Source organism: Corvus hawaiiensis, chromosome 1, assembly GCF_020740725.1.
Source record: "Corvus hawaiiensis isolate bCorHaw1 chromosome 1, bCorHaw1.pri.cur, whole genome shotgun sequence".
Classification (NCBI taxonomy): domain Eukaryota; kingdom Metazoa; phylum Chordata; class Aves; order Passeriformes; family Corvidae; genus Corvus; species Corvus hawaiiensis.
The window spans coordinates 15045505-15157475 of NC_063213.1; the positions used below are offsets into that span (position 1 = coordinate 15045505).

The window sequence follows — 111971 nt, forward strand, 5'->3', positions numbered from 1 at the left end:
TCTGGTGGTGTGGCTTGTTTTTTCTTTTCCTGCCTGCCAGTGCCCTGGTAGTAACAGAGGAATCCACCGAGAATCTTTGTCTGCATCTGGAAGAGGAGTCTGAAAGAAAATGACATACTTACTGGTTTTGCAGCAATAAGCAGGTAGGGGAGGACAGCAAGATAAACTTGTGCCGTTTGGGGGGATTAGCTGGACACAGATTGTGCCGTATTTTAGGTGGCAGCAGCTGGCTGATGACCCAGCAAGCTCAAAGCATTGCTAGCCATCGTACTGGTGTCCCTTGCAAGACTGGGAACATCAGGATGGTCCTGAATGCAATAGAAGTGGACAAATGTATAGGGAATAAAGGTGCAGGAATTTTAAGACTACTGGAACAACTTATTTCCTTGCCTTATGCTACCCTTTAAGAACATACTGTTTGTGGTTTTAAAGCTAAAGTCAGGTTTTGCCTTTCTATAATTTTTCTATTTGAGGATGACAAGGCACTATATGAGCATTAGATCATTTTCCCACACACACCTTCTGAAATTATGCACTCACTGTGTTCATAAGGAAAACATGTAAACTGGATTTACTAATTAAAGCAGTTACAGATTTTTCTTTGTGGACCTTATTCACTAACACATTTTTAATATACATATGTACAAATAATATATATGAAAAATAAAATAACAGTGAATGTATCAACTATGTAAAATACCCAGATAATAAACTATAAAAATTATTAGGCTTCTTCACCACTGGCTTAAAACCATAATAGTTGGTTTCATATTTATGTGTGATACAAATCCTGAAAAAAGAATAATAAATTTTTAATGCTTTAAAATATACTGATTTTCTAGGGGTTTCAGAGGACAGACTTTTGTTTAATCATATTTCTGGGCTGTTTCCAGGCTGTCACTATTCCCTAGAGATGAATCTCTGGACATCAGAGATTGTCCCCTGAAGCTGCATCTACAGACATTAAAGATCCAGAGTTGTTACATACCTTAAGCTAGGAGAGACAGGGGACTTGGTCCTAATTACAGCTTATGCCCATTTAAGGTTCTTTAAGCTTAATGCAGAAGCCTTGATGCAAATGAAAATCAGGTCCTCAGTCACTTCAAAAGTACTCACAAAAAAGGTTAAAATTCTGTTTAACTTCCTCTTCTTATCAAAGTCTTGGAAAAAGAGAGCCTTTTCATAAGGACTGAGCACTGCATGTTCTATCTGAAGTCTGCCGTTTAAAGAGAGTGATTGATTTTTCCACATTAAGGGCAAAATAGCAGGAAATCTGTGCCTCACTAACTCTTACACACAAACCTGCTAGCAAATGAGAAGCTCTCTATTCAAATCAAAATGGGATTTCTGGGTTTAAACTGTAGGACTTGAAGGGCTCAATTTCTTTGGCTTTGTCTTAAATTAAGAGCCAGAAATTATTTCCCCGTGAGACTTCAAGTTAGACCTTTGCCAAGGCCATGGGTCACTTGACTGCATCCAGAAGTTTACTCTATACTTAGCTGGTGATGTGTCGATATGATGAGGTTTCAGCACATGATACTTCATAGTGACTGAAGCTGGTTCCCATGATTTTTCAATTCAGTTGGGGAATAGGAGTACATAAAATCTGACTGTAATTTTCAGGGTTTTTTTTTTTTCCATGTTACAGTTTTCCAGAAGCGTAAGCATTTACAGGGACCTTTGATTTCTCACTTTTATCTGTACACCATAGAGTTATTAATGGAAATGAGAAATAAAACTGCCCTGTAGATGCACTGCTGTGAAAAAAAAAATTACTAATTAAATGTGGAGTAAGCGACTATGATAAAACCTCTTGGTAACAGGCCCGGCCACTGTGGGACAAGAGGTCATGCTTCACGTGCCAAGAATGACAGTGAGATGCTACAGGGGTTTGAGAACCAGTTGGAGAGTCAGTTCTCTAGTTCAGTGACCTCACTTCAGTGGGAACTGTATAAACACAGAAGTCGACCAAATAAATTTAGATGTATTTATAACTCTCTTGTGTAGTGAAGTACACTGAAGACAAGTGATGCAGAAATTATAGACTGCCAGTAATGGTAAAAGAAAACAACAACAAACACAACTTTAAATATATATTATAAAGAGTAGACAAGGCAAAAAAACTTTCCAGGGAAGACTGCCAGTAGCTCAGTGACACTCAGCTTTTTCACACCAGGATCCCTTTCCTATATGGTTTACCTCTAACAGGAGCTTCTATCTTATTTGTCAATCTGGGCAGAACAGACTGGCTGGGATTCTCTGAGAAACCCTGCAAAAACATTAGGGCTTCCTTGCTTCGGTGGCTAACTGGGAAAGGAGAATATAGTTTTCTTGCTCACTGAGTGGCATACAGATAAAGAATTCAAATTAATTCTTTGAAATGAAAGAAAGAAAATAGCAAGAACTGCCTCAAGAGGTACTAAAGGACTATTTTAATATTGAGATTAAAATGACAAAAATTCTTTGTAGTCTAATCTCCCACACATCCCAGACATTCTGTAGATATCAATGGGATGGTTTAAAACAAATCCAGATTGCAATTTTCATTAAAACCAATGGTCTGTTTTGTGATTCAAGAGCAATTTGCTCACCCTCATTGCTGCAGCTCTGCTAGACATGGCTGCATGTGTGCCACCTTTGCACTCCCAGAAGGTCCTGTGCAAACCACACCTTGGGACAACCATTGGCAAGAAGCAAAGTCCCAATGTGCAAATCTTCTGCATTACAAAACTGAAACAGAGGGGCATTTCCTTGTATTAGAGGAGAGACATATTGTAAAACACACACACAAATAAAGATTTTTATGAGAACATGTGAATAACCATCTAGAAAGCCAATAGTGTATCCGTGGCACAGATCATCAGGTGTTAAAAGCACGGCTGTCTGTGCAGGGTTCCTGCTCTACTCACTGCCTTGAAAGGCCTCTCTGTGAAATGCAGTTTTCATTCAAAAGTTTATTTTTACAAAGCATCTCTTCATTGTCAGCATAACACCTTCATGAGCTAACTCAAAATTCTAAGCAAAAGCAATTTAATCCTTGTCTCTGAAACACCGCATCCTCTTGCTATACAGCATTTCTAGAATAAGATAGATAATGGTCAAGTATGGTTTGCAGTTACAAAGGGCATTCTATGCTTTCATTGAAAAAAAAGGCCATATTTGATTTTTTTTTCAGTCTTCCAGTATTTGTCCCTCTTTTCAAGCTTCATTGACAGCGCTACAGGAAGTTTCACAGCAAGTACCTTTTATCCCCTAGGATGCATAGCAGCTGGGCTGGCTGATGAACTTACAACTCCGCACATTTTTCTAATGTTTCCTTGATTGCTTTTTAGGAACAGCTATATTTATAAATCTTTTGTTGCTTCTAAGTTGTCCAATCTTTATGGAAATTCCTTTCTAAATGAATATGAAACTATCTTCACTACTTCTGAATCATTAATTTCTGTCATTCCTATTTAATGTTGTGCTTATTTTCAGTTTCCCTTCACCTTGTAGAGGCTTTTTAGTCCACAGTAATAGTAAAAAACATTTCGTGATACTGAAAGAAGGGAGTTTGCTTTTTCCTGCTTGCAAGCCTGCAGGTTTCCTCCCAGTCATGTGTGTTTCCTTGGCTTCTCATTAAGAAAAACAAAAAAGAGAGACAAGAACTATGTGTTCTTGGCTTGTCACTGTATTTTAATACCTTGAAGGACAGAGATGAACTTGTTGGGCACAAAATGAAAACTTTAGAACAAGCAGCTTATGGGTTTTTAAAAATAATTTTTATTTGGCATCACCAGTCAAGCCTTTCATGTTGCTGAAATCTATTGCTGTCTTTGAAAAATCAGTCAACCTAAGCTGGTACCAAATCAGTTTAAAGATAGTTTTTTCTTACTTTAAGATTTCTTAGAAGCTTTTGAAAGTGTCACCTCAAAAGAAGGATAACAAATACTTAAAATATGTTCCTACTCTCTTCTATACAGCAGTAATAAAGGACATAAATTCCGGCCTTCACAACACAAAAGCTACATTGAAAGAATTTTAAGAGGTTGACAAATCACATACTGAGAATTTAGGAAACACCAACCAGCCTGATTTTAGCTTTCATGCTCTTGATGATGATACAGTTCTTAGTTATGTGTGTCCAACCGTTTTTTAAAAAACAGAACAAGAAGTTCACTAAACGAGCAATTACTGTGTATTTACTTTGCTTTTCTGGCCAGGTGGGCGATCAACCATACAGTGTGCTGTTGTTTTGACTACTGTGCTGACCACCAGCAGAGATGGATTCTTCTCTTCTGTGCAAATGAAGATAAATGCTTTTGACCTTTAATCTGCAGATATATATTATTGTAAGGGGAAATATTAAAATTAAGTATCTCTGATCCATTCCAGGAGTTGGAATAGGGTGTGTTCTTGTGTGCAAGACTATTCTGCTTGCTGTCCATTTATTTGTCCTTCCCCTTCTACCTACTCCTGCAAGTCTATCCTGTGCCACTTCAGCAGACTGAAGTCTTTTTACTTCACTTATGGGACTCAGCCCAGCCTCAGTCTTCTTGTCCAGTCTGTTTCAAGGTAAGATCAAAATCATTTTCTGAAAATCGCCATTTGGCCATCCCCTAACACAGGAGGTACTTGAGCTCGTATCTTTGAGGCAGTGCCGTAGCCCCCTGTTAGAGTCAGAAGAGAAGAAACAGGAACTTCTAGGGCACCATTGATCTGTTGGAAACTGGGGGAGTTAAACTGCTGCCCAGACTTCTCTGACACGTTGGCTTAATACGCAGTCACTTTGAGTCTTATGCAAAGGTATTTCTTACTAGCATATGAACCGCCCTTCCAATTTCCAACAGAATTTGTTTCAGATTTTTTTCTTCTCATTTTTTCTGAGCTGTATCTTTTCAGATCTGCTCTGTCCCTTGGATTTTTTCCCCTGTATTTATTTCAGTTGCTTGTTCTGCTTATTTGATCTGGATCTTGACTTCTTTATTATCTTAACTGGCATTTCTCTTTTTTTTTTTTTTTTTTTTTCCAAAAGCAGTGTTTCAGCACTTAAACATCTGACAGGTTAATCATGACAAAAAGGAATGTACTTAAATCTCAGTATATTTTTCAACTTCAAAGAGTTTTGCTCATATTTATTAATGTATCATCACAATATTTAAGTCAGAATTACCACTGCTGTTTCAAAGGTAGGTGAACCGAGGTGCAGACATTAACGCCTAAATCTCTTACACATTTGAGAAGTACAAATAGTCAGCAGGAGGCCTAATCTGTAGGAAGCGGGAGAAGTCTGGTACTAAGAGGTTTTTCAAAGCTTGTGTTTGGTATTGTCCAAATTCCCCAACTTCCTTGAGTCTGTGCTCTAGTGCAGCGGATTTAAGTAGCTTCATCCTCTTCAAGTAACAGTGTTCTGAACTGCTCCAAACTTAACTACTGAAACCAACACTCACCTAAATGATTCTCTGCCTGGTCTAAAGCAAACTAGTACTATGCAGTAATACCTTACTGCATGTTAGTAGATTTTCTTTAAATATGATGTAAAATTCCTCTATGTAGACTAAAGTGCAAGAGAGAACAGCAGGGTAAGGATTAATTTTCTAAAACTTCACTGATTACAGGAGGGTGGGAAGTATTACAGTTGTCTGTTGCTGCTGCTCTCCCCATAAAGGCTCCAGTTCACAGCACCACAGAACACAGTGGTTCACCCCCTTATTGACCACATTTTGACATTTCCACTTGCACTGATGTATGGCAAAAGCACTGCTGTGCAAACACCTCTATTAATTTAATTCTGGCAATATACCACACTGCTAAATACAAAAAAAAAATAATATGGGCGTTGCAACTATGGATTTTTTACTACCCTAAACTACTAAGTAGTGCACATTAATACTGTACATCATAAAATTCTTAATCATGTAGGTATACTCTTCACTTTCTTTTATCTGATAATACACTACCACTCTTCTAAATTACTACCAATGTAATCTTTAAAACAGTAGCTCTTTGTCCTCTCTAGGTTGCAAAAAGAGAAAGTATTACCTTCATCAGATATCACAGCTTTCATTTTTTCCTATGGTATTCTTTATTGGTGACTAAGGTCTGTTTACTCTCAATTCTAAGCAGAAACTCATTCTATTACTTTGCTTTTAAGAAAAAACTCCTTCACAAAAGCCTGTATAATAAATGGAGATCACTGACACACTTTTCTGAAAAATATTCAGGAAACGGTACTACTGAATATCATAAGCTCAGATGCTGAGGTGCTACACCACAGAAAATATTTTCTTCAACTAGTCACAATGAATCATTTTTCCCAGTGTTGTTTTAGAACTTGATATTCCAGATTTACATTAATTATCACTGCTACAAAGTTTCTACAGTATATCATGAAGTAAGGCTTGAGGAAAATTAATACACTCTCCGTTAGAAATGACTGATCTTTTCTGTGAATACTGAAAACAGTCTATACATGTTAAAAATGAAAACTAATAGTTGGCAAAGGCACAAATACATGTGCACATTAGAAAGATTATTTTGTGTCTCTCCAAGTGGCATGTAATATATCAAGAACCACTGTATGCTCATTATGCCACATCTGTGGTTCAGAATGGCAGTACATACAGTGGATATAGTAACATTTTGTGTAAGCAACAGTTAGGACTTGTATAAATTCAAAAGGAATTATAATTATTTAACATCATTTGGACGACTCACCTTTGAATTCACTCTATTTTATAAGTTCTGTAACTGCAAACCACTTCAGCTTTAGTAGGTACATAAAGGTGAAGAATAAGTATGTTTATTTTTAAACTGCCGTTCCTGTTGAAATTGTCAATGACTTTTAAATGAAGTATTCTGAAGCACTGGAATACTTATTTCAGATACAGAACTTCCAAGTGGAAGACATGACTGAAGAGAAGTATCATATCATAAATGTTCTGAAATGACTTTGAGCCAGTCTACCTGTTTTATCACCACAAATTTCATTTGCCAAGATCCAGTTGCTGTATTCACGAAACTGTGCTTATGTTCAGAATCACTAATTCTAATTCACATTTATTTTCAGGAAATTTGAGTGCAAAAAGAGCTTAAACTTCTAACTTCTTTTTATTGTTCGGCTACACTGGAAAAAAGTGTCAGATACTCAGGATATCTGCTTCCTTGGCTGTCACTTTGCAGTGAACCGCAGAAACAGGTTTTCAGAAAAGTGCACATACATTTTAAATACATTTCTAATTGTCAGCACACAGTCTATACCTACACAATTCACATTTCAGCCTTAGGTACATGTAAAGAAATGTGAGTATTTGGAAGACATTCCATATTCCTTCTATCTTCTCCCACACTGATTTCTTTTGCCACTTTAGGTGCTTTTGGTCTTTTTAGCATAGCTGCATCATGATGCTAAGTACATGATAGCAAAAACCATCAGAATTAAATGCTTAGCATAACACCATTTCCTCCTTTCCTTTACTCCCACTTGCCAGCTGTGTTATGCTTTTCCACAGATTCTTTGTTCCAACTGTGGCTAGGGGATCCCTGTTACCCTTCTTCCAGCAAAGGGCCATGGCAGAAAGCTGAGATGAGTGCAGGCTCATGGGAGATGGGGTGTCCTGGCAGAGCACATGTGAGAGGAGCTCATGAAGATGGACCCAGTCCTGCATCACAGGATGAAACTGGAAAAGGACATGGCCTCAATGTCCAATAACCTTTGAAGTCGTGCAGACAGAAGTCCTCTTTTCCCCCACAAGTAACATCTCTGTGGTAGAAGAGATGGTTAGAAGAAGGGAAAGAAAATAGTTTGGTTTTTTTTTTAAATTCTGAATGTTGTTTCCCTTCGCTTTTCTTTTCACACCTATATATTCTACACTTCCCTTTTTTCTTCTGCACCTTCTATCTCTCTCCTGCCCAAATCACTTCTCCCTTCAGCCTTCTCTTAAATCCTGTATTATCCTATTTCTGACACACTTTCATTTATCCCTTCATAGAACCATGGAATCATTTAGATTGGAAAAGACTGTAAGATCATCAAGTCCAACTGTTAACACAGCTAGTGCCAAGTCCAGCACTAAACCATGTCCCTAAGCCCAATGTCTTCTAAGCACTTTTTTACACATCTTTTAAATACCTCCAGGGATGGTGCCTCCATCACTACCCCTGGCAGCCTGTTCCAGTGCTTAACAACCCTGCTGGAGAAGAAATTCTTATCAATATCCAATCTAAACCTCTCCTGGTGCAATTCAGGGCCATTTTCTCTCATCCTAGTTCTTGTTACTTGGCAAAAGAGATTGATGCCCACCTGGGCACTCACTGGCTCACGTTCAGCTGCTGTCCACCAACACTCCCAGGTCTTTTTCCACCAGGCAGTTTTCCAGCTGCTCTTCCTCCAGCCTTTAGTGCTGCAGGGGTTGTTGTGACCCAAAGGCCCACAACGCAACCCTCAACAGGGAAGCAAGTCACCCTTTGAGCCCCCATTGTCCCAGCAGGTCCTCAAGCCACTCAGGTGGTTTTTCCTTCTTTAAGTCCGTGATTAAGTCCCTCATCTTGTGGATGCTGGTGTGGATGCTTTCACCAGACGTCTTCTTTGGGCTGCACTACCATCCATGCATCCATGGCTGATGTTGTCAGGAGCATCCAGAAGATAGTGGTGAGGCAAGTGCTGGGCATCATGATGGTGAATGCGGGCATGGGCTCTGGCAGTTGCCTCTGTTGAGGTTTTAAATAAAGTTAATAAAAATTGCAGTTTTGGGGGGGGGAGGGGGGGGGGGGAGAACCCCTCCTTTCTCTCCCTCTGTGCATTCCCCCTTCTTTATTACCTAAGAAGCTGGGGAAAAAAGAAATGGTAACAGGGTATGGGAACATGTGGCTGGGGAATGGATAACATGGAGGAAAGAAAGGGGGTAAGATTTGGGAAGACGCTAAAAGTGTATGACTTACCTGGTGGAGGCTCTGGTTGTGGGACGGCAGGTCAGTGTTGGTGGTGGAGATCTGCACTGTCTCCATCTCCATGCTGCACTTTTCTGGTTTTGAGGTTGCACCCTATTCGTCTCTTTCGAAGTTGTGTCCATGGGAGCAGTGTTTGCCGGGCCAGTGTAGGGCTTGATGTTCTTGCCTGGAAGCCACTTCAGGCCTGACGGTGTTGATACACAGGCATATCCCTTCCCCCAGGTTATTAAAGGGAAAGGGCCCAATATTTGTTGGCTCTCAAGATCCTTGATCAGTACTGGAGGCTTCTGATTGAGCTTAGCTTGGGCTGAAATGGAGAAGTGCCAGAATACTGGGGGGGTTGGCTCCATGAATGAGCAGTTCAGGAAATTCATTGTGAAAAGGGCCTACAGAGCCTTTCAATGAGAGGACTGATCTCTGTCCCTCCCCACTGTTATCAAGGACTTGCTTTATGGTACAGTGGGCCCCCTCAACAATTTACTATCCTGTAGGAGAATGGGGTATGCCAGTGCCGTGCTTAACCCCCCACTGATTAAAGAAATCTCTAAATTTGTGGGAGGTGTAAGCAGGGCCGTTGTCTGTTTTGATTTGTTCCGGGACGCCTAAGGTTGCAAACGCGAGGAGGAAGTGCCTGATGGTATCTTTGGTCTTCTCTCCTGTGTCGGCGAAGGCAAACACCGCTCCTGAAAATGTGTCAGTGGACACGTGTATGTACTTTTGCCTGCTGAAAACCGGGTAGTGGGTGACATCAGTCTGCCACAACTGGCTGCTGTTGAGTCCTCAGGGGTTAACCCCGGAACCCAACAACGGCAGTTGGTAGTGCTGGCAGTTGGGACAGGTTGCAACGATAGCCCTCGCTTGGTCACACGGCAGATGGAACATCTGCATGAGGGCTGGTCCACTTTGATGATAGAACTCATAGCTCAGCTTGGCTTGTGAAAAGACGTCTGGTATGCTGGCATTCTGGAGAGGCATGGCCAGGGCATCCGCTCTTCTATTGCCCTCTGCGATGGGCCCTGGGAGGTTGGTGTGTGACCTCACACGCATTATATGGAATGATTGCTTTCAGTGAGAGAGGAGGTAGATTAACCTCAGAAGCAACCTGTATAAATTTGGATTGCTCACCTCTTTTAGCAAAGAGTGTTCGGCCCTAGCAGTTACACCAGCTACATATGCCGAATCCATGACCAAATTAATCGGTTCTTTGAATCTCTCAAAAGCCCTGACAACAGCTGCTAGCTCTGCAATCTGCGGGGATCCCTCAACAATTTGGACATCAGACTCCCACTTCTGCATCTTTGGATCTTTCCAAGTCATAACTGACTTCTGGGAGCCGTGCGAGCCATCTGTAAAAACTGTCAGGGCCTTGAGATGGGTATGTCTTTGGAGGGGTTTTAGCGCCAAATGAAAGACTGAATTGAAGAGCTTATGACTGGGTCTGTGGATGGAAATTTGACCTGTGTAGCTGTCAAGGGTGAACTGGAGGTGCTTGTTGTTCTGGAGCAAATGGTCCAGAACCCCAGTGTAAGGGGAAGGTAAATGCATGTGAAATCACATCCTGCAAGGGTGCGGAGGTGTGCTCTGGCTTTAATGATTAGCTGAGCCATGAGCTCTTGTGGTGTTGTGATAGTTTTAATTGGCTGATTGTGAAGGAAGACCCACTCGATGATGAGGAGTGGGTCCTTCAGTGTCACATCCCATTGAAAACTTAGCACATTGAACCTGGGCGACTTACGTGGGACAATCAAGTTGAGTGGCAGTGTGGGGTCTACTCAATGCACCTGCCGCGAGGACAAGCCTTCCTGCACCTTCCTGATAGACTCCTGGGCCTCCGGGGTGATGGTTCACGGAGAGTCGAGGTCCTTGCTGCCTCGGACAAGGTTGAAGAGTGGCGCAAGCTCCTCTGTTGTAATCCCCAGCAGTGGACGCACCCAATTAATGGACCCGCAGAGCTGGTGGAGGTCGTGGAGGGTCCTTGGGTTGTCCCTGATGGTGAGCTGCTGGGGTATGACAGTCCGCTCGCCGATCCGGAGTCCCAGGTAGGTCCAGGGGCAGGTGCACTGAATCTTGTCCTTGCATATTTCAAAACTGGCTTCTTTGATGGTCTTGATGGTCCTCGATAGCACAATGTCCAAATAGGACTGGTCCCGGGAACAGATTAAAATACCGTCCATGTAGTGCAGGATGATGGTGTCTGGAAATGTCTTTCTTATAGGTGAGAGGATGTGGGCCACGTACCACTGGCAAATTGATGGTGAGTTTTTCCTCCCCTGAGGGATGACACGCCAGTGGTACCTTTTGAGAGGGGCCCGCTTCCAGGGACGAGTGGTAACAGTCCCTGTTTGGGTGCCACTTTGCTACACGGGGCTGCCTGCAGTGCTGGATGGTGAGATGCCGCAACCTCCTGAAAGCGTCTCCAAGGTGAAGCCGCTCGGCAGGACCACCACACACTCATACACACGTACACACGCACACACATGCGGATAGCTCCAGAAAATGTGTCAACAACAAAGAGACGGGAAGGGTCTTCATATGGGGTTCCACAGGAGGAGTTTAATGCAGCCACACACGTGAAAGGGTCCAGAGACACAGCCAAAGAACATGGGAGGGTTCAGGTTTCTATACGGGAGTGGAGGGAGCATCAGGGACCAATGATCTGAGGGGTCGGGGGCAGTACACAGGCGGGGTTAGGGTAAGAGAACTAATGGGGAAACTGAGGGAGTGGCGATGGGGCAGGGGCCAATGGGAGAACAGGGAGTGGAGAACCTTCTAGATCGGGGACATGTAACAAGGGGCAGGGAGGCCAATGGACCAACCAGGGAAGCAGAACTGGGGTGCATTACCATAACAAGACAAAGCATCCTGGGGGAAACCTCTTGTCGAACTAACCTGGGGAGGTTCTTTGGTACTAGGGTCTGTTCCACCAATGGACACCCTTTGTCCTTTGTACTACTGGCCCACCGACCTCCACAAACCACAATCACTGTCCTCATCCTGCTGGCCACACTATTGCTGATACAGGCCTGGATGCCACTGGTCTTCAAGCTGGCTCATGATCAGACATCGGCACTCCCTCCGACCCAGGGCTTTCAAGTCTCTTATGCTCATTTTCCAGCACAGTTCCTGTACTTTTCAGCGACTCCTTTTTCTGACCTGCCCCTCGAAATCTCGTATCCCGCTGCCTGACAACCATTAGTTTTGGGGGGTGGCTGGGAGCGCAGCTTCCCCCACGCCAGTGGCTGGTTGGGATGTGGGAAGACCTCACTCAGCACAGCGGTGCGCGGGCCGGCTCCGCGGAGCTCTGTGCCTCTGGAGCGGCACCGCCGGAGCCCGGGCGCAGAACAAACGTCGGCCCCGCCGACAGCCCCCGCCCGGCAGCGGCAGCCCCGCGCCTGCGCCTTCCCGCGGGGGTGACGCCGCCGCCCCGCGCCGTGGAGGCGGGACCCGGGCACAGCGGGCGTTCGTAAGTTCCTTCCCCCCGCGGCAGTGGGGCTGCAGCCGGACTGGGGGCGGGCGGCGCCGGGGCGCGGCTGCCCCGCTCTCTCTCCGCCTGCGGAGCCGGCTGGCGGCTCGGGGCCGGGAAGCAGGAGGTGGAGGGGTAGCGGCTTCCGGCGGGGCGGGCGCCTCCTCCGGCCCTCACTCGGCGAGCTCGGAGCTCCGCGCCTGCAGGGCCGTTCACTCGCCCCGTCACGGCAAAGCTGCTCCCGTAGCTTGGCCGAAGCGCCGGGAGGCGCGGAGGGCTCGGCAGCGTCCCCCTCGCCACCGAGGTGTGTGCGGGGCCCGCCCGGCTCCCGCCGCCGGAGCCCGGGAGCGGCGGTGCGGGGCTTGCGGCCCTCGGCCGGGGGCGCCGTGTGAGCGCAAAGCCAGCACGGCCACCCGAGCCCCGGCCCCGGGGGTGTCGCAGCCCGGCCCGGGGTATCACCCCTCGAGTGTGGAAACTGCGAGAGGGCGTGACTGTAGTTGCCGGTTCGGATGTTACAATAAAGACCTGCCGAAAGGCCGCGTAGTTCAGGTTCCTACAAGTCACGAAGGTTACTTCTACAGCTTCCGCTTTATTTAGTGGTGGCCACAGAGCGTGTCTTCTGTGAGGGGTGGCAGTGGGTGCCTCCAGGTTTCGTGGCGCTGGGCCGTGGCACCGTTTGGCCCCTGTGCGGTCCCTGCCAGCGTGAGTCAGAGCTGTGCGCCGAGCTCTTGACTCCGAGACCTGAGCGATGTTTCATAACCTTGCTGCTGCTTCCATAAAAGTACAAATACGATGCGCAGTCCTCTCGGGCTCCTTAGGGTTTGGAAGGAACTGACAGCCAAAGGGGTTTTGTCCTGTGGCTGCAGAAATGGATGCAGTAAACGGGTGTAGTGTTTGTGTGTAACTTACTGAGGCCTGTCGGCTTATGAATCCATTAGAACTTTTAATAATGACATAAGGAACATATCCCAGATTCCAAGTTATCAGATGTGTCTGGCATAGATAATATAAGGAGGGAAAGATTTTAAAGCAGCATAAGAGACTTTTCAAAAGACTGTGCAAATGTCTGCAGTGGGCCAGATTTGGAACAATGTGAAAGTTTAGCTTGTTTCAATTCATTTTGCCCAAAAGTAATGCTTTATTAGAAGTTTTACCTAGTTCTATACCTAAATTAAAATTGTAGTGGTATGTCTTGTGCTCAGTTCCTTTCTTCTCCAAGTTAACTCTTGTTGAAGCTTTTTAATAGATGTTAAAGTCTCAGTCAACATACTGAGAAATACTGTATAGTTAAGCTAAATATAGTCTTGAATTTTCTTGTACTGATTCATTTGAACCCGTAATATGCCATTTAAAGTGGTCTTTCATGTTATTATTCCTTAATAAAAAGGAAAGAAGAGGATAACATAGGGTAAACGCACAGCTCCCTTGGATCACAGTAGTTTGTATGCAGTTTTTTTTTCCCACAGAACTATTCAGCAGCCAAAATTCTGAGCTGTTGTTCTTTTGTTTGTTTCAATAACCTGATAGTAGCTAGTTATTTTTAGTAATAGTTTAAGTTAATCTTTTTCAAAGTTATTCTTATGTGAAGCAAAATACATATAATTCAGGGACGAATGCATATTTTTTTCTGCTTCAGTAGCTAGAAGAATTGGATTTTTCCCAACTTAGAGTTTGTCAAAAGTCAGAAAGAAAAAGGACGGGAAAAAGCTTATGACAAGTTACGTGTTTAAAATATTTTTTGTAATGATCTAGTGATCTTAGTTATAAAAATATTCTTGGGTAATTATAACTGGAGGATCAGAAGAAAACCAGCACTATGCTGTGGTTCAAATATTTTTAGCTTTTGGGCAGGCTGTTAAAGAGATAGATTGTGCAGTAGCTAAAGTTGTAATTGAAATGTTTTTCAAAGCATTTGATGAAGAAAATACTAGTTTCCTATGTTTCCTCATCCCATTTGTGAGTGAGAATACCAGCACTAGCAATGACAGGGAGAGCATATGATGAGATATTTCTGACTTTCTCACATGAAGCCTTAGAAATTTGTAGTGACTGTCATACATATGTTTTTGATGTACAAGTTCAAGGATTATGTTGTGCTAGGTGGAAGGAGTGTTCTTCATCAGTGACTTGGGCTGTTTCAAGCATTTTTATGGTCACAGGTAAAACATTTATGGAAGTGGTTTAATGTTTTAAATGTCCATATGAAACTGGTGATGGTTTTATGTATTTGTTTGCACCTAAGGAGGTAGGTGGTGTCAGGTCAAGGTGAAATAGCCAAATGTTGAATGTAGAACTTTGATTGGAAGCTGACTGAAAATATTACTGTGGTTGCAATTAAAGAAACTTTGGAGTTTTAAAAGTGCATGGTAAAATCCGAAACGTGTGAACTTCTATCAGTTATATTAGCAATATTTATTCAAATATTTATTATTGTAATCTCTAGTCTAAAGTCCTGTTAATGTATGGCATGCCTCAGAGGAGATGCTGTTGTATTGTGGGTAAACATGTTTTAGTAGAATTCTTGTTTATTTACCACTTCCTAAAATGTTTATCTCTCTATTAAATACGATTTTCTGTCCTTTGCTAAATATATTTCCTGAGATATTGGAACTTTCTGTTGTGTTTGTTTGTTTTTTATTTCCTTGAAATAGGAGTTAAGATGGATGAAATGTTTCATTGGCCATAGCAGCAGCAGGATGTATAAGGTGCGTATGTTGAAAGATTACAGTTAATATCCTTGCAGAGTATTCTAGATTTTGATTCTGTGTCTATCTGAACACAAAGACAGTTTTTGCCTCTGTATTTGAGTTGCTGTTTATTTGTTCATTTAAAATTCTTTAAGGTTGTTGAGGGTGTATTCCATTGGGCTTGTACTCCAGTGAAACTAATTGTTTTCATAATTTCCATAAAAGGTATTAGTGGTTCAGCAGCAGGAAAATATGTTTTGATGTTCATTCTTATTTGCAGTCAAGACAGGACATTGGGCTTATTTGCCGAGACTTAATGCTTCATGTTGGCATTTTAATTCACTTACAGAGATCTTACAGAGAACTTGCTTTTACTTAAAAAGATTTTTTAAAAATAAATTTTAAACATGAACATATATTTAAATTTAAAACACGAACATACATTTTTACAAGACTAACACTGGCAAATAAGAGAACGGTGATGCTTGAGTAATAATTGAGCCCTTTCTCATGGAGCATATTTTTATGTTGTTGCTATCAAAGTTGAGTGGATTACATACTTTTTCACAATGTAACCACCATTAAATTGTATGACGTAGGTTTTTATTTTTTATTTTTTTAATTTCAAAAATAAAAAGTTGTGGGTTTTTTAAAATTCATTCTTTCTTGTGCTGGTGTAACAAAGAGATTCTTACTGCCAGCTTAAAATCGCATTTGGAGAGCGCTGTTGTCTTCGTATTGTATTTGCTCTATCACTGTTGGTCTTGTCTCCTCATGAAACCACAGAACAACTGGGTAGAAACCATCCTATTCAAATATCACAAAGTGTGATATTTGCTAATTAAGTGTGTCTTTGACTTACTGTATTATAATACTGTACATGCTGGTATTGGTTTGTCCTTAATTGGCTGTTCAAACCGAATGTCAGTAGGTGTCAAGTATTACTTTTTTTAAAGGACTGATTTCATGGGTATTTATAGCATAATCGAATGTTGTAGGAAATGTTAGCGTAGTTTGTGTAGCAATATGTTGTAATCTGGTAATTGTTCCAATTAATATCAAGAATGTAATCAAAACACCGTAAACCTAACTGTGGTAGAATTGTACTGTGTATTGAACTATGATGTACAAGGGCGTAAGTTAAGGAGAGGCTATCTTTGGTTTGTCACGTCAGTCTTTACCATTTTAGGAAAGAATAATTTCCTCACCTAAACTGTGAACTGTTCTTTTTATCTTTGGTTCTTTCTTGCATCTTTTTGGAGGCCATACAGTACTGAAAGTCTTGCTTGAAGGGAGGCTGGCTAGTGTCCTCATTACCAGAAGAGGCTTAGTAGTGAGCTGTCAGTCCACCTTGAATTGTTGCACAAATGGAAAGAATGTAATCAGTACCTCAGGGCATGTTTCAGAATTGTAATGCATTGTGGTGAGTTCATTTGTAGTTAAGCTTTTATTTTTTGCAGAGTGATGAGATTTTTTTTTCATGGAATCATAAAAATAATAAAATTATGGAGTATTGAATAATAAACATGCAATTTTTTTTTTAAGTGTAACTTTTACTTTTAGAGGCTGCTATAGGATGTTAATTTCTGTGTATGCATTGTGTTGTTTCTTTCTGTGGCTTAGCCCATTATTGTTTTTCAGAAAGCCTAGACCCAAGATTGTTGGTTTAGGAAAAGTGTCATGGTTAATGCCAAGAAGAGGTCATGTGGTGAGCTTCAGAGCTGGACTGTCTCAGCCCTGCTGAAGAGCCTCTGTTGCAGCAAGTCACTGGGGAGGCAGGAGTGTTCTTGTGGCTCACTTGGGTATTTGCCAGGCGGACCAGGTGCTAAAGAGATGGAAAAGCAGCTTGGAAAATTTGTTTGATAGGAAAAGGAGTAGTGGGGGAAAGAAACTACTTCTGGCAGACTTACTAGGATCTATGACTGAAATTGGTTTGGGATATTAGGTTCGTTGTAAGTTACAGTTCCAGGGAGAATTTTTGCTGTTTGAGTTTGGGTGGCAGAGCAGTCAGAGCTATGTTTCCATACTCAGTCTTCCTCATTAAGCCCTATGTTACCAGTGGCTGAATGCTGAAATGTCTGTAGGAAGCATTTAATTTTTTACGTGACCCCAAAGCAGAAACCAAATGAAAAAAACCCTCAAAGGTGCATTGTCTTAATTTTTGGTGCTTTATTCAGCTGTTAAGGACAATTGCAAGGGACTGTATCTCTTCTTTAAAGGATTTTTCTCTTGGGCCAACACTATGAAAATGATGCATGGTGACAAATTCCAGTTCAGACTGATGTAATTTCTATTGTACCTGTGCTTCTTTGCCACTTCACTTTTCTTATATGTATGTTTGTGGTTATTTGGGATGAACTGTAGAAAATAGGGATTTTACGAAAATGTTACTAATTTTTATAGTTTTGAGCACACTTCTGTCTTGTGCTGAATGACATAGAACTTAATTTTGGTGGGTTTTTTGGCCTTGACTGGTTGGCCTCCCTATGTGAGACTACAGTCCGCTTATTGGGGGTGTGTGTAATCTCAGATCTGTATCAGGCTGCCCTTTCAAAGAGTGCTACATACACCAAGACATGAGGTTCTGACAGTTCCTGCTCTTCTTCAGCTCAATCAAAATCGAACTGCTGGTGAAGAAATAAGGTAGATCCATGTTTTTAGGAAGCAGGGCAGTAAAGTTGAACTACTTAGCATTGGTCACTGCTAATTATGTGCACTGTCCTAAAGATACAACTATATGACACCCCAAAATACTGTTAGGGAATTAAAAAGGATCAGTATATAGAAACCTGCATAGTCCTGTTGTGTATGTAATTGTACTACTCTGTGTGTGATGAATCAAGCACTTAGAACTTACCAGCCTGCCAGTAAAATAATGTGGATGTTCAGTGGGTTGTGTTGCTTTTGTCATCAACAGATTTCAAGGCTTTACTGAAGTGAGAACACAAATCAGTATTGGATTTAGAAAGAAGAAACTGTTCTATATTACAGGACTCAAACGGAGACCACCCAAATGCCTTCAGCTGGTTTTTGTTATTTTCACAAATAGTTTGTTCTTTTAGTAGAGTATTTAAGAACAGAGAGTCGGGTCAATCACTCTATTATGTTTTTCCCTAAACAGCATTATTAAGCAAACTTTACAGTATTGTTCATCATTGAGAAAAAAAAAGTCCTACAGATTCTCTTGGTTTTTTTAGCTTCCAGAGAAAAATAGAGATAGGCTGTTGTGATTTCAAATCTTCAAATTATAAATTTAATGCACTGTGTTTTTGGAAACTTTTCTAGTTTTGGCTGGATTGTACTTCTTAAGGGCCGATATAGTATCTATTATATTTTATGGTATTTAGTAAGTTAATTCAGAGGTGTTACTATTTCTTATAGTTCTGGTGGAATAAGTAGGATGCAGAATATTCTTGTCCTCCATATAGTGTGAGTTATCTTTTTTATAACAGTCTTAATTTTTCAAAGGGCAGGCCTGCTGTATTTTTTTACTGACCTGCTCTTGTGCCAAAGCACACTTGGTGCTCCACTGAAGACGTAAAAGCAAAAAGTCCTGGCAGTTACCTTTGCTGAGTGTGGGTTTGTGTTCTCCTGTAAACCAGTGATTTTCTTTCTGGGCAGATACTCTGACTGGCAAGAGACAAAGATTTGCAGACTGTAATGGGTGAGATACAAGGAAGAAATTGTGCTGAAGGATGAAAAAGCAAGGACTACCTGGCCCCAAATGATGTCTTGACATGTTAGTAATGCCACATACTCAAAGTAGGGGACTGCGTGTTAAGAATCTTGTTTCTGGGAGCTCTTTTAACTTCTGATACCTGTCTTTGTACTTGTAATCAAAGTAAACAGTGTGATGGAGTATAAAATGGTGTGGTAAAAATCAGTATCTTACTGTCATACAGCATGCCATCACAGTGGTTGTGGTGCTGGATGCCTCTAAAAAGGATGTAGAGAAGACAGAAATCAGGAAAGAGTCTGAAAGAGGAATATGGGGGGATGGAAATTTGCCTTTATAAAGAGAACTTGGAACAAAACAGATTGCTTAGCCTTTGAAAGGCAGTGAACACGGAGAAGTATAACACAGGTACACAAAATGATGAATTGTTTGAGAGAAGTAACTCAAAAGCTTTTGTTTTGTTGGTTCATGCTATAAGAGTAAGGGGACATTCTGTGAAACTAGGATGGCAAAGTGAGAAAGGAAACTTGAGAAAGGATATATTTCTTAAACTGATAAGACTGAGCTCTGCAGTCTAGGGATAATTTTGATTTAGAAAAATTCTAATAGAAATTGGATAAATTAGAGGGCAAGAATATTTCCACAGGCTCAAGTTACCTTTTCTCCTGAAAGAATATAATCTCTCATCTTTTTGTCACTTGCAAAACTATTTTTTCCATCATGATTGTTAATAAAGCTCATCTAAAAACTATGTGTTGATGGTGTGAGTAAATGAATTCAGTCTATCCCTAGTTTGTTAATGGGAGAAACAGTTGCAGCATCTCACTAATTTGTTTGCTCTCTTTCCCTGTATTGGATTATATCTAGGTGAGAACCCACTAGGTAATATGTCTAGTTCCCTTGGTAGGTTCTACTGATTTACTTGGTTTTTCTAGTAGATGGGCACATTGGGGTAGAGGTTTTGGGGATTAACATCAGGGTCCTCATAAAATTGGAAAGCATTTACATAGGCCAGTTGTTTTTGTGACTTGTCACTCGTGAGGCACTGTCCTGTTCAGCTTTGATTTTTCTATTGCCTGGGCTTGTGATTAAGTTGGTGTTCCCGCAGTAATTTAATTCAAGTCAGTACACAAGTTTGTTCTGTACCTAGAGTGATAGAATATTTTGGGAGGATGAAATGAGCTAACACTGGTCTTCTGTGTCACCCTGCCAACTCCCAGCAAGTATGTAAAAAGTCATAAAAATAGCAGTGGGGGTATCTTAATTAAATGAGCATGCTTGTCGCTCTGCCAGTCTTTTCTCTTGGCATGGTTCAAGTCTTAGAAACTGTTTGCTTTCAGTCTCTCTCAAACTCAAATATAAAACTCTATGATAAAAGTATCAGAAGCAGTGTTCAGCTGGAAAAGACTGCAGATTCAGCTTTTGCTCATTCCCGCTGAAATGCCCTTTTCTCTCCATTTAACAGAGGCTGCAGTTTTTACTTTTGGTGTCTTTAGCAGCAGATTGAGTTAAATTTGTTGTATTTGGCTCTAGAGCAGCAAAGAGCAGATGTCAGGGAGGTGCCGTGACAGGAATAAAAAAATTCAGAAGGCTTGTGGGAATTTGGGGGTGAGAGGGAAGTCTTCCTCCTATTTTTTCCATGCTAGAATCCGTATTATAATATTTAGAGCTGGCATTCAGTTCAAAACTTGCTGTGCTGCAAGGGTTGATGCATTGACGCAGACATTCTTTCCCACAGCTCAAATTGTGGAAACAGAGTTTATTTATAAAATAAAATATGCCTGTGAAATTATAATTGATACCTTAATTATGGAGAACTTGCTTGAAAGATGGTAACTTAGCGATCCGTGGGACATTTTCCTGGCTTAGAATAGCCATGATTTATACTGAAACATTTTCTCTGCATGAATCCTAGAAATGGAATTCCCCTGTCAAGGCAGAAAAACTTCAGTAACTGAGAGGTACTCTGCCAGGGATGATAAGTCTAAAATAATAAGTCAAGTTTTAAACATTATTTAGGGTTGGAACATGTGAAAAGTAAGCTTTGCTATTTGGGATTTTCACTATTTGAAAAATGTGCATTTAAAAGCCACCACTACGTGTTTCCAGTCTTTACATAATCAGGTGGGTTCCAGATGTATGTGGGATCCTGGAGAAGTTTGTTGCTTTGGATTATTTCTTTTCACTTTTGTAAATGAGCAGAATGCTCCAAAATTCAGTTGTGGCTTTTTTTTTCCCTTTAAATCTTATCTTATTGCGGGCCATTTCTGGAAACACCTGGTGCAGTTTGTTAGTCAGTAGACTGATTACTTGTTTGTTTGTCTTTCTTTCTCACATCTTTGTTTTTCATTCATCATCTACTTGCACTACAAGAGTATATATTGCCACAGTATAGTTTACAGAAACATAAATACAATGTAATTTACATCATATTTGCATAAGTTTGATTACAGGTTGCTGTATTTGAAAATTGTGTCAATTCTCTGTTGTTGTATGTGTAGAATGGTGTACTTGATAATTTCTGGAGGAATTTGTCTTTTTCTGTGATGAGAAAGTTTTATTTATACAGTGATCTGGAGGGGAGGACAGTAATAAATCTGCTTTTCCTTGAGATGGTTCTCATTAGTCTTGTGTCAGTGTTTCAGTAAACCATGTTGACTCCTGCTTTGGATCTTCTATTCTGGTGGTGAAGCTGGACTCTTGTCTAGCTCTGGTAGTAGCTCTTTTCATTTGGTGGGGAGATGGGATTTGACATAAAAGGAGTGTATGTTATTGTGCGTTTGGTAAGAATATAAAGTCTGACTTTGTTTTTCAAAAGCAATTAGTATAGTGGGGTGAGTTGACAAAAGCATTGGACATGCTCTGTTCTCTTCAAAGTCCTGAGTGGAGTGTGCTTTTCAGGTTTGAGAACAAATCTTCCCATGTTTTTTGCTGATAAAAAATGTCAGTGCACTGCTAAAAGAAAACAGGACAAACTAGCTTGCCTGTTGGCTGTAGCATGTTGAGTGTCTTGGTTAGACAGCTAATTTCAGTGACTTGAAAGTGACAGGCCTGGAGATAATTGTGGTCAGAGCTGCTCCAAGAGGAATGAGTGAAGACTTTCTGATTTCCTAAATGATAAGGAAACCAGGTTTGATCAACAGCTGCTGGGAGGGTTATTCAGGCACTGAGTTAGTCTAGTCCAGTGCAGGATTTTTCACCTCTGACCAGCTTAGGGCATGTTCTGCCTAAGGTGAGCTGGTGAAATTAACAGTTTGGGTGGGTATGATTAACATACTTTATGTTTGCCCTGAACTTAATTTCTTACAGGTATTTTTTCATTTGGCTGTCAAATTCTTTGTTGTGTCAGAAAGATTTCGTGACCACATCAAAAAAGTTAGAAAAATGGTTAAGTTGTAGATTCTGTATTTAAAGATTGTGTTCTAGATCATTTAAAGGTTTCTTTTAGATGATAAGATTTTGCTTCAAAAGAAGCATGAAACTGTAGATGTAGAGTCTGTTTAGGCTAGATCAAGGTTGTACCTGTTTTATTTCTTTTTTCATGCTTTTGTGCAAGTGTCAAACCTACATTTATGTACTAGCATGCATTGAAGATAGCTGTGTATTGTGAGGTGTTAAGGTATAATTGATCTAATTCACTGTAAAAGTTTTGAAACCTTTTTGAAGGTGTTTTTTGCATCTAAAAATCTTCAAATATTTGGTATAAAATACTGATGTTCATTGGAAAGTGAAATTTCTGTTCAATTTCGAGACAAGAAAACTTGTTCAAGATTAAAACAGACCAAACTCTTACTTTTCTTTTTCAGTTTTAAAATTATTCTACACTTACAGAAATGCAGATACCTTTGAAAGATTTAGCTGATCAGCTTTTGAGAAGCAGAAAAATTCCTCAGATTATAATGCTAACAAAATTGATGGAAACTCCTGAATATAGAATTGGTTTGTTCTACAGATGTTCTACAGATTCCTGTTCCAGGAAGCTGTTCATTTTGGAAAAGTAAGAAAATCAAGAACTATGAAATCTTGATTACAGAAGTTGTAGAATAATGGGTTTTAATTTGACCATCAAAAGTGCAAGTCAAGGAAAAAGGGTATTGTCTTGATGGTAATATCTAATAATTTGCAAAGCATCTTCCCACTAGACAAAAAAAAGTAAAAAAATAATTTGTAAAGTGGACTGTACATATATACTATTGCAACTGTCCTGTCTTATCAGGGAGATAAGACAGGCTGAGTATCCTGGGTCTTATTTAACCCTGAGGGGTTTCAGAGACAATAAACTTGGGCATGTTAGCCTTCTTTTGTCCAAGTGGAAGTATGTTTTAAAGTGTATGCTGTTCAATAATGAACACAATTTATTTGAATTGTCCCTTTATAACATTTCAGACATGGAACACTAGAAAGACCGTTTCTAAAATGTTGATTAGTAATTGCAAAATTAATAGATAAGGATTTTGTAGAGGTTAGTACTGGTTGAGAGAGAATAGCCATGCTTGCTTTTTTGGAGGATATTTACAGAGAACATTTTCAGGTTTTCTTTGGTGGCCTCTCTCTCCAGCACTTGTCTCTGAATGGTGTAGTTACCTGATAATTCAGTCTTTGGCAATTATCTTTAGAAAGCTGTTTTTATTGGGAAGGAGAAAATGTTTAATGTATATACTTGTAGTGAGGAAGGCACTGGGTGGGAATATTAACTCGTGTTAGGTTGACTAATTGTAGATGTCCCCAAAAGAGGAAGTTTTAAATTTCTACTGAAATCTAGCTTATAGATAAATACAAATTACTGTGTTTAGAAGCATAGTAATTTAAAAACTAATATCTTTGGAATTCACTTTTTCATTGTAAAGTGGTTTCACAGGCCCAGAATATGACATTTTTTACTTTTAAAGTTTTTAAAATTAATTACATTTCTTTCTAGAAGTAAGATGAATGCCAGTAAGCTCCCAATTAAAAAGCATTACTTGTAGTGGTACACTAGAATTGTGGAATATCTTGAGTTGGAGGGGGCCCACAAGCATCACTGAGTTCAACTCCTACTAGTTTTCAGATACAAATTCTAAAGAGGTTTCACAAAGAGCAGATGTGGTCAGGTGGAAAATGTCGATTTGCAAAGGGATCCTATGCAGTGCCCACTGTTGTGAGCTGCAGTGCTGCTTCAGGGTGCTGCAGATGAGTCAGCTGCAAGTTCCTGTATTGAAAGGAATGCTCAGTTTCTGATGTGTTGCCTACACTTGGGAGGTGCAGGAGCCCTTCCCGGGGTTGTTGCCACCAACTCATTTGCACGGTAATAGCCCATGTAGGTAGTTCCTGGCTTCTGACAGGCTTCAGCTAGTTCACCTGGCTGAAAATAGGCTGGGGTTTTAAGCACATTGAACTGAAAAAACCATACAGTATCACTGGGACTATTTTTGCTTTACACGTACAAGTACTTTGAAAACAGAGTATCTGGCAATAATATTGAAATATTTTTTTTTGACCAATCCACAAACACTGTTACATGCTGTGGATAGATTTGTGTTGCATTTATAGCTGCTGAAAAATCAGTGGCTCATCCACTATTGCAGTTTTTTTGGCTAGCATATTGTATGAATATTGTACTGTGGAATCTTTAATCTGCTGTGGAGACATACAAATTCAGGAGAAGTGACTTTAATCTTTGAAGAACGTGTGTTGACTGGGAAAGCTAGTTCAGTTTATTTTTGCAAATCACCAACCCTTAGAAGTGGGATTAAGTTTAGTGCAGGAGAAAATGAACTTTCCCTTTGTCTCCAGAGTGAGGTCACGGTGCTTGTCTCTCTTTTCAGCCTCCATCTCAGTAAAATAGAAAATATGATTGTTTCATGTTTCAGTTTTATCTCCTGAAGAATGGGAGTTACAGTTACTTGTGTAGGCTGTAATGTCAGCAATTACTTTTTGTCTTTGTTAGTTCTGTACTACACTGTCTCTGCCCTGTGTGCATGCCTGTGTTTGAAATTCTCATGTGCTGCTTTTGTATTTTCTCTTTCTTGCCCCTCGATTTTATTTGTTTAGAAATTCCACTGAGCAGGTAGCTGAATAGACTTCAGCCATCCAGGAATTGATGGTGCATGTGGCTTTAGTGATGCAAAATCCCACCCACCTTAGATGTGAAGGCAGGGAAAAGGAAACAAAACAGAATCCAACAGAAGAGATGAGAAAAGAAAGGCTTTGGTAGTAAAGGAAGGTAGAGGGGAACACCTGAGTGACAAGCTTGGAAGAAAAGAAGCTGAAGTGGTGGTATGGTACACTGGTTTTGGCAATGCAATATGTGATGATGCTGTTCTGATTTGTAATTTTAAGAACAGCTAAAGAAGCATGTTGCTTAAATAAGATAATTCACTGATTCTTTTTTTAATTTAAAAAATCTCTTTTTATCTCATTTTTCAGTAGAGCAGATAAACACTAGCACTCATTTTAGGGGAGCTTATTTTTGTTTAATGAGAATATATTCATGCTAATTTTAATAAACTAATAAAAACAGTAGTGCTTGGTTGCTTTATTGCTCATCTCTTGTCTGTCTGGGGTTATGTGCAGCATTATGTCTTGGTAGATTTAAAGGAATGCAATGTTCCTTAGTGAGGAGCTTAAAAAAATCTCTTATATAACTAAAATGGGTCCCAGTTCTGTGTGAAGAACAGGCATGTGATCACTTTTCACTTTCCAAAATGACACTTGAAGCCTTTCTAACTAGACTGAACTACAGTCAGATCACTCAAATTCCCCCTGTGTCCCTAGAGAACAGAAATTGTTTCACATGGAGTACTTGGAGCCCATTCTGCTGAGTTACGGGGTTTATTTCAGAGTTTGGGAGATTCATTTTTATGGAATAGGTAACAGAGAGTTAGCATTCTTCCTTGAATAATGCTCTACATATTTTGGACAGAAGTTTTCCATGACTGAATAAAAACAATATGTTTGACCATCTTCTAGAGGGAACACCATTTGGTCAGCATAAATTTCAAAGAAAAAGTCCAGAAGAGACAACCAACCATTCATGTGTGGTGTTTGCAACTTTTTCATGTTTCTTCTGGGCTTTAATTATACTGCATATACATGGCACGAAGAAAGACCAGGGGTTTTGTTCTTTTCATGAAGGTGTAGCTTTATCACATCATTGGGAATTTATAGCCTAGTAATATATACTGTTTTTTCCATTCCTGCATTATGCAATTGGTTTGTACAGCCTTATAGTCTGGCAGCTGAGAGCTCACTTTTTCATGATTTTTTTTGGCATGAAAGGGTTACTGTTCACATTTCCTGTGTAATTCCTTCTGATCTTGCTGGGCTGTAATTACTTTCTTGATGTTAAACATTCCCAGGCTCCTATAACCTTCTAGCCTGCTTGCACTGGCCAAGTTTGTCCCAGGTGATCATGTGGGCGAACCTCCTGTTTTTAAGGATAAAAATCTCTCCTTCCTGTGTGAGATAGGCTGCAATCCCAAGAGAAATCTTTTAAAAAATAATAATAAGGTAGCACATCACTCTTTTAGAGTCAGACTTAGCAGCCAAAATACATGACAAATCAAGTGTGTGGGTTTAGAATTTGCTGAATCTTGGTTGAATGACTAGAAGTTCACATTAAAGATTATTTTTTCTTAATACATTTGGAAAATAGGTTATGATATAAAAAAGACAGATTTTGACTATAGCTTCTTACTTTTGACCATATAATTGGCAAATCTTTTTAAGCTTGTTTGAATGTAGAACTACTTAGCTGAGCCTTCAGGATTCTTTTTTCTTTTAAATTCTTTGCAGTAGCTGCATAGCTAAAAAAAAAAAAAAAAAAAAAAAAAGGAAAAAAAGCCAGGATCTTACTCAATTCTGTCTTTCCTACATAGTTGAATTATACTGTATTTCTTCTGATTTTCAATTTTGATATATAAACAGTAAACCCAAAATATTATTTTGTTTTTAAATAGAAGTGACTATACTGCTGAAAGATGTTGACTTCAGAGGTGTGGGAACTGTTCTGTTGCAAAGGCACCAAAAGGTTCTCTGTGGTGCTCTTCCGCTTTAATATGGAGGAGACACCTGTAAGAATGTGAGTGAAGTTTGTTTTCCATGGCCTTTATGTTGTTTTCTCACAGTGCCAAGAAAGATGAAAAGTTGTGATGGCAGGGTTTTTTTACGGTGTGAGGAGTTGTAATGGGCTGATACGTTGACATGGGGGGTGTTGGGTTTTTTTTTTTTTTGTTACTGACAATGTCAGAGAAAGTAGTTGGAGGTTCTGTGCACTATTGGTTCAAGAAATAGCCAGAATTTTGATACTTTGGCTAAGAGCAATCTCATTATCTTATTATGCTACTATAGGTAACTTTTTTTGTCATAATCCTAGTCTTATTGAGTTGTGCATTTAATTGGCTGCTATGTGAAATTCTCAGGCTGCAAGTAATTCTATTTTGTTTAGCTGTGTTATTGTACTTGCAACACAGATACTCAGAAGTCATCCCGGTACCTGACTGACTGGAGTCTTGTGAATGTGTTGCTGTGAGCTCAATGGGATTATATGATTATACCTGTAAGAAAATGGTTTGTAGGTAATAAATCATAGCAGTTTGAGCCATTTTCTTAGTTTAAATCTCATGCATTCTGATGCCTGTGCTTTACTATATAAATAGAAATTAAAACGGTGTGTGTGTTGTTGACTGTGCTGCTATGCTAGTGAAGGATAGGAAGAATATATTTTAATAAAAATGTCTTCTTTTTTTCTTCTCAGGAAGTCTTGAATTTGATGGCTTAGTTATAATTGGAATGCAGTCAGTATGCTGCCCAGTTCTTAATTGCGTACTCTGTCACGTAACTGGGAACCTGGCTGTCAGATATGTCTATTTCTTTTGTTGAACCCAGATGTTCTTACGGGGTATTGTTCAAGACAGAGAAATCCAGTCCTGGCATAAAGTATTTATACAGTAGTTATGTGAAAAAAGCCATGAAGCACTAAGTGAGTATAACTGGACAGAAGAAGATACTGCTTATAATTTCCAATTAGACTGTCATTTTATTGTGGCTTGCGTGTCATCTTCAGATACCTGAGATTTGTTAGGAAACTTCGTATGAAGAGGGTTTACCTTTGCATAGCCACTTGGGTTAAACATGTTGCAAGCATGATAGGCTTCCTGTGCAGCAGGGTAATACTTTTGTTAAAGCTTTTTTTTCCCCCCAAAACAGCTTACTTTTGACTATATATTATGAAAACACTGATGACTTTAGAGTTAGTTGAGAGGCAGACTCTATTGAAGCCTGTTTTCCATCTCATAGGATGTATAGTTCATCTTGCCATTCTCTTGACCTCAGATGAAGACAGAGAATAATTACTCATTATTTTGTAATTAAAGGTAACCTGTTTTAAATTTACTTTGTAAAATGCTTAGAATGTAACTGAGCAGTCTCTCCATTATGAATTTCACCTTTGTGGTGGAAAGTACCCTGAGTGGTAATGAATTTTTTTCTATGAAAAATCTGTGGTTTCAGAGTCTATGCGAATTGCCTCTTGCTTTTTATATAGAAGTCATGTTACAGGATGTAAGCTGGTTCTGTGTGTGTGTGCATGTTGATCTTCTAGTGATTTAAGTTAAAACTCTTTTGCACTTACATGTCTGTAATGTACTAGAGGCAAGGTGATGAATGTAGCTGTGATGCAGGGAAGAGTTGGACCTAACCTTAAGTTTATTTAGTGCAGAGAAAGAAGCTGTTTGGTTTTAACAAGCTGCTATAGAAATAAAGATTGATTTGAATTAGGTGAGCTTTTAAGCTTTCAGACAATGTAGTCAACTGTATTTTTCTATTCGGAGTTGTACAAGTTCTCTCTTAGGGAGGACATGTAAATTACTATTGTGACAAAATGCATAAATGTGTCTAGGATTTGTTCGTAATTAATTCATTTTACTTATCTAAGGAAAGATTAAATGCCTCTGTTTGAAACTGGCTATAAAAAGTAACATGTAAGCAAATTTAACACACATCCGGTGTAATAGCACATTTGGTAGAACTTGAAGGCACTTTGTTTTCAAGTGCAGTGGTTTCTCACTTTCAGTGTTCACAAGCTGTTTTGTCACAGAGCCCTTCTTGACTAGATTTTTGAGGGCAGTTTTTATCTTCATGGCTTTCTTGACTTGAACTATATGTAACAGAGTCTTAAATACTGCTAAAATGTTGGTGAATTATGTTATTTACCATTGGTGCGCAGAAAGAATCCCAGAATATCCTGAATTGGAATGGACCCACAAGGATCATCAAAGTCCAGCTCCTAGGCCTTCACAGGGCAACCCCAAGAGTCACACCCTGTGCCTGAGAGCATTGTCCAAACACTTCTTGAACTCTGTCAGGCTGGTGCTGTGACCGTTTCCCTGGGGAGCCTGTTCCAGTGCTCAGCCACCCTCTCGGTGAAGAATCTTTTCTTAATATCCAACCTAAACCTCCCCTGACACAACTTCAGGCCATTTCGTAAGCTCCTGTCACTGGTCACCAGAGAGAAGAGATCAGTGTCTGCCCTTCGTCTTCCCCTCACAAGGAAGCTGTAGACTGCAATGAGGTCTCATCTCAGTCTCCTCCAGACCAAGTGACCTCAGCTGCTCCTCATTTGGCTTCCCCTCAAGGCCTTTCACCATCTTTGTGGCTCTCCTTTTTACACTTTTTAACAGCTTTATATCTTACATTGTGGGACCTGGGCCTCAGGGAGATGCTGCCCCAGTGCAGAGCAGAGTGGGACAATCCCCTCACCTGCCCAGCTGGCGATGCTGTGCCTGATGCACCCCAGGGAGGCCCAGAAGAGTGATCTTGACAAATTAGAGGTCTGGACAATCACCAACCACATGAAGTTCAACAAGGCACAGTGCTGGGTTCTGCACCTGGGATGGGTAATCCTGGGTGTAGAGACTGGGGAATGAGAGGCTGGAGAGCAGTGCCATGGAAAGGGACCTGGGGGTCCTGGTCCATGTCAAGGTGAACATGAGCCAGCAGTGCCCTGGCAGCCAGAAGGGCCAGCTGTGTCCTGGGGTGCATCAGGCACAGCATCACCAGCCGGGCAAGGGAGGGATTGTCCCGCTCTGCTCTGCACTGGGGCGGCCTCACTCGAGGGCTGGGGCAATCTTGGGTGCCACAATGTAAGAAAGATACAAAACTGTTAGAAAGTGTAAAAAGGAGAGCCACAAAGATGGTGAAGGGCCTTGAGGGGAAGCCATGTGAGGAGCAGCTGAGGTTTCTTGGTCTGTTCAGCCTGGGGAAGAGACTGAGGGGAGACCTCACTGCTGTCTGCAGCTTCTTCAAGGGGGAAGAGGAGGGGCAGGCACTGATCTCTGGTGACCAGTGACAGGACATGAAGTTATGTCAGGGGAGTTTTAGGCTGGATATCAGGAAAAGGTTCTTCACCCAGAGGGTGGCTGGGCACTGGAACAGGCTCCCCAGGGAAGTGGTCACAGCACCAATCCTGATGGAATTTAAGAAGCTTTTGGACAATGCTCTCATGCGTATGGTGTGACTCTTGGGGATGATGCTTTGCAGGGCCAGGAGTTGATCTCTATGATCCTTCTGGGTCTCTTCCAACTCAGTTTACTCTGTTATTTTGTATTTTTAAGGCTTTTTAATTTTATGGTTTTAGATGAAGAGTCATGAAAACAGAGACCATTACAAGGTATTTAGCAATTTTAAAGATGTTAGGAAACAGAATACACTGTATCCTTATTATACATGTGTTTCTCCTGCATAGAAAGAGTTCTGTTCTTGTTATCTGCTCTGATGCTTGAAGTAATTTTGTTTTGTCATCTGCTAAATATATATATATAGTCTAAATTTTTTGCTTATTGGAGGCTTCTTCTAAAATTCCTATCCAAAACATCGCATTTCAGAAACTTAAGATCAATTCTTCCATCTATATAAAATAAATTTGGCTTCCAGTCTGTGAATTTCATGATATTTAAATACTGTAAGTTCTACAGCTGTTGCATTCAATAGTTCTGAAAACACTTGCAGATGAAATATGTATATAGCCAGAAATACTGAAAAAAATATTTACTCATTTATCTTTGAAGATAACTGTCATCAGTGGAAATATTTATTTTTTTAGATTAATCAAAGGACTGTGGATTTCAAGGGAACTCTTTGTCACTGCAATTTTGTGTTTCCTTTTTAAGGTTAATTCAGTTCTAACTTGTAGCATGATCGCTGACATTTACATGGTATGGGCCATGGGCCCTGCATGCAGAAAGTGAATTCACACAGATCAGAAATAGCTTAGAAGAAAAGTGCAAAATGTCTTTACTGTTATCAACAGTATTTTTAATCTCCCCTCCCTTCCCTTCAGTGCTGTAAAAAGTAGTTGAGCTGGATGAATGAATGATAGAGAGGATGATGCAGATTGTTGGCGTTCACCCAGTGCACATCTCAAAACTACAAAGTTTACAACACAGATCTTGTATTATTTCACTACTAGTGAAAGGTGACTGACTTTGAAGAGTGGAAGGGAATGTGTTAGAAATAATACGCAGGGTTTTCTGCTTTGCTGCAAGGGAAGCATTGATTTTTGTTTTTATGGAAATATGTTTGGTAATGTTCTTTCCGTATTAAAACTCTTATCTAAATCTTACAGGATATCGTGTTCTTTGTCCTGGCTTGTATATTTTGCTATTTAGTGCAAGTTTTTGAGATAAAGCAAAATGATAAATTAAAAAACCAAATCACAGCTGTGTAAAGAAAATTATAGCAGACTGAAATAATTTGTATGTTAAAACATGTTCAATGAGTGTTCACTAGAGAACCTCTCTAAAAAGTGAAATGTCGCAGCAAAACCTTACAGGCTTTTCTGTGGTTTTGTATATGAAATGTTTTGTTGCCTGCTTGAAGAGTTCTCACCATTCAGATGAGTAGTACTGTGCCAATGATTTTTATCTGAAAAAAATATATTGGAGACTTTCTATCAATGTAATTCAGATCCTAGAAACATGAGCACTTTCTTAAAAGTCATTCTGTATTCAGTAAAGGAAAATTATGAGAATTCAGCCTGTTGCAGGTATTGGGAGCTTGTGCTGATAAATCAATTGGCTACTAATCAATTTCTGAAGCTTTGGAAATACTTCTTCATATGTATCTGACAGTTTTCAAACAAAAGCCACTCTGTTTCCTTCTGTACAGGTTTTTCTTTCTGATGCATGTAGAATAAATAGAGCAGGTGTGTTAGGAACTGTGATCTAATTTTGCAGGTTGGGAGCCAAGAACAAATTCTGCATGCACATATCTCCAGCTTTAATCTTTAAAAGAGCAGACTTAAAAAACAAGGAGTGCTTGAGAATAAAAATGTGACTTGCTTTACACGTACTTGTTCGTTTAGTTACTCCCAGAACAATTCTTCTCTTAGGAAACATGATTTGTTTGGTTGAAACAAGGTAAGGAGGGGAGTGAAGCAATACAGTTTTAAAGAATGGGGAGCTGATGATGGCAAGCACTGTATGGCTTGGAGACAGGAGATTAAGGAGGTAAAGTTATTAATAAAAATCTGTGGGCAGTAGAGTACAATGGAATTCTTTAAATATAGAGGATGTTCTTGAAGGGTACAAAAGCTTAGTAATGATAGAAGTCCAATACCGGGCAAGGATGATAAATTTCTGCTGTGCAGAAAAAGGCATAAATATTCAATAAATATTTTGTTCTGTATTCAGAAAGAGGCTGGATGATGCTTTTACATCTCACCACCTCCATCATTAGTGATGGGAAGAATGTATTATCACTGTACCAGCAACTATTAATGTTAAATGTTTTTAAATCTGCTGCACTGACACCTACAGATACTAAAAAAGAAAAAAAGCTTAGAAGCTGTATGAATTATTCATTTTGAGTTTTAACAAATCATGGAACAGTGGAGAAATTTTAGAAGGCTGGAGGTGAAGGGGAACTAATGTGCCCAAATTTAGAAAGTATAATAAGTGCACGTTGAAAAGGCCGATAGTAGTATGCTGTCAGTGAAGATTTAAAGGAGAATTGCATAATTAATGCTGATAAGAATGGGCAAGTCAGACCTACACTGTACTGCTGCATGGGGTTACTCCTTTCTTTAAACTGATACTAGGCTGACTGGCCTGTAGTTCCCCAGATCCTCTCTCTTGCCTTTCTTGAAGATGGCTATGTGCCATTTTCCAGTCTTTGGGAATCTCCCTCGATGCCATGACTTTTAAAAGATTGTAGAATGCATCCTTGCAGTGACACTGATCGGGTCTCTCAGCACTACTGAATGCATCCTTCTGATCCTGTGGATTTGCATCTTCATCTACTGTTGGTAATGTTGTATCAGTGCCTCAGCCTTTTCCATGGCTTCCTTCACCTTCTCTGCTAAGCATTAGGCCCACTTTTTCCTTAGCCTTTCTTTCGTGACCTTTGCCTTTCTTATCTCTCTGTGAACAGTGTCTTAAATAATTAGAACTCTACAGGCACTGAACACGACTAGCAAAGTCTGGATTTGGACATAAAGTAGGAATTAGTGCTGCTATTCAAAAAATAGATGTTTGGTTATTTAATTACCCTAAGTGAGCAGACCTTGAGTGTTAGAATTTGAAGGCTTGACATGACTTAAGCAGTGTAGGTGTCCGACAACATGGTTTTTATGGTAAATTAATGAAAAGGTACTTTGTGTGTCAAACCAAAAAAGCCTAGTTGCTTTAAAAGCTTGGTCATGCTTAACTGTTTTCCTCTTGAAGTACTAATTCAGTTTGGTCTTGCTTAGTTTGAGATTTAACTTGAATGCATTTGGAATACAAATATCCGTAAGAACAGAAGACAAAGCTGGAGGCCCATAGAGAAAGAAGAATGTTCCCAGGGTTAGCATAGACTGCACACCACAGCTGGTTGCTGGACAGCATCCAGGAATAATTTTGACATGTTTGTTTCACATTTTTTCTCTGTGAATATGTTTTAAGGACACTTCATTAAAAATGTCTGATAGTCTTTGAAGCTCTGTGCCTTTTAACGTTTTTTAAACAGCAAACAGGGTGGTGGATACAAAAACGAAAATTATTTTGGCAAGGACCATTTGCACAATGAGAACAACACAATCTAAGTCAGTGAAGGCAGTAAACTAGGACAGGTTAGATTTTGATTTATTATTTTTTGTATTTTTAACTGTGTGGAAGTTTTTTTAATAAGTATGGTTCATTAGTAATGTAGTGCTGGTAGACAGTAATAGACTGCAAAAAAAAAAAAGAATAATTTAAATAAATCATAGAATATGTTGTCCTCTATATTTTCTAGGAATGGTGTACAAGTTTGAACAACAGCTGATATTTTGTGTGCTTCTTGATGCTAGTCAATAAAGCATGTCACCAAAACTAGATAAGCCTGTGGAATATTTGTCTATTTAAATTTTACTGTTTGTATTAAAAAATGTGTTTATACCAGATCGACTAGAAAATGCCCTCTGTTATGTTCTGATTGTTGTTAAAATAAATGACACATTAGTCACTTCAGCCCAGAAGTTGCTTTCTAAGTTGGATCATAGCTCTGGGAGCTCCCAACCAGGGAAGTGGGGCATTCCATGCAGGAGAATCCATCAGAGTGGTGACAGTCCTTTCCCAGAAAATGAGAGGGATGTGACCAAGCAAAGAATGCGGGCGAGTAGCTGAACATCTCTGCTGGGGTCTGGATGAGTTAGTCTGGGCGCAGCAGCAACAAGGAGGGCAGATGCTGCCTCTGCTGCCTGTGCTCAGTGCTCAGCTGGGCTGTCAGCTGTCTGGCTGCAGCTCTCAGGAGGGTTCCAGGGCTGTAGTTCACATCTTCAGCTGTGGGTGTTGAACTACCCTTAATTATGCAAGATAATTTTGGGTGCGTTGGTTGTGTGTTGGGAATTCTTTTTATCTACAAGTATAAAATTTATGCAATATTCTTTAACACTTAAGGCACCTACTGTGACAGAACTTTTATTAAAATGTGACCTTTTAACTTTTGCACTAAATTTGGAACTCTGGCTTTTATGAGGGTACTTCAGTGAGATCATATTCTAATTTATAAACTTACTGTTTGATGATTCTTCTAGTGTAGAACAGTTTATTATATGCTTGGGAGGCAGTAAAGGTGGAAGTCATATAAGATTGAAGTTGCTTATGCTAGTCATTAGATTTTTACAGGTTTTTTAGGTGTGACCTGTTAAATACATATTCCTTTCTAGTGAGTAGGATCATGTTTGGGAAACATAAGATACAACTGATAGTTGGGCAATGTTTTTAATGTTGAGTATTGTTTAAAAAAAAATCCAACTATTGTATTTACATCTCCAGTTTTAAAAGTGTATGTGTTCTTGAAGTGGATGCTCAACTATCCAGAAAAAACCTCATCCTTAGCCCTGAAACAGCCCTGGGCTAGCAGTGTTAGAGGACAGAATCAGTGTAGCACCAAAACAGTCGAAGCAGTTCTTGGTACAGCATTTGATTTGTTACCTGGAATATTTCTTACTGCAGGGCTATCTGCAAGGACCAGCTGTGCCTCACAAAGGGTGTGCACATGCTCAAATGAACTCTATTTCTTCAGTAGAACTTAGAAGTTATTTTTGAGTTCAGCTGAAGAAAATAGGCTTTTTTCTTCAATATATGTCAGTGAATATTTGAGTGTGTAAATCAAATTAAGAGCTTTTTTTGTTTGAGAGGAATTAGGCCTTAGAATTTAGTTTGCTTCAATGGTCTTAGTCAGTGTTAGTTTTTTTGGCTCTAATATAATTTTCCTGTTCTTTGTTTCTTTAACTTCTGTCTTAGAAGTTTGTGTGTTACAGGTGAGCCCTTTTGAGGGGGACTTTCAACAGAAAATCATTAGTTGGTAGGTAGTTTGAATTTTAACATCTTAGAAATGTATCCCATCTTGGCCTAGGTCATTTATTGCTTGATTGGGCACAATCATAGTGATAGTAAACTGCTTTATTTTTATTTTTAATATTAATTTTGTTTTTTTAGTTCTTGAATGCTTGTTTTTCTTGGGTCTGTGACTATGATACATTGAAGTTACAAAGCATACACTGCATTTTATAAAGTATAGAGGATATTGCTGCACAAACTCTATAAACACCACAGTGCAGCTTTCTTGACCTTTTGAGAAACTTGTAATGGAAATTGTTACGGAAACAGCTGTAGATGATGCTCTTATTTGGTACCATGGCAAAATTGAGTACTGTGCTCAGGTTTGCAGCTGTAAAATCAGAAATAATTCTATTATTTTAGTCAGAATTGTAAAAGCAATTCGCCTTGCAAACCTTGGATTGTTTTTTTTGCTTTTTGTTGGCTGTTGTTTTTTTTTTCTAAGTAGAACATTGACAATATACCCAGACTATATGAAAATAATGGAGCCCTGTAAAAAATCCTTCCTGAATGACACAGGAAGTTTTATTAGAGGGATGCAGATTAGTGACAACCCAAAATATACTTAAGCCAAAATAGAAAAAGTGATTGATTATTTCTTGTTTAGTCTCTACAAAATTTAAGGGCTATCTGTGATTCTGTGAAGAATTCAGCATCATAATTCAAACTTAAATCAGTCAATTGAGCGGGTGAATGTAGCTCTTAATCCTTTAATTATTAATGGAATTTTTAGGGCTGTGTTATGTGACACATTCAAATAAATCTTTTGTATGCGTGATTATGTTTTGAGGTATTAAGTATCTCCAGAATATGTTAGGACTACCAGATGAAACAAAACTTGCTCTTCTTTCAGCATTGCAGACCTGGCTGGTTCTTTCTGTAGTCTAAAATTGATAACTAACAGACTCCTAAAGCTTTCAGTGGAAGTTATAACACTACTAGTAATAGCTTATTCTTCAAATGTTAAAGTTGAGGAAGATGAAAAAAACCCAAGTAAAATACAGCTAGTGGGTTTTTTGGTCTTTCCTTTAGTCCTCTAATTATTTTGGTTGGTAGCTTTGTATGTTAACCTTATTCTGCTCTTTGAAATAACCTGGTCTTCTGTAGTGTAAAAACTGGTTATTTACGAGGTAAATAAAAAGTATATATGTCAATTTATTACAGAATATCTTTATTCTCTGATGATCACTGAAGTTCTCTTTAATCCATCAGCATGGCTGATGGATTAGATATGAAATATGGGAGGCTTAGCTAATTCTGAAGTATGGTAAGAGCATTGCAACAGGAATTGATGGAACTGTCTGTCCTATGTATGTAGACCAAATTTTTCTGTAATTTTCAGGCTACCCTTTGCTGTCAGTTAGTAAATACAGTTTGATTTCTGAAAGGCAGTTGTTGAGGTTTTCAAAACCCATCTGGATGAAACTGTAAGGCTGATGTTGACCCTGTTTTAAGCAGGGAAGTTGGATGGGATGACCTTGTGCAGTTCCTGCCAACCTGAATGATTTTGTGAGTAGCTGTGTACACAATCATAGATGTTTGTCTGGCTCTGTGAAGTTTCAGTGTAACTTCACTGAAATTGCTGTTTAGTGTTTGTGATATTGTTTCTCTGAAAAGAACGCTAATGTACAGCAGCAGGTACACAGTGAGAGATAAAATACGTAGTCTGCTCTTACTAGATCAAAACAGCAATTAATTATGACCAAAAGTCAAGAAGTCTCACAATTCAATCAGGCATTGCAAACTGAAAACCATAATGCTGTGCTGCAATTCCACTATGAATATTACAACATATTACTAACAGAAGTGTAAGATACATAGATTGTGTCTTATGAAGCTGCATTGTTGAGAATCCCAGCAAAGCTTCTAAGCAGTTTGGACTCAAGCAATAAATTAATGCTTAATTAAGAACCAGGATAATGTGGTGGTGGGGAGGAACAGGAGCAGAAGGAACTGTGCAGTTTGAATTTTAAAGTGAATTCTAGATTAGTCATTACCCCCAAAGAATGGTACATGTTTCTGTTTCTTGTTTTGTTTTAAATACTAAGTTAATTTGATTTTAAATTGTAAGAACTATGGACAGCATAGATTTCATATAGTATGTTACAAAAATTAAATTTGTATTTTCCAGAACTATTGTTTCTAGCTGTCCTCAGAATCAAGAACAAAATGTATTAATTTGTATTGATTCATTATTTCACAGTTAGTTTCACACTACTAATAATCAAGACTGTATTTTAAATCAGAAGCTTTGGCCTTTTAATACAGAGTAATGGCAGAGATGTCTAACCCAGACATGGAACTTACACGGGTCTCCAGTTTGTGGCGTTCAGAGCACTCCTACTGAGAAGGGATTTATTAAGGAAAACATAATGGCAATCTGTCTTTTTAAACTAGAAATTTGGAAAAAAAGTGTTATTTTTTGACATTCAATGAATTGTCTAATATGAGGCATAATAGTGACCATGCTATTTTTAATTTTTTTTGGAATGGCTTTGTTTCCTTGAATGGAAAATAGTTGGGTTTATTTATAGTCATAAAAACTGTTCAAGTCCACTTTATTTAATACACACACATTTCATAAAATGAAGAATCAATATTGCACCTTCTTTAGCCTTCTCTTCTCCCAGTGTCTTTTTGAGAAATTCTACTTTCATACATCTTTTTGGAGGTCTTTGAATTTGCTTCTTAGTTACAGTTGTAAAATAATAATTAGTATGCTAGTTTGTCTACAATAGTAGAAAATGTGTGGAACAGCCTCATTTCTTGCAGTGTATGTGCTAGTCTTTATTCATAAAACTTAAAAACCTTCAAGCTGATTTCAAAAGACTTATCTCCTCAAGAAAAGCAATCATTTTTCATTTGCCTGCTATTTTAAGCCGAACGTTGATGTTGCCCTATGTTGTTTCATAAATAAGCTTTTATTCTCAGCAACATGTTACTGAAAGTGGCATAGAACCTGTCGTGTAGGCACAGTTCCACTCTGACAGATGGGCCGAGTGTAGGCTTGCCAGCCAACCATTCCCCACATCACCCAGCAGAGTATGAAGGGAAGCATTTTTGTCCAGGATTGCCACCGTGGCATTCAGTGCATGTAAGGCTTGAAGTTCAGGAAAGGCACTTGGACTGGTCCATCTCACAGGATGACCAAAAATTTAAAAATAGCCTGGGATTTAGGTTCTGCTGGGTTTGTACTGTTCTGTTTCTTTTTGTGGTTCTGCTGAAGTCATCTAATGGGCTCAGCCAAAAGAATTCTGCCATGGACACACATTTCTCCGTGATGAGTTATCTAAGTATGGAAACATAAGCAGTGAGCAATTTCACACACTGTTGTTTGTGACTACATGTATATCTCTTTGGATCTAGAATAGGAAGACAAGGATCTACTGATATAGGATTAACTCCTGATGTAAAAATATGTAAAATAGAAAACATTGAATAAATCAGACATTTGAGACTGAGGATGCGAATAGTGAAATGCAGAATATTTTTGCAGGTTTTCAGAAATGCAAATCAGCTATTGCTTGGTTATTGAGGTTTAGGATTTTGGAGGGGTTTTTATTTTTTAAACAAATTGGCTTAATGCCTTGTGCTTGATTTTATAAAGTAGCCAAGCACTGCAGGCTTTTGGCAAATATAATTGCTTGAACAAATGCTTTTGTGTGTTACACTAGTCAGTCATAGTGTCTGTCATTTTTATCTTCCTCTATTTTTGCATAGCTTCAATGTTTTAATCTTCTATTTCCAGTTTAACTAGGCCTATATATATAAAAATGGATTTTGCCAACTTTCTTGGAAGCTATGCTGATTCAATACATTCAGGCTTCTTGGGGAACTTGATTTCAGTTGAAAAGTTTCTAAATTATGGGAAATAATGTTTGCATGACACTCATTTACAAGATGGCACAGTATATGAAAGAACAGGTGTGAAAAATGAAGTGAATAAAATTGCTTTTGAAATACAAATGGGCATTTCATGGGTTTCTGTCAGGAGAATGTCTTTTCTAAACTGTACTAAGTATTTAATTTTTCTTTTTAGCTGGATGTTTTCCTTCCGAAATTAAATTACATAATATTTGACTAACACGTCTTTACATGCTTAGTTTTAAATTAAAATTCATAATTGAACTTAATACGAAATTATAAGATTTGATTTAATGCTTTCTTCCAGTACCTGAACTAATGTTCACTGCATTAGAAGGTGCAGTCATCATTGAGCAGCTTTGTTCTTTTAACAAAAGGTACCAAAAATAAATTTGGGTAGGGTCATAGTGGTCTAGTTTAATACTGTTATGATAATAAGTCCTATAATTACTTTCAGATAGTTCTTCTTTCCCAGAGGACGAGGTTTTTAGTTTTGATGTCTGCTTAAAGCATGAGGATGACAGTAAAATTAATGTCATAACCTTTACAGCCTATTTATCGCTTTCTCTGTAATATCCTAAAGGATTTTGTGTAACATCTAAGATGAATGTCTTAGTATGGACAAGCATCAAATTAGGTTAATTGGGTTCAACTGATATTCATATTCAGTGTGTCTATAAGGACACCTGTTTCATATAAAAGACCTGTGGGTATCTTTCTGTGAAAATTGCTCTTAAATTATTATATGTATATGCTCTGTGTCCTTTGGTTGTTAAAGACTAAGTTACAGTATAGGATTTTGTTCCAGTTTGCTTGCTATTTTTGCCTCTTAGGGATAGTGAAATTTATCCTTTCATTCTCTGGTTACATAAGGAATAGTACAGGCATGATAGAGCTTATTTTATGGCATTAAGAGAGATTTTACTTTCTAATTCTGTCCAACTCAACTCTGCTTCACTTGAAATTCTTGTAATAGATTTCTTTTCATCTCTGAGTAGTCAGCAGCAGATTTCTAGAGAACTAATTTGAGTTCTGGAGTACTGTGATTTGAATGATTTAATTTAGTGTCTTATGGTAGAGTTACAAACTGAGCAAAACAAATTTTAAGATTATATAGAATTTAAAAATGTTTATCACTTTGATAAGCTCTCAGGTGGAGAAGAATTTATGATACTGCCAGATAGAAATAATCCATATCATCTCCTGTATGTGGAAAGAGCCAGTTTTGGACTCAAATATGACCAGGGAAGAGTGAAAGAACATTTATGTCTTCAGTATTCAATAAAAACATCAAGACATACTGAATTGTTAGTTGGTGAGCAGCCTAAAATTTTTTCTGGATTATAAGAGTGTAAAAGAGGTACAAAATTTAATTAGTAATTTTAGTTCTAAGTTTAGAGTTTTTTTGAACATCAGCATGTTTTTTTAATGGGAAGTAGTCATGCCAAGCCAGATTTATAGTGAAATGGAAAAAAAACCCCAGAAAACAAAAACCTGCTCAGGGCAGGCATAAGTAGTTTTGTGGATGTTATAAACTTCAAATTCTAAAAGTTTGAATCAATGCACAGTACAGAACGTTTTGATAAGGCTGTATTTTATGTTTAGGACATGCATAAAATGTGTGTAGATAATAAATACCTGTCAAACATGTTACAGACTAGCAGAAAAGTGTCAGAAACTGTCAGAGAAAGGATCAAAAAGACAGGATCACCGCTGATGTATTTGAAAACAGTGTAAAACACAGACAGAACAAGTACACAATGTTTATGGTTTGTTTTGTAAACTGTGTATGTAGTCAAAGAAAACATACATATAAGGATGGATAGAAAAATTTGAAGGAATGATACGAATTTGTCCTGATTTCAGAATCTTGAGCTCTTCAGTTTTTCCAAAAAGGGAGGTTACTTGATTAAATATCTCCAAATATAAAGTGTGGTGAAAGGTTCTTTCATGTAACAACAATAAAAAAACTATTCATGAATTGCTGAAAGAAATTATCAATGTTAGTTGGAGAAATTATACTCTTTAAAAATTATTATAATTATTATTAAGAGCAGGTGATCAATGTACTTGTCTGTCAAATAAGCACTGGATTTTCTAGGTTAATACCATTACCTTACTGCAGTTAGAGTTGAATTCAAATCAGAGATGCCTCTACAAATTGTTTGGATTTATATGATCCAATTTTGTGTTGTAGGGTTAGGGTTTGTGAATATGTCTGGGAAGAACATTGGAAAAATGTCTGGAGCTTCTATTTCCACATGGTATTCTAAGAGTTGTTGATCTGTATCCTGAAGTCTGGTTTGTTGTAATTCTAAAAGTAGTTAGTAACTATAGATGGGGCACCCTCTTAATGTGATTTGATGCTCCCATACACAGGGAAAGACCATGCAAACCTAAAAAAATGTGACTTTGAGGTAATAATTTTGAGGATCTTTATTTGAACATCATTTCTCAAATGGTTTTTACAAGAATATGTGTTGCTTTAAATGCTTCAGTACGTTTTGAAGTGCTGTAAATACTAAGGGGGAAGAAAAACTTCTGACTTCGATTCTCTGAAAAGCTGTTATTGATCAATATGGCCTTAAAGAAGGATGTCTTACAACGTGGGTAACAGAGAAGTTGGAAACCCGCACTGGTTTCTAGAAGTGTCTCACCATTCTGAAATGACACTGATGTGGTCTGTTCCATTCTTGGATGTGTAGAGGGAATTTTCTGTATGTTTGCACAACCCCAAACTGCATTTGGATGAGCCAGTGTGTGTTTGTGTGCTGGGTCTGACAGCTCAGGGTTTGGCTGCTTAAGTACCACGGACAGAGGCTCCTTGAGGCAGTCTGCAATCTGCTGATAGGCATCAGCAAACCTCTGCCAGGAGGTGCTGGTTATGTACCAGAGCTGCTTGGTTTGTATGGCTCAGCGCAGAAGATACAGGTGCCAAAGAACTTCACCTGTTTGCTGTGTGAGAAGTCTCCTCACAGCAGCCACACTCAATGTTCTTTTATGCTTTGATGTTGAACTTCCTGAAATGGAATTTTTTGTCTGTTTTTTACTTTACTGCTACCTACAGAACCATTTTCCTAGAACCTCACCCTTGCTTTCTTGGAGTCTATTGCATGATCGTAAAGAAATATATTCAAGGCTTATTTTGTTTGGTAATTGCATTAGTATTTGTCCTATGTATTTCTGTATTTAACCAAAACTAATCTTTGGTACTTCCTGTGCTCAGAAGATGGGTCTTGAGTGCATGTCTGGCATGTTGTTTATGTAAGATTCTCCTGGCTGTTAAATTGGTTGGGAAAGTAAGCAATCTGCACATCTGTGCAGCTGGCTTTGTTCATGGGGATGTTGTAGCTGTACATGAAAGGTATGAAAGCCTAGATCTGAGTAACCCCCCAAGAAGTTGTAGTTCCATCTGTGTCAGTCAATGCCCTTATCTGTTACCTTCCCAAAGCCTCCTGCTGTGTGAGGAGAACAAGAGCTTTATACCCTTTGTGATGTCTAACATGTCAGTGGTGGTCAGTTGAACCAAACAGTTATGCAGCCATTCCAAAAGCTAGGCCATTTTATGAAAAATAAGTCTAAAGTGGATAACAACAATTTTATATTGTCATTATATTCTGCTATGTTTCCTCTTAACTGACTGTTGAATCCCACTTCACCAGAGCTTGAACAGCACACTCAGCAGCACTGGAAAGAAGTAGCCAAGTCTTAGTTTACTGGGTGGCCATTTGATATAAAGCTGTTTTGTCAAATGTAGTGCATCAAATCTTGTTTTAAATACCAACACCACATTAAGGAGAGATGGTGGTGTAATGTTAGGTTCACAAGAGCAAGCTGGTATCTTCATTGTAGCATCCATGGAAGATTCTGTTGGTCAGACAGTTACATGGGATCTGTGCAATCTCATAGAACCACAGAATGGTTTGGGTTGGAAGGGACATTAAAGGCCACCTAATTCCAACTACCCTGCCATGGCAGGGAACGTTCCACTAGAGCAGGTTTCTCGAAGCTGTATCCAGCATGGCCTTTAACACTTCCAGGCATGAGACATTCACAGCTTCTCTGGGAAAACCGTTCCAGTGCATCACCACCCTTACAGTAAAGAATTTCTTCCTAATATCTAATCTAAACCTCTCCTCTTTCAGTTTAATGCCACTACCCTTTGTCCTATCTGTACATGCCCTTGTAAAAAGTCCACTCCAGCTTTCCTGTAGGCTGCTTTTAGGTACTGGAGGGTGCTATAAGGTCTCCCTGGAGCCTTCTATTCTTCAGGCTGATCAGCCTCATCTCTCTTGGCCTGTCTTCATAAAGAGGTGCTTCAGCACTGTGGTCAGCATAGGGGCTCTCCTCTGGATCCTCCCCAACAGGTCCACATGTTTGAACGGAAATGATTGCTTAACCCTGTAACCTGTCTGTGATTCTTCAGAATGCATTGTCAGGGTGGGATTCATGACTGTCCTCCTTCCTGGCTTTAAGAGAGGTGTTTAATTACAAGAAGGCTAAGTTAGTAGTACACGGTGTTGAAATATGGAGAGCACATATAAGAAACACTTGGTTTAAAACTCAGGTGGTGTTTTTGTGAGAGCTATGGACATACTGGGATCCATTCTGGAATACAAGTCTGGAAACTATTGCCATTGTCCTGTTCATTTTTTGTTAGTTTCTAAAAATTATCAGAGCTTCTAAGTATCTGTATTTCTTTCTAGGAACATTGTCGTAACTATTAAAGGGCATAATGCAGAATCCATTAACAACTTCTGCAGGTATAGTATGCTTTCTATACTTTTTTTAGAAATTAGATGCTTGTGATTCAAAATGTGGAAGAAATCTCATCATTATTAATCACTGTATTTCTTGTGTCTAGTATTCTGCTGAGGTATGATTTGAAAAAGCAGACATTACTGCAGCATTTATCACTTTAAACAATTAGAATACTAAAATTGTTTTCTTCTTTAGGGCATTGCTAATTACTGTTAACACCCATAGCTGAAACTTGAAGTGCATAAATCTGCTTCTTGTTTGATTCAGCAGAATTAAGTATTCAGGTTTTATTAAATTTTTAAAAAATCCTCATATATTTGAAAATCCCTGCTATATTTGATCCCCATATTAAATGGGGTCAAATCTATCTGCAAATTATGCTACACAATTAGCAGAAAAAGGAAAATAAACATTAACTTTGATTTTTTAAAATGCCTTTTATCCAGCATTCCCATCCATATGAATATTTTTTTGTGCTTAATTCTTTCTTCTATGTGGTCTCTTCAAAAGTTGTCTTTCATTTGATTTCGTTTTCAGTAGGGTTAACATCTTGATTTTTTCCCTCCATTATTAGTAAGGGTATTTGTGTATTCCCAAGCCTCTAAATGTGTAGCTGTTAACTTCAGTTTCCTTTCCTTTTTGATCTGTCTCAATGCTAATGTTTAAATATGATTTTTTAACATGAATGACATTTTTAATGATACTTAAATGTGAGTGAACATTTGATGGATATGACATCAGCTCTAATGGACCTTTCAGAACCATTGCTGGTTGTCAGTTAAGTTTCCATTGTTAGTACTTACGTTAATTAAGAAGAGCGCTATATATTACTTAATTTGAAGCCTTGAGCTTTTACTGTCATGTAAGTTTATACTTTACCTGTGTTGTGAAGACTGAATATTTTTATGATGCTGTAATAATTCTGAGGAAGCTGTTCCAGAAGCATGTCATTCTAATTGATCTTAGTGGATGAGTTCTGTGTCTCCTGGGACTATTCTTTCACAGAAGACAGTACTTACTGTAGGGTAAAGCTGTCCACCCTGCAGTGTCCCCTACATTCCTGGGCTTGTGACTGAAGTACTTAATTCTAATACTTAAAAGCATTAATTTAATTTTTCCTTTAAGTAACAGGAATTTGACCCTGGTTATAGTCTTACGTTAAAGCCATTTCTGAATAGTAGTAGGAGAATATAGACTGTGAAGCTGTTTGCAAACTTCAGGTGAATCATTTGCTTTGAGATTTTTTTGAAGGCTTTTTCTTTTTTCCCCTAAATCAAAATCCATTCCAGTCAGTATCCTGTTACTAACTTGTACCCAGAGGGAATGGTAAACTTGGAAGTGAGCTTCCATGTTAGAATTCACAGAAGAACAGAGTAAGCTGAGTTGGAAGGGACCCAGAAGGATCACAGAGTCCAACTCTTGGCACTGCACGGCACCATCCCCAAGAGTCACACCACGTGCTGAGAGCATTGTCCAAAAGCTTCTTAAATTCCATCAGGATTGGTGCTGTGACCACTTCCCTGGGGAGCCTGTTCCAGTGCCCAGCCACCCTCTGGGTGAAGAACCTTTTCCTGATATCCAGCCTAAAACTCCCCTGACACAACTTCAGGCCATTCCCTCATGTCCTGTCACTGGTCACCAGAAAAGAGATCAGTGCCTGCCCCTCCCCTTCACAAGACTTCACTGAGGTCTCCCCTCAGTCTCCTCCAGGCTGAACAGACCAAGAAACCTCAGCTACTTCTCAGATGGCTTCCCCTCAAGGCCCTTCACCATCTTTGTGGCTCTCCTTTTTACGCTTTCTAACAGCTTTATATCTTTCTTACATTGTGGCACCCAAGATTGCCCCAGGACTCGAGGTGAGACCGCCCCAGTGCAGAGCAGAGCGGGACAACCCCTCCCTTGCCCGGCTGGTGATGCTGTGCCTGATGCACCCCAGGACACAGCTGGCCCTTCTGGCTGCCAGGGCACTGCTGGCTCATGTTCAACTTGCCATTGACCAGGACCCCCAGGTCCCTTTCCGTGGCACTGCTCTCCATCCTCTCATTCCCCAGTCTCTACACCCAGGATTGCCCATCCCAGGTGCAGAATCCAGCACTTTGCCTTGTTGAACTTCATGTGGTTGGTGATGGCCCAGTCTTCTAATTTGTTGAGATCTCTCTGCAGGGCCTCCCTAGATCATGACCAGGAGCTATATCAGTGTGAAATGATGATATTCTATAAATATACTAGTCTCAGTAAGTTTTTTTGCTATGATACTTTTTTATCTTTATATCAAGTACCACTTGTTTCTTAAATGTAGCGCATTGAAAATATGGAGGGTATTAGTAATTTGTGATGATTTATGTACAACTCTAGTGTTGGCACATTTCTTACAAATAAAACTTTTGAAAATAGATTATATTGGAAATGGAACCTATCCATCAGTTACATTCAGTGTGGCATATTTGTCAGTGTTTCTGTACTTTGAGTGTGCTCATTATTTTTCAGTTAAGTATGGAAGTAATGATTAGTGCAAGTTCTTTGAGTGGCAGCTAAACCCTTCACTGCTGCCATTTGTCATGTAATAGCAGGTGTTCTGTAATTTGATCCATACTCCTTCAAGACACCCAAGAAGGGTGACTATCTTTCATGTAGCAAGCAATTGTAACATCATGTTCAACTAGATGCACTTTTCTGAAAAATGAAAAGTATCTAACTTGTCAAATCTTATTTTTGCCTCAGAATTATGAAATTATCATTTCATTCATATGACAACCTATGACGTGACAACAATCATTGAAGCATTATATTCAACTATTCACACTCGTTAAATATTTACTGTTGAGCAAGTGTTGGTATTTTTTATAATGCTTTATAATGACATACAATACCACTGTGCCTTAGTGAACTGAAATACCATTGGCATTGTCAGATTTATAAGATGTTTTTCTTAAATGACTCTAACATGAAAGAATTGTGTATCTTATACAAATATTTTGCAAAATATAAGGTTGTCCTGGTTTATTTATCGAATAGGTTTTGTCTTTTTAAAATGTATGTTGGAAAAGGGTATCACACGCTAAAGTAATAGTTTTGGTCTTTGAGCATGTTTAATTTTTTTTAGAACCATAGGTCAAGTGTGGTTCTGTACTTTTTGTATCCATATTAGTATGATTATTTGGTGCTGGGAGATCTCAAACTTCCATTAGCCTTGTAAATGTGTTTCTTAGCATCAGCTCTCACTTTGCTGGGACCCCTGCTGCCTTTATATCATTAACATAAATGCAGGTGCAAATAGCATTTATGTACTTTGATAGAAAGCAGTTGGAGACATTTCACTGTGGGACACGACACTTTCAGATCGTGTACATCTGTTCAAATAATGTATCCAAGCCAGTGACATGAATGCAAGGATAAAACATCTGCCCCTGAGACCATTTGCCATACAGCAGATGCTTACATCTTTATTTATGCAGATGGTTTGTGTGATGAGCTGAGCAATGATGAAAGCGAGAAAGTTTGACAAAGATTTCAGGGTATTCCTTTGGATGGTAAAATATTTTGGTAACAGTGCTTTTTTTTTTTCATATGCCTACTGAAAGAGGAACATCCAGTGTAAATCTGGTGTTTCTAGTAACATAGCCATGGATGTGCCATTTTGGGCACTGACTAGGTTAACACAAGTTCAGTAAAGGATTTTTTTTTAATCTCAGGCACAGTAGTCTTACTGCAGTTATAGAGGTTGCTAAATAGTTTAGTAGAAGTAATTACTTGTAAACGGGAAGGCTCAACTGCTTTGCTTTAAGATGCTCTCAAGTTATACAAAACATTGAATTTACTGAAAAGTTTGCAGGCACAGAATGTTTTGAAATACTAAGGTAACTCGTTGTGAAGTTGTTCGGAGGTTGGGTGCGGTGCTGTACCTGATTTTTCAGGACAAGCCATGTTTAGCATTACAAAATTACTAGGCAAATCGAACAGCCTGTCTGTCGTTTGAGATTTACAGTAGGGCAGTGGCCGTGAGCCGCGGCTCTAAGCCGGGCGGGCACCTGGGGAGCGGGGGGCTGCCGGCGCGTCCTGCGGCGCCGGGGCGGCGGGACGGGCACCGACTCCCTCTGCTGGGCTCGCTGCCGGGGCTCCTTTGTCCGCAGCACCGCCACGGACACGGCAGCGTCGTCAGCACCGGGCTGGGGCTGCGGCACACGCCGGGCTGAGGGTATCATCTCTGGCCTACATCCCTGGCGACTGCGTTCCTCTTTGCATCCCCTCGTTTGCTGGTACCACTGCCGGGCTTTGCTGATCCGTTATCACCTCTCAGCAGTGCATTCCATAGCTCCTTTACAGCACATCCACCACCTTCTTTTGAGAGCCGGTGCTGCCTTTAAACAGCACGGTGACTAGCATGGGCAAGCTAGCAATGTCAGTAAGCACTGCAAATAATTGTAATTGTGCGCTGGGGGAGGAAAACCAATCAGATACTGTAATTTGTTTTCCGCTGCATCCTACTGCCAGTAAGGCCTAGCTGTGTTCAAGCTCAGCAGCAAGTGATAATTTTATATGTTCTGAAAACTAATGTTTGCCTAGCCAGGACCATAGTATTTCAGAAGGTGTTTTAGTTTTCCTATGCTATACGGATCTATGTCTGTCTTTGAAAAAATATACATACCTATTTGAAGCGTGGTGGAGATCCTTTTATCTTTATTTTTGTTTTAATCTTTAGTGGAATTAACTACTGGTAGCAATGTTTTGCATATCTCAGCCAGAGCTGGAGGGGCTTTTTCTGAAGAAATCTGGCTCATGAAGAAAGTAAAAGGGGCACAACTAGAGCAAACAAAAACCTTAGATAGGGATTCCCCATTCAAAACTCAGACCACTTATGTAATTTTCAGTGAAATTACCTATTAACAAAATCCTCCAGCAAATACTCTCCAGCTATTCTTTAATGATTGTTTAATTATTGTTTAATGATTGTTCTGGCCCTTCCTTTGGGGAATAATAAACTTTGTGTATAGTTTATAACAGAAGACTCAAAATAGGCCAAGCCAAGACTGACAGTCTTCTGACCCTCTGGTTATGAGGGAACATATTTGAGGTTTGTACTACAGAAGTCACCATGCAGATGTTTTTAATGCCTTAAGTAAAATATAGTTGCAATATTGAGCCAAAGTGGCAAATTAATTGTTTTCTCATGCATAGTCTTTCTTTAGAAAAAAGTGCACTGATTCTCACCAAAACAAAAGAGGTACTCTTTTGCAGGAATAAAACCTTTGCTTTTTTGTTGTGTTCTCTATTTGCACATCAGTATTTGCAAAAAAATTAGATTTTGGGAGTAAGAGGCCTAATTCCCTTACCGAAGTGAGACATACGTGTTTTCTGTCCCAAATAGAGTTGAACTCTCAGTAAGATGTAGATATGTTTTTTGAAAGGAGAGCAAAAATCTAATCAGAAACTATTTTATGATTTATTCATAAAATTGTTCTACTTGACCTTTTTGTGCTGCAGTTTTTGAAGAATTCTGCCTTCATTTTTTTAGCTTGGTCATTACTGTTTCCCGTACTTAAGAGAAAATAAGTTCACTAATTACCACTTACATTAGGCATATTAAAATTTTTTCCATGTTGATTTGATCTTGATAGGCCCTTTAAAATGACTTTACATTGACTTTACAGGGGATGAATTACTGTTTAGGTCCATATATTTCCTGATGCTCACTAAAAGAAATTTCAACTGGCAATTCTCCCAGAAATTTTTGAAAATCCAATTACAGGTGTTTATCCCCAGTTTCTGAAGTACCTAATTTGTATTTGCAAATAGGGGGGTTATGAATTACTGGTTTATGACCAGTGCTTCCATCACTTCCTTTCAACTATTTTCTGAACAATTAGTTCCCCCAAGTGGCTGCATCACTGCAGCCTTGCTTTGCAAATCTTCAGGAATGGTGTCCTCTATGGAGCAGAATGACTGGGAAAAAGCAACTGATAACCACTGGACTTGCAGTGACACCAAAATAATTTCCATTCTACTCAATTGCATCCTGTCAGAGCACCAAGGTTTCTAGATAATTCCCACTTGCAGGCTGACATGGTTCGTTTCTGAAAATAGCAGAAGCACAAATAAGTTGAAACACAGTCTTTGGTGATGTATCTAACAGTGTCTCTCAAACAGAAATTCCGTAATTAAAAATTCAGTCACTGTTTTTATGGTTGCAGAGGCCAGGCACCATTTTGAGCCCTTAGTTCTTATATTGCCATAGTGAGAAAAGTCTGTGCGTGATTTCTTCAGCTCTAAAGGTGGAAAAAGTTATTAGTAATTACAGATGCTTTATGGCTAGCTTTCTTTATGCCAGCTTTCATTTCTTGATATGAAAATATTTTGATTTGCTTAAGACCTATTAATTTTGTTGACCTTAATATGAAATGAGTAACTTATAACTTGAAAGACTGTGCCTTCAGAAAAATGGAAAGCTTTTAAAGTTCACAAACACTGCATGAGAGGTGCTAAAAGAGCATGTAGATCTGCTAATAAATGTATTTTAATTCACTGCGAAAGTGTTTAAAATCTCTTATGTATATGTATTCTGACTCTTAGGAAGGATTTTGAAGACTTTCTTGCTTTATACAGTAGCACAAAAAAGGTTTTTTTAAATAGGATGTTGTGTTAAGCCATGCATTGCCCACATTTTATATAGGAAGTTGCTTTTGAATAGTGATTTACCTCTGTGTGGCTAATACATTTCAGGTTGCAACTCAAAAAGGTTACCTCAAAGCTGTTGGCCACTTGTTATTCCCTGTAGAAATAGTATTTCATATGTATTTTAAAAGTTGTTTGTGTTGGGACAATACAGAGATCTATGAAATCTAAATCTATGAGAAATCAAAAATTATGTCTTAGGTAGTACTGTTGCTACTGCTGCTAATATAGTGACTAAATTTCTCAATGTGTTAACTTGTGTTTAACAAGTCTGCTTTAGTATGGGTATTTTTTTATGTTACACTTTCCTCTGGGGACAGAGGTACTAAAATCAAGATGCTGGTAAGATTGATGGGCAGTTAAAAAATTTCTTCCTTGTATCTAGTCTGAATCTACCTTCTTTTCGTTTAAAACCTTTATGCTTTGTCCTGTTTCTGCAAGCACTGTAAAAAAAGTGTCGCCATCCTTCTTTTTGGCACCCTTCAGATATTGTAAGGTCCCAATTAGGTCTTCTTGGAGTCTCCCCCAAACTAAACAACCCCTTCACTCTCTCAGCCTTTCCTCACACAAGAGCTCATCGTTTTTGTGGCCCTACTCTGGACTTGCTCCAACAGGTCCATGTCTCTGCTGGGGTCCCCAGAGCTGGACACAGAACTCCAGGTGCGATCTCACCAGAGCAGACCAGAGCAGAAGGGCAGAATCCCTTCACTCTCCCTGCTGCCCATGGTGCTCTGGATGCAGCCCAGGACACTGTTGGCTTTCTGGGTTGCAAGTGCACATTTCCAGCTACAGTTTTTCATCCACCAGTACCCCTAAGTTCTTCTTGGCAGAGCTGCTCTGAATCACTTTAGCCCCAGCCTGTATTGATACCAGGGACTGTCCTGACCCATGTGCAGGAACTCACAAAGTTCCCATGGGGCCACTTGATCTTGTCCATGTCCCTCAGGCATCCCATCCTCCAGGTGTGTCAGATGTACCTCTCAGCTTGGTTTTGGCTGCAGACTTGCTGAGGGTGCAATTGTCCATCCCACTGTTTTTGTCACTGATGGAGATATAAAACAGCACTGGTCCCAGTACGGACCCAAGGGACACCACTTGTCACCCATCTCCATACAGGCGTTGAGATCTTCACCATTACCTTCCAGCCAATTCCTTATCCATCCAATAGTCCATCTATAAACAGAGTCTGTGCCTCTCCAATTTAGAGAAAGGGGTGTTGAGGAGGATGGTGTGAAAGGCCTCTCCTATGTACACTTTCAAAAAACAGAGGAAAGCGATTTGGGAAGTTGAAAAAGTGGCGTAATCTAATTTTTTTTTTCTTAAGGTATGTTAGATCTGTATAAATTTTATCATATATCAATATATGGTTAATAGTGCAAAAAGGACATTTCAGGCAAAACCAAAAGACTGAATTAGAGAGGAAACTGAAGAACTTATCTAGATACAAACTATGCACCCATGCTCTTGGATTACTGTATGACTTACCATTGCAAGGTGACAGTTTATGCTAAAAATAGTTTTATCTTATTCCCACACTGAAAAATGCCAGTAGGAATTTTAATGTTGAACAGCCTCTTTAATGAAGTCCAATTAACGTAAAAAAAAAGTCTGCCTTTGTTATTGCAATGTGCTCTTCTGCTAAGAATAGTCTTTTGGAGACCATTTAAAGAATCCAGGTAGCATCCCACTGGTCACAGAATTCCTTGAAATGCACTATAATCCTAATTCCTTAAGATAATAAACTTCTTTACAGACTGTAAAGAAAACCTTTCTAGATTATAAAATGCTTATTATACAACTAGCAAATCACATATATGCTCAAATCAAATTTAATTACATATGGCTTTAAAGATACAGCTTTAAGCCTCTAGAATTTTAACAAATTGTTTTGGTCTTGTTTCTCCTGTGGTATACCAGAATGAATTTTCTAAGTGTATTTGCACATTTTGTATTTTACTGTTTGTGTGAATGATCTATGTAGATTTTCCAATCTTGCATTACAATAATTTGTTATATTGTTTATTTTTCTAAACTAGTTTAAATTACACAAAAGCACACTTACGTAAACATAATTATATTACTCTTTAAAAAATCAAGTACTAAAAATGTAAGAAACGTGAGATTCCTCTTTTGGCTTAAATGCTTCTCCTTTCCACATCATGTGTAATGTTGATTACCTGTCTTAAGTCTGCATTAATTCCCGTATCCCACCCTGATTCTTTGGCCTGGACACTTTTCAAGTCTCATTTCTAGTCTTATCCTTTTTCTGCTTGCCCTTTGTGTTCCTGTGTTTCTCTTATACACTGTCAGCTCTGCAGTTCAGAGATGAGGAGAGGCCATTTCCTTTTTCCAACTTGGGTGCTTGGACCTAAAGCTGTAGTTCAGGGAAAATCTGGCCCAGCCTGAAGCAAGAGCACATTGTAATCATTGGAAAAGTTAGCTGCTTGAAGTATCTACTGAACACATGCCCAGAATCTCCAGCTTTGCCTAATTTGGGCAGCTTTTCACAGATCAAAGAGACATTGCTGTGTCGCGTATCAAGGTCTTCACCCGCTGCACAGATGTGTTCCTAGATTAATTTTTTTTTTCTTTTTTTAATGCAGGCATACTGAGAATGGCTGGTATTTTCTGTTGAAATTAATTTTAGAAAATTATCTGATGCAAATACCCAGACCAGAACATTCCACCCAGGTGGTTATTATTAGCAAAGATAGAAACAACTGCAAATTAATTGCTATAATGTATGGAGCTGGACACTCATGGTTTGTAGGCTTTGTTACTAATCTTACTTTGTACAGGTGTGTGGCAAAACTGGTTTTGAACACAGAAGTCCAGTCTGTTTTCTATAATATCTGCAGTTTATTTACATGGAATTATGGGAAGTGTAAATGAGCACAGAATTTAGCCCCTGTATTAAAACTCCTCACTAAAGCTACTGAAACTTCATTTTTTGAAGTGATTTGTTTTGCTGCTCTTGACTGTCTGCCGTGACAGTGAAGCTAAACCATCCCATCTGTTTGCCACATTAACCAGCTTTACTCAATTATTAAGCTATCACCTTGCATTTGGCATGTAATATATTGGATTTTAAAGCGTATTTTGAGGAGAGAAAAATAGTGAAGATCAAGAAGCAGTAGTTTTCTTAATGCATTAGCTGAAAGTTAATGTTTTATGTTGCCATTTTATATTGTCTTTTTCTGGGTTTTGTTGGTTTTGGGAGTTTGGTTGTTTTGGGTTTTTTTGTCCTGGGATCTATTTTTAACTGACTGAAGTACTTTTGCAGGTGGTGTTTTTTTGCATGCTAATCCTGCAGAGAAACATTGTGTCCAACAAAGTATGCTGGGTCAGCAAAAGCAAGACACTTGTTCTGGAAAGACAGTATCCACAGGTATTTAGTGTGTATGGAGATTTGGCAAAATGAATGATTAACTATTATTGGCAGAAAAAGATCTAATGTTGTGTGTTAGAAAGTCGTGCATTTTTTTTTCCCACAGAAGAGATGCTCTTCCTTTCAAAGTCAGCAAAAGACTCAGCAGTGTTAATGTGCATTGAATATTCATTAATTGTCATCTGTATTCTGTCTTTTCCTTCAAAACAAGATGATCCTTTTTTTTGGTGTTATTTTCTCTCATATGTTCATTCATACACAAATTAAATACATACCTGCACAACTGAGGTGGACCTACAAGGATTATTTAAAAAATGAACACTGTTACTCAGTGGTTTCTGTGGGGGTTATTTTCAAAATAGACTAGATAGTGCTGAAAATTAAATTTCTTCTGATACTTTCTACAGTGTCTGAGTTCAGCAATGTTGTGTGCTTTACATAGGGAACAAACTAAAAGAAGTACAAAAATAAGGCAGATTAGGCTGGAGTAGACCTGACTTGGGAAGGCAGGGGAACCATGAAGAAGCAGCAACGCATGGAGACTCCATTTCCTCCAGAGGGCTCTTCCCAGCATGGCTCTGTCAGAGAATTTAATGCATCATTGATTTTTGTATTTTTGTGTCACTGTCCACTTCTATACAATTTTAAGGTTATTTAGAAGGGAGGAAAGCTTATGCCATCCTGCAGGTTTCTGAGTGATTTGATACTTGCAGGTCCTAGCATGGTAGCCATTAATCTTTTAACTGAGACTTCTAAAGTAAAGGGGTTGAACTGCATTTGGTTTAGATTAGTGTGTAATTAGTAAAAGTGTCTACCTGTTGCCCCAACTCACACCCATCTGAAAGAGTGAGGACAACAGCAGTGAAGGATCTGCAGATTGACTTGTAGAAAGAATGTTGTCTAAAACAAAGGGCCATCCTCACAAATGCCATTGCACAGCCTCCCTTAAGTGAAACTTCCCCTTCTTAGGTGAAAGACTTCATGGGATTGCATAGGCACAAAGGCTTTTCCTCAGGTCACAGCTGACAAGTCAAAATGAGTCCTTTGAATCAGAGACAGAAATAATTTGGAGGAAACGGAATGCCCCTGAAAGATGCATGTGAGGTTTCCAAGCAGCCTTTGCACAAGGCAGGCAGCCAGAGCATATCCAAGTCCTTCAGCGTGATGAAGACGTGAATTACTATATCTCTGTCTGTGTGCAAAGGAAGTTGTTGAAACTTTTCACCAACTATAAATGGGAAACAGAATTTTGGTCACTGATGACACTTGCATGCTCTGGGTAGGGTCAGTAGAACCTCCAGTCTGTGAATTGACTGGCTGCTTTCTCCTGATCCAAGATGCTAAGTAGTCTTCCACCAGTTCTTCCAATTAGCTTTCCCAGTCTGCAAGCAAAATGTTAACAAAGTCTGAAGCATCATCAGACAGCTAGTCTGCATCTAGCCCTTCTCTATATTTAGGCACTGGCTAAGCAGCTTAACTACAGTAGCTGTGTGGGAGGGGAGGGAAATGCAGAGTTGAGTATCCTTAGCTTACCAGAAGCACTGCAGTGAATACTTCTGCACTAAAATGTCTAATGTAAACTTGTGGGAAAACAAAAAAAGAACCAAACCAAAACAAAAAAGTTGTATTGAAGGTTGGTACCAAACATAGCTTGCCTGGAAAACTTACTTATGATAAAATTACACTAGTTGGAAAAAGTGTTTGTATAAAAATCCCATCTCAAACAGTTAAATCAATTCTTAGTATTGTGTTAACTGGGTGAGAAGGATATTGATCTAAACAGACCTTGTTTCAAAGAGCATCTTGTGTTTGATTTTGATGAAGGTCTTGGCTTCTAGAGCAACATTCTCCAGGGGAATGCTGAGAAAATATGTGGAGATACTTTCTTTATAGAAAAGTGATTTTACTGCTTAATTTTGCATTAGGCAAGTCAATGCATTTAAGAAACATATGGTTCTTCTTAGAGCTAGTGCCATACATTATTTCTACAAATATTTCCTTCTAACCTCAAATTAACCTTGTTTTTTGCGGCTACCATTTGTAGAGGTGGCATGTCCACAGCAAAACTTCCACCTTTTCCTGTTACCATTGGTTGAAGAGTGGGTGCCTTGTAACTTGGAGTAGCACAGGTAGTAGTCTGCTGAAATGCTGGCTTTCCTAAAAGTTTTATGCAAATCAATAAATGAAATTTTGAAATAAAAAAGGAGAGGAACAAGAAAAATGAAAGAGAATGGAAACAGCTTCATGTTGAATATTGTGGCAAGCTGAATAGCTGCTGATTTGGAAAATGGCAAGCATAATCTGGAGAAACAAGAACTGACTCTGTTCCCTAAAAGGGATGTACACTTATTCTGTCACCTGCTGTATTTAAGCTATGCAGTTTGACCTGTAATTATCACTGAAGTTCAGGGCTAGTTTGATTAGTGATTACAATACACTACATAATTTTATTGTTCTTCTCAGAAGTACTTAAATTATTTATTCAAAAAAACAACAAGAAGATACCTTGTAGGAAACAAATAGTCATCTGAGTATTAATAGAAATATTAGCAGCTGAAAATGTAAAAGTTTCTATATATTTAGTGACTAGAATGTAAAAAAACCAATTAAAAATTGAGAATAAAAAGTGCTGTGGGGAAACAATTTTAAACACACCATGTTTCTGCTTTTTCCAGGTTGCACAAATTCTGTAGGCCTGGACTTATCCTGTGTGCAGGGGTCTCAATATCTGTGTAGGAATTCCATATATACAGTAACCCAGTCTGCACAGAATGTATAGAAATTCAGAACATCTCTACAGACGTTGAGCAGAAAGTTTTGGCGGTACCCAGTAGTTTCACTTAATTGGAGTATAAAGAAAGTACATAATGGACTCGGGGTTTGATGCAGTAGTTGGCAATAAAACAATCAAAGGCTTATGCCCTGCATAATTACTGCTCTATGAATCTGCTGATCAAAGAGTTTTGAAAAGCATCAGATCTACTAAATATGAACTGTACAGTTTATATGTGATTGCTCAGAGGATCCAACATGTCCTGAAGGCAAGTGGCTTTACTGCACATGTGCATACCATGAATATGTGTGTATATCTCTTCAGAAGTTCTGGTCATGAAACATGACAGGTTTGTACCTTGCAGTGCTTTTTGCAAAGTATGTGATGTCTGAGAAGAACATCCAGGATTAAGATAAATTTACTGGAGTTTCCAGTGTTGGTAGTAATTTACAGTTACATTTTTAAATCCAGAGTAACCTACAAATGCATTTATAATACAGGTCTTTAAAATGGCAAGGAATGGAAACTTTCCTATGGAATTATCTTACTACAATATTTCAAGGTTCCAGCATTTACTTTCACGTGTTCTATTCAAATGTGATTCCTCTCTCAAAATTATTTTTGCTTATGTCCAAATTGCCTTTCAGCCTGGGATCTTTGTAGCTGAATTTTCAGTGGTTGAGATTGTTGGGATTTCCTTTTTTCAGGAAACCTATCCCAGGTTTTAAGAACTGGAAGCATCAATAATTGAATTTGGGAGTGGGTAATGAGACTGATAGATTAAATGATAGTGGTACAATTAACTATGTATGAAGTCCTTTTCTGTGGAATCTGAAAGGTCAGCAGGTGTCTTTGCTGCCTAATGCATATTATATCATATGAATTTTATCTTTTTCCTTTTGTTTGTTTGAATTATCCTCCACATTCTTCTTTACTAAAACCATTTGTGACTTCTATGAATACAAGTAGAAACAGGAAGGAATTGTGATATAATGTTGATAAATTGCATCTTTCAAGAAAATGTTTAAATAACTTACTACAGTAGTTCTGTTGTGGGTTAGTGGCACATGAGTAATTTTTGTGATTGGGTATTTAACAGTAGTTTATATTCACATATTCTTTTAAGTCTTCTTTGATTTTATTATACATTATTTGCATGTTTTGCAGCAGTAATTTTTCTAAGACTTCATCAGGCAAACTTTGGTCTGTATCTGATAAAACCCACAAATTCAAAATATTAGAGGAAGTCTGAAAGATAGCATGATTCTGTTTGAGAGAGATGATCAGAGCTGGTGCTCAGAGAAATTCTGTGTCATGGAGCTTAAATCCTGTCCCTGTTCTTCCAGCAGAGTTTTGGCAGCATGCTATTGCAGCTTTTCCAGGGCTGAAGGGGCTTATGGGTGTATTTGTTCTGAAATGTCATGTAGTTTCTAACCTTGAATGAAACATCCAATTAATATTTGATTAAGAAGAAATTTTTTTTCATACCTCTGTTCAAGCATGTTGCTTCAGACAGTGCTATGTCTATGAAACTTTTGCAATTCTAAATTTAATTGGGTGGTCATTTAAATGCCTAAATATTTTTTATAAGCTTGTGTGTAATAGTATCCTTTGCAAGCAGTTTTACTTTTGAGAGAGTAATTTTTAAAAAATACTGTGTATCACATCTTTGTTATGTTATTCTTACAGATAAACAGAAATCCCCTTCGGATATAATACAAAGTTTTCAGAAGAAAAGTCAGTTTAGGACCATTGCTCCAAAAATGGTACCAAAAATTTTAACATCTGGAGTGGTTTCTTGTCTTCAGTCATCTTTGCCTGAGCCAATTACACCAATTTCAGCTTCAGGTTCCAAGCCACTGGTGGTACCAGCTCAGAACTATGCTGTCATGCAGGTGGCTGCTCACAAGGGGACGTTTTCCCTGTTGGCTGTGCCGTGTGTTGCACCTGCCCTAACACAGCAAGTTCAGCAGTCAGCTGTGGCCCCTTCTGAAAACCTAAAGCTGCCCATCCCCAGGTACCAATCTGTAAGAAATAAATTGCTGAGTGACAAAAAACCAGCACAAATCTCTGGTTTGAGTGCACGTAACAAGTTTCCTACCAAAGCACTAATCTCATCACAGACTTCCTCCATGACTACTGTAACTGAAGACTGTCCTGAAGCTCATTCTAGTTCAGATTCAGCTGAGCAAGGGATGATAAGAGACTGTGACTCAGCTGAAATTGGAGTTGCTACATTAATAAAGAAAAGCAATTGTGGGGAATCTGGATCTCCTTTAATGAACAAAACTGAAATTGATAGCAATAGTATTTCTGGACCATGTGTAGTTGAAGACTCCCTATCCAAGCCAGCAAGTACAACTAATCCCCTGAAACTAAGTCTACACTCTGTGAAGACAGCATCAGAAACCACAAGAGAGTCACTTATGACATCTGAGAAACTAAAGAAAAAACCTACAAATTCTGCAAATCCTGTTGCTGTCTTGTCACCAGCAGTTTTTTGCAGTACAATTCAGATGACTCCGTCAGCACCAAAAGGAAAACTTCCTATTTTGCCTTACTCAAGGATGAAAAATTCAGTATTCTGTAAATCCAAGGTGAATACTAATGTTATGGATATATCTGGTCATTCACTAAAATCTGAGTGTGAAAAGATACCATCTTTGATGAAAACCAAAGCCTTTGATAAGCAATTAGCTGTATCATTTACACAAGTACCCAAACAAACCACTCGAGAAAATACCTTCTCTCCATCCAGAAAAGTGGATGATGTCGACAGCCTTAAGAAATTGAACAGTGCAGCCTCTAAAAGAAGAGGCAGGAAAAAAAGAGCCCCGGATGATTTATTGGCATTTCAGGCCAAGCGAAGGAATAAAGCAGAAGCAGTGAAAAAATACCGCAGTATCAGACCAAAACCAGTGGTGGTTGCGCAGGCGCTTGCACCGCTGACTCCTGCAGCAATCATAGACACACCATCTCATGAGCAAGACTTACTTTTAAATGGCTCACTCGCCAATAAATGTTTAAGTTCCAAGCAAAGTGATGCTACATCAGCTAAATCAAGTGATCTAAGTAGAAATACATGTTCAGCCACCCCTAAGCCGCTGCACAGATGTCATGTTTGTAACCACACGTTCCAGTTTAAGCACCATCTCCAGGACCACATGAACATGCACACGAGCCGGCGGCTGTACAGCTGCAGGATCTGCCGGAAGGCGTATATCCATTCTGGGAGCCTCAGCACCCATATGAAGCTTCATCACAACGAAGGCAAACCCAAAAAGCTGGTGTGCTGTGAATTCTGTGCTAAAGTTTTTGGCCATGCCGAAGTGTACTTTGGCCACCTCAGGGAAGTCCACAGGGTTGTTATCAGCACAGAGCCCTCTACTAGTGAGCAACAGATGCAAGATACTTTAAAGAAGAGAGACAGGAATATAAAAGCGGCAGAAGAAGCTACAGAGAGGTGAGAGTTTTCACTAATTAAATGCTAATGAAAACTGGATTTCAAGTTGTCAGTGGAAATCTATAAACCTCACCATTATGAAAATTGTTGCTTTTTTCCCCCAAGTGAGATTCCTAAAGGTTTAAATATTCCATTTGAATCTAGTCAATCCATTAGATCAACCAGTATATTTTAGCTGATTTATTGGCTAAAAATCGTTATTGACACTTGAATATGCAAAGTAATTTTGCATATATTCTAGTAACACCCAATATACTTCCATATTTGGGTCATTTGGTTTCTTGTGGTTAGCATTCTGTTAATCTGCATCTTCTGTCCTACCCACTTTGGGGTTTTCCCTAGAAGATAAGGGAACCAATTGCAGTAAGCGAAAAACAATTCATATTTCAGCATTAGCTTGCAGTTTTTCCTTCTTAAACACCATTATCCCATTTCCTTTTAGGGAGTGCTGTGAGCTAATCCATCCTGAGTTTGCTGCTTTTGTGATCACTCAGCCAAGTAGAAAAGTTAATTTATCATATTAAGATGGATAGAACATTCTTTTACCTCTCTATTATGATTTTGAGGTGAAATCTCTTGATACAGTTTAAATGTTGCCTTTTTTGTTTGTTCCACTGTGCATTTATTTTCACTGACGAATACTCAGGGCTTTAATGTAACTCCTCACTGCAACACTACAGTTCCATTTTACTCGTTTTACTTTGCACAGCTCCACTCTCTGGAGCATCAGTTAGAAATTTTTAAGGTCTTGAGGCTGAGAAACAGCAGTACTTTTCTGTCAGTCTTAGTAGCTGTCATAGTAGCTGTTGTTAAAAGGTTATTTCTACCATGGCTAATTTTGGAGGCAATTCTTAAGCTCAGAAGTGTTATTTGGTTTCAGTTTTTTCCAAACCAGCTTTACTATTATTTATTTAGTTTCTTTTTTTTTCCTCTTTTGAGTGAATCAGATACTGTAGAAACAATGCCTGTTTTTAATTAAAAGTGTTTCATGACTGTCATCTCTTCTTGGAACTTATAAGGACAGAAATTGCCATCCCTTTTCTCTGCCTGGCTAATACTGAAATAGCTTGTATTTCCTTTTTTTCAACAGGGGAAATAAGTGCAATTTTGAGGACCTATTCCATAACCCGGGAGAAGTGAAATTACAGGTCAAATGTGGTCAATGCCAGTTTATTGCAGAGTCTTTTGGTGAAATGAAGTTTCACTTACTGTGCTGCCATGGAGAAGAGATTCAGGGAAGAGTAAAGGAAGGGATTTTGCAAGGAAACAGAGGAACAAGGGGGGAACTGGTGAAACACACAACCCACTTGTGGAAACAGCGCAGCGAGAGAAGACGTTTAGCAAAGTGCAGTGCCTGTCAGGAGGAGCTGTACACTGTTCCAAAACTGAAGAGACAGATAAACTTCCACCATCAAAATAATGTCAATATTTTACCTAAAAGTGAACTGACTCAGTCAGGAAGTAGTGAAGCCTCCAAGGAGAGGCAAAATGTGGGGTTTGGTACACCAAGCAAAAAAATAGAATTTTGGTCTAAAGTGGGCTATAACTGCATTTTATGCAAACGGTTATTTGGAAGAAAAGAGGATCTTTGTGATCATTGGCAGAGTCATCATAATTGTGAAGACCCTTCCACTTTATGGGCAATTTTTACTTTGGTATCAAAACAAGGAATTATTGAACTTTCTGATAACGGTGAATATTGAAGCTTAACTCTACAATGCTATGAAAAGCATTAACTACCTTACCAAATTGTTTTTTCACTGTCTTGCTAAACTAACTCAACAGAAGTATCATTTCAAAGGTTTGTTAGTTGGGTTTGTTGGGGATTTTTTAAAAAGTTATACTAACCTTTATTTTGGTGACTAGAAAATGTATTTATTCAGTATCATTCCAGATGGGTACATGGAATCTGATTATGAATGATTGTACTTAAAATTCATGCTTAAGGAACTTTATAACAGCAAATACTCAATACTAATGGTTAATCTCAAGGAAATAGATTTGTAAATTAAATTATACTGTACACACAAAAATAAATCAATTTATATGTTGTAATCTCAATCTGGAATGAAATTACAAACCTGACTGGAAGTCAGGTCCCAACTATGCTTCCAGATTTTCTGGTAAATGCATATTTCCATACAGTTCTCTTGATCATTGGAATGTGCTTACATGCAGCTGGCACTCAGGAGCTTTATAGTCTATAATTTAAGAACTTTTAATTCTTGTTGTCTTGATTTCAGTATCTTCAACCATGTTCATTGCTTGCAGGTGTTTTTGTGTTCAGTTCTGTCCTGGTAACAGCAAAGATCTCTGTATTTTAGCAGTAAAACCTTTACATGTATTTTTTTGCCTGTAGCTTTTTGGGTCGAAGATGAGTTGCCACGCATTAAGATGGAGCCCAGCACATCTCCAGGGGACAGGTCCTGTCAGGCTGTCAGGGGATGCAGTTCTGGAGCTTGGTTTTGATGAAAAGGTCATTGAAACCATTGAATCCAATTTGAAATTGGTGTATAAACTGCTTAAAGCCTTATGTACCTCTGAATTATTTTGGGAGCAATAATGGAGGCAGTCTTGAGAAATCGCTGCATCACTCTCCAGCAGAAGTCAGAGCATGTCAGAGGGCAAGCTGAAAAATACACCAGTACTATCCTTGCAGTACTACTCTATTCATTCCTTCTTGTGGTCAGCTGTAGTTGAGGGACTGCATTGATGAAAGAGTCATTCCTAAAATAGCCTGAGTTGCCGCTCGCTGTTTTGCAAAAATTATGGTGATGAAAACATGAGATCTAAAAATGTTGGGCTTTCTGAGTAGGATTCCAGAGGCTGTTGCAATATTTTGTGTATATGTTTTGTTTTTAAAAAGTAAACGCAATTTTGATGACCTAATAGTTTTGAATGCAATTTCTTGTTGTATGGTGCTTTGCCCTGAAATTGAACTATAAGGCAGGAATCAAGAATAATAAAAGACAAAAAGAAAATGCTCATAGAACTGTACAGGTGCCTGATAAGGTAGAAGAATTCCCATGGATTTTCAAAACTTCCTTCCTACTATCTGTTGCTATAAATTTATATTTTTGGCTGTTTCTTCGCTTTCATATATTGGGGATATTTTATGCTGAATTACCTTAAAAGTAGTACTTGTTCTTATTCTTGACACATTCATCTTTTAATGCCTACAATATATTCATATTTATTTTCACTGGCATTTGTAAAGGAATAGCTATTTTTAAAGTTAGTGTTTCATATCAGACTGAGGCTGTATTTAACTTAGTAGAGTGTGTTGCATTTAGCAGCATTTTTTACTCCTGCAACTTAATCCTTTAAAAAACAAACAGCAGGGTGTTTTCCATGAAACAGAAATGTGAGAACAATCTCTCCTTCCCATAGTTACACTATATCAAAGGGAAATTTATTCCCAGCATAAAGCATGCATTTTACGAGTTGGGAAAAACCATTTAAAAGGTTTGATCATGATCTTTTTTTGGAATGAACATTAAGTCACCCATCCCAAGGAATAGTTTAAAATGAGCAGGCATCAATGCAGTGCTGAGGCAAAGTCCCTCCTGTTCAGGAACAGCATCAGCAATGGCAGAGTGGCCCCTTAAAATTATTTTCAAAAAGTATTTGTTAAAAACAGTGGTGCATCAGAGCCTGTGATGTAGATGAGTTGTGTGGGGGTGTTCATCAGGCAAGAAGTGCACTTTCTCTGGAGGGGAAGGTGCAGTGGTGATGGGAGGAAGGGGCTGGAATGAAGGAGTCAGCTGCGTTTTCTTTAATAGAAATTTTCATGTGCAGTCTTTTCATCGTATTTTTGTACTTCTCTCCCTTTCTTCAGGCCAAATGGGTAAAGGGGTCTCAGCTTTCAGCAGTTCAAAGCCTGAAAACATGTTTTAAAGCATGGTTCTAAGCCACTTCTCAGTGTCCTCATAAATGTTTAAAATTAGAAGCCTTTTTTTTCTGAGCCTGAAAGCAGTCTTATGTTTCAGACTATTATGATTATGGTAGATTATGAAAGGTTGGGACTTTGGAAAATAGCTTTGCATTAAATACAGATGTGTCCTTTGTTTAAAATGTGTTTGTTTGGCATTTGTGTTCATTTTGATAAGATTTGGAGGTCCAAAGTGAGCCTTACATACTGTAACATTAGGTAGTGTCTGTTTGCTGTCCAGCAGAAGGGTTGTTATGAATACAGTTTGCTGTTTACCTTGAAGCTGGAAAAGTTAACATCTGGTTTTGCACACAAATTACATTTTTAAATTGTTAAACCGAATGTTATTGTTTTTGTAGCTGTAGTTTTGTTCCCCTCTGATTTTTCATTAAATCTCTCTCTCAGCTTCACTGTTCAACTTTAAAGCTCTTCATCACATGGAAAGTTGTTCCTTCATCATCACACCATAAATAATCAAAGCTGGAGGAGTTCCACCACTTTTCTGGCTTGCAGACTATTGCCCTTCTCCAGCTGCATAGCTACAGTTTCCTATGTCTAACTTGACATAGTTGCTGGCAGTAAACGTTTTGCTTCATTTATTTATTAGAATTCAGCTCTCTGCTGTTTAGCTCAATCAGGGTTTCTGTCATACCTCATTAGATACTTATTTTACCTACTATTCACTGAGCTCTTTAAAGAAAGTGTCATAAGAAGGATGAACAGGTATTTAAAGGAGCAGATTTCTGCCCTAACTTTGTGCAGATGATGTTTAGAGGATCACCAGCTTACCTAGGCTCAGCCGTGTCGTACATTGTATTTCTACAACACATCCACCTACACGCGCATCTATCTTGGAATGAAATGTATACTTCAAATTCAGCTGTCAGCTACTATTATCAAACCTGTACAATGTAGGTTTGTGATTGTTATGCATAAAGATTAAAATGCTATTAACTGTAGTAGGTTTACTTGTCAAATTTCATAGAGCTCTGAAAAATGAAAATCTCTCTGTGCTGAGTATGACACCAAAAAAATCTGGTCTCATGAAGAAAATTCTGATGGCTTAAAGGTTGTCCTCATTTCAGTGTGCACTTTTATAGCTGATCTGTCACATTGCAGGATTTTCTTCACTTTTTATTAAATTGCCATTTTTCTTGGTGAGGAGTACTGAAGAAGACCTGAGTCTGCAAGCAAGTTTCAGTAAAAAATGTGTCTCTTTTTTTCTAAACAAGCAGACATATTCCATGGACTCAAAAGAGTCTTGGTGGCATTACATATATATGTGTGTGTGTATATATATATATATATATATATATATATGCACAATGTGGGGAAACATGGAAGTAAGTTTAGGTTTCAGTGTATGACTTAATGAGGCTGACTGTTCTGCAGTTCCCAAATAGAAACTAGAAATTTGAGTGTAAAAATAACTTGGTTTTCAGACTTGGGTGAATTTCTAATACCTTATTGACAAACCTTCAAGAAATCCTGAAAAATGACAGTAACATACTTCTCTACTTGTGCTTGTTAGGCAATTTTTTTGACGTAGTAGTACCAGAGGTGGTGTAAAATACGATACTCCTGATGCTGTCGAGTACAAAGGAAGCTTTCTCCCTTTATTTATTTTTTAAAATTGTATTGACTTTTCTGTGTAAGCATTAGAAATGATGGGATGAATTATGATTTCTGCTGCTGACAAACCCAGAAACGTCACTTTGAGGTTACTTTGCAAAAACCTCCCATTTTAATCTAGAATAACAGATGAAATCAGGAAGAAGCAAATTCTATTGGAAAGAGGTGAGCAAAGTGTTCCATATGTGGATCTCTCTGCACACCACTGTAGGTGATGTTTATAGATGATAGGTCTTCTACTGATGGGTACAAACAGTTTGTTCTTATCTAGAGTTACTTAGATTGGCCAAGGGAAATAAGAATTTAACAATGTCCATGCCTTCTCTTTGGCTTGAATTTTTCTGCTAAGTATTTCTGCTGATGTGCCGGTCCAGATCGTGGTCCAAGCCATGCAGATACTCAAGCACTTTCTGGGGACTTAGAGCAGAAGTCAGTAAAGGAAAGGCAAAGAAATGTGTGAGGGAAGTGATGATGGAGGTTGGCACAATGTATTGAATGTAGTTCAGGCTTCAGTGTGACTGGCCTTTGGTGGAAGTGTCCTGGAGCCTTAAACTTCTCCCCTTTGTTACATCATTCCAGATTCTGCTTCCATTTGAGGTACCTCAGTCTGGAGCACCCTCAGCTTCCTTAGGCATGAGCTTTTCTAAATGGCGCAGCTTTCTTTGCCAATGTCCTCTTCTTTTGGTGTCCCAGTTACATGCTTGTAGTTGGGTGAGCCACATGCTGGCTGCTGAGACCAGCTGCTGCCAGACTTGAAATGTGGTCATTTAGTTTTCTGAGGAAAGCATCTTTTATCTTTAGTCCATAAAAATGAAATCAAAATCTGCATCTGTGCTTAACAAAGTAGGAAAATGGCTCACTCAGTTTCCTGCAGATGCAACACTGATAAGTAGTAGGGTAAAAAAAGTGAAGTGTTGCTACAAGAAAAAGCAGCTGCTAAATGTGATTTTGAGGTATTTATGTACCATTGTAAAAGACTAGAATGTCCCATCACCTGGTTAGAATTGAATAATGGAATCAGAGAAGTTCCATAAAAGTGTCTCACGCAGATGTGATAGTATAAAGCAGCAGTTCAGAGACACTGTGATGAGATTGCTTTTCTGTCCTCTGTCCCCCCTCCCTTCCCCTCCCCTCCCCTTGGTTACAGGGGAGGCCAGGGGCTGGCCAGGGCAGCGACCTGCACAAAGCAGGGCTTAGCACCAGCCCAGGAGCAGAGCAGTGGTTTTTGCTTTTTGGAAGCTATTTCTGTTGCAGTTCACACTGGTCCATGGCCCATGTGGGGGTCACAAGTGTAAACAAGGCTTCAGTGTGTCAGCTGACACTTCAAGCACTGTCACAAGCAATTTTTTTCCTTTTTTGAAGAAAACATGATGCTTGAGACAAAAAAATCCCCACAATCCCAAATAAAGTTCTAGTTTCAGCTGGCAGTCCTTCAGTAGTGCAAACTTCTCTCAGCACAACCACCTGGTTTTGTTGCTGCAGACCGTGGCCAAGCCTCTTGTCTGTCCACGTGAAGCAGCTCACGCTCCTTTCACACTGCTTTTCCTGGGACTACAGGCTCTCTACCTTTCACATGCACTGGATAGACTACTATTTTTCTATAGTTGATTTAAGACAAAAATAAACCGTTTTATTTCCTGAATGCTCAGTAATTTTGTGCAGGTTCAGGTTTAATCTGGCTTTTGAACGAACACCAGACCAAGGAGATCAATACACCTTCCTATTGCTAGGAGCAGTGACACAGTGAGGAAGGAAAGCAATAAATATCCCTGTGACAATACCTTTGAAGCAATGCAGTTGCTTGCCTTTCACTGGAAGTTTAATTTCTTCGTGTTTTTGGTTAAAAGCTTTTAATAATTTTAACTGAAGCAAATACACTGCTATACTTTGCTATTCAAATAAATCCTTTTCCAGCTCCAAGTCCTTGGAGTTTGAATTCTGTCCAGCCATATTCTGCTATCTGCCAATTCCTTGCTAAGTGCAAACCTGACACACTTGCCAATAAATCCACTTCTGTGCCATTTAAAGTCATCTGCTCTCTTTTCTCTGGAGCTAATTAAAGTTTGCAAGAAGACATTTTTTAAGGGGAACCAGCTCTAGAATTCAATTGATTTAAATTGCAAGGTAATTAAAAGAAATTGCAGTGAACTATAAAATAGAGAAATGGTATAGACTGTTTGAAAGCTCACTTATTTTTATTCTCTTTTTTGAATATTTGGAGACAAAGTTTTCCAGGGTAGAATTTAGGGGTTTTATGCTGTTTTACGTGCTACTCTCCTAATCCACTTTTTAGACTCCCAAGCCCAGCACAGCAGAGCCCAGCCCTCCTTCTTAAGTCAATTACATCCTGTTAAACTGAAAGCACCATTTTATTTTTACCCTATGAGACAGCTGGGCTGATAAATGGATGGGATACCAGCACTCCAGGAGACAACTGCAATGTCTGCACCGGTTAATAGTCTCATGTCTTTCAAGAGCAGCGTTTCCAGTGTCTTTATACAGGCATGCACACACAATCACAGACAAAATTGTAAAAGGATTAAGTCTCTGGAACACTTCTAACCTGTGTGTTAGTGTCACACTGGACAGTATTTTCTAATTGTTTAATTAAAAGGCAGTAACAGTGTTATTATTGTATTGCTAATATATGTATGGCTGATCTGAACCCTGAAATACACAGTGGTCATGTGAGTTCTTCCAGGAAATTGGATTAATTGTTGCATTGCTGGAATCTCTTTAAAAAATGTGCCACTCCTGTTGGTTAACACCGCTTGTAAGGTTTAAATGATATTTCTGAGAGTGATTTACTGGTCCAGCAGAAAAGTTGGGTGATAAACCTTTCCTCTGGGATTTGCTTACATTAGGAAGCAATGCAGGTGGCAGTCTATTTCAACCTGGAATGGATTTTTTCCCCTTTCCTTCTGATAAATGAAGTGCTTATGTAAGGTGAGAGATTGTAAAAAATGAGAAACCTGCAGGCCTTAGAGGATCCATCTGAAAGCTGCACAGGGAGACAGAGGAACACAGGGAAATTCTGCTACAGTTTCTGTGCCTGCTCCCCTCGTGTGTGATGGGAGCCCTGGGTGAGGCTCAGCCAGTCTGGAAGTGCTGCTCAACAAAAGCTCCTCATTGCAGCCCCGGGTTTGGGTTTGGAAACACTGAGCATCATGTGCAGCACAAGAGGGTTTGCTGACACCAAACTCATTTCATCCATCACTTGGTAATAAATTGTTCCCACACCTTCATGGTAGGAACCCTTTATCCTTTGAGCTTTTGTCTTGTGTTCATTTTGTGCATAATAGATAGGATCTGGGTTTGAGTTAGTGCTGAGCAAAGTCTATTCTGAAGCTTCACTATATGCCAGACCGCTCCCTTTGGCTCCTGCTGATACCAACCATCTTCCTCCCAAATGATTCATTTGGTGTCAAGGACAAACATTTGTGGTTTTTACTGTCAAGTATCATATGCAGATCTCCTAACAGCGTCATATCCTTAAATTATTGTAGCATTTGATCAAATTAGCCCTTTTAAAAGGGATCTGGGTACACTAATAGTGGTTGCTCTAGTACACATCTCTAGAGAAAACTTGAGATCTGACTTTTATAGTCAGAACCAATTAGGCTCATCCTTTCTTCCCCCTTCCCTCTGCAGCGTTCAGATGAATCGCATTTTTCAGGCATTTTTCAGCTAGTTCAAGCAGACTGTCAAGTCTCCAGAGCTCTCTGATTCCTGGGCTCTGCATTCCCACTGTCAGCTGTGAAAAATAATTCTGCTTTTGCAGTTGTGTCCAAGGAATGTAAGATGATAAATCAACAGGTTAGATTTAAGAGGGGAAGTACATTATTGTTTACTCAGCACTGAATAAGGTTTTGTTCTAGCTTATGAAGTTTTTTAGAATCCATTCTCAGTCAAAAGAAAATTTAGGCGTTTGTTACTCAATATCTTTTCAGAGTCCCTGAAATGTGGTGGTGATTTTGAAAAAAATCCGGCTGAAAAAATTAAGACAGGAAAAAGAAAGTCAACTGTAAACAGAGAGTAACAAAGCTTCAAGAAAAACTCGACAAAAATCCCCGACGCATGCAGGATCTCTGAGTGTGAAGAACTATTTTCAGATAAAATTCATAGGAGAGTAGTCTTGCTGTTCAACTACTCTCATGAAACTGCAATATAATTGAGAGCAACTTTTCAACCAGATGAAAACATTAGATCTTTTTGTTTTGGGAGGCGCTGAGAAGTTCTCTCTGAGGCAGGGGAGAGGTGCAGGTATGAAGTTAACTTAGATGCTGCACAGAGAACTGAACAATGCTTCTTTTTGCAACGTTCCTTCCTTTTCCATAATGCCGTAGTAGTACTTTTCTGTGGAGAATAGATGGTAGAACTTTAATCACTCTAAGTCTGCAAATTGATTGAACCTTCAGTGTTCAGCAACAGGAGTCTTCAGTAAAAGAAAAGGCATTATAATGAAGCCCCAAGCCTCTCATCATTCACCTTTTCACCTTTCAGGTTTTCTCCCGTTATGTCACTGTTTGATTTGATACACGTAAGTATCAGCTCAGCACAACCACCCACCGTCCTGCTCTGAACAGGCAAACACTGTTCTCATAAACTTCTGAATGTATGCAAAGGCTTCTGAAGGCTTTCAGACAACACAGCAAATAGTGCTTTGCTTGCTGTGAAGTGGAAGTGATTAGATTAGTTAATGTCTGAACACCAAGCTTCTGAGAAATAAAGCAGTATGGTAAACCCTTCCTTCTTTGCCTTGGCCTTAATAACCTGCTGCACTAATGGCCAGACCTGTAATTGGGAGGGAGAACTTTGAGCTGCTCCATAACTCAACTGGTGGAATATTAATAAAATATACTGGAAACATTTTCGCAGCCCACAAAGGCTGATGTGTCTCAGGAGCGAGATTCGTTCAGGAGGGGCCAAGGTCACCATGCATCTTGGCTTGCCAGCTCCCCGGTAAGGCAGGCACAGCCCGTCCTGTGCCTCACAGTGCCCTATCCCAGCCTTTGCCTTTCCCTGGTGACAGGCTGCTGTGGCTGCTCAGGGCTGGGTTTACCCCACTGTCCAGCTGGCACTGGGTGGCAGCGTGGGCAGAGACTGGAGGGGAGCCCCGCAGTGGGGGCCCGGGGGGCCATTTCAGCAGATCCTGCAGACAAACACTTAAATTCAGATATTTTGGGAATTTCTGTGATAGCTAATAGTGTTCTCACTGCGAGCCTCTGCAGGATGGACGCCCATGATGTGACATCGGTGACAAGCAGCCCCTTCTGGCACATGTGGTTCCCTGCTGGCCAACAACCACAGCACTGGGCGTGTTTATGGGAGGATATGATGAGAAGGGAGAATTAATGTGAATTATGGAGCAATGTATCTTATCTCTTCTAATTAATTCATGAAAAAATTGTGTTTGTACCAGTAAAAAGCCTACTCCTTGTGCTGATTACAGCAATCAAAACAAGAAATCTCAGTACAAGAACCTTACTTGGATTTCAGTGAATGTCCTCACTGGCAGGTTATTAGGAATTATGGGTTATAGAGTGAGTCCGACAGGAAGTCTAAAATGACACAGAGGAAATCCAAGGAATAGTTTTATTTACTTAGTTATGGAGAAAGATATTAATTGCTGTATACAATGACAATGTAAGTTGGAATAGACTGGTCTGAACTCTCCCACCAAATTGCATTTTGCAAAAGGTACCAAATCAGGGCAATAAAAGCATGAGAGGAGCTGAAGAAATTTAAAAGTATTTCCAGAGCTGGATATTTAGTAAGAGTGAAGGCAAGATAACTGAAAAGGTATTCAATTTTTTTTTTAATGTCTTTTTAAAATCATTGCTAGGGATTAAAAGGAAAAGAGTATTTTTAAAAGAAATTAAAAGGAAAGTGTATTTGGTTCCCCATATTGGGTTAAAGTCAGTGAGGAGCTTTTCCTTCCTTCCTGTGTTCTCTTTCAGACATGGCACCATCCCCATGGCAAGACCCTGTGCAGGTTTGCTGTGCTCCCTGGGCTCCTGTCGACTGCAGTGGGGGTTGGCTGCTCAGGCAGAAAGCAGAAAAATTTCTTTATTGTCATTTGTGTGAAAAATCTCGGTCTCTGCAAAGAACAGCAGCATCTAATGCCAAATAGAGATTAATGACTGAAAACTGGCTAGCCATGGATAGCTACAGCGATTTCTTTCTTTGAAACTCAAAGGACACATGGTTTGCTTTAGTTTTCTTCTCCCTCACACAGAGTTTCTAATCTGTAGCATTGGTTATTGGTTGATGTTTTATAGACAGTGTAAGAAAATTAATTAAGCAGGTCTGGAGGTGTTTTCAGGGATTTCAACTAGAGTAAGATTGTAATGTACTTTCAGAAATAGCCATGAAAATGTAATAGCAGTTTTGTTTTCTCAGGTGTGCTGTGGTAAATGGTATTTTTTGTTGTCCTTCTGTCTGTATCCTCCTCTTCTCTGCATAAGGAAGTCCTTTCCAGCAAAATCCCTTTTAGTCACTCATTGTATAAGAAACTTTCAAAAAGTATTAGAAGTTAACAAAAACCGAAATATTTTTTCACCAAGTGGTGAGCATCACAGTTGACTGAAGTACCCATGGACATATAGTGGAATCCCTTTTCCTTTGGGGTGACGTGTGTCCAGGGAAGGGGAGAGGTACAAGCACACCGAGCCTCCCGCTCTTATTTCAGCACTTCTCATCGTAGGCTCCATCAGTGCCCAAATAAGAAAATCATGACTCACTGCTGGAAACAGAATATTTTTGTCCCACATGAAAATGCTTTGCTAGTGAAATCTGGTACAGGCTTCATGTTAAAATAATGGATGTGAAGTTCAGCTTGCTTTTTTTTTTTTTTTTGCTCAAGCTCTTTGGTTAAAGAGCAGGCGTGAGGAGCACACAGATCTCTCCTTCTCCACTGAGCTCTGGGCCACCAGCAGCAGAGGGGGAAGGATTCTGGAGATGGTGGCAGGCTAGGAAGAGCAGACCATCTTCGCTGCCCAGCTGCAAGGATGGCTTACAATCTTGGCCGAGTTTTGAAGACAGTACGAGGGTTCACATGGTTTTAGTTTTTCATCTCTTGTTCACCGCCTTTGGTGTGAATGCCCTGATCTGGTGCTTGAGGAGAGACTGGCTGCCCCTGCAAACATCCCTGAGAGCCCTGCAGGGAGGGCTATGGCAGCTCCTAGAGGAGCTGCAGGCAGCAGGAAACTATGAGGCTCTTTGAGCTCCTTGTAGAAGAAAGCATGACGGGCTGTGCATGAAGCTCAGAGCAATAGGAGTGAACTTCTCGAGTCCTAGAGTTTGATCTCCTTCCATAGTGCCTCATTGTGCTGGTAGCTTGTAATCATATTGTGAGCTAAAGCTCTCCCCTTTCGATGTCAAACCAAGTAAGTCCCCACGTGAAAGCTACAGTTCCACTTAGGAGTCTCCAGGTGTGTGATGAACAGTTGGTGCAGTCAAGTTTAATCTGTTTCTAATATTCAAACCCACAAAGTCATCTAGGTCTCATGCATGGTATTCCAGTCACCCTTACTAACCAATTAACTTCTGTCAGATCCACAGATTTCATTAGAATTCTCCTACCTCCTTAATAAAAGGTATTAAATAAAGTAACTTGAAATGCTGAACCTTCAAAAAGGGTGGTACCTTGTCTTTCCTGGTGGCTCCTCTCTCAGCACAGCCCAAGGTTGTCTTCCTCTTGGCCTGTTCTGCCTGCGACAGAAGTGCCCGGTTAGGTACCCGGTTTCTGTATGGCACCTCCGCAGTGCAGGTTATTTACACCCAGCGCACCCCACTCGCAAAAGGTCGCTCGTCTTCCTGAGGAAGGGAGGGAGATGAGGTTGAGGGTCAACAGCTTTGGGGTGTGTATACCAACCTTCATGTCTTTTTCTTTTGACTTCCTAAATGCTTCCAAATTATAGTTCAATATTGAGAATGGACTAAACCAGCTATAATTGTTGAGATTGCTTGGGTTTCCCTCTGTAGGATGTAGTTTAGGCTTATATATTGATGCTCTTTCTTTGATAGATGTTTGGCAGCAGAAACAGGCGGGTCATTCCCAGTTTTCTGTGCATCAAAATCTTTTTCAGGTGGTTTTTCAGGCACTTTCAGTTTTGCATTGCCATTCTCGTTTCTCAGTTTTCTTTTCACGGCCCAGCTGGGTTTGTTCACATCCCTACACTTTCTTTCCTGTAAGAGTGAACTTTGCATTTTTGATCATTTTTCTTTTCAGTAACTGATTCAGTGCTTACTCCTGCTGAGGTGACAGGACAAGGCATTTTCCTCACAAGCTTTTTCTCCTTGCTTGGGGTGCTGGTTTTTAAACAGCATTTTTATGTTTATGGAGAGAAATGTTACACTTGTCCCAAACTTGAGTCCTTCAGTTCAGCTGATGCCATGAAACTGTTCCACCAATACCTTAAAGCCTGGCATTAGAAACTGAAAATCTGATTCAAATACTTACCTCAATTGCTTTTTTCCCCTGTCTAATTTAAAATAAATCATATTGTAAGGAAGTGGCTTGGATGTCTTATCTAGACAGGCATCAGCTAAGACAATTTAGCTCAATTCCACAGCAGTTTTTGGCACACAGAGCAAAGGTTTTCCAGGCTTAGTATCAGGTGGGTGCAGAGATCCCCACTGTGGGCAGTGAAACCACAGAGCAGAAGGAAAACATTAAATGTTTTGAAACAGTTATGAGAGGCCCTGCAGAATTTATGGCCTTCGGGGGCCTGTGAGAGGTTTATGAGGCTGGAAGGTTTCTGGGAAGCACTTTTGTGTGGGCTTTTGCAGGTGGCTCCCTGAGATCACACACCTCTGTTGGCTGGAATTACTGTGCTGCTGAAACTGGTGCTGCTTTGGGTCTCTGAATGGCAACTCATGTCTTTCAGGGGAATTGGGAAATTCTACTGCAGGGGAGCAATCACGTTCTGTGATCCTCTGCATTGCCAGAGGACAGGCAGGCCCCTGGCATGCAGTACCGGTATTGCTGGAGATCGGTATGCTGTTTTGGAAAACAACTGTTTGTAAAATGTCTGTGCAAGGCCAGAAGGAAAAAAACCTCTTTTATTCTGGTCAGCCTTAACTGAACAAATGTATTCCTCCAGGTGGTTTTATTTTTCAGTGGAGCTACTTGCAGCACAGCAGAAGATAGTGAATGATGTGCTGCAAAAATCTAGTTTCATGTGTGTTCTCTTTGTCTCTTCATCAGAGGCCTATTGAATGTTTTCTGATGATCAATTGTTGCAAATGTTTAAATACCAACAATATAATTTTAAGTGGTTTATTTAGCATTATGCACAAAGATTGTAATGAGCCAGAAACCTCTGCAGGAATGGTGGCCATGTCAGAGCCTCCTTTCCTGAGATGATCTTCTAGTCCTTAGGAGATTGCTAAAGCTATTGAGCACAGCTGGAAACAAGTGTCCCTGCCAATATTTTGTGTACTTTTCATCCATTGACCACAAAGGCTTCATTTGCCCATCTCTCCCTGTGATTCCAGTGGGAAACTAGCATATGAGCCTGCAGCTCCACATTTGCTGTCCACAGGTGACTGCAGAGCTTCCCCCTGTGAGTGACCTGTGCCACACAGGAAAAAATGCAGCCACACAGGTACCTGGCTGCTGTTACAAACTCATGACAAATTAATTCTTCTCACAGACTGCTGGGTCTCCCCCTTGCAGGATTTGAGGCAACACTTCCAGGGAGAGTGAAGCCCCTGGCATCTCCCCCAGCCTGTCTTGGCAGCACCAGGTCCCAGTGCTTTGTCCTAGCCCATGCTGGAGAAGTTGGGAAATGCCCACTCTGGTCCTGGAGGATGGAGGTTGCTGATTTCCCCAGGCTTGCCTCAGTGGCACTCCTGTATCCCAGATATGCTGGTCTTCTCTCTTTCTAGTCTATATTGAATGTGTTAGCATAAACCCCATTTTTCATAGCTTTGGCTGCAAAGGAAATTGATGGAGAGGGAAGCCTCAGCTGATATGCTACAGGCCATAGGGGGTTCCCCAATGCTCCTCAGACAAGAGCATCTCCTAATGCACGTCCCACCTGCAAGATGCATGCTGGTGAGGTGAGCCCATTTTCTCTGCTTCCAAAAAATCCCTGCTGGGGCTGAGAGTCATGAGGATCTATAGTATTTCACTGAAACCCTTATTTACACAATTGGTGCAAGTATAAGGGAAAGATTATTGCAGAGGGTGGATGAGGATTGTCTAAAATGTTTCTGTTTCAGAAAGAACATAGGAATTGATAATTCAGCTTTCTGAATCACAAAAACCTGGCAGCTAAAACTTAAACAAGGAGCTATTTGGTCACTTGCAGCATAACCTGCCCTCTCTATAAAGGTATCAATCCTTGAAGAGGTTGTCCTACCTGTGTTTTAAGGGATGTACCTGAATGTGGTTATTTCTTGGGTTTTGTTCCCGTACAAGGTTAGCAGATGGAGAGCATGATGTGTGATCATATTTTGGTCTTATTTTTAATTCATTTCCCCCACCTTAAAGTATTTATCAGCTGCTGTAACCTGTTGTTTCAGACAGCTGCTATATCCTAGCTGATGGAGTTTATTGATTTCTGACTCTGATCTTGCAAATCTTTTTTGAAATTCATCACTTGCCAGAGCCATTCTGAACTGCAGCACATTACAGATCAGAGAGCTCCCCCATGGGCTTCCCAGTGCCACCTGCCGTAACGCCCTCTGCGTGCCGTGCTCTGGAGCAGCCCATCCTGATGTTCAGAGAGCTCTCAGAGCAATCTGAGAGCAAACCCTGGCCCCTTCCCCTCTTGCAGCCACAGGCATGGCTGTGCCTGACACCTCACAGCAATGCTGTGCCTCACTGCACCAGGGAAAAGGAGCCATGAGGAACTGTGCATAGCCGATCTCAGGCAGTGTGTTGGTGGCCCAGCTTGATAGGTGGCAAGCCCCCCTTGTCCCAGCCCACCTCCAGCCCTGCTCTCCTCACACACAAGTTATGATCCCGTCCTCCCCTCTGCAACGGAAAGCCTGAAAACCTGAACCAGATGCACGGTTTCACCTGAGTTTACAGACAGCCTGGAAGCAATAACTCTGGGAGGTATAAACTGCGCCTTTCATCATAATAAGATGTTAATGGGGGGAAAGCCCTGCTGCTCCACGCAGTCCTCTACTAATGCTGCCGCAGCAGCTGGGGAAAAGGGATCTTCTGGATGGGTTTCAGCTATGCCCACACCCGTGCATCCCCCGTGCCCATAGCTCAGGGCCTTTCAAATGTCCCCACGATGTGGTCCCAATCCCAGAGGCAGAGGGTGCCTGCTCGTGTCCTCCCACCCAGCTCAGGGTGCCCCAGGTCCCAAGGTCTTTGGTGAGGACTGTGGGCAGCAGCACATGGGGCTCCTCGGGGGGGTCAGCAGAACATCTGTTTGCCATTGCTTTGGGTTGTTTATAGCATTTTGATGCTGTCCTCTGCAACGTTTTATTTTAAACAGCCTTGTGATACTCCCATGTAGAGTGCATCTGAAGTGCAGATTGCTCCTGGTTTAAGTATTCCAGCTAAGGTTACCTATAATTTGGGATGTTCCCCAGCCACGTGCCCCTCTGATGCAAGACCATATACAAGAGCATCACTCCCAGCCCATCACAAACTGTGATGCTCTGCTCTTCCCCTTGCTTTCCATGGGAAGGAATGTTTGGGCCAAACCAAACTGCCCCTTCTTTGATTTAAAGTAACAGATTACTTTGGAAGTCAGGCTTAAATTTCTCAACATGCAGCATGGGATTAAAGGATCAAATCCAGCCAGTGCCACCCTTTGCAGTGCTCTGTACCCATTTGTTTTTCCATCATGGAAAGTCCACACACAGAGTACAGGGCTCAGGTCGTGTTGAGGTGAGGAGGAAGAGAGGGGTGATGTGTTTTCTGCTGGGCAACCTCATCTGCTCTGACTGTGCTGGATTTTCAGCTGAGGGGAACTGTGAAGGATAATTACCATCATGGGTTACCTGAGATTAGAGGGTTGCTTTCCAACTAATGACACTAGGAGAACCAAGCAGTTGTTAATATTTAATCAGACTCCTGGCTTAACAATTGGATAAATGAGCTGTGTAATTACACAATTATAGAAGACATTTCAGATAGGAACTGTGCTATTATTAATAGTGAAGGTGAAAGCTGGTGAACATACACTGTTCAGTCCCATCAAGCATGTCATTGAAAAAGATCTTCAGCATGAGACTGTAACAACATGTCCTATGAGATGGTAAACAAAGGTTTCAGCTGGTTTTGAGATAAAAATTCCAATTGGCCAAGAGGTTTCAATGAAAGAAAAATAGCAGACCAGGTGTTTTGTTGATGTGGCAAGCTGTAATCAGGGGTAACTAGGGAACATTTAAATATGTACACAGAGTATATAATATGTTTATGACTTTGCTTTATGTATCATTTCTCAGCAGTCAGGCAATTATTTTCCCCAGGTTATTAATTTTAAATCTTATAGGAAACAGAGAGGTACCTTTTAATTCAATGTGGTGCTTACCTCCCCAGTGGAACTTTTCTTTAAAATTAAGTGTTGTCATATAGCACACACAAGGTGTTGTGTTTGACTGCAAAGTGCTGGTCAGGATGAAAATGCAGATGCTGTCTATAACAATTTCATTAGCTTGTTCCTTTAATCCTGTGCTTTATCTCAGCTCCTTAAAGCTTTTTTTTTTTTTTTAAGTGATCTTGATTTGAAAAGATTGCAACAGTTGTGGTTATTCAGTGTTCCACTACAGTGACCACTAACTGTAATTCTCTCTATTGAGTCAATTAGTGGCACACTGGAAAGTTAACATCAGAATCAAAGAACTATTGACCAGCATGATTGCAGTAGTGATATGAACTAGAATAATGCAGGCAATTGAATCTTAGAAATGCTTTCCACAATGAGGCGTTGTGAGGTGTTAATGTGTTTTCCCAAATGTGAGGTGATAAAAATAAAAAGCACATTTGTTGGCAGATGTTATAGGCAATAGTCTTTTGATTCCCTCTTCTTCCCATCTAACATTCCTGAACAGTTTGCAGTGATTCAGATCTGGATGGACAAACATCGCTGAATTTCTCAGTGTCCGGTTCTAGCTGTGACTAGATACCTCTGGAGAGTGTTTTGCGATCAGGGGAAGAAATGTCCTGTCAAAGGCACATTAATGGTTTTCTTCCAGAGATACTGACATTAAGAAGTCATGTAATTAGAGGTGGCATGCCTTCTCCCTGCTCACTGGGAGCTGGTTCTGTGCCAGTGGCTGAGCTGCACCACACGCTGTCAGGTCCTCCCAGCATGTGCTCACACACCGGTTCTTCTGTTAGAGCAATTTGTACTCAGTGAGCTCATGCTGAGAGAAGAGCAGAACCCTTCAATTATAGTGATGCAGAGCCAACAGGGATAATGGGGAAAATAAGATTTACCTATATGATATGGTGGCATAGAATTATAAAGGAGACATAAAGAAATGCACAACCAGAATAACTTCCTGTAGAATGTTACCTGTGGTCTAGTTTAGTACAACCTGTTTATCCATCCTCTTTCTTCTCTGCCTGACTTTGAGTCTGCCAATCCTGTCTTACCAAAACTGATCCCACTGAAATAATTTTCCTCTATTCTGCCTTTGTCATGCGCCTTCCTGAGGATGCATCTGTGCAGCTCCCAGCCTCACTTTTGAGTTTTGTATAGCCATGGACTGTGCCCTACCTCCTTGGCAGAACTCTCTTGCTTGTATGTGACACCCATGTCCTTGTGCCCCCCAGGTCATGCAGTGGGTGAGTACTGGCTTGTGGGCTGGGCACAAGGGGTTACAGTGAATGGAGTGACATCACACCAGTGACCAGTCACTAGGGTTCCACAGGGCTCCAACCCTGGTGTGTTCTTCAACATCCTCATAAATGACTTGGACATGGGACTGGAAGTCTGCAGATGATACAAAACTGGGAGGAGCTGTTGACTCTCTTGAAGGCAAGGACGCCCTGCAGAAAGACCTCCAAAATTAAAGGGTTGGACAATCACCAACCACATGAAGTTCAACAAGGCAAAGTGCTGGATTCTGCACCTGGGATGGGCAATCCTGGATGTAGAGACTGGGGAATGAGAGGCTGGAGAGCAGTGCCATGGAAAGGGACCCGGGGGTCCTGATTGATGGCAAGGTGAACATGAGCCAGCAGTGCCCTGGCAGCCAGAAGGGCCAGCTGTGCATCAGCATCAGGCACAGCATCACCACCCAGGCAAGGGAGGGGATTGTCCTGCTCTGCTCTGGGCTGGGGCAGCCTCACCTCGAGTCCTGGGGCAGTCTTGGGTACCACAGTGTAGGGATGATGTAAAGCTGTGAGAGAGCATCCAAAGGAAGACAGCAAAGATGGTGAAGGGCCTTGAGGGGAAGCCGTGAGAGGAGAGGCTGAGGTCACTTGGTCTGTTCAGCCTGGGGAAGAGTGAGGAGACCTCATTGCTGTCTGCAACCTCCTCGTGAGGGGAAGAGGAGGGGCAGGCACTGATCTCTCCTCTCTGGTACCCAGTGACAGGAAATGAGGGAATGGCCTGAAGTTGTGTCAGGGGAGGTTTAGGTTGGATATTAAAAAAAGGTTCTTCCCCCAGAGGGTGGTTGGGCACTGGAACAGGCTCCCCAGAGAAACGGTCACAGCAGGAAACCTGACAGAGTTCAAGAAATGTTTGGACAATGCTCTCAGGCACATAATGTCATTCTTGGGGTTTTCTGTTAAGGCCCAGGAGTTGGACTTGATGATCCTTCTGGATCCCTTCCAACTCAGCTTATTCTGTGATTTTGATTCCTTCTAGTCTTTCATTATGTTGTCACCAAGAATACTGTTGATAAATAGAGAGACTTGAAGCTCTCTTTCCTTCTCAAGACGTGATTCCTGTGCTTTGGTGTCCCCATGGGATACCTCAGAATTACTGATGAAACATAGTTTAGAAGCTGAGGACCCTGGGAGCTGTTACATTAGAACATTGCACAGACAAGCTAAAATGAGCTAAAATGCATTGAACCTTTTTGTTTGAGAACCCACCTTCACAGCAGCTCCATCCCATGAATTTTCCAGGCTGTATATTCCCCAAGGAAGGACCACCTATGGCACTTGGCTGTGAAGCACTTCAAGCCTTTATATCCCTGCGTAAGCAGATTCAGGGTATGGAAATAAGCAGCATGCAAGGCTTTCCACTCCCACCCTGCAGGCCTGTGCTAAGGGCCCTCTGAGGGGCAGGTGCCCACGTGGTGAAATCCCTTTGGGATTTTTCAGTGAGCAGCATGGAAGCTGCTTGGGTTTGTGCTGGGGTGGGCAGAGAGCTGCCTGCAAGGTCCTGCCTGCTGGAAGCACGGGCTGGGTAATGCATAACTTCCTGTAACAGTGTCCAGTCTTCTCTCAATGTACTGCTTTAGGGAGATGGTTTCATTATCTATAAAGCTTTTTATTGCATCATATCCCGTTAGTCAAGACATGATCTGTGCCCAGTGCTGCTGCAGCAATTATGATAAAGAACTTTGCTGTTGGCTTTGGGGGAAAGTCCAAGACTGACAGAGGACATTTCTAGCTAAGGCAAGCAAGGTTCATTTGTTAATTAACATTTGTGGCACCTTGAAAACTGAAAATACTGCATATGTACCCAAGTATTTTTCTAATGCCAAAGTGGCTTGCATTTAAAGTTTTTGAAGCCATAATGACTTGGTCTGTCAATTCCTGATCAATTCTATCGATAAAATTAAAAATAAAACAGAAAGATATTGAGTCCTGTCATCTGAAGAAGACTCTTCTTCTCCTGTATGTGGGGTGTTTCCTTTCCTACCTCTTCAAGGTTTGAAGTCCAGAAGACTGCTGAGTCAGTGATCATAAAGTACTTACAGCAGAAATACATAAAACATCTACTTAATTAAAACATTAAAATATATGCAATGTTTCAAGGATGCTGCTTTGAAGGTTTCTGCAGATTGGGCACATCAGTAATTTATGCACTGTCTGGCTTTGCATGTTGCACTGGGCTATCTCCCCTTGTCCTCACCTGAAACATGGACCATGGCAGCCTTTCCACCCTGTGCCTACCCCGGCGAGACAGGACGCTCTGCACAGGGAACACGCAGTGACAGGCGCTGTCTCATGAACATTTGAAGTGGTGCACACAGAGATACACACAGACAAGCAATTCTCAAAGAAAGATGAGTTGCTGTTATCATGGAGCTTGGCAGTAAATTTAGCTTTCTGCCAAACTGGTACCTCCATTTCTCCAGTCATCATTTGCAAAGGCAGCTTTCATGGAATTTGTAAAATCAGTTTGTTTCTGTCTTTTCCTTTGAAGGAAGTCAGTATCACCCAGACCTCACAGAGCTCGCAGCTGGATGCACATGTTGGCTGCCCTGTTGGATCCCCACTGAGATAAATGTGTTTGTTTGCATTTACCCTCCTTTGAAGGGAGACAGAGTCTCACATCGTACAATCTCAGTGCAGAGCCAGGGGAATTCTTCCATGGGTTCATCTCACAGCCCCCAGAAGTGGTATTCAGGGCACTTAATAAAAAGTTAGAGACACCAGCTATTCATCTGTGTAACAACTCCCAAAAGAAAGAAAAAAAGGAGGCTGCACAGAATATGGATAAAATTCAGGGCACATCCTAGCTTTTAATGAAACTCTAAATATCAAAAATCAATCTGCTAATGTGGGTGATGTAGTCAATGGAGAGGAACCAAAAGGCTTACTGAACTTGCTTTGAAGGTTTGAATAAAGAAGGATTTCTTTCAATGCTTCTGGTCAACGGGCATGTTAAGTCAAGTGCAGTCACTGGAGTGCAGAGAAGCAGGATGGCTGGGGAAGCCCAGGCAGAGGGAAGATGAGGGATGAGCTTGTATTTTGGCAGGGAGGTGACTGCAAGCCTGAACTCATTTCAGCATAAAAAGACAAGTGAAATAAGGCAGTGTTGGGTTCTGCATGATCCACTTATCTTTCATCTGTAGATTTTAATTTCTATTTGTAAAAGAATAGATGGATGTTATGCAACATTTTTCTAATACTCCAACTGTGGAAAACAAACCACATCTGGCACATAAAATAACAACGAAATTATCTGAAAGCTGTACTGTTCTTAAAAACAGCTACAAGTATGTGTTCAAATAACTTGCTGGAAAAGAACAGATCCAATTTGTCTGATGATAATACATAAGCTTAGAAGGAGGGAAAAATTAAGCCAAGAGAAATATTGCACTTCAGAGAGTTCAAATAAAGAGGTTCCTTTCCACCAAACTTCTGTGGGCTTGCAAGGCATAAATTACACAAACAGCATTTAAAAACAGGAATGCAAAAATCAAAGAGCAAAATTAAAAGCTCTGTTCATGTTCCAGCCATGTAACAAGTGTGCAGCAGATGTCAGAGGCCTGTGGTTAAGAAATCCTCTGGTCTGGATGCACAATTTCCAGTATGTCCTGCTGGCACGCATCTGAAGGTAGGCTGTAACAAATGCACTGTCAGCTGTGTAAAATACACAGTCTGTGAGAGGGGGAAATAGTGCAAATCTGGCAACGATGCCTTCCCTTGTATTTCTCTAACAAAGCTGTTATTTCACAGAACGAGGAGGCACTGGTGGCCTGAGGGCTGTCACACTCCATCTTAGTGAAGAACCACCTCCTTTCCCAGTTCCTCTCTTGCATTGGTGCTGAGGTTTCCAGTGAAGCACAAGGTAACTCGCTGCACCTTAGAATGAAGCAGTTCACCTTAACTGCTGCTGACATTTGGGTTCTGAGGATGTATCCTGCTTTCATTGTCCATTATACCCTATTTGGGTGAAAAGACCTGTCCTGCCAAAGGCAGAAAGAAATAATAAAAGTAAAACTAACATACTGAAATAGTTTAGCTGAGGGAAATTGTCAAAAGACTATGGATTTCTTTCTTTGGGTTTTTTATGTTTAAAGTGATTTCTAAAGCTGCAGTTTGATCATGTTCTTAAAATATGTCAGACTTTACATGTTAAGCAGTAGAAAACTACCCTGCCTCCTACACTCAGAGAGCAGGAGAAGCATGTTGTGATGACTATATAAAGCCCTTCCTGCAATTGAGTTGTTCTTAAATATTTTATCTACCAAACAATAACAAAATATCAGTCAATACCACACACAGATCCCAGATGAATGCAAGACTGAATACACATTAAAGTCTTTGCTGACAGCCCAGATGAGGGTTTTTCGTGCAGGTTTGCAGGCTTAACATTGTTTAAACAAACTCTCCTTTCCATCACCTCTGCAGCTGCAATGGACCTCACTGTGGGAGTAAATTACACGCCCGCTTAATCTGAGAGGGTTTAGATTAAATGTGAAGTGTCATCCCGGGGGTGGAGGGGAGGGGATGGGCTGGCTGGGGAGAGGGAGGTGGCAGGGAGGATGCTGCATGCGAGCCCAACGTGGAATCAAATTAACTAGTTCTGCTCTGTGTACATTTTATTCCTCAGAACAGCTGTGAGTCTGAGCTGAATCCTGCGATGGGAAATGCTGTTTGTCAGTACCTTCCCCTTTCTACCACTGAAAATATTAAGAAAAAGTATGTTCACGTTCAAGTTTCCACTATGTTTATTAGTAAGAAAAGTATACAGATTTTGGAGTTGTACACCACAAGAGCAAAGCATAGGAAGGCAGGTGTAAAATGCACTGTTTCATGCTGGCAGCCACAGTTTGGTTTTTGTGGCAGAGTGATAAATGACAGAAATTCACAATGTTCTCCCGACTCTCTTGAAAGATGTATTCTATAGAATGAAAATAGAAGCACTGAATTATTAAAAATCATCCCATTTACATATGAAAATGGTATGGTGTCACACTAAATACACCATATTAAGAGGTCAATTAGAGACCTATTTTGAGTTAATGGAATTAGTTCTTTTTTTATTTTACATTTTAAATGCAATATTTCAAGGTGTAGTGGCGATCGAAGGTCTAGTGGGATAGAAAATAGAGTAATCCAGTTAAAGGCTGTTAATGCTTGAGGAATGGCTGAGAGCAATGCCAGCAGGTGAAATGGTGCAATGGGGCAAGAGCTGAGCAGGCAGTGCCCTTTTCTTCCCACCTATGCTGACTCCCCTGTGCATGGGAGTGAGAAATGTTATTTTTTAAAGTGCATTCCCTGTATCTGAATAGCCCATAAGAAAAGGGAAAACACATTCGAGCTCCGGCTCCCAAACACAACCCTCATTTCACTAAATCTTACAGCACTGCTTTAAATCCTATTTGGTTCAGTGGAAACTGAGAATATAAAAAAATCCTGAGTGCAATATTGCAACTGGTCAAGGTACAATTCTTGCATTAGTCACTGAACAGTTGTTCAGATGCAGATTTGCGTTGGAATCGGCTCCAAAGGGAAACAGCTAGAAAGAGCTTCTCTACCCTTCAAAGGATTTGCTGCTCCTGTGATGCCCCTGGAATGTTAATGCATGTGGAAATTGGCCCCCTCTATGTTAGAAGAGAGAAGATGGCTGCAAAAGGGGAAGCCTCTGGACTGAACAAGTCACTAAATGAGGTACAAGGAGTCTTTTGGCATCCAAGGACAGTTCTTGCCCACAACACCACAGGACCCTTGCTAACCCTGTCTTTCCACAGTGCCCAAGCATACATCTATTGGCAGTTGCACTGGTGATGTGGATTCAGCTCGAAAATCAACAGGAGCAAAAAACCCAATAGGATAGCTTTCCTACAACTGGTATATTCTTGCCCATATGGCATAAATCACTGCCAAAATAGATATAGTTATATGTCTACAGCTATACTCTTCTTTTTGTCTATTCTCTAGATAAGGCACAGACTTAAATATTCAGAATTATATTATATGCTGTTTATGGTACAGGCATGCAGGAAGGCAGTTTTGTCACCAGAGTTACTACTTAGCTAAAGAAATGACACATACAGTGCATGAAAGAGGACACATCATGCTGTCCAGAAGAGCCTGGAGATAGTTTAGCTCACACTCATCCCTGGGCACATATGCTGCCACTGCAGTGTCTGCATGGAAGAGACCAGACCCCTCTCCCAACAGTACTGCTGTACCACTGAGGTGCCATGGCCCAGTTTCTGTAGCAGACCAGGCACAAATTCCTCTTGATTCATCTTGTCTGGTTGCAGCTCCAAAAAGTTTCCAAAATAGTTTGGGTCAACAGTTTCTTTTATTTTGGTGATTTGCTCCCTGCAGGGCTGATTATTGGTACCAAACAAAGAAAATCACCATATCCTAGGGACTCCAGTGCTTATATAATGATAATTTAAAAACTATATGGGGCATAAGATTAAGAAGGTTGCATTTCCAGTTGGTTGAACCATGTAACTGGGTAGAATTCTTCTCTCTGCACCTATGAGACTGAAGGGTGGATGTCAATTTTAACATTAGGAGGAAACTTTTCATCCAGTGCTTTGCCACAGAGCCCGCATTGCTACTTCCTTCTACGGCAGCAGCCAGATCCTGTGCTAGCTAGAAAGATGTCAGCAACCAAGCCAGCTATCCCCTCTTGGGAATATGAGCCACTCACTTTCCTGTAAGCTGGGCCACAAGACCACTCATTTCCTGCCACTTTCTGACTCTCGATCTTGTTCCACAGATTTTTCCTTTACAAACAACAGGGGGAAAGCTGTGGAAAACAGAAAGGAGAAATAGGTCACACTAGAAATTCTGAAACCTCAGCAAATCTCTTGTTTAAAGTGATTAATTCAGTGACCTCTGACCACAAGGCAGACCTTCAATTTGCCAGCAGAGGATAAAACGAGTCAAGATTTGAATGAGTAAAGAGGGAATGAAGGGTGAGTTAATCCAGTAACGATGAAGGAACATTGGAAATAAAAATACTCAACATATATGCTTCTTCACTTTTGTCCTTCTATTGCATGCAGTTTATTTCTGGATATGATAGAATATCAAGTACATTTATATTCTTTTTGATCTCTACTGTTTGATCCAGATCCAGCCAGCAGAGCAGACTGATGCTCTTAATGCTATTAAGTAGCACAGTCTACATTTATTTATTTTTTAGAATAGAAACTAGAAAAGCGCTTGCAAAACAGTACAGGGTTAAAAGAAAATTAGGTACTCCAGTAGATGTTAACATTTTAATCTTCCTTTTCTGAGGTTTTGTGTCCTAAAATATAAATTTTTTTTGTAATAGAAAGAGACAAACTGGTTAGTGACATTGAACATTTTTCCCTGAGTTCCCTGCAAAACTCCCATGCAGAATATAATCTTTCATCTATAGTTATAAGCCTGTAAGCTGCTTATACTATTTTTAGTCTAAATTCACCTTTCATTTGGTTAGTCCCCAGCAATGCAGACCAAATTTGCACTTAGAAATTTCCTAGCCATTTCCAGTTAACACCATTAAAAAGTGAGAAAGGAGTCTTGAAGTAAATTGTCTCAGCAATGCACATATTTTTGCAGCTGGATAGTAAGCAGATACTTCAGCATCTCCTTTGTATGATAGCTTTAATTGTACTGTTTTCTCCCAAGTAGAAAGGAAGACTTGTGGGAAACTCATTTTGAAAATGCTGCTGTCCAGCAATGCTAATGGCATGAAAACTTCCCCATAATTGTTTATGCCAGCAGCACTTTAAAATGAGAGAAAGAGTCCTTGGAGTAAGATAAAATGCCCGATTGGCACCTCCTGTAGTCTATTTAGTTAAGGTTCAGTTGCTAAAGGTTCACATATTGCTTGAATGAATTTCCATTTTCATGTGTGGTTTAGGTTCCATTTGACACCAAAATATCAGCCCAGTACTGATTATTTGATTTTATTGTACGAATAAATGAAGAAGTGAAGGTGAAATGTATAATAAAACCTTGTCTTCCCACCATCATAAATGTTTTAAGATTCAGCCAATAACATATTAGACCTCAGTCTTTTCCTCAAATAGAAAAATACTTCTTAAAGTGTATATTAACTCTTATTTCTTAAGTGTCAGGTTTTTATGGTTCTCAAAAAGGAGTCCTGAGAGAACCATTAACTTTGTTTATGTCCGCACAGCAAAACTGCCATTTGAGTTGTCTTTGATTAAATCATTATCTTCTTTTTTTTTATGCTTTATTCTTTCTGGAGACATAAGAAGCCATTAGTAGCAGAGATAAAGCTGTTGAGAGTCCAAGAGACAAAAATGAGAGATTATTTATATTCAGCTGTCCGGTAAAAGATTAGAAATATGAATCATTATTTTATAATATTATAATAAACGATGAGGTAAAGTTTTGGCTTTTGACAGGTATGGTGTGATAAAACCAGAACTGCCTATAATTAATATTTATTATTATTTACTGAGCATGCTAAAGTGCATACTGATTTACAGGAAAGTACACAGATAGAACCCTCCAGACGGGAAAGTTGTGTAACAAAATAAATTGTGGCAAAACTGATGATGACAAGGAGGGTCCACATGTCTCCCTTCCTTCCCAAGCAAGAGCCCTGCAACTTTGTGGAGGGCAAAAGTTTCTCACTGCCTACTAATTAAGCCCATTGGTGATTTAATGTTTGCTCTGCTAGATATGGATCACCAGCTACATTTTAATGCTACTGCATTACAGCTGCAACAAATAGTCTGCTTAAACTGAGAAAAAGATGCCAATATTTGGTGTAATATACAACATTCTCCAGATGCAGTAGCAGGAATTACACTGACAATAGTTGCAAATTTGAGTAATATTGACACTATCAATCACAACAGGGCCTCAGTGGCCGTTAAAATTTATGATGTCAACCTTCTAATATATACCTGTTAATGAAAATCAAAGATTGAAACAATACTGATTTATTGGGGCAGGCTTGTGAAGGCTTTAATGAGAGCATCTTTCTCATTGAATGGCTACTTGGAACAATACTGTTCCAATATTGCAGGACTTTCAGTAGTTACAGCCCTTGCACATTGCCACTGCTAGAACTTTAAATGGAATTTTGAAAAGTTTAGGTTTTCCTCCAAAAAGGATATGAGACTATCATCTTCAAATATTAGCTTTGTGGTCTTAAAATTAATAGCAAAAATTACAGTTAAGAGGCATAGAAGGTCCATTAATACCTAAAATGTGTGGTGTTCAGGACCAAATTTAGCATGGAAAACTGGGGAAATAATTAATCTAACAGTTCAGAAGCCTTGTTTTTGCCTGTAATAGTATCTCTAATGTCTGTCATTGCATGGGGGCTCTATCCCCCTTCATACCCCTAATGAAGGAACAGAAGTCACTGGAGGCCAAAGTACCCAAATGACCTTTTTCTTCCTTAAAAACTGCCCTTGTTCTGACACCTCCAGGAAGCTCATGAGCAATGAAGACCACTGCCTGTCATGCAGGTCACTTTTCCCTGGCCATCCCCCAGACTGGCTGTTTGAACCCATGGGTGGCTCCTGGCCAGCTCACACCTTGGTGCCTCAGGTACCGTCAGCCACTGCCAAGGACCAAGGAACAGCCTACAGGAAGGACTGGTTACAATAGGAATGTATCACACACCCCCAAGCCTTGTGCTTGGAAGATTGTTTTTAAAGGAAATTCTTCCTGGATCAAGGTGAGGACTGAAATCCTTCACCATTCCTCCCGTGTCGTTATGGGCACAGCAATCACGTGCCAGCAGACTGGCCCCTGTTATGCTTGGCACATAAAAAGAGATATGTTGCCCCAGTCCCTGGTTCCCATCTCAGATTTGAAGTATTTCTTCATGATTCCTTTCCTACCTTTGAAAGGGTTGTGGTCAATCCCATAGCATTTTTTGGGTGTTGGCTGTAACTCTATGTGAAATGTGATGCTACCCTTGTAAGTAGATGCACCAGTTAATGATTCCTTGCAAAACTGTTGCAACATGCAGGTCTCAGTGCTATTATCTGCATTTAACAGCTACAGGGGTCAAATCTGCAAGGGAAGCTGGAAGGGCTCATGTGAAGGACATGGAGAAACATGTAGCTGGGATTATATTTCAGGAATTCCTTCTTTACCGGCTTTATTATTAATTGTTGGATCAAGAACTACTCTCCAACATGGCTTTCACATTCTTCATAAATACACAAATTTTCCAACTGATCAGCCAATAATTCGTCCTCTAAGCTTTGTGCCCAAGTTAAGGCAGTGTGACTTGGGGATTGAGGTGGATTGATTCCTCCTTGTCATCAATATTTACAAAACTGACTTTGGTTTCAAGGCACACACCTAGTAACAGCGAAATCAAAGGGTGGTCATAGGAAAAAAGTGTTTCACATTTCAGTGCCGTAAGTTCTTCTATTTTAGTTATAGCTTAGTTTGTTTTTTCAAATTCTCTTTATGTTAATATAAAAAGGAATTCAAGCTGAAATAGTTACCATCTGTCTGAAAGAGGATGGGAAAATATGGTTACTAAAGAATGTTTAAAGTGTGGAGCAAAATACAGTCCTGTTAATGGTAAAATTTCTGTCATTAACATTAAAGATTAAAGGCTATAATTTACAGGAAAATATATTGCGTGGCTTATCACATTTTTAATGAAGGGTTCAGCATTACAGCAGGCAAGCGCTGAGAAGAAAAATGCACCTCTTGGATTTTATTTGCTCTCTTGAGACACTATCCTATCATGATTGTAGCCCATAGAGTCAGCCAAATGAACACTAGGCAGTAAGTCAGCAGCCCCCAAAAGGTTACCAGAGCTTCTTCCTAATGTTACAGCAATGATTTGAAAAATTAGCTCGCATTAACCTTTCACCTTTCGGTGGATGGTTCAAATCTAGTATGGGTTGGTAGTGATTGAGAATGGTTCCTATAAGTTTAATGTTTTTTTGGTGGTTTATGCAATCAGAGTGGGTGGTCTCATGCTGTGCCCCAGGGGAGGTGTGTCTGCATGAAGAAAACCCCCCAATAACTTGCCTCAATTGGTGCTAATTGGAAGCCTCCCTGGCAATTTCAGCAGGGACTACCCCCTGTGTGGGCACAGGCACTGAAAAAGCTGCTACAGACCATGGCTGCAGCAGAGGCTGCTCTTAAACACTCTGGCTTCATCAGCAAGACTTTGAATATCTGAATTTTTAGTTAAAGCAGCTTTGCCCATCTTTGGTGCTGAGTATTCCCAGGGACCTGCTCTAGCTTTAGCCCCTTCACCCCTTCCCTTCCCCACATTCCCCAGGTCCTTCCAAGGGTGCTTCCTAACTTCTCATTCCCTCGCCATAGCGCAGACGTGTGCATCTTACTGGACAAGGTCTGGGGACAAGGCCTGGCCCTATGAAATTAGGGTCTGCTCTCTTCAGCTAATGTAATTTAGGATGTAGGTGACTTTTGCCCTATAGTCACTGGCAATTTACCTCCTGCCTTTGTGTACTTGATCCACCTCCAGACCGTGCCCCTTGCCCGCTCCCCCACACCAAGATCCACAGCATAAGCGTATACATGAGGTGAGAGACTGCAAACAAGCATTTGCCATAAGGTAATAGGCATGGTGTCGTGGTTTAGGAATGGTATTCCCCAATTCAGTCCTCCCACTGAGAAGACCATGAGCCACTCCCCTTGCCCCCTCTGATGGAAAGCCTAAAGGCAGAGATCACAGGTTGAATAAGAACAATTTACTGGAAACAGCAATGAGATAAGAAAACCAGCAATGGTGGACAATGCTACCATGTTTTTATGACCAGAAGCCACCCACTTCTTTCTGGAAGCCAGAGAGAATCCCTTTCCCCTGCCCCTGGCAAGGACATGAGGTGGTATCAAATAACATTAAGGTCATGGCTGAAACTAGGACACGCGGAATGGCCCAAGAGCATGGAGGTCTGGCCCAGTGATGTGGACTCAGAAGCACAAGGTCCAGTGCATTCCCTAAGGTTCACCACGATGACTAAGACAACATTAGCACAACCTCAGGATGTCCTGGTTCCCTGTGTTCCTTCAAATCTTGTACCAATAGTAAACATTTGTCACATGCACAAACACAGCTCTCTGCAAATCCTGCTTGTTTTCTGCAGAAAATTCTTTACCTGGTCTAACAAACTACCCCCTTTCACCGTCTGTGGTATCTTGCAGCTAGAAAAAATTATCAGGCTCTGGCTGTGTGTATTTCTTGGGTGAGAGAGAAAGCAAACAGCACTCATGGGTTTTTTTCTTTCTTGGGTAAATAGTTCTTGTTAAATCAACCTAAGTAAGGTGATTTGCAGTATGGATTTTTCCCATCTAAGTTATTAGAATAAGTTCAGTCAGCACATTCAACCCTAGTCTCTAGTGGTCCATAAATTTAATGCAACACTCAACTCTCCTTCAGTGTTTTTGGTGTATACTCGAGTTTTTCTTGGCACAGAGAAAAGTGGCAGGTGGAGTGATCAGAGATATTTTTCTCGTCAAAGTGAGATTAGGGGTTTTTTTTAGGTTCCTTTGTTCTGTAAAAGCCCTGGTCTAATTCACTACAAGCTATCTGTGACTGAGAATGCCATTTCTTTACTAATTTATATGTTTGGTTTAAAACTGTGCACCAACCTCAGTGGAGTTCCTCTATTTTTAGTATCCTGCTAAGAATTTTTTACCAAAGGGTTTTATGCACAAGAAGGGAAGGTTTTACTGGGATTTCTTTATTTGTGCATTACATTATCAAAGGCAAACAGTTTCTTCTTTCTTTGCCCTAATAACTTATCTCAGCAAGAGAAAGTGGGACACCCGGGCTAGCTTGAGGCAATAGAAACCCACCGGCATCTGCTCAGGACAGCACTGATTGACTTGAGCATGGGCTAAGCTGGGTATGTAAAAGTTAAAATCCCCAGAGTGTGTGAGCAAGTGTGCTTGGGAAGGAGAAACAGGAGAAAGAGGATTTGCAATGAGCTGTCTTCTCCAGGAATATACTAAATAGAATTCACCTGGCAAAGAAAATCGAGAATGCATGCAGCTTTCTTGGCAGGTGCAGAGGCGGCCTGTGACATGATTTAATGGTATTTTAAAACACAAGCACTAGAAACAAATGGGAGTGCACTGGGATGAATTAGATGGATTAAGATTCAATGTGATAACCTAATGACCTCAGGAATAACTAATGACCTACCCGAACAGAAATGTCTGCTGGGTAGGGAACAAGGCAAACCTGTTCACTTTGATGATTTTGCTGGCACTGAAACCCCTCATTTGGGACATTCAGCAGAAACAGCTTATAAAAAGTATTGGCTGAAGTCCTCAATTTGTGCAAATTGTCTTGGTGCCTTTGGCATTGGATATGTGACCCTCTGCCCTGTTGAAGCATCTGCCTCATTCTGGTAACAAGACAGAAATCAATGCAAGCCTAAATGTGAATGATATATTGATGGCTGCTGAGATACTCTGGTTTATAGAAATGCTTTCATAGTACCAGGAACAGGACAGCTAAAATTTAACACCCAGAGGTGCTAGGGACTGCCCCAAATATTTTATGTGTGAAGAAGTGACAGCAATGGTTAAAACATTTGAAAGGGTGACTGTGGTGTAGAGGCATTGGTCTGGCACCCAGCAAGACTCCCTTCCACAGTAAAAGTGAAGCTTTGCTCCTGTGACATTTGAAATAAGAAATGAATGATAGTGTACCTAAAACTCTCCTTAAAATTAGTACTTTGCCTCAACTTCTTTTCAGTCTGATAATTATTCACAGTTCAAAAGGAAAATTATCATGATCTTCGCTGAACAAACTAAAAAATCTCCTGGTGTATCAATTAAGAGATTGTGTAGAGCATTGCAATTAATTTTTTTAATTGAAATCCCTATTTCTTAGCAGTGGCAGGCTGATTTAGTGCGTTGAAGGACACAGACACTCTTCAGAAATGAAGAGAATGAGCTGGTCACTGGAATGGAAATCCCCTTTCTGCACTCATTTATGAGATGAGAACACTGAGACAAGTGTCCATAAATCTCAGCTTGGCCACTAGACTTGTCAGCGAGAGCTACAGAGAGTCACCTGAAGGCATCAGCCTGTTAACTCTGTAGTACATTCATAGCAGCTCTGAGGGGTTGTGGGTGCCCCGTCTGGGGAATGCATAGACATCTGCACATTCACACTGCACGGTGCATGTCGCAATGGACGACACGGCCTAACTGTCAGCTTTCCATGGGATTAGAGCACCTCTGAGGGGCTCTAAGAAGCAGTAGACAGCACCACTCCCAAAGTACCATGCACATATTCCAAATTCAGGTGGGATGGGATGAGATCAGTTCCTCTCTTTTCTTATGTTCTTGCCATGTATATGCTCTGTACCAGCACTGGCTCATACTCGCTTGCACAACTCATCCTTTCTCATTGCAAAAAGTGTTCCTGAGCAATGAAGAGCTGCACAGCCACGAAGCCCTTGATGTGAAACAGCACCTACATATGTGGGTGTGGATGTGTGGCCAGCTGAGTGCAAAGTGTTACTGTGTGCGGCACTTGCAATTTAATACAATTGGAAGTTCAGAGCCTGACCTTCACAATCGCTACATAAAAATGCTTCCCTTGATCAACCTCAGCTCATGATTTCATCTGTGGCACCTCTGGGGCACTGCCCTGTGTGTGGAAGATGTCTCTGTCCCACCATAAGACCCTGGGGTCGTTGTGCTCCAACAGCTGTTATCAGCTCCTTTAATTACTAACAGGTATGTTAGAAAGCATCCGAATTGTAATCAGACTGAAATAGAGTTACAATGATATCTGATCTGGGAATTTAGTCCAAAGCTTTCCTTTTCCATGATGGTTTTCATTTCCTGTAATTTAGAGAGCTGGAAGCATTTATGGAATATCACATGGTTTTAGTTTACACAGGAAATCAGCTGCAGTTGTGGGAAGATACTGACTTAGGGGTTTTAGGGTTTGTTTTGTTGGTTTTTTTAAGAAACTAAGATTGCTTCAGAAGAAAACATTGCAGACTTCTACCTCCGCTGTTTGAAGCCTGTGTTCTGCAAAGCGATCTATGATTATATAGGAACAAGCAGTTTATTTCTGTTACATGATGATCACTTAATGTGAATGGAGCAATAAATGCCTTTCCTTTTTAGAGTGAAGAGATAAACCAAATGCAGGACAAAATGTGGAGGAGGGTGAGGGAAAGAGATGCTAGGCAGCTGCAGCAAGAAAAACCTTTGAAGCAGGAAGTATCAAATAGAATGTGCTTGAAAAGCCCAAGATGACCAAAACAGATTAAAATGGGAAAAGGTGGTTATGTTTCGTGAGTCACAGCCTGCCCGTTTAATCACTGTCTGCGGGACTCCTGAGGAGGGGATGGGGAATAACACTGCATGATGCTGCACCACCCAGACTGCGCCACAAAGCCTTCCCCACTCCCAGGGGTGAAAAGCTGGTTCTCCCAATGCTGCTGGACACGTCTCTTTTGGATTGAGGTGCAAGTGCTGAATTTTCAGTGAAGGAAGGAAAAAATCCCTTTTGAATGAATTTCCACTGGTAACACTTCTTCTCAATAAACTACTCCTCTGAAAGTGCTAGCAGAGCAGCTTGGTGTGTTCTGGCTAGAAGGCCAGGACAGGGTGGGCTGACATCCCTCAGGAAGCAGGCTGCAAAATGCCAGTTGGGAGATATCAAAGAGTAAGAAAGGCATCAGAAGCAGGGTGGAAGCCAGAAAACTGCAATAAAAATTCATCTGCTTCCCAAAGGCAGCCCTGTCCACTCCATGGGTTCCTTTGGTGCCAGAGCAGAGGGAGATGGCAGGCTGGGAGAAGAAAGAGATGGATTGTTGTAAGTCAATAGTGACTAATGAACCATGTTGGCAACACCGTCACAAGCAAAGGGCTGGATTTGCAGGACAGTGAGAGCAGAGCAGTGCTGGCTGCTTGCTTTTAGCACACAGAGGTACATTATGATCTTAAATGAATCCAGAACAGCTGAGGCATTTGTGGACTAAAAGCCAACAAAACCATGACCATCTTAATCATCCCCTTGTAAAGTGAGCAGCCATATGCATGAAATCAGCCCATACATTTTATGGAATATCGGTTGTAGGCTGGATGAGTGCTTGGACGGAGGTTTATTTTCTCAGGACTTCAACTCCTGAAATATAAACTATGTAACCTTTCTCTTCATAAAACCAGAATTCAGAGAGGGGAGGGGGAATTCCCCTAAGCTTTGCACTGCATGGCACTGCCTCTCACATGTCGCTGCACTTAACAAAGTCTAGTGCTATTGTGGATGCTATAAACAAGGATTCCTGTACCATCTTCCATGAACAGCCCTCATCATGACAGAGAAAGGCATTTAAACAACAGTGACATGGCTCACAATATTTGTTAGTGAGATATCAAAACACTTATGTGCACAATATTTCTTTGCTACACTTCTCAAAAGGCTGAGGTTAATCAAAAGGAGCCTGTTCCTTGTCTTAAGCAAAATCTCATCCCAAAATGTCTGCTCCTTAATCCCGAGAAAGGAATATTGTGTTTCCTTACCAGTTATTTCTCATCCAATTCAACATCAGAGGCATTGTTACACTGTTAGGACTGCCTGGGGTGGGAAAGCTCCTCCTTGACAATACCTCTCCTGGGCTCTGGCCTAGCAAGGTTTTGGGCATGTGTTCAGCCATCTGTGTCAGAGTAATTCCTCAGGCCTCAGCAGGACCATCCATGTGCATATTTTTGCATATGCATTGGTCTTTGCAGGAGTGTGGTCTGGCTGTATTTTATGTTCTGCCATATCCTGTAATGTCTTACATTGTCACTGGTTTACATGTCACACCTTCCTTCAGCTCCTGGAGCAAACAGTTGGAAGTAGGATGGTTCATGACGGCCAGAGAGCATTCCTTGTGCTCATGGTCTCATTTTGAACTTTTCCACTCATTCCTCTTTAATCTTGTTCTATTCTGATTCTTCAGTATTTCTGAAGACTTCAGGCTCATTTTGATCTATTTTCTCCTCTCCGAGATCTGTATAAAAGCACCAGAGAGCATTCCATAGCCTGTTCTACATTGTCCCAGTTGCTGTGTTTATAGCTGCCATCATCAAGACAGCCCTAGAGGTCTGTACCAGATGGAGGCCAGGGTGGTGTGTGGGAAGTCATAGTGGTCAAGGTAAGAAGTGACAGGATGAGAAGAAATAGCCAAAAGTTGTCCCAGGGAAGGTTTACATTAGATATTAGGAAAATTTTTTTCGCAGAAAGTGTTGTAATGCATTGGAACAGACCGCTCAGAGAAGTGGTGGAATGCATCCAAGGCAGTGTTCAAAAAACAAGTGAATATGGCACTCAAGGATGTGGTTCAATGGTGAATGTAGTGGTGGTGCCAGGTTGATGGTTGGACGTGATGATCTTATAGGTCTTTTCCAACCTTAACAATTATATGATTCAATGCTTCAGATGTGGGCAGAAGAGAGAAAGAAAGAATATTTAGACAGGAAAGTCAGTCTGTCTTCTTTATGGTTTTTGGCTGAAAATGCAGAGGACTCCCCAGTGCTCCAGGTTTTTTGTTGTCTTCTGGAGCAAATAAAAATCTGCTTCCAGCTGTATGGGACCATAGACTATTTTCCCAGGACTGCAAAGAATGAATTGAAGTAGGTTGGAGTTTTCTGACCATTTTCCTGACCTGCCTGTGAAGTGGTGTAAAAGCATGCACGGCCTGGAGCTGGGACAAGCAGGATTTTCTCACTGTGTGAAGGAAGGTCAGCCCAGCAAGCATGGTCCTGAGAGAGGAATGAGGCAACAAAGGCAGCCTATGCCATCCAGAATTGGACTGGAAGGGAAATGTAGCCAGAGGGGAGATCACACTGCCTGCATGGGAGAAGATGGAATTCAGCATCAGTTATTTGGAGAAAAAGTTGGTTGTGTCACAGAAGCTGTAAGCAGCTGTCTACATGGGAACAGGACTTAGGGAGCAGGGTGATTTAGGAGAACAGGTGCTGACTTTGGAAATCAGGAGACGAATGATTCTGAACTTGTGGATGGTGAAGGGAGGCAGCCAGGAGAGCAAGGAAACCACTGACAGGCCCACCTGCCCCTTCCAGAGAAGAGATCCTTTTTCTTAGGGAGGTAAGCAAGAAAGATCCTGCTGAAATAAAGATTTTCTTTTGGGCAACAAGCAGAAATTATTTGATCAAGAGAGAGAAGAGCTGACCCAGAAAACATCATGTAACTTGACTGTTGGGCAATTTTTGAGATGTTGAGATGGAGCCTCCAGAGCATCCCTCACTGAACTTTTGTGCTGGATCTGTGCATGCAGCAGCAGCTGGCTGTAGCATTGGGTATTCCTTCCCTGCAACAGCCCAGTGAAGAGTGTGGGGACAGAGACTCCTGCCCAGCCATGAACAGTGTATGCTGGGAAATAGGATGTGGACCTGGGATGAAGATCAATATCATTTTGTGGTTGATTTCAATTTCAGTTTTTCTTCATCTAAGGGAGATTTCATGGATGCTGCAAATAAAGATAGGCTCATGGGAAGTTTAATCACAACTTCTAAAACATTAATTAGCTCCCACTTTGGTCGTCTCTTCTCCTCCTCTTGGGATCAACCTCAAAGCTGGAGCCAGGAATTCAGGCAGGACCTCTGTGCTCTTGCCTATTTCTCCAGGTCCTGTCAGAGAGCCTTATCTTAAAATAGTCTGCATGCAAACAGTGTCTGTTGGAACATGATGAATTTGTGCAGATGTATTTACCATCCTGAACTAGATTTTAAACAAATTGACATTTTAATATGCATTTATTCCTGTCGCATTAGAAAAACCTGCTGGTATTATGCCAGAATGTGATATATAATGATGCTGTTTAGCAGCAACTCTGTCATTTGCTGTTGTTGACAGTAAAATAAATTAACATAATAAACATAATTTGTTAAAAAACAGCTAAGTAAAAACAGATGGTTAAAATATTTTGGCAGGACCCGTTAGCCCAGGTTCGCATGTGTGTTTAGACATTAGTTCTGTTTGCAACATATGTTACATATTTTCTTGATCCCATTTAATATGCAAATACACACCCTCTTCCACAGTTGTGTAAACAGGTCCTTTACAGCGTGAGTGATGGGGAGGGTGGGGGGAATGAGAGTTTTTCCTTTCTTTTCTGTCAGGACCAATTCTCAGCTACGTCAGTGGGAAAGTAGCCATAGTGCTGTAAGAAACAAACAGGACAGAAGGTGGAGAATAACAACATATTTGTGTACTGACACAACGGATCTATTACTGGCTCCTGATACCTCCTTGTGTAAGATGCTGGTTTGTTTCTCGTGCTCCTGACCCCGCCAGAACATGCTGTCCTCACTGGGCTCTGCAGCCTCCTGCTTACCTAATTCTCATCGCACTGGCCTGAACCCCAGCAGGATTAATGGTCACATCTAGTCCCATCCTTCCCTCCCTTATGTTTGTGAGGGCAAATGTAGAAAAAAAAACAAGAAAAGAAATAGGGAGAAGGCAAGCTGCTCTTTTAAAGAGAACCTGGCATTGGAATGGAACAAGCTGGGATGAAGTTCACCTATTTAACTATTTCTAAGCTGTGACTAGACTGATACAGGAATGTGAATACTACGAAATTCTTGTTAAGACTTGCTGTTGTCAGTTTTCATGTTTAACATTTACATTAATGTTAATGTTTACTCTTAAAGATTATGTGTTTGTCAGTCATTTTCAAGGTATAAGGACATGGTTTAGTGGTGGCCTTGGCAGTGTTGAATTAACAGTTGGACTCAGTGATTGTAGAGGCTTTTTTCAACTTAAATGATTTTATGATTCTATAGAAATTAAAGTAATCTTTGTGTTGCAAGAGAAACTAAGGGCATCATGCCTGTAACGAGCTATATATTTGATATAAATTGTATTTACATGTGTATGTGTACTTAATATGCCTGTAAGATGCATCTTTTAAACCACAGCTCCAGAACAGAAGCAGTGTGGACACACAGGAAAAACATGGATCATCAGTGCCTCTCAGCGCACAGAGCTTCAAGCCAGAAGGCAAAGGTGACCTTCAGTGCCCTCCTGAGAGAGCCCAGCACGTACTCACACCAGATTGCACCAGCCACACAGGGTGAGTTTTGTTAATATGTGGACTAGAGAACAAGATGGTAGTGAACAGAGTGCCTACACACTTCTCACACAGTAGTGTGCTCTCTCTCCGCGAAGTCAGTAGAAAACTGTGCATGCTTCAGGGTTTAGTGCATATGCACACCTCAACACTAAGTGGCTTCAAATTGTCCCTCTCCCCAGTTTTGTAACCCTCTTTCTCACTCACCTCACATTTCCAGAGGGAGCATGGCTGTTCATACCCTCTTCTCTGCTCATCGTCCCCAAAACCTCTGCACCCCTCTGGAGATCTTCCTCTACCCATCCCGTTCAAACTCCAGCAAATGTCAGTGCCTGTTTATCTCTCCCCACACTGGCAGCTCTCCCCTCCTGCCCCACATCCCTGCCTCTTCAGCACTTCCCAGAACCCTGGAGGGCAAGACTGGGGAAGGGGTCTGGGACAGCTTCTGCCTCCAGAGCAGAAGGCCACAAGGGAGAGTGGGAATAATGCCATCACCTTACACACTGTTCATGCTGCACCTTAAAGCAGTGAATTACAGCATCCACATCATGAGTACCCAGGGCCTCATCTTGCATGGATGTCCAGGAAGCATGGGATGCTCTCCAGGGAGGTATGCAGTCCATCATTGCGTAGATACGTGGCATAAGGGAGCATTTCCAGAAGGTCCTCAAGACGTCACTGTCCCTTCCTTGCCTGGCTCTACAACATATCTAATATAAAATATTATTTGTGAAACTTCCTTTTAATTGCTGTTTAATGGCTCCTGATATATTTTGAATAGGCATCTGCAAGTTCATTTTGACATTTATTAGAAGCCATTAGATATCCATTTAATGGTGATTTTATGACAAATGTCTGACATAGTTAAAAATGTGATGGTTGATAAATTATAATGTGATGTGCTTTTGAGCATCAGGGAATTAGACTGTTTCCAAATGTGACTGTTTTTGATGTTGCAAATTTAAATTTATTTCTAATTGAATTATGTGAAGTTGAAGAGGTAGTGGCAAAGCAGATTCTGATAAGAGAAAACATGGTCAGTCAAACCAGTGCAAGTCCTGGACACTTGATTTGGGTGAAGAAAGACGATACTCGGAATAACTTACTTTTTAGAGGAATTACTTGACCTTTCCTACCAGTGTTCTAGCAAGCACTTCTCCCTGCATTAGTCTGATTATTTGTTTATCACTTTTAATATTGTTTCACAGAGCATCACTCATTCTGGACCGTCATCCCCTTGTGCCAAAGAAAGAACAAGCATTTGTCTTGCCCAGGCAGTTTACAGACAGCCAGTCTGAGGGAACTGATAGAGAATTAGCATTATCCACAGCAAACACTGTTTTTTAGAAGGCTTTTTCTTGGCATCATGGCAGAAGAGATTTTTGGACACAATTGACAAATGTCTGTAGGAGGATGAGATGATAAGTGGTAGGGGAAAGATCTGTGCAAACTAAGAATGGGTGATACAGGCTTCCAGGAGATCACTAAGCTACAGTTAAGGCAGATCATGGATGTGGTTACCAAAGGAAATCTCTGTCTCAAGTTGCATGGAATTCCCACATTCACATTAACATGTGCACAAAGCAGAGGAGCAGAACCATAAGTACATCTCAGATTTCAAAGTGAGTACAAAACCTGCAGATGTGGGAAGAGATGCTTTCTCACAGATGGCCTCTGGTTTTAAGAAAAGAAAAAATTGCTAAGACCACTGTGCATGCCCTGATGGAAAACAGGACTTCCTGGACATAAGAATACAAGTCAAAGGACACGGTGTGGCAAGGTCACTTGGGCCTCCAGAGGTAAGAATCTGGATATAGTGGAGGAGAGGATGCCTTTGGAATTTGTGGTGTTTGGGATCAAAAAGATAAAGCAGCCCTGGGCTCTGATGCATCTCTGGGCTCTCCTGGCCTTCCCCACCTCCAATAGTAGAGTCAAGTGCTGACAATCCCGAGCTACTCTGCTGCTGGAGGGTTGAACCATCTCTGTCTGATGGCCTTGTGCCTAAGGTACTCATCCTGTCTATATAGTGACTGTGCCCATTGACAAGTTCATTACACCCTCATGCAGTGGCACAGGTACAATGAAGAGCTGCCTAGAAAAAGTACCTAATGGATTACATTTCACAGTCTCTGTTTGGGAGGAATGAAGAATGCCCTGAAAAGACACTCATTTGGGGGCCAAACTCTTTGGAGAGCTTAATTTTTGTCCAGCATAGTCTGACAGCTTGAGACCCTGGTAAGACTGCCAGGCGTATCTGAGTGAGCAAAAACGCTGATGGTGCGACAGCATCTGGTTTGGCACCTGTGTCTGCAGCCACCTGGGGATGCTGGGTATGGTCCTGGGGAGCTTTGCCTTGTTTGAAGGCCACGGCACATCTTCAGTGGTGCCTGTCTCTGTGTCTGCCAGATGAAGGCAGCTTTTCACAATGCCACCATCACACCATGATCTGTCTGACAGCTCTGCACGGAGCACACCACAACCTCCATCAGGATGTCAGGCATGGCTTCATTTAATTCCTCATGTGTGGCTGAAGGCAGCGGTCACAACACTCTGCAAGGCAGGCAGGAAGAGGAGCAGGGTGTGACATCCACTGGTCATAAATCAGGTGTGGTATGGGCTGTATGCTGCCTGCTCCTGCACAGGCTCACTGCTGCCTAGAGGATGCAGCCCTGCAGCCAGCTGGGGCAAGGGGGCCCATTCGGTCCTTCCCTGCACTGTAGAGGTGTTGCTTACCAGGGAACTGGGGGTGGACAACCCGGTGTGCCATGACCTTCCTAGAAAGAGTGTCCTGCAAGGAACAACTCTTCCAGGGGCAGTGGCTGGCTTCCCTGGGCAGCAAGTGATTTCAGCAAGTATAGCAATTTCTCAGCTACAAGTGATTCCAGCTCTTTGTGAAATCACCCAAGGTGAACTCTGAGATAGAGAGACAGGAACCTCGTTCGGCTGTTCCACAGAGGTAGCTTTAATTGTCCAGCAACTCCTGTGAAGAAAAGGCCAGGGCCAAACACTATCTCCTCAGGGGCAGAAACAGGGGCTTTTTATGGGAAAGGCAGGGGGTGGGGTAAAACCAACTAGCCAACTGGGTACAGGCTATTACCATATAGAAACAAGGCATGCTGGGGGTGGTTCACTTTCTCGCCATGACCCGAGGAAAGTTGCTTATCTCTGGGGAAGGTCGTGTTGGCCTCAGGCCAGTTTCCTCCAAGGGAGTGCAGAGGACTCTTGTGCCAAGGGCTCTCAGTGCTCTACATAGAGGCAATTGTCATTTTCCAAGCTTGGGATGTGAGCTCTGCTCAGCTGCCTTACAGCACAGTGTACTTGCATTTTAGTGCTTATTACACAGGCCTGGTGTCAAAAAACAGGGTCATCAGTAAAACTGTGCATATTCCCAGCTCTAATAATATTGCTGCATAGTTGCAAGCATGAACTAGAAGAGCTCTGTGAAGCAATTATAGAGGGTCAAAAGCTCTTCCTAAATTTTTTCAAGTCTTCCTGGCCGGTTTTTCCCTAACACACTGAATGGGGTCTATTTTTCAAGTCTTTGAAGTTTTTAAATTCTTTCTATGAGTAAATGTCATTTTGCCATTGCCATAAGGGCCAGGGTACTTAATACAGGTAATTCTGGAATTACAAAGCCTTTAAAAAAGAGCACTTTGCATTTCTACCAGCATGGTGCATGTGAGGGTCTTCAAGTTTGATAAAGCTGAGCTTTGCACTTCTTGCCTAAGGGCTTATGTCTGCCAGGACCATTGTATGCAGTACTAAGGTGGGACTTCACAGCATACTCATCATGACACATGGATGAAAAGCCAGACATGAGACAACAGTGTGCACTTGCAGGCCAGAGAGCCAAACACGAGCAGCATTAGAAGAATTGTGACCAGCAGGTCAAGGGAGGTGGTTCTCCCCCTCTACTCTGCCCTTGTGTACCTGGATATACTGGAGCACATGGACTACTGCACCCAGGTTTGAGGATACATCCAGGTGCTCAGCACAAGAAAGATGTGGACCTATTGGAGCAGGTCCAGAGGGGGGCATAAAGATGGTCAGAGGGCTGGAGCACTGTCCTGGTTACAGGCAGGGTAGAATTAATTTCTCCTCAGTACCTGTTACAGTGCTGTGTTTTGGATTCAGAATGAGAATGGTGTTGATCACACACTGATGTTTTGGTTTTAGCTAAGTCCTGTTTATCCTAAGTCAAGGACCATTTTTTCCTCCTTGACTCATGCTCTGCCAGTGAGGGAGTTGGTAAAAGAAACTGGGAGGGAGCACAGCTGGGACAGGTGACCCGAACTGACCTAAGGGGTATTCCACACCACAGAACGTCATGCCCAGAATATAAACTGCTGGGAGCTACCTGGAAGCATGGTCAATCTGGGTTCAGGAAGGGGGTCGGCATTGGTCAACGGGCGGTGAGCAATTGCATTGTGCATCACTTCTCTATTTCCTTTTCATTATCATTATTAGTATTTATTATTATTATTTATTTGTTATTTATCATTTATTATTTGTTATTTGTTATTTATTATTGTATTTTACTTAATTTTCAATTCTCAAGCTGTTCTTATCTCAGCATACCAGTTTTACTTCAGTCCTCCTCATTCCACCGGAGGAGGATGCAGAGAGAAGGGTTCCCCTGGTGAACAAGTGGCTTAATGGTGCTTAATTTCAACCTGGGCTTAAACCATGACAAAGCATCTCTCCTACAAAGAGGACGCTGAGAAAGTTGGAACTTTTCAGCCTGAAGAACAGAAGGCTTTGGGTAGACCTTATACCAGTACCTAAAGAGGGTTTCCAAAAAGGAGGGAGATGAACTTTTTGTATGGGCAGATAGTGCCAGGACAAGGGACAAACAAAATTCAGTTTTAAACTGAAAGAAGGCAGGTTTAGATTAGATGTTAGAAAGAAATTCTTTACTCAGAGGGTGGTGAAGCATTGGAACAGGTTCCCAAAGAGGTCATGGAAGTATTTCAGGCCAGGTTGGATGGTACTCTGAGTAACCTAAGTGAGTGGCATCCCTGCCCATGGCAGGGGGTTTGGAACTAGATGATTTTTAATGTCCCTTCCAACCCAAACAATTCTATGATTCTATATACCCATTATACTGTCACAAACTACCTGTAAGCAAGTGGTCTAAGAGCACCTTTGGAACACCCACTCCCAAGTGCTCTGCCTTGCACTTGGACTGACCTGGAGAGTTTGCTCAAGGCAGCTGGCACATGTTAAACTTGCACTTTAAACACCCTGCCAAAGTTCCCCCCTGCCCCCACCTGGCAGACAAGCCCGTAAGTGTTAAATGGCTGATTGCAGAACAGAAAGTAGAAGCAGACCCAAGCGGACTCCAAATTCCATCACCAAGCCCTCCTATCTTGTGGCTGGGTGAAGCCCAGCCCCATGCCACCAGCTTGCTGGTCTGCCCCCTGCTCCACCAGGCACAGAGCACCTCACAGTGCTCTACAGGCTCCTGTGCCTCTTCCTTGCCTTCTATGGAGATCCTCTGCACAAGGCAACTTGTCTTGGTTGTACTTCTCTGGTCTTTTTCTCCCTCTCTCTATCTGACTTCTCAGAGAGAGAGGTGCTGGCCAAAGTTGAACACACCATTCCAGGAGAGGAAATACCATTATACTGGCATCATGAGGGAGAGGGATCCTAGTGCTGTATTAAAATGAAGCATGAGCCTGGGTACATCTGGGTTCTGTTCTCAGTCATGCTCCAGGTTTTCTCTGAAGTTTGGCCTACTTACTCTGAGGCTCTATGCCACAGCCTCTCTCCCTGTGCAAGTGGTTGTAATATTTTCCCTGCATCTTAAAACTATTGGGGTTGTGAAAGACTTGGATACTTAAGTGCAGACATAATTAAAAATGCAAGATAGGGTGGATTAATTACACCCCGAGCTTCTAGTAACAGAAGCCAAATATCTTGTTCTATATTTTTATAAGGAAGAAATATGTGTTTGAACCATGCTATGTCATCAGGCTCTGCTCCCCAGTGCTGAGGCATGGGGGCTGAAGCAGGGCTGCAGCTGGGAAAGCCATGGTGGGGAGAGCAGGGACGGGAGCTCTACCTGCGCTGGGGATGCTGGTGCTGCTGCTGTGATTTAGTTAAACATGAGGGTCTGACTTGACAAGTTGCTGAATGTTGGAGCTGCTGAGAGAGCAGGGTGCTAACTCCAGCCCGGCTTTATAACCAGCTCAGCACCAACACCCTGCTCTGGTGTATGGGGCAGGTTTGGTGGTTTTGTTACATAGCCATGCACAGCCTTCACGCTCTCTCCATGCATGGATGTGTGTACATGACTGCATCATGCATGCCTTTCTTGGCCTTGTGGGGAAGGATGAAACCAGTTGCAGATTTGACGTGTTGGGGTTAACCTCTGACTCACTGGCAGCTGATGCAGGTCCAGCCCTGTTTCTTTTGAGTAAAGAGAACAAAAAAAACCAACACTGTTTGATTTGTTTCTATACTAGCAGCTGATCTGGATTGGATTTTATCCAAGTCTTCATGTTATTATGCAGTCCAATCCTCACAAAGCTATTTAAAAAAAGAGATGAAACCCTTTAAGATATTGTAAAAACACTGTTAAAAGGCCTGCTTAAAATGTAAGAAATACTGAACTTCTGCCAGAGATTTTGGTATTTGAGCAAAAATTCAAATCCCTTTACAAGATTTGTTACATTAGTGAGCAATTAAAAGTACCCTTAGTTAAATAATCAAAAATCCCCAAGTTTAACTGTTTTGATAGTGAGTTGTCAAGCAAAAATAAAATATGCCAGTGTATGAGCAGTGGAGCAGAGTTCCTGCAGGAGGGAAAAGCCCACAAGCAGACTGATGATGATAGTGGTGTATCTCTCTCTTGTAGAAACATGACAACGTAGAGAAAAGAGAGGATAGGGGAGCTCGCTTGTGCTGTGTGTAAGAATTGGCTGAGCAGCAAAGCCCTTATTTTCTCTGGATAATTTTTTCCTAAGTGAGCAAATGCCTGCTATAGAAATGTCAAATATTTTCCAAGCAAGGTTCCAGGTAGAGAGTGTTCACTTGCATATCTGAGAAATCACTTAAACTTCAAACTTCACAAACAGATGTCAGTGTTTTGAAGCTGCTTGACATTATTAAAGATGCAGGTGGCCCATTGGCACTACTGACTTAACTCTGGGCAGCAGTGGGCATTGCCTGGAGGCACAGTATCTCATTACTCTTCCCAAAACTCTGGTCATGCTCAATGAGAAAAACCAGGCTAAGATGAACTATAAATCTCAAAATGCATATTTTTAGTAAAAATTACATGTGAAGTCTGATTAAAAAAAATTATAATAATATTGATGTTACTGGTGGTATGTAATTTTTCATGTGTAACAGGAAACACCCCAGATCTTTCATGTCAACTTAGGCCAAACCCAGCAGACTGTGAAACTCTAGAGAAGAAAGGGATTTAAAAATTGCAATTTTGTCTCCAGCCTCCTGTTTTCTTGCTGCTCCCAGATTTCCCCAGTTGTCTTCTCATTTTCATCAGCTTCCAGCCGCCAGGACCTTGACATCTAATATGTTTTTAGAGTGCATTGCATCCAAATGGCCAGTACTCAATGACCAAAACATGCCTGATGAAGACTGCCTTGCAGGGTCTTATCTCTATGCCTGGCCCAATCCTGCAATGTGTCCAACACCCTCAGATCCCCTCTCACTGGCACTCTGCTGCAGTGGCTCTAAGAATCACAGCACAGTCTGGGTTGGAAGGACCTTTGGAGATCAACTAGTCCAACCCTCCTGCTATGGGCAGGGACATCTTTCACTAGATCAGGTTGCTCAAAGCCTCATCCAACCTGACCTTGTACACTTCCAGGGACAGGGCATCTACAACTTCTCTGGGCAACCTGTTGACCCTTATCATAGAAATTTTCATCCTGATGTCCAGCTGAAACCCTCCCTCTTACTGTTCAAAACTCTTGCCACTTGGCCAGTCACTACAGGTCCCTCTTCTCTGGTGGCAGCAGCTTTTCTTCTGGCTGTGTCTTACAATACTGGGAAAGTGAGCATGGCAGAACATAACGTCCAAAAGAGCATTAATTCCCTTCCCCTGGGCCTCCAGAGCACCTACCAATGAGGCTGAACTCCTGCTCCCCCAATCAGTGATGCTTTGATGGAGCAGAGCTGGGGGAGAAGTTGTTTACAATTTCTACACCTGTGGTTACACTTAAAAGAACTCCCGGTGTCTCTAAAACCAGGCTTGATGGGGTGATGGGTTTGTTTGGATTTTTTTTGTTTGTTTGTTTTCTTGTGAGTTTTTTTAAAAGTGTGAGTCCTTTATGTCCCAGGTACAAATGTTTGTAGGGCAGCAAAGGCTGCAGTGGCACCATGCCTGTGTCTAGCCGATATCAGGTGAGGTAGATACCTGCTTGCCCTCTGCTGCCTGCACAGGACACTGCTGCTTGGCCTGCAAGTGAAGGTGGCCCAAAAGGGAGAAATGAGTGTGTGTGTGCTGGGCCAGCTTCACACCAGGTGACAGCTAAAGGACTGGAACTTTTCTAACTAGGGAGGCACTTTCCTCAGAATTTATTTTTTCAGGCTTTTGGGCCAATGGAACTGGAAGGGATTGCTACAGGACTAATGCCAGGAGAAGCTCTGGAAAGCACAGTCAGGCCCCATAGATTTAATGTGAACCTTCTCAAACTGTGTGAGTTTGGCGAGTTGAGTTTCCAAGTTCATCTGGCTGAGATGCTGACGAATCAAAGAGAGAAATCTCCTTTTCACTTGGGTCCAGGTGGAGCAAGATAACTTGTTCTGGCAGCCTTTCAGTGTCCCAGAAATCTGCAATGATGTATGCTGAAGTGTGTGCCCCTACCCTGCGGGGCAGAGTTCACATCTGCAATAAACTTGTATAGCCTAAACCGTGTCCAGAACACGACAGTGCTTTTCAAAAGAAGCTGGCAAGTTCTTACCATAGCCTTCAGCAGTTGCAGTTCAGCCAGCTGATTTAATAAAGGACTTCAATATATGTTCTGCTTCCAAAAACCAGATTTCCCTTTACTGCCCAAAAAACAGCAATCAACTTAGGGGAAAAAAAAAAAGTTTGCAAATATGATTGTTTTCTTCAAACTGTGAGTTAGGCTGCTTTCCTGCTCAGCTGGCACTGCTTTGGAACGTACATGTGAGTATTTAGCATGCTAATTAAATGCCTTGTGTCACACATGTGCTGCCCCATTTAGCACTTATTTGAGAGCTCTCCAAGGAGCCTGTGTCCATGTCCACACTGGGGCAGCACTGCTGCCCACACTGGCCCCAGCCTCAGGACAATGAGCACTGAACCCCAGTCATGGTCACCACCAGGTCCCCTCGGTTTCCCTAAGATATGTCTGGTGCAGCAGAAAATGAGAACTGAAGTAGAAACATTAACGCTTTTCTTTTCTTTGAGGAAAACACAGCTCCTTGGTAGTATCCTGGAAAAGCAGTTCAGGTATGGGATACTTAGAAATGCTGAGCAGCTCTTTCACACATAATAAAATATTGTAATGATTTATTACATGAGAAACCTTTTGATTATATTTCATGAGCTTCCCTTATATTGGTTTATTAGAAGAGAGACAGTCCTCATTAAAATAAATTCCAGAATTAAACTAGAAACATTATTAGACATATTTGGGGGTATAAAAGTCTCATCTATGGGCTAGGCATGTATTTTTCCGAATGTGAAAGTACAAAGATCCTTTTAAATGTGAGGAAGGTGACAGACAGCAATAGTACAGTTTTCCAAACTGTAATTTTAGCTCTGATGAAAGCTTATTTTCAGGTTGTACATTATTTCTGTGAGCAGTCTTAGATATAAGAAGTATCTTAGATAAGGTTTGGAAGCAACTAGGTAAAAAAACCTGAGTTGGTAGTAGCTGCTTACTCAATTCTGAAAGAAGGGTTTTGTCCTAGAGAAGCTGAGTGACACCTTTGTTGTGCTTGGCTTTCAGATCACCCGGGCTTCTCTCAGGATGACTTATTTTCCACTTTACTGTGTATTTATTAAATGGTTTGTGCAATGCATTATAAAACCTAGAAACACAGCAGCAAAATCCATTTTCCTCATGTTTTACCAATCACCAGCAGCACAAAAGCCTTGGCACAGCTCATCAGCAGAACACAGGTGAGTTTCAGACATGTTTCCTTCCCAGTCACACAAGAAAACTTACTGAAATGTTCATGTGCTTGTGTTAGACTGGACAGCCTGACAACTCTGCTTAATGACAGAAGGGAGTAAATAATTTAAAGCTACTTTGATCACTAATCTCATCATAAAGAAAGTTGTGGGCTTTTTCTACTTCCTCAACTCCCACCGATTTCATTGTCCATTGATGTCAATAAGAATGAGCATCCTGGGTGTGCAGTGGCAAGTCTGACATTTCAATGAGCCAAAATACAGGGTCTGAGCAGCACTGAATACCCGAGCCACTACAGATTACACAGATTTAGAGGAACGGGAGAGGACGAGAGAGAGTGAGTAGGAAAAAAAGGCCCTTTTCTGCCTAGCTTTATACTCACTGGAATGGAGAGAGCCATCAGCAGGTGATAGGATTGCGTTCAAGTCCTGATTTTTGTCTTTTAAAATGCCTGTACAAGAGAGAGGCTCCAAAGGGTCTGAATAAACATGAGGTGAAAAATTGTTACTCATGTCTACTGTGAAGAAAAATTAGCAGTAGAACAGGACTGTGCCTTCCCTGGTTTGATTGTCACGGCAATCCCAGGAATTAATTACAGCTTGGTTACCAGGTACCTGGCCAACAAACACTCCCAGTATGTTGCATGTTAACTTCCAGGAAGAATGCAGTGTGGGATGAAGTCACCTCGCCACCGCCAGTGTGCTGCCAGTGACACAGGTGATAGCTGACTGCAGTTAACTATCCCTTTTTATGTCCTCTGGGCCATCCTCGACAAAAACCACACAAAGCAGGATATCACACCTCCTTTGCTGTACAAGCAAGGAAAGTTCCAGAATATGATGAGCACTGTTCCTCACCACTGTGGAAAAAGAGTCTTGTTACCTATTTTTGTACTCAGCTTGCTTCTGGTAGGGATTTTAAGCAAGGTGATGAATATAAGTTTTTCTTCTCTACAGAACAAAAAGCCTCACAGCAAAAGACCTGAAGGTAAAGGACCTACCTTATCCACTTCTCCTTTGCTGAACTGCCCCAACAGCACATGGTCTTGTTTCCTTTTTCTACCTGGAGCAGTTTTGTATACACTAATCAGACTTCCACCCCTCCTTTGGGAAACCACCTTCTATTATTTTGTACCTGTGTCCTAGCATAAAACACATTTTTCCCTGTCCATAAATTTATCCCTTTACATGTAATCTTATCCCACATGAGCCACATTTGGTGTTTATTGCCTTCAAATACTTGCAGAGGGTTATCATATCCTCCTCCTTTAGTCACTGCTTGGAAAAGTTGTTTATGCCGAATTCTTTCAGGCTTTTCTCATCCAGCTGTTCCCTCCCACCTCTTATCTGATGTGGTGCTCTCTGAAAGCCTTCAGCCTGTCTGTATCACCCTGGGCCTGGCGTGCACAGTAATGATGGCAGCAGCCTTGCTGCAGCCCCAGCAGACCCCACTCCGCGCTGAGATACTTCAGTGGGCTTGTCCTGGCCCATGGTGCAGCAGTGGCTGCTAATTAATGTTCCTGCTTTCCAGGTTTCTCTGTCTTATTGAGCAGTAGTGTTTCAGACTATTTTCCCAAGTATGTTAACTTTGGTTTTCCCAGGCATAGTCTAATTTGATTATTTCCTGCACATATTTCCAACCTCTCCAGCTTCCCCCATATTATTGCTACATCCTCCCTCATTTGCTTTTGACTGCTTGGGCCAAATTACAGCAAAAGCAGATATGAGCCAGGATGTGTATCCAGGCTCTCTGCCAGCTATTTTGCAAAAAAATTACCCATACCACAAGATCCCACCTCTCACAAGTCATAGTGACAAACCCTGAGTTAGCAAATAGCTTTGCTTTTCCCAGCCCCTGGTTACACGGGCAGGATCAGCAGTGGTCGC

The 111971-nt window shown here is 40.7% G+C and overlaps 1 protein-coding gene and 1 long non-coding RNA gene across 13 annotated transcripts; one reads left to right on the top strand and one right to left on the bottom strand.

Moving 5' to 3' along the window:
- Positions 1–4951: 4951 nt before the first annotated feature.
- Positions 4952–12331, bottom strand: LOC125321270. The gene is made up of 3 exons (XR_007201504.1): positions 8920–12331; positions 8282–8688; positions 4952–7741 (listed from the first exon to the last, which is right to left on the bottom strand). It is a non-coding gene; the product is annotated as an uncharacterized LOC125321270 (long non-coding RNA).
- Positions 12332–12340: 9 nt separating this feature from the next.
- Positions 12341–63399, top strand: ZNF438 (zinc finger protein 438). 12 transcript variants are annotated; one of them, XM_048293792.1, is made up of 8 exons: positions 12341–12391; positions 15043–15096; positions 17609–17721; positions 18700–18817; positions 44163–44219; positions 54170–54274; positions 58737–60510; positions 61601–63399. In XM_048293792.1, exons 5-8 carry the CDS (start codon positions 44192–44194, stop codon positions 62211–62213), a joined length of 2520 nt encoding a protein of 839 aa, XP_048149749.1. In that variant the 5' UTR covers positions 12341–12391; positions 15043–15096; positions 17609–17721; positions 18700–18817; positions 44163–44191; the 3' UTR covers positions 62214–63399. The 12 variants fall into 12 exon arrangements, with proteins under 12 accessions (XP_048149749.1, XP_048149807.1, XP_048149818.1 ...); XM_048293799.1 differs by lacking the exon at positions 12341–12391 and adding an exon at positions 12408–12695; XM_048293850.1 differs by lacking the exons at positions 17609–17721; positions 18700–18817 and adding an exon at positions 53490–53648.
- Positions 63400–111971: the final 48572 nt, after the last annotated feature.

What these genes read in the sequence shown, in the direction of transcription:
- ZNF438 (XM_048293792.1), top strand. Translation starts at nt 44,192, where the DNA reads ATGCAGAATCCATTAACAACTTCTGCAG. An exon ending in TGGAAAGACAGTATCCACAG is followed by an intron (nt 54,275 to 58,736) that starts GTATTTAGTGTG and finishes TTATTCTTACAG; the next exon opens with ATAAACAGAAATCCCCTTCG. An exon ending in GCAGAAGAAGCTACAGAGAG is followed by an intron (nt 60,511 to 61,600) that starts GTGAGAGTTTTC and finishes TTTTTTCAACAG; the next exon opens with GGGAAATAAGTGCAATTTTG.